General features: G+C 39.2%; 8 protein-coding genes and 2 pseudogenes across 9 annotated transcripts; 6 read left to right on the forward strand and 4 right to left on the reverse strand.

Moving 5' to 3' along the window:
- Positions 1–8,601: 8,601 nt before the first annotated feature.
- LOC125314372 (glucosamine 6-phosphate N-acetyltransferase-like) lies at positions 8,602–44,800 on the reverse strand. Of its 2 annotated transcripts, none has more exons than XM_048276514.1 (2): positions 44,683–44,800; positions 8,602–9,107 (listed from the first exon to the last, which is right to left on the reverse strand). In XM_048276514.1, exon 2 carries the CDS (start codon positions 9,075–9,077, stop codon positions 8,604–8,606), a length of 474 nt encoding a protein of 157 aa, XP_048132471.1. In that variant the 5' UTR covers positions 9,078–9,107; positions 44,683–44,800; the 3' UTR covers positions 8,602–8,603. The 2 variants fall into 2 exon arrangements, with proteins under 2 accessions (XP_048132471.1, XP_048132472.1); XM_048276515.1 differs by having other exon boundaries at positions 8,602–9,094; positions 44,683–44,765.
- On the forward strand, positions 25,910–85,859 carry LOC125314370 (disease resistance protein L6-like). Its single transcript, XM_048276504.1, has 3 exons — positions 25,910–25,968; positions 79,711–80,529; positions 85,788–85,859. The coding sequence occupies exons 2-3, from the start codon at positions 79,727–79,729 to the stop codon at positions 85,816–85,818; spliced, it is 834 nt and encodes a 277-aa protein (XP_048132461.1). The 5' UTR covers positions 25,910–25,968; positions 79,711–79,726; the 3' UTR covers positions 85,819–85,859.
- LOC115733635 (disease resistance protein TAO1-like) lies at positions 29,414–35,395 on the forward strand. The gene is made up of 5 exons (XM_048275457.1): positions 29,414–30,229; positions 31,949–32,347; positions 33,141–33,455; positions 33,571–34,011; positions 34,976–35,395. The coding sequence occupies exons 1-5, from the start codon at positions 29,414–29,416 to the stop codon at positions 35,393–35,395; spliced, it is 2,391 nt and encodes a 796-aa protein (XP_048131414.1).
- LOC125313998 (glucosamine 6-phosphate N-acetyltransferase-like) lies at positions 42,535–43,650 on the reverse strand. Its single transcript, XM_048275458.1, has 2 exons — positions 43,605–43,650; positions 42,535–43,111 (listed from the first exon to the last, which is right to left on the reverse strand). Exons 1-2 carry the CDS (start codon positions 43,648–43,650, stop codon positions 42,633–42,635), a joined length of 525 nt encoding a protein of 174 aa, XP_048131415.1. The 3' UTR covers positions 42,535–42,632.
- On the forward strand, positions 57,327–60,329 carry LOC125313999 (putative adenylate cyclase regulatory protein). Its single transcript, XM_048275459.1, has 2 exons — positions 57,327–59,290; positions 59,696–60,329. Exons 1-2 carry the CDS (start codon positions 57,327–57,329, stop codon positions 60,327–60,329), a joined length of 2,598 nt encoding a protein of 865 aa, XP_048131416.1.
- Positions 85,860–85,891: 32 nt separating the features above from the next.
- On the forward strand, positions 85,892–89,423 carry LOC125314000 (putative adenylate cyclase regulatory protein). The gene is made up of 6 exons (XM_048275460.1): positions 85,892–86,099; positions 86,193–86,538; positions 86,683–87,982; positions 88,253–88,597; positions 88,733–88,960; positions 89,063–89,423. The coding sequence occupies exons 1-6, from the start codon at positions 85,998–86,000 to the stop codon at positions 89,421–89,423; spliced, it is 2,682 nt and encodes an 893-aa protein (XP_048131417.1). The 5' UTR covers positions 85,892–85,997.
- Positions 89,424–108,920: 19,497 nt separating this feature from the next.
- Positions 108,921–112,468, forward strand: LOC125314368 (disease resistance protein L6-like). Its single transcript, XM_048276498.1, has 3 exons — positions 108,921–109,850; positions 110,525–110,731; positions 112,439–112,468. The coding sequence occupies exons 1-3, from the start codon at positions 108,930–108,932 to the stop codon at positions 112,460–112,462; spliced, it is 1,152 nt and encodes a 383-aa protein (XP_048132455.1). The 5' UTR covers positions 108,921–108,929; the 3' UTR covers positions 112,463–112,468.
- A 7,075-nt stretch (positions 112,469–119,543) lies between these two features.
- Positions 119,544–121,513, reverse strand: LOC125314001 (annotated as a pseudogene).
- Positions 121,514–123,545: 2,032 nt separating this feature from the next.
- Positions 123,546–126,639, reverse strand: LOC115731144 (annotated as a pseudogene).
- A 14,519-nt stretch (positions 126,640–141,158) lies between these two features.
- Positions 141,159–143,364, forward strand: LOC115733975 (disease resistance protein RUN1-like). Its single transcript, XM_048275461.1, has 3 exons — positions 141,159–141,728; positions 142,522–142,678; positions 142,982–143,364. The coding sequence occupies exons 1-3, from the start codon at positions 141,159–141,161 to the stop codon at positions 143,362–143,364; spliced, it is 1,110 nt and encodes a 369-aa protein (XP_048131418.1).
- The last annotated feature ends 472 nt before the right edge of the window (positions 143,365–143,836 follow it).

Raw genomic sequence — 143,836 nt, forward strand, 5'->3', positions numbered from 1 at the left:
AATCATGTCTCCATCGTTGCCCCCGTCGTCACGACCACCGTCAGTAGCTATTGCCCGTTGTTGATCGCCTCCGGCCTCTACCGGCCCCCCTGACCACCGCCACCCGATGACCAACAACCGTCATTGCCCCTCGCTGCCGCCCGTTAACGACCACCACCTACCGCCACTGTCGGGTAACCTTCTCTAGTCATCAAAAATAAATAAATAATAATATATATTTTTAATAATAAAAATTATTTTTAAAGAAGTTCAAAAAATTTAAAATGAAGTAGAAATTTTTCGACCCCCGACAATAATTTTTTCATAAAATATTTTGCGTTAATAATATTCTAGAAGTAAAAATTTTCAACCTTTACCAAATAAATTTCTGTTCCGGAAGTAGAAATTGTTGTCCTGTTATCAAACTATTTTCTATAATAAAAAACTAACTTCTAGAGCATAAGTAAATTAACTTATACTCGGAAGGAGAAGTACAAAAATCAACTTTTGGTCAGTAGTTGATTTTTGAAGCATAATTATTGCCATGCGTGCCCATAAGGAGAGAGAGGGTTCATATATAGAGTAAGCCTTCTTTGAAATTCCAAATCTATCGGCATCGGTAGATTTGATGGGAAAAGACACTCAATTTATACCGCAAAATAGATATATGAGAGAGAGAGAGAGAGAGAGAGAGAGAGAGAGAGAGAGAGAGTTTTTCAAGGTACCACATAGGGTTTTGTTTATTTAATATCTATGCTTAGCTTTCTAAGAGCCTTTAAAAACTTACTTTTGTTATCGTTCCTTACCTTTTCTTATTGCGTATATGCATAATTTAATGTGCATCCAAGAAATTGCTTCTATTCATCTATTGTTACTAGGAGGGGGGGCACATGTTGCTTGTGTGCAAAAAAAATAGAAACTTGTAAGGTTTTGCAAAATCATATTATTCTGAAATATTTGAATTATTATTGATGGAACGCAATATTGACAAAACAAGAAGAAATTTTACACACATATATGGTAAGAAAAGATACTTCAAAAAAATGTGATTTTCTAAGAGAGATTTGGGAAGTGTCTCTTCGATTTAAAAAAAAAAACGCCAATTGCGATACGGATAATTGAATTCGCTGTGTTCCAAAAGACACGAAAAACTTTCTTGAGCAGCCAATCGAGCCTTCAAAAGAGCTTCTCGGATTAAAAATGATCAATTTGCCTTCCGTTATAATGGCTTCGAATTTCAATTCTTCTCAACTTTTAGCACCTTATTGTACTAACTTGTTACTCTATCTGTCCTATGAATGTTCCCACTTATGTAATTTCGTGAGAGCTATCAAACATGTCTGCTGCGACGTGCTCTAAACGAGAAAGATAATGAGTCATCGAAAACTTCGAAGCCGGGGCAAGTCAGCTCAAAAAAAAAAAAAAAAAGCGAACAGGAAGCAATTCGAGGGTCGAGGATTAATGTGTTTCTCAAATATCTAATCAAATAATATTTGGGACCCCTCAAAAAATGGAAAAAAATTCAAGATGATGAGATTATAGCCAACTAATCTTTTGTCATTAGGACTAATCATTTAATTAATTTGCGATGCCAATATGTTTTAAAGTCCTCCCATAAAAAGAGAAAAAGAATATATTTATACACACACCCCCAAGCAGTTTTTCTTTTTTCTTTTTCTTTTTTTGTTTGAGGGGTCAGACACCCGCAAGCGGTTGACCAACTCATATAATCGGAGATGACCGGGGCCCACATCTTGCCTTAGAGGTTGGGATGGGCCGAGTGGCTGGGGCCGAGTGGGCCTGGTCCGACCGCTTACCAAATCAAGCGAAATAAGCATTCTAGACGTCGATGGATTTCATCTTCTAATTGCGAAGAACAGAAGCATATCAATAGAAAAGTTATTCAACTATCACAAATATATATATATATATATATATATATATATATATATATAAAATATCTTCCAATTGATTAGCATATTCCCTTTTAATGTATACTACTTGTTCCCGGACCCATACAATGCGTGGCTTGATGTCTAGTTTATGGTATAACAATGGACTCACTCAATTAGGTGAATTTATTTTAATTATTAGTGAGGATAAGTTATTTACTAGTACTAGAAAAGAGAAAAGAAATTCATTGTGAGAAAATTGTGGAAAAAAAATTAAATGTATCAAACAAAATGAATAAATGTTCGAATGATTTGGTCTATGAAAGAACAATGGGATTAGAAAGCTATTCGGTAAGAAAGATTAAGGTATAAATCGTAAATATTGAAATTTACGTAATCACCTTGCTCGTTATTGTGATCATATTTGAACGATGATTTTTTTTTAAAGCAAAATTTTCAATCGAACCCTACCAATCTGAAAACCTGCCATAAGGAAAATTTAAATGGAAACGAAATTGATGCTACTTTTTAATCGGTTCGATTTAATTTATCCGCTTTTTCTTGTCGGAGATTTATCCAGTTGCGAATTATTATGAGTACCTCTGGTTCGTAAATATGGAGGACGAATTCAATCTATTTCGTCCAAATTAAGAAAATTCATCTCCTTAAAATCCGAACGGGACAAATAAGATGTTGAATACAGTCTAAACTAGTTATTCGAGCGTCGCAGGGATTGCTCGAGAGCTCGGCCATGGCCAAGTAGCAATTGTTCTCCTCACCCTCCTCTCTCTGGTTCTCATTTTTTTTTTCTTCCACTCCAAGCACCCTTGAATGAGAAAACACTTGTGGGAGGCTCCACCTTCTTAACTTGAGTTGAGATTATTTCTTTTGATCTAATCTGGGAATGTTTTACAATTTGCATCTATTTTTTTTCTTTGCTCGTTGTTGATGCTCGTCTTCGCTTGTTGCGTGTATTTCCCACTTTCGTCATTAAAAATCAACCGGATCAACAAGTCCGACAAAATCAGGGAGGAATACAGTGAGTTCCTACTGCCTTGGAAGTATTTATAAAACTTCGCTGAGTTTCGAAAGCTCACATTTCCCCATCTAAATCTAAATCTTGGAGCTCTTCTCTCCCTATTTAGATCTAGATCTGGAAGTTCATTAGAGGCGCTATGTGCTCATCATACCCCTCCCAATCTAAATCTAGATCTTAGAGCTTGTTCAACCTATTTTTTGCGTCTCTGTACATAGTGTTGACGAATCTACTAGAGAAAGGGATTGCGATGTGTGCTCACTGATGATAATGCGAGATTCGGTGATTGGCCGAGATTCATTCTGTTTTGATGTTGAGAGAGTTTCGTTCTTATAGATGACAATATGCACTCCCATTTAGTAGGAGTGTCACTTGGAATAATCTCAAGTCCCTGTTCATATGCGGCACGGGGATCACGGATAAGGTGATGCAGGAAATCTTGAAGGGTAGCCCTGTTCTCGAGTACCTTAGGTTGGAGGAATGCCTCGGTTTGAAGCAAAACGTCAAGCTGTGTTCCAGACGTTTGAGGGAAATTGTGGTCGATCGCTGCTTTTGGGATGTGCTTGATGAGGGTTTCCCACTGGAGATTTCGAGTCCTCTTTTGCTATCGCTGCTTTTGAGAAGAGTCGTTCAGTATGATGAGGCAGCTGGTGATTGAAGCCTCATCCTTGACTGAAGTTGAGTTGGAAGTTCTCTACGAAAAGGCGAACTAACTGTTTTGTTCAGAATTGGTTAAGAGTTTTACAGAGGGTACGGCAGCCTAGTAGAGGGACTGCTTTGGAAGCTGCATAACGCGGCTAAGCTTTTGATTGGTAATTGGGGCATTCGGGTGAGCAAATTGTTTAATTCAACCAATTTGTATTCATACTTATGGATAGTTGATGGTCCCTCTTCCTGGAGTTGAGGAAGTTCATACTAAATTTTATCACACTGGAATCTGGCTCACATGCTTTGCTACTCTGCATGATGTCTAGTGCTGCAAATGTACATTGTGCCTTCAGAATGACTACCAAAAGACCAAGCAGAAAAATAGCTGGCGTTGGGTTAGTCTATATCTTCTCAATAGTGAATAATCATGATTCCAGAATATAAACTCTGTTATTTCAACACTCAAAAGCTTTGGCATCACTCAATCTGTCGTTCAGGTGGGAAACGAAATAGTTCTGAAACATAAATTTCACTGGTTCTTTTTTTTTTTTTTGTAACTGTATTTGAAAAGAAGAGTGAATTATGTTTATTCTTACATGTTGCCTCTTCATTGTTGGATGTGCTTAGGTTATATCACTTGCCGCAGAGGTTGAAGGTGTGCCGTTTTCTTTGCCTAATTGCAAGTCTCCATGTGACGCAGGTCTTGGTGTCCTGTCGTGGAGTCTGGTGGCCCTCCTGAAAGCCAATGATGATCTGATTGAACTGATCACTTCACCAGAAACAGGCGTACTTCATCTGTTAATGAGGGCTTCATAAAGATTTGAATTTGTTCACTGCCTGTAACTTGTTTATTGGTGCTTCCCACTGTTCGCTCGTGCATCCGACTGTAAGCATTTTGCTCAAAAAACACCCAAAATCTTTATTTTCCCCGGTCTCTCCCGTCACAGCATTTTTCCTCGCCGTCATGTCCTCAAGCAGTCGTCCGTCGTCCATTGTCGTCAGTTGGGTCCTCACCGAGTCTTGGGTCTTTGTCCCTCTTTGCCCTGTGGAGCTATGCTGATGCGAGGAGTGGCATCATCGGCCGGTCACCCCAAATCTGGGTCACCAAAGGCATCCTCAAAAATAGATTTGACGTGTTGAACTCATCCAAAAAGAAAGAAATAGAGTTGTGTGCTTGGGTGTTGCTGAGGCTGGTCAATGGCAAATGGGCAAAGGTCTTGCATAGTAATTATCAAAAAAAAAAAATCTTAAATCTATATCAATTATGCTAATTCAGTCATAAGTTTTTTAATTTAACTGACTTAGTCCTAATATTTTTAAGATTTGCTAATTTAGTCTCAAACATTTTAATGACCAATGTAGTCCATTCGATTAATTTGGTTAGGCATCATTGACATGGCGGTCCAATCGGCGTCATTCGTCCTATATGGCACAATCGAGGCAAACTTTGCATAGTTTCTTATTTTTATTATTTTAACTAATTTTTATTCTTGATTTTCTTTTCCTTTTTTTTTCTAGGCGAGGGCTGCAAAGCCTCATCGGCTCGGGCAAGGTTGGCAACCCTCGCCGCATCCAACAAGGGCTCACAACGCACTTGCTGTGGCCGATGAGGGCGTCGTGAGCCCTCACCCAAGACCTCGCAGAACACGGTGAGGGCCGCGACCCTCCACCCACCCAAGGGCCGATGACCCGGGTGGAGGGTCGTGGCCCTTGCTCGTTGGCCGGTCGACTTGCTGGCTCAGTGAAAAAAAAGTAAAACATAAAGAAATCTATAAATAATTAATTGCATTATGACATCTTTGCAAGAAAAGAAAAAGCTAATTATTTGGCTTTTTTTTTTTTAACTTGAAGGAATCAAAATGTGCTATAAAGGTCGACTTTCGTAAGGCCTATGATACGGTCGATTGGGACTTCATAGAAGTGGTATTGCAAGCATTCGGGTTTCCTGAAACATTTACCAGGCTAATCATGACTTGTATTCGAACCCCCAAATTCTCTATGGCTATTAATGGGGAACTACATGGTTTCTTCTCTGCTGGGAGGGGTATACGACAAGGGGATCCTATGTCGCCCTATCTATTTACACTAATCATGGAAATCTTCTCCGGTATCATCAAGGCGCAAACTCGGCAGCCGGGTTTTAAATATTTTTGGAGGTGCAAACCTACCCAACTCACACATCTGTTCTTTGCTGATGATGTATTACTCTTCGTGGAGGCAAACCTAGCAACGGCTTTATTGCTAAAGGATGGCCTAGACACATTCTCTACATGGGCTGGTCTGAGGCCAAATCTGTCCAAAAGTGAGATCTTCTTCTCCGGGGGTTCTAGGGAGCCGAAAGGAGCAATCCTCAATGTCTTTGGCTTCCAAGAAGGTGCTTTGCCATTCCGATACTTAGGTGTCCCTGTTATAGCATCAAGACTGTCAAAAGTCGATTGTGACTCCCTAGTGAACTTGATAACGGCTAGAGCTCAATCTTGGACTCAACGTTTTCTTTCCTTTGCGGGGCGGCTTCAACTCATCAGGTCAGTTCTACATGCAATCCATGTATACCGGGCTGCTGTGTTTATGTTACCCAAGGCAGTATTGTCTCGAATTGAACGAATCCTAAGGCAGTTCCTTTGGAAGGGGCCAAGACTTGGTGTTGGGGGTGCGAAAGTCTCTTGGGATGATGTCTGCCTTCCCAAAGAAGAGGGGGGTCTCGGTATTAGGAGACTTCTTGATTGCAATAGGGCAGCAATGCTTAAACATATATGGCTTTTGTTCACAGACAGGGAATCGTTATGGTGCAAATGGATTCATTCCACGTTTCTGAAGAACAAGAATTTCTGGATTGTCACTAAGCCGACGTTCTGTTCTTGGGCGTGGAAAAAGATACTTGACCCGAGGATGGATTTTTTGCATCTCTTTACTTGGCGTTTGGGCAGAGGATGCAATGTCTCTTTTTGGTTTGATCCTTGGCATCCACGTGGCCCGCTTAACAAAGTTTTTTCTAACATCGACATTTACCGTTCGGGCATCCCTCGGAGTGCTACGGTTGCTGATGTTTTTGCCTCCCCTAGTCGTTATTCACAGATTGTGGACACCATTCGGGCATGGCCCGAGCAGATCCCACCCCTTGACCAGAGCCGTTCCGATCGCCTTACTTGGCTTGGTCACTCGTCAGGTGAGTTCTCCATAGCTTCCGCCTGGAGCATCATGAGGCCGAGAGGACAACAAGTACATTGGCATGCTTTCATTTGGAATCGTTCACTTGCCCCTAGGCATTCATTCCATCTATGGCTGGCCATGCGGAACCGACTACCTACTCAAGTGGTACTGCTTACTTACAACCGGATTTCGGATGCAGCATGTGCCTTTTGTCGATGCGGACCGGATAGTGTGGACCATTTATACTTTGCCTGCCACCACACAGCCATTCTTGCTTCATTTTGGGCGGCCAAGTGCAACCTTGCGTGGTATAATATGCCTTGGCAAGATAACCCGCACCGGGCCATGCAGCATATAGGTGGCCGCAGCTTCCACCAACAGATAGCCCGATTCTCCTTTGGAGCACTTTGCCACATTATTTGGAAGGTGAGAAACCAAATCTTGTTCCGTAACCAAACTCTCTATCTACCTGCCATTAAGATGCATCTTGAGAAGGTTGTGAAGTATAAAGCGCTCACTTTCAAGCACGTTGAGGACACGCCTCGGAACAGAAGAATGCAAGCCGCTTGGGCTATTGATCCGACTATTTTTTGCTGATTTGAGGGTCGTCCTATAACCCTCTTTCGGTTGTATTTTGACCGAGATGTTGTGGACGCCTCTTTCTCTTTTTCTTTAGGGACCCTTGTCCCTTTCTTTGATCCACGACACTCTTGCACTCCTAATGACACCGACTAGTGTCATCATGAGTGCAAGACCCCCTTTTTGTAGTGTCGGGCTCCCTTTGCTCTTGTATAGTTGCGCCTTGGTTTAAGTCAATATATATCTTACTTTTACCAAAAAAAAAAAAAGGAAATCCATTACCATTTTGCGATGTGAACTTTGAATCAACATATAAATAGGGCGGTAAAATATTTGCTACACTTTTTTTTTTATTAATTCAAACACGTCGTACCGTCTTTACTTTTGCCGGTTGTGGCGGATTACTCCAAGGGACAACCAGGAAATCGAACACGTTAATTCAATGGTATAGTAGGAGCCAGGAGATCGGTTGAGCAGCAGAATCGCTGCCACTTTTGAAGTCCTTGCCGGAGGGTTTTGTAGAAACCTGAAGAGGACGTCTCCCAAGGTGGCTCCGGCGGCCATTGAGAGGGCGGCAGCAGCAACGCCAAGACGAATTGTCATATCAGTTGTCATCTCAGCCAAATTACGTTAATGACATGTGGACTCCATTGTGCAAATTGAAATCCCAGTGTACTAAGTGCACAAGAGTAAAGATCAAAACCATAATTGTTACTTCAAAAACGAAGAGTAGGCATACAAAGAAAATAGCCATTGGATGAAATACTTGACCATCTGAATCAAATGTACTTCAAGCAACATCCGGTTCAATGACACTTGAAAGGTGGAAAAGCTGGTCACATTGTGTTATAGTATCACGTCTCTACTACCGCTATTTTAATTCTTCATCCTCACTTTAAATCACTATGCATTATTTCACTTGGGAGATTAGATTTTCACTGAAATCTTTAGAAAGAATCGGAAGCCGATAGCTACCCTAATTCACAACTTTCGGACTTTTACCCCGTATACGAGTCATGGCGACAGCTTATATGCTAAATTCTACGGACACGGCATATCACTAATAGTTCTATTAATATTCATGATCAACACAAAAGGCAAGGAGGTGTGAATGAACAGATGAAATTAGAAGGGGCACCCAGGTATCCAAATTCACAGTAGAAAATGCAAGTTCCGCCGTAGAATCATCGGAATCAAGAAATCTGTTGAACTTACTCATCTCAATCGAAACTCGGGGGAGAGATTATTGAGGTAAAATGGACTTAAAATGAGGTTAGACACGAAGTGCTTACTTATAAATGAACAAATTGGGTAATTTCTTAGATGAAATACTTGACCATCCAAATTTCTTTCTGCTTGAAGCCACACTTCTCATAGAATGCTTTATTCTCATTTCTACAGTCAAGAATCACCTTATAGCAACCCACAGATCGGGCATGATCAGTGAGAAAAGAAAGAACCTTCTTGCCTAACTGCATCCCCCTAGAATCACGATCGACGACCACGTCTTCAATATGGCCAACCTTGCCGCAGTTCCTTATAAACTTCTTCTCGATGAACACACTTCCAGTAGCGACTATCTTTCCACAACTAGTATCCTCTATCACACAAATCACATGGTCATCGCCTAGAGAGCTGAGCTCTTGGAACTGCTTTTGGAAATCCTCATCGGAGATAGCATCGCAAACCGTCAGTTGCTGCAGTAGCTCTACAAACCCTTTGCTTTTGTCGGAGATCTCTAGTTTCCGAACTTGAAGATTACATGCTTCATTTAGTGGGACCCCAGTCTGCATTTCCTGAGATGAGGCTTCTGTTTACACCAACTTCATTCACATCGACAAAAAGAGAATTAGAGTTCATAGAGTCAAAGAAAAGAACATGGCACGCATATAGAAGCTCCAACATGTTATTAAAGGTAAATCACACATAAGACACATAGCATTTCTCTATCTAAGCAAGCCACCTTGCACAGACTTGTAGTGGCCAAATTTGCTGAGCTCTAAATCATAAAGCAAAAGATAAATGCAATTCACTTTTCGGCCTTCTTCTATCAAGCTAATATTAATGCAAATGCGATATCAGTAACTTCCTGGTGAGTCTGTTCACAAAAGATAAAAACAAGAGGAGGAGGAGGAGGAGGAGGAGAAAAACTTGCTAATGAGGCTAAATTAGTATTTACATACACAATACAAAGAGGAAAAAGAAGCAGTTCTATGGAGTCCTCTGTTTACAGAGTGATAGTCTCACTTTAAATTACAAACTTAGAAAGCAGAATGAAAGAACCTATCTACAGCCTGGCAACAATTACGGCTGAAAAAGAGAGAACGATGAACAAGTTTCCTTGGCTTTGTCATTTGTCAAAACAGCTCATTAAAGCTTCCAATAAAATTCCAACTAAGAAAATTCCATTAGTTGCTTTCTTTGGTGCACAGTAGGTATCTATAACAATGTTTGGTGTTAATACACGACACCATTCTCAATTGATACATTGGAAAACAACATCTGCGGTGCTTATTGGTCAAAAGCTCACAAATGGAGTAGTTCTTTCTCAAAGCATAAAATATCTCAAAAGAATTTTCTTACCTGGACTTAGTTCATGTCTAGGATATGGCAGATAATCCTATGAAATATACACTCCAGATAAGCCATAGAACACTATCTTGACACTGGCTTCATATTTTGGACACAATGCCGATGATGACCACACAACAATAGGAGCAGCTTTTGCCAACACTCATTAAGTTATTTGCTGGTAGTCGTAAATGCCAATAGAATTCTTATAGGCAAAAGGGAAAAAACAAGTTCAGAGCGATGTTGAGAAAACATTTACTGCTAATTGTCGCAAATGCTGCTAAAGACATCCAAAAATGCCAGCAAAAGTTCTCTCTTTAGAGGCATTTGAGAGTGGCATTTGCAAATGCCGCGATCTGTATTTCTTGAAGCAAAAATTGTAAGTGCCAGAGAAAAAGTCACCACAAATAGTCCTCGAAAACATTGCTTCACCGTGAATTAACTCCGCTTAAAACTGTGAGGTTGAGACAGAGAGCCAGATTACAAAGTTTGCAACAACTCATTAAAGACGCACCGAACTCCTAAACAGCCTAAACAGTATCAAAAGATTCAACCCAAAAAGCAGAAGAAATGGATGGATTACAAAAGCTTCATATCAACTCATGCATCGTTACCAGACACAATAGCAATCCCGGAGAGAGTACACGAGACTGTCCTGCGCTTTTTCTAGAGTGTGATTGAGCCTAGCCATCGTGTACTTCTAATCTACGCTAGCGAAGAAGTCCAGGGGCATAAAGCTTATCAAAATCAATGGAAATTCCCAGAATCGAACGACCCCCAACACTGTCTTGCGCTTTCAATTCAGGAGGAGCAAAAAAGATTATGCATTCACAACGCTCGTAATAATCACAATCACAACCCAGATGAACGAGAGAGTAACCTTGGGCTTGATTTAATTGCTGTTCCCTGCTTTGCCGATTCGAACTCTGCAAGTGATTGATTAAATGCAAGCGAGGGACGAAGGAAGCAAAAGAGTCTGAGACTTGCTGTGTCTTCTGCGCGACTGGCAGTTGGTAACCTATTTACCCCCAAAGTTAACGAGAGGGGCAAAATGGGAATTTCAGTTTAGGTCGCACTCCGCGAGGCGACGGTGGTGGAGAGGAGGGCGGTGAAGGCGGAAAGTTCCACGAAGGTAGAGAGGAGATGTCTGGTGTTCAGTCGGTGCAATCCCCTCCCGTGAAGCGAGTCCTCCCTTATCTCCGGAGCGTCACCTTTCCCGCACTTGGTTTTGATTCGTGCGAAGACCGGGCTGAAATTGGATCAGGTAACCTTCTATACGTCTCGCTACTTGCGTAGTTGTCTCTCTATCCGTGGCCGTTGTGATGATATTGCTGAAAGTTGACCGCACGACTGTTGGTGGAATTTGTGGGGCGTTCATCCGGACGCACCGCGAGGTGCGAGCCCTGTGAATGAAGTCAGATTGGTGGGATGAATGATGTCAAGTCACTTGCTGTTCGGTTGTGGCGAATGATCGAAATGAAAGTCCAAAACGGCGTGAACATAGAGATGCGCATCTTGTTGCTAGAGGATTGTGAAGGCTTCAGATGGTTTCAGAGCCGATACATACTTTTGGGAGATTGGTTTCTATGTAGAAAAAGTGAATTTCGTTAATCGAGATGTCGAACACACGCACACACGCACACATACAAAATCCCAGTTCATGGGTTTGAGACAAGTCGGGCATAACTTGCATCTACTAATGTCATAAGCGACCGCCGGTATCCATTGTAGCAAAGTTCTCGCATGTTCGTTAGCTCTCTTGCATCATCTTGTTATCTTTGAAATTGATTGGATTGTTACCTTTTGTTTGTAACATCACTTGCTGTTGATTTTATCTTATAGACTGTGAAACTCCTCTGTGAGATATCTTTCAGTAATAGTTCATTTCATGTGAGATGATGAGTTTAGAGTTTGATTTAGATTGTAGTCATGTACGCGCTCGGATTACTAGATTCTAAGATCCCGGTGTCGTCAACATGCAATTAGTCTCATGTCAATTTGCTGTTGGTTTAAATCTTAAACCGTAGATGTTGGGCGTTATATGGTCAGCACTTTATTGAGTGGTTAATCTCAACGTTGCAATGCTTTCTGGCTGTAAAGTTCCTCCGGGGACAAAAGGATCGGCAGTCGTATCCTTATTCTTTCAGTATTAATCCGACTCGTTGAACTTTAAATTGATTAAATGTTGGCGTGTCCTCATGAACTTGTAGAGAAGTAATATCTTGCTGAAATAAGATGGAAATAATTTACTAAAATCGTACAAATTTGTCTAGCTAAAATATTAAGCTTAGTGAATTGATTGATGTTGCGAATTTTAGTCAGTACTGGTTGCAGTTCATGCATGCATGTTTGCAAAAGCTGGAAATATTGATTTCTGTGACTGGATCAAATTCACATTCAAACAACCCTCACTCATCGTAATAACCTGGATCTCATCTCATAATCGCACATATCTCCTTGAGGTGAAGTCTCACCTTGTGTTGTCTTTACAAGCCCCCATTTGATACTGTATGAGTTGTGACTTCTCTGGTCGATAGACAAAGCTGTTTCTTTTTTGTTTCTCAATAACATCGGAATAGTATAAAGTAGCTGGAGACAGGAGTAAATGAATAATTCTGATGATGGTTCTTTCTGTTTCCAGATCCACAAAGTGGAGCAAGAGACATCCATATAACACAAAAATGTCGTTGATCAAGCACATTGCTCCATTTTTTGCTGCTCAGATTCGAGAGAACCCTAGGCTTTTGAGCTCTTTTGTTTCGGCACTTTGTGAAGCTTCTTCCTCTCCATTGACATCTCCTGATGACATACACCTGACCGACAGTTGCATTTAAGTATTTTTATCTCAATATTGTACCGATGGGCTTCAAAAGAGGGAGTATGTAAAGCTTAGATGTAGTTGACACCGATTGAGGGCCCGTTTTCATTGGCTTCAGATTAGATCCCTATGCTTTCCGAATTCTGTATTTCCAACTGGGTGCGGAGGTAAATGGATTTCTCAGTAGCACTTTAAAGAATTCACCAACTCTGTGTTGTAGCAATAGGATAGTCCTCATATCAAATCAGCTCCGTAAGCTCCTCATAGTATTCATATCGAGAAAAGCGATGGTATCCCTGAATTATAGTATTCCTTTTACTCCCTCCATGTTAGATCTCATATCATCTCTCTCATGGGATTTGCTTGAAGAGAGTTGGTGAAGTTTAGTAGCTGTTTTTCTTTTTAAGATTTTCAGACATCGGAAAGTGAAGCAAGACAAAAGTTAACTTTAAAAGTTAATTTTGAAAAGCAGAGCCACCCGATTATGTTTTATAACAGGTGGAGTGATTTGATGAACTTGCCATTTCGGAAAGGGAAAAATTTAGGAAAGCTTCATAGAATGAAAGACTTGAGGAAAACTTATATAGGATTACGGCAGATGGCTTATATGGTGCAATTTGGTTTCCCGATCCAATGACTGAAGACTGGCCTACACATTTTAGAATCTAATTGTAGATGTCATGCTAGTAATACTTGCTATCTTTGTTCTCTTAGCTTTTGTTTGGTGAGCAGCTGTAAGTTATCGAGAAAAGATCTTTGATACTTTCTTAGGCATAATTTATGTGAGGAAAAGATTGAAATTTAACCTAAAAGCAGTCCAATCTTGGAAGAACTGAAAATCATTTCTGTCTACACAGTTCGGTCCATATTTTCAGATGCGCCGACTTATTTTTGTAGTGCTGATGACTGCTTACTGCAGGTGAGCCTGCTGGATTTCAGGTTGGAGTCACCATGGAAATCTCCCGATTAAATGCTTGGTATTCAAAAAAAGATGGTTCTTTGGAATGCCCAGCATCATACGTTTTCCGAGCCTGTGTCGTAGGTGTTGTCTACCAGAAGTCATTCTGCGATGCATTTGCATGCAGGTGGTGTTTTCTCCCAAAGAAGAAATCTCCCCTCTCCCCCCCCTCCTTTTCTTTTTAACATTTTCAGCATACACACCAAATGGATGCATGCATCATCTCATCTGTCTTTCAATTTATTGAATCGTTCTCCATGCGACGCAGGTCTTGGTATTTGTAGTGGAGTCCAGAGGTCCTCCTGAAAGCACATGATGATCTGATTGAATTGATCACTTCACCTGAAACATGCCTACTTCATCTGTTTAGTCAGCAACGGTTGCAGGTAATTTCGATATTAGTACTTGATACGAGATATTGGGTCTTCCCGTATCATGGGATGCCAACGAGAGTTGGCCTGACCCACCATTGCTAGAGAACTTCTCTCCTGCAAGTCCTGATTGTGTTGCGTGTAAATTTTATTGGCATAATGATTCACTCTAGTCCACTAGGTCCTAGTTGGTTTAAATTGTTTTTGATACTTTTAATTCTGCACCCTGTGAACAAAGGACATCTCGATCGTATGCCTTTATCGTGTCTAAAATGGATCATGTTTTACTCTTCCATACTCTTCTTACAAATATTTGAACATGGGCAACAATTAGTAGCTGTTCACTTGGTGTAGCCTGCTTATTGATGCTTCCCGCTGTACACTTGTGCATCCCGACCATAATCATTTTGCGAAAAATGGCTGAATCTTTAATCTTCCCCATTCTCTCCCGCCACAGTACTGTTTCATGACATGATAGGCTTTCTCGAAGCTCCACTATGAACGGCCATTGACGATGCCTCGCGTCGACGAGCTGTCGCCCATTGCCATTGTACCTTGCGGTCGTGTCTTCGAGCAATTGCCCGGCATCCATTGTTGTTTATCGAGTCCTTGTTGAGCCTCGTGTGTCCTCTAGAGCTGTGCTGATGTGGCCACTACAGTGCTACCAACAGCATCACCGGTCGCTCGCACCAAATCTGGGTTGCCCAAGGCAGGTAGTACCGGATATGGGCTCGCCGACATTGGAATTGACGTCTAGAACTCATCCAAAAAGATAGATACAGAGAGAGTTGGGGGTTGGGGCTATGGTCAATGGCTCAAGGTGTCATTTGGGATTTCGAGATTGTTCAATAGCAAGCGGCAAAGACACTACATTTTAAATTTATTACACTTCTACCAATTTAGTACTAAACATAAAGGGTGACGTTTCTCGGTTCCGTCTAATCCTACACAGGAAACGAAAGGTCTAATGGAACCTATAGAGTTCAAAAGGGGGCTTTTTCGAAAATATGGTTAAAAAAATTACCAATTTATGTGACTTTTAAAAAAAAATTTACCCTTTTAGGGCATGTGCCCTTCTAATGGGGCTATGCACCTCCCAAAGAGGCGCATAGCCTGATTTTTTTTTTTTTTCTTTTTTTAAATTTTTGCAGCCGCATATATTTTATTTTTTTTATTTTTTTATTTTTATATTTATAATAATGTTTATTTATAATAAAATTTATATTTATACAACTTTATAGATGTAACGTTTTTTTCTTTTTAAACCTTCTTTTTATAACATAATTATTAATAAATAATTTAATGTTTCGGTTCGGTAAGCGGTTCGGTTTGAATTTTCTATTCGGTCCGTATTCGGTTTGGTTTGCGATTCTGTTCGGCTTAGCTACTCATCCTAACGGTTCGGTTCTATTCCGTATTTCTAAAAAATCGAATTGAACCCAACCGTTGACACACCTAGTTATAAATAAACGTTATTATAAATATAAAAAGAAAAAAAAGTAAAAGAATAAAATATGCAGCTACAAAAATAAAAAAAAGTAAAAAAAAAAAAAGAAAAAGAAAATGGGGCATGTGCGCCTCTGTAGGAGGCGCCTCTAAAAGTGGCGCACAGGACCCTAAAAGGGTAAATTTTTTTTAAAAATCACTTAAATTGGTAAAAAAAAAATTAACGATATTTTCGAAAAAAAAAAAACCCGTTCAAATGAGAGAATTTCTCAAACTCCATGAGAGGTGAAGGAGACCCATAAAAGCCAATGTTCTCCATATCAAAGAATGACCCAAAAGGCAATGCCTCCAAACCATCATGGACGACAGCATTTTAAACTCCAACACAACCAAAAAAGATGATCCAGCACCAGCAGGAGCCTTACTTTTAGCTCTTCCTCGGTCAGAAGAACCAGGAGGAGATTTTGGGAATCGCTCGTCGTTTATCGATTTTTCACCTTTTAGTGAAGAAGCACTATAGAGAGAGACAATGAGGGACACAATGTGCGTGACAGAGAGACAAAAATGGTCAGCAGGTGGAGCGTGCAATGTAGTTTATATGGGTTTGGGGGCTCATGCCGACAAGGTGCAGAGGAAAAATCCTAGGAGAAATAGAAAGGTAGTGAGGTGAGGACATGACAGCGAGGTACAACAAACTCGATAGATGAGAATGGACTACAGGTGATTGCTTGAGGACATTGAGGGCATCACAAGACTCGGCTTGCCCTCGGTATGGCTCGCAAGGGCCTAGATAAGGGTCGCGACCCCGAGCAAAGCAAGGGCCCCAATCCTTGCCTAAGGGCCATCGGCCTTGCTGGCGTTGTGAAGAAAAATAAAATAAAAAAATCAATAAAAAATTCTAAAAATATAAAAAATAAAAATAAAAATATATTATTAATGTCGGTGTTGATCATGCCATGAAGGATAGTCGGTTCTAATTCGGTTGTCACATTAGGATTTTCTGCCAAAATTAACCAAAAGGACTAAATTGGTAATTCATTAAAAGATCTAGAATTAAATTGACACAATTCAAATGTTTAGAACTGAATTGGTAAATTATTAAAAGGTTTATGACTAAATTTGCCAAATTGAAAGGATTATGGCTGAAATTTGTACCAATGCAATAAATTTTGGACATCTTAAATAATTTTCCCGCGCAATGGTGGAGCTCAAAGCAGTTCCTTTGATTGAGTTCGTGAGAGAGCAAAATGGAGAAAATAAGGAAAAGGAGAAGTGGATAGCCAAATTAAGTATGTTAATGACAAGTGGACTCCATTGTGCAAACTAAAATCCGACACAACAGAGTGCACAAGTTAAAATGATCACAACCATAATTGTTTTTGCAAAAACAAAGATTAGGTGTACCAACAAAATAGCGATTGGATGAAAGACTTGACCATCCGAATGAAAAGTACTTCAAGCACCATTAGGTTCAATACCCGAATGGTGGGAAAGCTAGTCACATTATGCTATATTATCTCCTCTTTTATTCGACTACCGCTATTCTAATTCTCCATCCCGAATTTGAATCTCTATGCATTATTTCACTAGGGAGATTAGTATAGTTCTTTTTACGGATATCCAGAAGTAATTGGAAGCTAATAGCTATCCTAATTCACAACGTTTAGTCTCTGCACAATGCTAAATTCTACCGAAGCGGCATGTCACTAATAGTTAGATTTTATACTTATGATCAACACAAAAGGCAATGCGCCGTCAACGAACAGGGTGGCCAATGCGATTTCCGGGCTGGTGGGCGTTGTGGTGCAAGAATGCGGGCCCGATGGGCGTTAATGAAGATTCAAGTTGAGATAAGTTGGTGCGAAAGGATATTTAGAATGAGGGGGAGCAAACCTAACATTGGAGCTCACGTGAGGGACAGATTATTAGTACGCACGCGTGAATTGTGTTAGAAAAGTCCCATATTGGAGAATTAATATAGTGTAGAGCAATTAATATATCCAAGTTGGCATATAACTCATTGGCTTAAGTTTTTGAATGAAAGTGAGTCCAATTAGATATGTTAACGGCCTCGGACTTAGGCTCCCACTTGATGATCTCCCCGGTAAAGGTATCCAACTTCTATTGCGCGCTCTCAACGGGATTCATGGAATTAATGGTTGGATCATCGAAATCGGATGTTGATTAGTAGTGGCCGAGAGAGCTGAGATTCGGCTTAGGCATGACTCTATCGATTGGTTTTGCACGTCATATCTAATTGCTTGATTGGCACTCTTGAGGGTTGAATTCATGATAATGGTGGGCTGCTCGTTGAGGTGGGCGGTGATTAGTGGTCGGCCGTTCGAAGTTCTTGTCATTGATGATTTGGACGAGCGAAGGACCCCCGAATTGATTCGCATGTGGTTATTTTGAGTTGTACAAGGTATTATAGGTGTTGGATTAGAGGAATTCAAGGCCTGCTAGGCAAGATGACTGATGTATTCATGTGAGAAAGTCGGCAATGCTCTTACATGGGTGAGCTGATGATCTTGATGCTTTTGCTTATCGTGGTTGTTACCAGATTGATCTTGCCATGTTATTGCGGTTGATGTCTTGTTTGCTGGGTGATTGGCATTTCTGATGGTTGGCTAGCTGGAACTATACTCACCGAGCTTTTAGCTCACTCTCATTGTTGAACTCTTTTTCATATACCTTGGTTCCTGTGTCTTCGGATGATAGTGGCGGTGCTAGAGCATGCTGATGGTGACTGTGGATAGTATTTTGGAGTAGATTTTTCTTTTGATCCTCCCAATGTAAACTTTTCATTTAAAAGGATGATGTACATAAAGGTTTTATAATTAGATTACTTTGTTACATGTCGGTGAATGTTTGTTTATAATAGGTGTCGATAGTGAAACCCTATGAGGCGACACACTTTAGGCATGCCTACCCTATTGTATGCACTTGTATGTTGACCTCACTTGTTTAGATAGTCTTCCGCATGCGCCATATATTATATATGTAATAACATATTAAAGCAGAGCGCGTACTTAGTAAGTGGCAGGCATGGAACGTCACACTTGGTTAGGTCATTCTCTTAAATAATGAGGGCACTTCAAGTTCTTGTTTGAAACAAGATTCACTTTAGGCATTTATTTGAAAAAATGAAGGCACTTTAGGTAATTATTTGAGCAAATAAGGATACTTCATGCTCTTATTTAGAAAATATAGTTATAGTCCCTAAAACCCTCAAATTTAAGTAATTTTACCCTGAATGTTTTTTAATTCAAGACTCAAGAGAGCGCGCAGCTTCCATGTTGAATATTTTAGCATTCGGACCGAAACTCACGGTCAAGTGGGGCGGCAGACTTTTCAGCAAATGATCATTGCAAGGAGAGCTCGAAAAAGAAAAGGGTGGAGCTTTTCTTCGCGGCCAAGAAAGAGAAATAAAGAGAGAGCGTTGTGATCGGCAAAAGAGAGAAAAAATTAATAAAAAATAAAAATAAAAAAATTGAGAAGTGATCATCAAAAGAAAGAAAAAAAAGAACAGATGAGAGAGATTCTCGTGGAGGAGGTAAAAAGGAAAAATTGAAAAGACGGAGAGACAGAAATTGTCGGGGCACGCGTGAGAAAGCCACGGAGAGCAAAAGATGGGTATCAAATCAAAGGGAAGGGAGTTGATTATTGTGAAATGGTTTGAGAATTATGAAGGGATTGTAAAAAGGTTATTCGTATTGATTTGTGTATCTGATTAACATAAGTTATTATATTGTAAAAGGATATATATATGTTTGATATAGTGAAAACGATCTATGAAATGTCTAATCCTTTTTATTGAAGAGATAACACTACTCGGTTGAGAATGCCCCCAACAACATAATTATTTGAGCCGACCATCTCGTAATCATGTTAATTAAAGGAGAATCAACGTCAAAACCAAGCTAAAAACTACCTCAATTTCGAATTGGCTAAAACGAAGCTTAATTGCTAACAAAAGAATTACCAGGCAGTAACAAATTACTTGCGCAAAGCGATTATTCAAAGCTATCTGCAACGTGGAGCTCGCACGCAAAGTTCGAAAATTTTGCTCTAACTAAAACGTTACTTCAAATCAACTCTTAATGAAATCTCATAACTTCACAACGTCATAATTCATGATTTTCGTATAATTCCACAACTTAATAATTCTAATTGGATTTCACAGTTCAAATTTCACATAATTTTGAATTTGTGTCATAATTTCAAAAATTACTTCGATTTGACAAACACATATCCTCACCGGATATTGCGGATCGAAAATGCTCCTTTTTCCTTTCCCCTTCTTTCCTCTTCTCTCTCTTAGTGCGAGCTCTCCCTTTTGGCTTTATATCTCTTCTTTTGCTTTTTTATTTTTCTAAAGCCCACTTTTTGACGAAGTCATGTGGAAAATATGAAATGCGGGCTCCCACTGGACATGTGTCGGTCAATTAATATAGTGTTATTTTGTTGACTTAGAATATTTCATGTAACCCAATATTTCCTCGTGACTATAAGCATGTGGTTGCCAATTCCAGAGAATGAATTACTAATTTATTACGTAGCTTGACAAGTTTGACTTTTTAGTGCGGTTCCATTGTATGAACGATAAATACCACGAAAAATCTTAAATTGATACACATGTAACATGTAGAGGGTTACGTGTACACCCGACAATTTTCATGTGTTATCAAACTCACTATTTGACGATAAAATTTAACGAAACTAACGGATGATAAATTTTTTGCAGCTGTACTAGTTTGGGTAGGTACATCATTTTGAAGTTTTTTGTGATCAAGAAATAATTTGAGATAAATTTATCATAGGTGTACCAATGTGGGGATTTTGGTGGTATTAACCCTTGTATAAATCAAATCACAAGAGAATGGTCAACAATTGGGCATTTTCTGTTTCCTAAGAGGCATTTCGATTCTTTTTTCCGTGAGACTTGAACTCAAAAATCAAAGGAGGGTCAGAGCTAGGGGTGTGCAAACAGGACCGGATCTGCCCGGACCAGCCCCAGACCGGCCCGGACCGGCCGGGTTGGTCCGGTCCTTGAGGTGGATGGTCCGGTCCCCGGTCCCAATAAATGGGACCGGTGCCCGGGCGGTCCGGTCCTCGGGTTTCTTGTATTAGGACTGGACCTGCTCGGCCCGGACTGGACATCCAATAATATATAATTATTTATATATAAATATATACAATTGCAAAAAAAAAATTTGAAAACAAAACAGAATAATAAAAGTCCACCGCCCATTTTTTTCCCAACCTTGCATGATCGCACTCTCCTCCTCAAGACTCTCTTTTTAGTCTTATTTTCCATCTTGTTTTTTGGTCATCTTTTCTCTCTGCAGGCTTTTTTGAGTGCGGTTGGTGATGTTTTTATCATGTAATGGCTGGATTTGGTAGTGAATTCGAACATTTTGGTCAAGTTCGTCGATCATAAAAGTCATAGCGAGTCGCTATGTTTTTACCATGACATAGTTTATTAAGTTGATTAGATTTTCAATAGTTAGCGGTCCCTTTGGGCCGGGACCGGGACCGGACCTTGGTCCCGAAAATATGGGGACTGGGACTATGGTCCGGTCCCCGGTTCCATGCCGAGACTATGGTCCGGTCCTCGGTTTCATGCCGGGACCGGACCGGGACTATGGTCCGATCCCCGGTTCCATGCCCGGACCGGACCGGTCTGAACCATGCACACCCCTAGTCAGAGCAAAGATGAAATGCACCGTCTCAATTTTGGATATTCTTTCACCGAGCTCGTCGCACCGATCCTTCTCTCGGGGCTTGCATTCTATTTTCCCCAGTAAATTTTTTGCCAAGTGATACGCTCATGTTGGAAAAGTTGGTCCTCAAAACTTAAAAGACATGAAAGGCACGGATCGAAAGAGAAGCTAGTTGATCCAGGCAAATTGTGATCGAAGGCATTTAAACTCTATTCTAGAGTTTGCTGAATCGAGTCTAGAAGGCATTCAGCTTTGCTGAATCAAGTCTAGAAGGCATTCAACTTTATTCATCATCATCATTTTTTTTTTGGACATAATATATCGTAAGGGACCATGCCCATGTCAAACGTGACGTGCGGGCCTTCTTCTATTGCTTCCTTCTCCGCTCACTTCCTCACAGAGTGGAAAGACTCGATTAAACAGGTTGTCTATTTTGGGGCACTTAACCCGTTCCGGTATGTGCTTCAAGTTCCCGATCATAAGAGAGAAATGTTGACTAGAATATATGCTGCCCATGGTCAAAATGAGATCATCAACCGAACTTTTTTAGAGAGAGAAGAGGTAGTGACATGTGCAATCTATTTTCTTCTCTTATCTGGAGAAGGTCCGATCGAATCGTAAATTCGACAGATTACTATCTTGAAGCTTTCCAGTCTCATGCCAATTACGGAATGTCCCGCACTTTATCCTGGAAAAAAGAAAGGTAATTCTACATCCTCACTGGTCTCCTTGATTGCGTTTGGGATTAACCTTGTATGCTTGGCCGACTCTACTTGTGTTCAACCAAAGTGAGGCAAAAACAAGGAGGGGTAAATTCCCAAGCGGGATCAAGAGCTTTAAATGTATTAACAAAATGCAGTCGACTCATAGCTATATACCAAGCAATTAGATCAAACACGATGCTCCACTTGTTGGTTCATTGAAGGGCAAGCTGTCTCTTTATTTTGCCTCCGAAGGAATTTTCTTTTGGTTCCTTCTTGAGTTTTAATGTCCATGGGTGGTTATTAGGTGCTGATCAGCTTCATTGATTATACAGCTCCTTGAGCACAAGGATTTGAGAAATCTTCACCGGCATTTGGTCGGTGGCCACATGAGAAAGTGCATGGATACGTGACGTGTTGATCCACAATCGGTGACCATAAATAATTGTTTTTGTTAAGATATATGTCTCCAAGAAGGAGACTTTACTAATCAAACATGGAGCTTGCTTGTTAGTTTTTTAGAAATCAAAATCATCCACATTGAATCCGTTGATTTTCCACTTTTCCTTCTTCTGCTACGCTTCAACTCAATCAAACCTAATTCCGATACCAATTGTTGCATAAACAAGCAATCGAACAACAAAATAAAATAGACATAACAAGAAAATAAATCGGATAATAGGTTTACATGCTTCGGTCGGGTGAAATTCATTGTTGCTATCCGTCCCGACCGAATCACATAAATTAGGTGTCTCATATATTTTCCTATTCTATCTATTTTCTTGTTCGATCACTTGCTTCCGCAATAGTTTTAGTAATTGTTCATCGAACACACATAAGGCCATAAGTGTAAAATCTCAAATGTCCGGAACACTAGGACCAATTTGATGATTCAACATCAGTCGATTAGGAACTTAGGTTGGACCAAAAGAAAGGAAATTCTATATGAGATGCCTTGGGTATCGAACTCATGCCACGAGCCTCTTCTGCGCGTACATCCGTGGCTTAATCGATGATCCAATATATTTAGTTGCTTGTACCAAGCAGAAGCAGGTCCCTCTCGTCTTGTCCCCCTCGTCCCGTCCCGCTCACACTCGCATTCATTCGATTCGTTTACTTAGTTTGACTCCGGTTCAATACACCGTTCGGAAATGTCCGAAACGAAAGTCCACCATTTTAGAAAAAAAAACATCCATATAAGTGATACATACTAAATTCCGCAACGAATCTAGCAAAGAGGCACGTAAACTAAAAAGACAGTCACATCGCGAGGCTCAGGCTCGGCTACGTGCACCTAAAAGAGATTATTTATTGGTTCGGTTAATTACAAGTTCTAATTATTAATTTGTTTTTTGGTTTTTTTTTTTTTGTTAGGAAATCTAATTGATTATTCGAAGTAGTGAAGAGAGAGAGAGGGGGGACCGGAGAAGACTCTCTTGCAATTACTGAGCTACAGCTACAAAGCTACTACTGCTACTAGTACTACACGTGAAGGCCATGACTCTAAACGCGTGGTTGACTTAAAGGCACAAGATTCTCTTTGCCAATTTGCCAACTGGTTCCCATTATACAAATCAACCCACAGGAGGGAGAATTGGCATCAACCTGTTTCTTGTTCGGATGCATCACTAGTGGCTGTCCATTTCCTATTATATATTTAGATCTACCAATTATATTCATTTACGAGCAAAAAAAAAAAAGCCAATGTATGTAAAAATTTACGTATTATCGGAAGTTATTTCAGTATGTTCTCCATTATAGACTATACTAATTTAATAGAGAGAGGCACACCAAAAGTCTTAAAAGTACAATATAGACTGCAAGAGTCGAGATATCAAGCCACTAAGGTTTAATATAGGCTGTCCATTTCCTATTATTTATTTTTGAGCAAAAGGAATTTTTTAAATTTTCAATATTTTTTGAATTTTTATTTTTTATTTATTTTGATATTTTTATTTTATTTTTGTTGGTTTTTCAACCTTGGTCGACGAGAGACATTGGCAACCCTCGACGGCCACGATCGGCTGGCCCAAGGGCGAAGGCCGCCTCCCCCTAGGCTAGCGGGGCCGCGACGACCCCGAGAGACGGCCGTCACGACCTCGGCAATGGCGGGCGAGGGTGCGAAGGCCCTCGCTAGATGTGGGTGAGGACCTTCGCAAGCCATGGGTGAGAGCCATCGGACCCTTAGCCGTGGTCGGGGACAGCTCTCTCTATGGCTGGCGAGGCTATGAGGGCCCTCACCCATATATGGTGAGGGACTTCACGCTCTCGCCCCCCACCATTGAGGCCGCGACAGCCCTAGGCATGGGTTATTGCGGCCCCCGGTCCAAGGCGAGGTGGCCCTCACCCCCGGGGGTCACCAGTGGTGGTCGGTGAGGGTCGCCGGTGACCCTCACCAACCAAGGAAGCAAAATATTAAAATAAAAAAAATTACAAAATAAATAAAAAAATTAAGGGAAAAATTCATGTGTACATTAAAATATTCAATAGAATCATTTCGAAAGTACCACGTCGCCTTTTTCAGCGCCCACATCATCGATAGCACTTAAGTAGTCGATTTTTCAAAATTATGGCATTCAAGTAAGCGTCATACAAAAGTTATGGCACCGATGGTATACTTGTCCCGGAATATGCTCTCCATTGTTTAGATTTCTTTTGGGAAGTCTCTATAGATAAAAAAGGATGAGGGTGCATCTCATCTTCTAATTAGTACTTAAGCAAGATGTGGTTTATCCACTTTTAATTTGATGACTTCAACTATTCACTCTATTACTAACCATCACACGATGAGTGAATAAGACGCTATAGGAAATAATTTTTACATCAATATTGTGTGCTATAATTACTTTAATTTATTATGTGTCAATGTGTTGAATATTGTCCAAGAAGATGCTCATAAAATATATACGAGAGACCAATCCACCTTATGAACCCAAAAAAAGGGAACACTAATATGTGCTTGATTCGAATTATATAAGGAAATGAACTTAAATTGTTACGGGTCGAAAAAATTTAATCAATCTAATGGATATGTTTTTGACTGGTTTTATGTCTAAAAGCAAATTATAAGGACTGAAGTCAAACATTCACAAGAATATGATGATCAAAAGTGGAAGATTTATGTATGTAGGCACCATGTAATCTTGTACATGCGAGCTTGTACTCTTCTAGATTATCATTTTGTCCAAAAACATTAATAACAAGTTGTCATGGAGTTACAAAGTCTACCTGGAAAAGAAATTAAACAAGAGGAAAAATATATCCGTGGTCGACCCATCAGCATGTTTCTTATCCGGATCCATTGCAAGTCTCTGTCCATTTCCTATTATATATTTAGATCTGCTAATTGTATTCATTTACTAGCAAAAGAAAGATCAATGTATGTAAAAATTTATGTATTACCGAAAGTTATTTCGGTATGTTCTCCATTATAGACTATACTAATTTAATAGAGAGAAATGTGCACTGGAGTCCTAAAAGTACAATTTAAACTACAAGGGTTGGGATATCAAGTCGCTAGGAAGTCGGGATATTAGTCGACTAGGGTTTATTGTATTCCCTGCTACTAAGAAAACTTTAGATCCCCAAGTTACTCTCATAGTCAATCAAGTTAACGTAGATATTGCAGAATGATGTGCATAATGTGGATTTCATGAACAAACTCAACAAATCAATTTAGAGTTTTAAAGTGAGAGGGTAAATTCCTAAGTGGGATCAAGAGCTTTAAATATATTCCAAAAAGTACATTTTCTGATGGAAAATAAATTTAAAAAAAGGGAGTTTTACTTAATTATCAATTATGACCACTTGTCTACGGATACCAAAACTGCAATTGTTTTTTTTTTTTCAAAATTTTTTTTTTCCGTTGCTGCCGCATGGAAACTTGCTCACATGTGCATTGAAACTTCCACCACATGAAGGCAACGACTATAAACGCAATGTTGACTTGTGGGTACAAGATTCTATTTACCAACTGGTTCCCATCATACAAATCAACCCACAGGAGAACGGGCAACGACAAGGCATTTCTTGTTTCCAGAGCGAGGCATTCTGGTTTTTCCCTCCGTCAGACCTGAAAGTGAAAAGTAAGCGCAGAGTCAGAGCACAGCCCAACCAAAAAATCTACGTCAACAAAGTGAGGTGGAATATTATCTTCCACGAAATCGATTTTTGATAAGGAAATTAGGAGAAATAGGGATGACCAATGGTGATTTTTGAATGGAGGGCTAGCAGGGGCAGATTTAACATTAAACCTAAAGTTGCGGTTTGTTTTAGGCAAAGAATTTGGGCCAACTTTGGGACTGAACTTATAATTAGGTATTTTTGAAACTAAACTTAAAGCCTTTTTATATAGATAGGCACCCTTCTCATTAAATAATTACTTGTTCGATTTTTTATGCACTCGAACAAATTTCTAGGTTTAATAAACTTGTGAGTGATCAGTACAGTCGCACGACACTATTGGGGACTCAAGCACCATGCATTTTTTGTGTATTTCTTCATTTTTTTTCCATATTTCCTAGGAAAATTGACTTTATTCCCGGACAACAACGCATTGACTCAAGGGATGGGTCGAGAGGATTATCAAATATAAATGTACAAATGTTTTTTTGTCCAGCTTGATCATAAAGATGCTCTCCATTGTTTAGATTTGTTTTGGGAAGTCTCTATAGATAAAAAAGAATGAGAGTGCATCTCATCTTCTGATTAGTACTTAAGGAGACATGGTTTATCCACTTTTGATTTGATGACTTTAACTATCCACTCTATTACTAACCATCACACGATGAGTGAATAAGACCGTTTTAGGAAATATTTCTTCACATCAATGTTGTGTGCTATAATTACTCCAATTTATTATGTGTCAATATGTTGAACATTGTCCAAGAAGATGCTCATAAAATATGTACAAGAAACCGGTCCACCTTATGACCCGAAAAAGGGGCACAAAAATATATGCTTGATTTGGATTATCTATGGAAATGAACTTAAATTGTTATAGGGTCAAAAAATTTAATCAATTTAATGCATATGTTCTTTGACTAGTTTGTGAGGTGGAATGTTATCTTCGATGAAATCGCTTTTTGATAAGGAAATTAGAAAAAATAGAGACGACCAATGGTGATTTTTGGATGGAGGGCTAGCAGGGGCAGATTTAAGACTAAACCTAAAGTTGCAGTTTGTTTTAGACAAAGAATTTGGGCCAACTTTGGGACTAAATTTATAATTTGGTTTTTTTTTGTTAGTTTTTTTTTTAAACTACACCTAAAGCCTTTTTATATAGATAGGCACCCTTCTCATTAAATAATTAATTGTTCGATTTTTTATACATTCGAACAAATTTTTGGGTTTAATAAACTCGTGAGTGATCGGTATAGTTGCACGGCACTATTTGAGACATGAGCACCACGCATTTTTCGTGTATTTCTTCATTTTTTTTCTATATTTTCTTGGAAAATTGACTTTATTCCCGCACAACAACGCATTAACTCGAGGGAGGGGTCAAGAGGATTATCAAATATAATTGTACAAATATTTTTTTGTCCAAGCTTGATCGAAATGTGCTCTCCATTGTTTAGAGAAGTCTCTATAGATAAAAAAGAATGAGAGTGCATCTCATCTTCTAATTAGTACTTAAGCATGATGTGGTTTATTCACTTTTAATTTGATGACTTTAACTATACACTCTATTACCAACCATCACACGATGAGTGAATAAGACAGCTTTAGGAAATATTTCTTTACATCGGTATTGTGTGCTATAATTACCCTAATTTATTATGTTTCAATCTTTTGAACATTGTCCAAGAAGATGCTCATAAATTATAAACGAGAAACCAGTCCACCTTATGACCCAAAAAAGGGCACACAAATAGAGGCTTGATTTGGATTATCTATGGAAATGAACTTAATTTGTTACGGGGTCGAAAAATTTTAATCAATTTAATGCATATGTTTTTGACTAGTTTTGTCTCTAAAACAAATTATAAGGAATGAAATCAAACATTCACAATGATATGATGATCAAAAGTGGAAGGTTTGTGCATGTAGGCACCTTGTAATCTCGTACATGTGAGTTTGTACTCTTCCGCATTATCATTTTGTCCAAACACAGTAATAAAGAGTTGTCGTGGAGTTACAAAGTCTACTTGCAAAAGAAATTAAACAAGCAGAAAAATGTATCCGTGGTCGATGCATCAGCATGTTTCTTATCCGGATGCATTGCAAGTCGCTGTCCATTTCCTATTATATATTTAGATCCGCCAATTGACAAGCAAAAAAATAGACCAATGTATGTAAAAATTTATGTATCACCGAAAGTTATTTCAGTATTTTCTCCATTATAGACTATACAAATTTAATAGAGAGAAAGGCGTACCGAAAGCCTTAAAAGTACAATATAGACCGCAAGAGTCGAGATATCAAACTACTAGGATTTATTATACTCCCTACTACTAAGAAAACTATAGATCCTTTGGTTACTCACATAGTCAATCAAGTTAACATAGACATTGCGGAAGGATGTCCTCATTGTGGCATCAAGAGCTTTAAATATATTAAAAAAAATACATTTTTTGATGGAAAATAAATTTAAAAAAGTGCAGGAAAGTTAAACGGCGCAGCTACTTTATGTATTTATCAATTATGACTCCTTGTCTATGGATAATAACAGCAACCGTATGTATTTATCAATTATGACTCCTTGTCTACGGATAATAACAACAACCGTATGTATTTATCAATTATGACTCATTGTCTACGGATAATAACAGAAATTTAGTTGCTTGTACCAAAGTAAGCGTCGTACACAAATATTGATATTTGAGCCTCCTCTGCGCGCACATCTGTGGCTTAATCGACGATCCAATATATTTAGTTGCTTGTACCAAGCAGAAGCGGGTCCCTCCCGTCTCATGCCCCTTGTCCCGTTCCTCTCACACTCGCATTCATTCGATTCGTTTACTCAGTTCGACTCTAGTTCAATACGCTGTTCGAAAATATCCGAAACGAAAGTCCATCATTTTAGAAAAACATCCATATAAGTGACACCTACTAAATTCTGCAACGAATCTAGCAAAGAGGCACGTAAATTAAAAAGATAGTCCTGTTGCGAGGCTCAGGCTCCGCTACGCGCACCTAAAAGAGATTATTTATTGGTTCAGTTAATTACAAGTTCTAATTATTAATTTTTTTTGGTTTTTTTTTTGTTAGGAAATCTAATTGATTATTGGAAGCAGTGAAGAGAGAGAGAGAGAGAGGGGGGAACCGGAGAAGACTCTCTTGCAATTATTGAGCTACAGCTACAGAGCTACTACAGCTACTAGTACTACACATGATGGCAACGACCCTAAACGCGTGGTTGACTTGTGGGTACAAGATTCTCTTTGCCAACTGGTTCCCATTATACAAATCAACCCACAGGGAGAGAGAACTGGCAACAACAACGCCATTTCCTGTTTCCTCTAAGAGACGCATTCTGAGCTTTTTCCTCCGTCAGATTTGAAAGCGAAAATCAAGGCCAGAGTCTGAGCAAAGCCGAAATGCTTCATCTCAGTTTTGGGCATTCTTTCGCCGAGCTCGTGGCACTGATCCTTCTCCCCGGGCTTGCGTTGTATTTTCTCAATAAGAAGAAAGCTAGTGCGCGTAGAAATGAAGAAGATGCTGGTACTGGCGCACCTGGTTCGATGACTACGCCGACAGAAGCTAATTCTGATGGATCTACTTCGTTGCCGACAGAAACTAATAATGGTGCATGTAGTTCGCCTCCGACGTCTACTAATTCCAGTGGATCTAGTTCGTCTCCTACAGAAACTAAATCCGGTGGATCTAGTCCGTCTCCGACAGGAATTAGTAAAGGCGCATCTAGTTCATCTCCGACAGAAACTAACAACAGTGCATCTAGTTCATTGACCACAACTACTGGAAACCGCTATGAGGTGTTCTTGAGCTTCAGAGGCCCAGATACTCGATATGGCTTCACGAGTCACCTCTACAAGGGGCTCCATGATGCTGGAATTAATACTTTCAGAGACGATGATGATAACGAGCTCTGTCAAGGCGAGGACATCGGACCAAAGCTTACGGAAGCCATCACGAATTGTCAGATCCTGATCCCCATTTTGTCCGTGTGTTACGGTACAAGCAGCTGGTGCCTGAATGAACTGGCTCAAATAATAAAGTGCAAGAATGATAATGGGCAAATGGTGTTGCCTGTGTTCTACAAAGTGAAACCATCTGACGTGGGACATCAGAGGGGAAGTTTTGGAGATGCATTTCATGAGCGTGAGAAGCGTTTGCTTGAGAGGCCTTCTTTCGACCCAACGATCTTGGAGAAATGGAAGAAAGCACTCGGTGAAGTCAGTGCCTTGAAAGGATACGAAGCCGATGGGTAAAATTTGTCACCAAAGCATTCTCTACTTTCTTATAATATGTGTGTGTGTTTACTGGTTGTTATTATTCTCGCCTGCTTCATTTTCGTTTTTTTTTTCTTTGTATATAAAAGAACTGTACGATCCTGCAATGCATGAATTCTATAAGTTTTTATATTTATTTTTAGGTTTTTCACTTTAATGATGACCAACCTAATTATAGATTATGTTGTAATAATCCCATTTGCTAGAATAATAACATTTTCTGAATGAATTTTTACTCTTATATCCAAAGATTTTTCAACATTGCGCCATTTTCATATCATGTCTATAGCGTACACTACATTAATCTTCATCTCAAACTTTTCTAATTCCATATTTATTTGAGATTAACAGTACAACTTATTGGTGTTTTTTTATTTAAAGCTCGCAACATCGTATACCGTGCATGGTGATTGTCAAAGCTATATTTCTTTTCCGACCAAACAAAAAAAAGCTATATATCTTTATCTTCCCAAGTTACATTCATTGAGTCATTATTATCGTTGATTAGTTGCTATTAAGATTATTTTTCACAAAAGAAATGTTTCTTTGGTTGCACATGATGATGCAAAATATAAAGAAGGGAAAAGGGATTATTTTTGTTATATGTTTGTTCAATAATTTCCAATTCATTTCCTATCTTCAAAAAGTAATTTTTTATCTCATGCACTTGCATGTATTGAAGCAGTGTTCTTATTTTGGGTAAAAATTATTCTTCTATTTTCGTGTATAATCAATAATAGACCAGTTAAAATCATAGAACATAGATACTCAAAAGGAATTTAAAGTACAACCTGTTATCATCCTTGGAGGCAATGAAAACCGACAAGAACACAAATCTAGAATGATACTAAAATTCACAGCACGAGTAGAAACTTGCAAGCGTGTAGAACTGAGCACACAAGGATAAAGCCTCTCAATTGCAATTCGGGTAGTTCGCAATATCAGACTCTGAACAACTTTTTCGATTGGTATCGCAAAACCCGAAATCATCTTGTATCAAAAGTTATAACTTGTCTTTGCTTATTCAAACGCTCTACAAATTTTCAAAGTCACGTCCACGTCATCCCTCATATCTTTAACAAACAACAAGTTTAAAATTTGACTCAAATCCATAATAGATAGAGTATTTAATATTCATAACTCATACCCTCAAGTTTATTCTGGCTTAATAAATTATTTTGGAGTAACAGTGGAATTGGGCACGCCATGTGAAGCGACCACCAATATACGGAGGTGTGACAAAAAAGATTTTTAAAGTTTTTCAATCAATCGGCAGATTTATTTATTGTTGTGTTCTCATTTGATAAACAACATAAAATTACTGTTGCCACATAACCGAACTCTTGTCACATTTGAGATGTGTAAAGCGACTTGGTGAAATCGATTGTCGGAAAAGTGTTGAGCGAACTAAAGAAAAAGTTTGAGTTGGATATTCCCGAGAATTTGGTCGGAATTGATCATCATGTGAAGGAGATTATGGAATTTGTGGATACTAAAAAATCTTATGCTACCCTATTTGTTGGCATCCACGGAATGGGAGGCATTGGTAAGACGACTCTTGCTAAAGCCATCTACAACGAGATTTTCAATCAATTTGAGCACCGTAGCTTCATTGCTGATATAAGGGAATTATGGAAGCGTAATGGCGGACATTCCTTGCAGAATAAGTTAATCTATGATATATTGAAGCGCGAAAATGAAGTTCGTGATGAGAATGAAGGGACTAAGTTCATCCCCTCCAAGTTTAAAGATAAAAAGGTCCTCCTTCTTCTTGACGACGTGGATGATGTCGGTCAATTGAAGCGTTTGGCCGGTCATCCTATGGCTGGTATTCATGATTGGTTTTCTTCGGGAAGTATGATCATTATTACCACTAGAAACAAGAGGATTCTTGATGAATTTGGGGTGGACTACGCCTATGACCATAAGGAAATGGATAATGATCAATCTTTGATTCTGTTTAGCAAACATGCATTCCAAAGAAGCTCTCCTCCAAGGGATTTTGAGGAACTCACCCGTGCGGTTGTATCCACCACCGGAGGGCTTCCCTTAACCCTTGAGGTTTTAGGCTCATTATTGTTCAAAAGAGAGCTAGCGTTCTGGAGAGATACAATAGACAAGTCAAAAAAAGTGCCTCCTCGTAAAGTGCAAGAAAAGTTGCGGATAAGTTATGAAGTATTAGAATACAGACAAAAGCAAATTTTCTTGGATATTGCTTGTTTTTTCATTGGCACTAACGTAAGAACCGTATCCTACATGTGGGACGCCCGTGGCTTTTTCCCCGAGGAGGGAATTAAAGTATTGACATCCATGTCACCGATAAAAGTTGGAGATGATCATAAGCTCCGAATGCATGACCAACCGAGAGATCTCGGTAGGGAAATAGTCTGCGAAGAAAACCAGCGGGAGCCCGAGAACCGTAGCAGGTTATGGGACTTTAAGGAAGTCAAAAAAGTGCTAAAAAAAAATAAGGTAACCGTTTCGTTTCTTTTTCATACTTAGTCCATGTTCCACTATTAGAGTAATGTTGGTCCACTGCTTAGTGCTTGCTCTACTATTGTTGCAACTTGAATGTTTCATTGACGAGATTAGAAAGTAGGGAGGTTGCTCTCTCTGAGTAAGTATTGTAGTGTTAAGATCATGAATTTCTACATTTGCTTCACTTACGTCTTTGACAAATGCAGTAAATAACTTGACTAACGATAAATCATAGAATCATAAACTCAAGCGGAAAAAAAAAAAAAAAAGTTTAGGTCCGAATTAGCACAATTGAAATAGATTTAAGACTGTTTTGGTAATTTTAGAATACTTTAATTGGATATAGTATTAATGGACATTGAATCTTTGCATATAGGGAACAGGAAAAATTGAGGCCATTGATCCGAGTGAAGGCAGCTCAAAAGGCGTCGGCAAAATAGTTGAGCGAGATGACAACATTTACACAGGAGAACAATTCAAGAATTTGACAAGTCTAAGATTCCTTCGCATGGAGGAAGGGGCACATCTCACGGGTGACTTTAAGGACTCGGTTGAGGAGTTAAAATGGCTTCAATGGGAAAACTGCCCCATGAATTTTGTAGTGAACAATTTTCACGCAACGGAATTAGTTGTGCTGGAATTGCGACGTGGCATGATAAATGATGGATGGGAAGGATGGAGTTCTTTCAAGGTGAGAACGTGTCTTTTATTTTTATATTTTTTTTATTTTGCTTTCTTGTGTATCATAATCACTCCAGACTAACCCCTTAAAAGCATAAAATTATTTGTTTCACTAGATGGCGTAGAAGCTCAAATTTCTCGACCCGACGCATTGTCAATACTTGGAAAATACGGACTCCCTCTCGCCTTTTAAGAATTTGGAGGTTTTGATCCTCAACAATTGTCGGAGATCGCAGCAAATCGACTCTTCAATTGGAGGCATGAAGGCCCTCCTTCGCCCGGAGTTGCGCGCTTGTAAGAGCCTCACGAAGCTTCCGGAAGAAATAGGTGAATTAAAGGCGCTGGAGCAACTCTATCTACAAGACACTTCTGAACTTTCTGCATTACCAGAAAGCATAGGATCTTTGCCGAAACTAGAAATTCTAAATGTTTCTCAAAGTGGTATAGAAGAATTACCCGACAATATTGGAAGGTTGGGAAAGCTCCGAGTGTTATATGCTATTAGATGCTTCGAATTGGGAGGAAAACTTCCCGAAAGCATGGGGTCTTTGCAGAATCTAGAAGAGGTACATTTTTTCATATAGTTACTTCAGTATTTTTGCATGAATCCATTTCACTCTTCATCCATAGTATCATAAAAAAGAAGAACAGCCTTTTGCATATTGGCCGAAAATAACATTACCTTTCAAACTCATGCGTTCGTTCATGGGATAAAAGTGACATCCGCCGTGAATATTTCCTATTCTCGGTTTAAATTGCTTGGCATCATCCTTGCCATTGCTAGGGGAGCTTGGCCTCGCCGCCGACCCTCGCATCTCACCGGTCTCCAATCCCGTGACCAACAAGAGGAAGAAGAAGAAGGAGGAAAAAAGAGAGAGAGAAAAGAAAATTAATAAAAAAATAAAAAGAAAATTTATATAATAGCAATTATTACTATAAATTGCCACATTAGAGCCGGCTGGCCAAAGTTGACGAGATTGATTGAATTGGCATAAACGTAAAAGGTTTAAAACTCGACTAGCAAAGAAAAAAATTTAGATTTGAACCGGCACGATTGCAATAGGTTGAAGACTTTTTTGGTAATTTTAGATTACTTTAGTTGGATATAGTAGTAATGGAAATTGAATCGTTGCATATATGGAACGGGAAAGATCGAGGCCGTTGATCCGAGTGAAGGCCGCTCAGAAGGCTTTGGCAAAATAGCCGAGCCGGATGACAACTTCTACACGAAAAAACAACTAAAAATTTGACTAGTCTAAAATTTCTTCGGATGGAGCGGGCACATCTCACCGGCGATTTTGTGGACTCAATGCGGGAGTTAGAACGCCTTCCACGGGAAGAATGTCCCGTGAGTTTTCACCCAAATGAATTAGTTAAACCGGATTTATCGGGAAGCAAGATAAATGAGAGATGGCAAGGGTGGAATTCTTTCGTGGTAAGAGCAAGTCTTTTTCTTCTTCTTCCTTTCCCTTTTATGTTTTTATTTTATTTTAATCATAATCACCCTTGACAACCATTTCTTTTTACCAGATGGCAAAGAAGCTCAAATTTCTCGACCTTGGAGGTTGTCGATACTTGAAAACTACGGCATTCCTCTCGGCTTTTAAGAGTTTGGAGGTTTTGAACCTCTTTGGTTGTTCGCGACTACAGCAAATCGACTCTTCAATTGGAGGCATGAAGGCCCTCCTTCGCTTGGACTTGAGCTACCGTGAGAGCCTCACGAAGCTTCCGCAAGAAATAGGTGAATTAAAGGCGCTGGAGCAACTCTGCCTATACAAGACTCCAAAACTTTCTGCATTACCCGAAAGCATAGGATCTTTGCAGAATCTAGAAATTCTAATAATTTCTCATAGTGGTATAGAAGAATTACCCGATGGTATTGGGAGGCTGAAAAAGCTCCGACAATTAGATGCTTCAAATTGCAAAAATCTCAAAGGGGAAATGCCGTAAAGCATGGGGTCTTTGGAGAGTCTAGAAATTCTAGATATTTCTTGCACCGGTATAGAAGAATTGCCCGGAGGTATTGGGAGGCTGAGAAAGCTCCGAAAGTTGCGTGCTTCGAATTGCGAGAATCTGAAAGGGGAAAGGAGAGAAAGCATGTGCAATCTTTCATCCCTACAACGCCTTGATTTTCGTGGCTGCAAGGGGCTCCAATCTCTGCCGGACCTTCCTTCCAGCTTAACATACTTGGGAGTCACCTGTCAAAGTCGCAAATTGCCTTCACTCTCCCACCTAACCCGTCTCAAGGAGCTAGAAGTCATTCATCGTCATTTTCTCGAGTGCATCCAGGAGCTTCCATCAACACCACTAAAGAATTCAGAATGTTCCCAACCGACAGGTGTTGAAGAATCAGAATTACCACAATCCCTAAACACTCCCTTCAAGTTGGAAGACTTGGAAGTCACTTTTTGTGAATCTATTAAAATCTTGGACGTTTCACGGTTTATCCATCTAAGGACATTATCCGTCTATCGTTGCTGGAATTTACTTGAAGTTCGAGGTCTTGATAGATTGAAATATTTGGAATCCTTGACTGTTACATGCTGCAATTCGGTTGAACGGTTGGAGCTTTCAAAGTCTAAGGGTCTCAAGGTAGTGAACGTTCAAAACCGCAAAAACCTCGTCGAAATTCAAGGTCTCGATCGCTCGGAAAACCCGTGTATCAATCAGTGCGCTTCAATTGAAAGGCTGGACCTTCCAAAATCCGGGAGTATGAAGATATTACGTGCTACGGAATGCGCAAAATTAACCGAAATTCAAGGCCTCGATAGGTTGGAGTTTTTGGAACATCTATATATCTCCGGATGCTCTTCAATTGAAAGGCTAGACCTTCCAAAATCCAGGAGTATGAAGATATTACATACTGCAAGATGCACAAAATTAGCCAAAATTCAAGGCCTCGATAGGCTGGAGTTTTTGATAAGTCTAAGTTTCTCCAGGTGCGCTTCAATTGAAAGGCTGAACCTTCCAAAATCTAATAGTCTCAAGTACTTACATGCTGAATATTGCAAAAGCTTAGTCGAAATTCGAGGCCTCGATAGGTTACGATTCTTGGAAGTGTTGCATATCCCTTGTTGCACTTCAATTGAAAGATTGAACCTTCCAAAATCCAATAGTCTGAAGAACTTAAATGCTGAAGATTGCAAAAGCTTAGTCGAAATTCAAGGCCTCGATAGGTTACAGTTCTTGGAAGAGTTGAATATCTCTTGTTGCACTTCAATTGAAAGATTGAACCTTCCAAAATCCGATAGTCCGAGGAACTTAAATGCTGGAGGTTGTGAAAGCTTAGTCAAAATTCGAGGCCTTGGTAGTTTGAAGTTCTTGGAAGCGTTGAATCTCTCTTGTTGCACTTCAATTGAAAGATTGAACCTTCCAAAATCCGATAGTCCCAAGAACTTAAATGCTGAACAAGTCGAAAGCTTAGTCGAAATTCAAGGCCTCGATAGGTTACGGTTCTTGGAAGAGTTGAATATCTCACGGTGCGCTTCAATTGAAAGATTGAACCTTCCAAAATCCGATAGTCTGAAGAACTTAAATGCTGGAGGTTGCGAAAGCTTAGTCAAAATTCGAGGCCTTGGTAGTTTGAAGTTCTTGGAAGCGTTGAATCTCTCTTGGTGGACTTCGCTTGAAAAGCTACCAAACTTATGTTGCTTTGACTACTTGACAAGTTTGACTATCAACAGGTGTGACAAGCTTCAAGACATACAGAGCCAAGGGAGATTCCCATCCCGCAAAATTTTACGTATTGAAGGTTGCAAGTCCTTAGCAAAATTACCGAACTTGTCAAGTTTTCATGATTTACGAGAATTGTTCCTGTCAAACTGTCATGAACTTCGAGAGATCCCGGGGCTTGAGGAGTCAATATCTCTAGAACGTATTACTATCTCGGGATGTTCCTCGATTGAGATCTTATCGGATTTGTCATCGTGTACCCGCTTGATGAGTCCGATTGTGCCAGATTGCGAGAAATTGACCGAGATTCGAGGGCTCGAGAAACTGGAGCGGCTAGCGGAAATGGATATTTCTGGATGCAAGTCACTTAAAACAATTCCAGAATTGTCTGGAAGGAAGCTTTATCAAAATTACGAGAGAAAGCCATCTTTTTATGTTGATGGGATAGAATTTGGATAGACTCTATTGAGACGAACTCGGATGAGTCAAGATAAGGGAGATGATCCACATTTTCTAACAAAGCTACATAAAACGGGTGAGTTACCCTTGCTCTTTTGAGATCTACCGCCCAATTGTCATTTGCAATTTCTTTCAAGATTTATCATCTTCTCATAATCATTTCCTGGTGGATAGTGTTATCATTATTTTTGTTACTTGAATTCAAAGAATCTGGGGGAGATGTTCATGGAAGTTAATGTGTGCTTTGGCAAAATGATTCTTCTTATCATGCCGATACCGGAAATAGATGAAAAGGCTTTCTAAGCACATCATATGTCTTTAGACTTTGGGTAAGATCCTTCATCCTATGCAGAAAAATAACTATTCCTAGCATTTGATTGTTTCTGGATTTCTGGAAAATCTGATTAAAACCGATGTATACGGGCATTTGATAGCATGCCAAAGGTCATTGTATAGGTTGAGAAATACTAAATGGAGGACCCTATATGGTGGTCCTTGTTTGAATCCTTGTTCATTTGTTTTGGATCCGGGATATACCTAAAAGTCCAAGGCAAATAATAGATTACCAAAAGAATGCATCTTGATGTTTGTAGAGTTGGTATAGCCATCCGTGAGATGCCTAAACATTTGAGCCAAGCAAGACATTAACTAGAATGTGGTTTGACATGATTGATTGTACTTCCCTTATATCGTGCATAAGCACTTGTTAGTTCATTTACTTGCTGAAAAGAAAAACACAGGAAGCATTTCCGTAAGTTTCCCGAGGAAACTTTATCCTATATGCCGTTTGAAAACTGTCTTGCATTATTTCTAATACATGAATGGCAAATGATGACAAGGAAAGAATCAAACTATATCCCACAAGAGCAAGCAACTTGAGTTGAATTCACTATACTAACTTGCTCAAAGCTTCTGTGGTTGATGATGTTGGGTGCCCCATTAGTTGGATCCGTAGAGATCAAAAAGAATATCGAGTTTGATGACATGGGATCCCTAAACTTCGGAGTGTTATTAGGAGTGCGTTAATGTTAGTTGCTGGATTGATTTCATCCGACTCACCGGCATGGTTGATGTTGATGCTGAAATATGCAAGAGAGCTTTCGCAAGGCTTTTATAAAAGAAAAAAAAAATCATCAAAGTATGAGGAGCTCGATGTTTCTTGAACTTCTCCAATGCCCGACAATGCATCCTTGGAATGGTAAAGGATATTTGCATGTTGTCATCTCACATTTGCCCTACTTATATTTAGCAGAAGCTTTGCAGAGCTAGAGATGTCCGCCTCCACTCCCGTAATGAAGTCTCTATCTTCCTTATTATCTCTCCCATATGTTCCTCTTCCGTAGTTTTATTCATGCTACTCTCGGACTTGGGGGAAGTCTAGCCTCGAGCTTTCCTCCGGGTTTTCGAGTACTGACGAAGGACCGTAGCGTGTGCTTCCGTTCCCGCTTCGGTTCAATAAACCGTCGGCTTCTCGAGTTCGTCTCCTGTTCAGCATTCTTTTGCGACCTAATGGGCGATCGTCTCAATTGTTCTGACTCGGTTTTGTGAAGTTTGCTCGATTTCTTGTTGGCAGGTGAAGATCGCGGGCTGGAATACGGAGAAGGATTTGCTAGTGATGGTCACAGAGGACCCGAAGGTGTGCTTCATGACTTCAATTGGCGGAGGCTGTAGACAATCTCTCCTGGCAATTTCTTTGAAACGAGAAAGTCTCTCCCGGTACTTGCTTTGACTAGAGGAAGTTCTCTTTTTAATTCAGCGTGTTAGTTCCTTCAACAATGGCTTGGTGTGCTCTTTGAGTCATTGGCCTTATCTCGTTTTACTTCTTTCACTCTTCCTAAATATGCTACGCTTCCTTCTCCCGAGAGAAACCACTGTAATTGCCAATCTAGATCGATTTGTGTTTGATGAATAATTGGACAAATATAAAGGTGAAGTGCTTGAAAGTCTAAATGAGAACAACTAAGGAGTTCCCCGACTTAATCGACAATCACCTAGACCAACCGGAAGTGTACCATGCTCTTGTATTGCCATCTTGTTTCCCTTCTGTGTACACCAGTTAAAATGTCCATGAAAATAAAGAACTTGAATTGGAGGGGATGTCATGTATTCTAGATAGACTAGCTATATCGGTTGCAGAAATGCTTGATGCCCACTTGGAGTTGGTGGGTTTAGGCCCCTGAGAATAACATCTCGACACCGTCGTGCATCTATATAGTTTCCTTGGATTTCTACACAATGTAATTCTGCTTCTGGCTCCTCTTCTTCGTCTTTTTTAACTGATTGAGAGTTCCCAACAAGGAGATATTTAATGTACACTAGATTGCAGAGTATAGGCTGGAAAGTTTCTCGCATTTTGCACTACTTGAAGTTAATTTATCTTCTTCTGATTACAGAGGGCCATTGCATCGCATCATTTTGATTAATCAAGTTCGCCGGCGGGAGTTTAACTTACTTGTTAATAGGATATCTCAAGCAATGCTGCATACTTGTATGATAATCCGGTCGAGAGGGATGGAGTCGGGGATTAGAGAAAGCACGTAAACTAGGAGTGTAGTGGGAGCTGCATCCAAGTATGTTAAGTTCTTATATGATTCTATCTCTTGGTAATTCAAATTCGTAAGGACTTTGGATTAGATGCGTAGCCATGGCAGTTCTTGATATCTATTCTCGCTGGAAAAATTTAGAGACCAATTTAGAGAGCAAGCATCTTTTCTCCGTAAACATCTAAATGCTTCACACATCATATGATCTTCTGGATTTGGAGAACATGTTGTTGAGTGCACTATAATTCTTGAGCCAACCTTTGAATGGTTTCTGTTGAGATCCTAAGTTGTAGATACTAGTACACTCATGATCCTTGCCCGAATCCACTCCACCTCGAGGTTCCAAAGCGGAACAACCAGATTCATTTTGGGATTGTGATAATGGATTGGAGGCTGCCATAAAGATGTAGATTCCTGTCACTTTACATGACCTACTAGCCCAAATAAATCCCATATCAAGTGACCGATATCCCTCTCGGTTGTATTGTACTGTTATGACGCTTTGCCTCACTTAACAAATTTTGATTAACATTTTCTCAAGTTCGTGCGTTAGCTATCTTCCCTCTTATTAATTTTGTGGTGAAAAAATTATTCATTCTTTTTATCTCTCTGTTGTTTTCTTGGTACATTCATTGTGTCGTCAATACTGGTTTCTCATAATTATTCTAATCTACTCCAGGTAAGTGTACAACATCATTATGCTGGCTCGTCCCGGTGGCGTGATTGTTGTCCGGGGATTTGAACATGGTACGGTTTCACCGCATAATGTAGAAGTAAGTTTTCATGTTGTGGCAGCAATGTTACCCTGCGTTACTTCTCAACAAGAAATTCACCCAGCAAGAATCCTTTATCATCAGAATGTGTTCTTCGGCGATCTCTCTTGGGAAATATTCTGGATTGCTCAAAAGCTGCATGATGCAATGCGGACAGCAAGCTTGCTGAATGAACATTAAGTTAAGATGTTTCGAAATACTCGAAAGTCTAGCCAACTCGTTTGATATAATGGCCAACTAATCAGACGGTTGTATCTTAAGTCAACATCGTAGTTGACACTTGTAGTGTGTATTGGAGTCTTTATTCAATAAGAGTTGTTTGTGATTCGGGTTTGAATCTTCATGTTAAAGCGGAAGCTATTTGGTCCGAGGTTGAGATCCTATCGGTGTTGATTTTTGCTGTTAGAATGACAGGTTTGTTGGCTGGTTCCGCCTCTTTGTGGGGTTCAGCTAACATAACATAAAAAGAAAACCAAAAAAGACGAAAAAGTCGAAAAAAGAAAAAGAAAGAGAGGGGCTGTTCATGGAGTGAAAAGTACAGAGAAAGCGTTCCCGGAGAAGAACGCACAAGAAAAGGAAAAGGGGCAGCGGCTTTCCGGTCCAGATTCGAAGGCCCAACGTTGTTGTGACTCAAATTTCAGTGTATTGTTACCGAGTCTAGATTTTTTCTTGTTTTCTCCAATCAAAGGCCCAACAAGGTTGTTGTTGGAACCGAAGTTGAAAATGTTTCTAGTGTCAAGAACGAGGTCGCTAGAGTCTAATTGATGTGCATTTGAGATTGTGCTTCTATAATTCTATTTGGGATATTGAAGCTCCGTTAGTGTTGCTTTAGGCTTTGTAACAAAGAATCAGCTCTCACAAAAAGAAAAATGATACAAATGAACTTTATCTCAATATACAATGTCATCCTTGAACTTTTTAATTGGTCAATATGATCCTTGAACTATTGATGGATGTTCAATCTAGACCCTAGGTTATATGAAAATGTTCAATATCACCATCTCGTTAATTCAAATTTAATGAAGTCTTCTCACGTGGCTTCTAATCCGTTAAATTTGAACAATGGACAAAAAATAGATATAAGGTGGATTGTTCACATAAATTTTCATATTTGCATATGATAATCGAGGTCATAATATGATAATGTACATTATAGAACATGCATCATCGGATAGTGTTTCATTATTTTAAAAAGATTGTGGTCATTGATTTAAGTCTACCTAATTGTTTTCACACATCAGACTCGACATACAATAATCAATATCATTAAATGATGTTTGATTTGTCGTTTAAGCAGATGGAAGAACTAAATTGGAAATTTAGCAATAGTTCATGGACTACACCGAACAAACTAAAAATTCAAAGACTATTTACGTCATTTTTTTCCTCATAAAAAATGCGATAATGGAATCCAACTACCAACTTGGTTTTTGAAAACAAATGCCCAATAATTTGTCTCATTCCTTGTCATTAACTAGAGCAGTCCTTGTGGAATCAATAGTCGCACTCGATAACCAATTGAATTAATATTCATGATCAACACAAAAGGCAAGGTGGTGTGAACGACCGGATGAACTTAGAAGGGGCATCCAAGTATCCAAATTCACAGTAAAAAGTGCAAAATCTGTTGAACTCACTCATCTCAATTGAAACTCTGAGGAGAGATTACCGAGAAAAATGAACTTAAAATGGGGTGAGACACGAGTTGCTTCCTTATAATTGAACAAATTTGGTAATTTCTTAGATAAAATACTTAACCATCTGAATTTCTTTCTGCTTATCGTAGAATGCTTTATTCTCATTGCTGTAGTCAAAAATCACCGTGTAGCAACCCACAGATTGGGCATGATCAGTGAGAAAAAAAAGAACCTTCTTTCCTAACCGCATCCCCCTAGAATCACAATCAACGGCCGCGTCTTCAATATGGCCAGCCTTGTTGCAGTTCCTTATAAACTTCTTCTCAATGAACACACTTCCAGTAGCGACTATCTTCCCACGATTAGTATCCTCTATCACACAAATCACATGGTCATCGCCGAGAGAGCTGAGCTCTTGGAACCACTTTTGGAAATCCTCATCGGAGATAGCATCGCAAACTGTCAGTTGCTGCAGTAGCTCTACAAACCGTTTGCATTTGTCGGGGATCTCTAGTTTACGAACTTGAAGATCACGTGCTTCATTTAGTGGGACCCCAATCTGCATTTCCTGAGATGAGGCTTCTGTTTACACTAACTTCATTCACATCGACAAGGAGAGAAATTAGAGTTCATAGAGTCAGAGAAAAGAACATGGAACGCAATTAGAAGCTCCACCATGTTATTAACGGGAAATCACACATAAGACACATAGCATTTCTCTATCTAAGCAAGCCACCTAGCACAGGCTTGTAGTGGCCAAATCTGCTGAGCTCTAAATCATAAAGCAAAAGATAAATGCAATTCACTTTTCTGCCTTCTTCTATGAAGGTAATATTAATGCAAATGCGATATCAGTTACTTCCTAATAAGTTTGTTCGCAAAAGATAAAAACAAGAGGAGGAGGAGGAGGAGGAGAACTTGCTAATGAGGCTAAATGAGTATGTACGTACTCAATACAGAGAGGAAAAAGAAGCAGTTCTATAGAGTCCTTTGTTCACAGAGTGATATTCTCACTTTAAATTACAAACTTAGAAAGCAGAATCGAAGAACCTATCCACAACCTGGCAACAATTACCGCTGAAAAACAGAGAACGATGAACAAGTTTCCTTGGCTTTGTCATTTTTCAAAACAGCTCATTAAAGCTTCAAATAAAATTCCAACTAAGAAAATGCCATTAATTGCATTCTTTGGTGCACAGTAGGTATCTGTAACAATGTTTGGTGTTAATACACGACACCATTCTCCATTGATACATCGGAGAACAACATCTGCGGTGCTTGTTAGTCAAAAACTCGCAAATGGAGTAGCTCTTTCTCAAAGCATAAAATATCTCAAAAGATTTTTCTTACATGGACTTAGTTCATGTCTAGGATATGGCAGATAATCCATAGAATACTATCTTGACACGGCTGCATATTTTGGACACAATGCCCATGATGACCACACAACAACAGGAACAACTTTTGCCAACACTCATTAAGTGATTTGCCGGCATTCGTAAAAGCCAGTAGAATTCTTACAGGCAAAAGGGAAAAAATGAAGTTCAAAGCGATGTTGAGAAAAGCTTTACTACTAATTGCCGCAAATTCTGCTAAAGACATCCAAAATGCCTGCAAAAGCTCTATCTTTAGAGGCATTTGATAGTGGCATTTGCAAATGCCGCAATGTGTATTTCTTGTAGCAAAAATTGTGAGTGCCAGAAAAAAGTCATCGCAAATGGTCCCTGAAAACATTGCTTCACCGCGAATTAACTCCCGCTTAAAACTGTGAGGTTGAGACAGAGAGACAGAGTACGAAGTTTGCAACTCCTAAACAGCCGTAACAGTATCGAAAGATTCAACCCAAAAAGCAAAAGAAATCGATGGATTACAAAAGCTTCATATCAACTCATGCATCAATGCCAGACACGATAGCAATCTCGGAGAGAGTACACGAGACTGTCCTGCGCTTTTCTAGGGTGTGATTGAGCCTAGCCATCGCCTACTTCTAATCACGCTAGCGAAGAAGTCCAGGGGCAAAAAGCTTATCAAAGTAAGTCGAAATTCCCAGAATCGCACGATGGCCAGCATCCACGCTCGACACCCAACACTGTCTTACGCATTCCCAACGCTCGTGATAATCACAATCACAAACCAGAAGAACGAGAGAGTACCTTGGGCTCGATTTAATTGCCGTTCCCTGCTTTCCCGATTCGAAGTCGGCAAGTGATTGATGAAATGCGAGCGAGAGACAAAAGGAAGCAAAGAGTCTGAGATTTGCTGTGCCTTTGGTAACCAATTTACCCCAAAGTAAACGAGAGGGGGGCAAAAAAGGCATTTCAGTTTGGGTCGCACTGGGTCAGATCCGCGAGGCGATGGTGGTGGAGAGGAGGGCGGTGAAGGCGGAAAGTTTCGCGAAGGTGAAGAGAAGATGGTCTGGTGTTCAGTGGTCTCTCTCCGATGAAAACAGAAAGCGTGGAAGGGAAGAGAAATAGAGAACAAAGCAGAAAAGGGAAGAGAGAAAAGTCAATGAGAGTGAGGCTGTCTGGGGAACTTTTTTGTTCTCGGAGCAACTTTTGAAACGGAATATATATATATATATATATATATATATATATATATATATATATATAGTTTTTATTCTCAATAATAATTTATAAAAATAAAAACGCGCTTGTTAATAATAAAAAAATTATTTTTATTTTTTTTATTTAATTGAGGAGGCTATATATATATATTAAAATTAATATTTATTTATCTTTTAATTTACTAAATCAAATTAAGCCCCATTTGTTCAATAACTAAATCAAACTAGATCAATATATATATGAGTAATTTATACATAATTTATCAAACTACAATATGGATGAGATCAACTATAAAAATATTCAAGATGTGTGTTTAAGAACAAAAGTGTTCCCAATTATTTCTAAAAATGTTTTAAATGTATTTTTAAAAAGTGTTTCGAGAACATAGAAGTAAGTTTTTTTTTTGTTTCTTGTTTTTGCTTCAATAGTAGTTCTGTTTCTCAAAAGTGTTCCCGAGAACACTTTGAAAATACTTTGTTACCATACGTATTCATTTTGGGAAATTTTAAGATAAAAAAGACCTTTTTGATCCATTTTATTAATTATTTTATCAATTATTTGATAATTATTAACCCCTGTCTTAGTATTTTTATTACCATTGGGATCGATATCAATCCAGGACTCAATATCGACTTTATTTCTAAGACAAAAATCGAAAATTCTCCAATCAAAATATTTTCTATATGTAAATTTATCCAGATTCATAATATCATCTTCTTCTAAATTAATAGAGATAATACCTCCTAGCATATCAACTAATTTACCTTTTTTATATATCTTGTTGTAATTATAAGAAATCTCTTGCTTATTATTTAAACGGAATGGTGATACATAAATATATAAATCCTTCTTATTTTCATAATTAATCGATTTATATGAGAAAAGGTCATATCTATAGTATTTTTGAAAGTTATATTTTGAATTTGGTAATGAATTTGGCTAAAATTGAACTTGGTAAAATGAAATGGTTGAATAATTGAAAAATGAGATTATTCAGGAATACACATTGAATGCTAAGATTACGCATTGAATTTCTGGTAGTAGATCCATAATCAAAAAAGTGTTTGTGATTGTTCCGTAAGAAATGAAACAAAAGATACGATAGAGCTAGGACAGTTATTGTATGAGGTCTACCCAATGCTAGATGCAGAGGCGCATGATAGATCGATATGAACATCATGAGCTGTCCCGCAATAAAACCCGTTGTTGCTGATACCTTCTTCTCGATTCCTTCTTCTCCTTCTTCCATAACCCGAGCTCGGAGAAGGAAGAGATAAGAGGGCCCTATGGAGAATGTGGTCAGAAATCCATAATAGAGTCCGATCATAACGACCGAATTTATTATCTTCATGCATAAGGATACTGGATTACCTAGTAGAAAAGATTTCAAAATCATCACAAACCTCCCTTTTTTCTTTTCTGTTTCGATTTCTTTTCTGGATTATTATATAATGATTTTTTAACTTTCCATATATAGAAATAGAAAGATATAGACTAGAAAGGACATCTTTTATGTCAATGACACCAAAGGTATATGAAATGAATCGAATTGTGATATGGATGGAATATAATGAAATAGAACCACTTTGAGGTTCCCTATGAAATGAGGCATGTAACGAAACCACTACGAAGAAGTTCCGGGAAAGTGTTTCGAAAACACTTTGCGAATATTTTTTTACCATACGCGTGATTAGAAACACTTTTTGTGAAGCGTTACCATACGCAAACTAAAAATCCTAAATTTGTATTATTGTGACACATTTTCCCTCTCTATGATAGGGTTCTGTTAAAAATGGCCATTAAAAATCTGATGTGGCGCCATGCGAGTGCCACATCAACAAAAGATTAACAATTAAAAACTAAAATAGAAGAAAAAAATCTAATCTACTGTTCATTATCCTCAACCTTGCGATCAGTCGACCACGGCGTTGGTCGCTATTCACTGCCTAAACCTCCCAGCAGCGTTGGTCGACCCTTGCTTGAGCTCCCACCAAATCTGTCCACGGCGGCCGCTAGCTTCGTGGTTGGATCTGGCTGCGAAGTTCACAGCCGCCATGGCCACTCGAGCTCGAAGCTGGCATAAGAGTTTGTGAATTTCATCTGCTTTGCGAGGGAATGAGCAAGCCCTACACTTCGGCTCCTGTTGGCCCTGAGTCGCTGAGCGCCGCAGCCCCAAAGCTTCTAGTGCTCCAAGTCCTTGTACGGCAGGTAAAGGCTGTCCTTTAGCGGAAGTCCCTCCAGGCTATGCTTCTTCTCTTCGACCTTTCCCTGACGATGCACCTCTTGCCTATCCATGGTTCACCTTTTCCCAATCGACAAAATGAACAGTAACATCTCATTTTTTTTCCCTGAATCGGACCTCAAAGCTTGCCGCCGCCATGACCAGATCCATTAGATGTGGTCAAGCAAGGGACGACGAACGCCGTCGGAGGTCCAAACGGAAGTGGGTAGCGACGGACCATCACCCAAGGACCTTGCGAGGTCAAAGACAATGAATACTGACTTTCCCCTTTTTTTCTTTTTAATGGTTTTTTGATTTGGCACTTGCCTGACGCTATATTAGTGCCATCTTGGATTCACGTTAGGTTTTTAATTGTCACTTTTCATAAAAGAGGGTAAATGTGTCACAAGATACAAATTTAAGATTTTTAGTGTTACAAAAAAAATTAGGATAAATGTGTCGTAATAGGCACAGTTTGGGATTTTTAACGTCACAAAAAAAATTCAGGATAAATATGTCAAATTGGACAAAGTTTAGGGTTTTTTGTGATACTTTCCCTTAAATTTATTAATTCCAAACAATGACTCGTATTAACAAACACTGAATTAATATTTATAGTGTAAATTCATTTTTAGGCCCTCTTTTATTATTTATTTGTTTGTATATTTGAATTAAGTTAGTTTGATTGTAATAAGTATAGAAATGATAATTTATCATGTACATATAAAAATATATGTTTAATATATAATGTGTCTCAATGTATCGAAATTTTCTATTTTTTTGAAAATGACATGTCGGTGTGTTGCGTTGTGCCACGTGTCACGTATTGATATCGATGCTACCTAGAAAAAATGTATAGCGTAAATACCAACTTAAAGCAACAATTTCAGAACTAAATAGCATGCGTATGAAGAATTACAATTACCATTAACTTTAAAACGTGAAGTCATGGCATTGCTTTCTGGTCACCAAACAATTTTGCGTCGAATCCATTAAGATGATTTTTTTTAACGGATGTCAACTTTATTGCGTCAAGCTAATGATCGACAGTTGTGTGTATATTGATAGGCTGAATATGGGCTTAAGTACACCACAAGTGCCATAAGTTGTGTACGGCGCTCACTTTAGTGCCAAAACTTTCAAATCGATCACTTTAGTGCTAAGTTTTTGTAACTTCGATCACTTCAGTGCTAACTTCTTTTAAAAACGATCACTTTAGTGCCAAAGCTGACGTGGCTTGCCGAAAATTCGACACGTGTTATTTTTTTATTAATATTTGAAATGACGTGCCTCGGTGAATTTGACACTAAAGTGATCGTTTTTAAAAGAAGTTGGCACTTAAGTGATCGAAGTTACAAAAAAGTTTTGGCAATGAAGTGATCGAAGTTACAAAAACTTAGCACTAAAATGATCGATTTGAAAGTTTTGGCACTAAAGTGAGCGCCGTACACAACTTATGGCACTTGGGGTGTACTTAAGCCGCTGAATATGTTAGTGTCACAACAGTTAACGCGGTAAATATGCCTAGTAGTCCTATTAGAGGGGTAAATAGCTATAGGTTGATATATTACATCCATGTCTGATTCCGTTTAGTTTAGATGCATTATAGGCGAAGTAGTCTAACGTCCGAGCTAGAGTTGATCAGCTTTAGAGAACAGTGCAGGTATGCTCTTGAATTTGAAGTGATAATTTAGCACACTCTTTTCCTTTCTTGTTTCACACTCCATAATTTCAAGTATTGAAAATTGAGTTTGGATTGTTGGTATATAAATACAATTGATAATTCTTTTAGCTTGCACTGTAACAAGTGACTATCAGAATAACATTCTTTGTATTGTAAGATGAAGTAATTAATGTATTGGATTTTTAACCTCTCACTCAATTCTTGATACAAATCTTTTAATTGGGATTCACTCGACACGTTGAGACACGTTATATGTTAAATATATAATTACTATTTCTATGATTTTTTACAAAAACGAAGAATAAATTTCCTGCATGAGGTACTCCTGTAATTTGAACTAGAGTCTAGACATTTGACAGGCTAGACAGAACACGTTCTCTCACACGCTCAGCCGAGTGAGGTGAGCCCACCCCCCGCACTAGCAATGTGCACTGCCCGGTAACACTAGATAGAACACACTCTCTTTCCTCTCTTCTCCCACCCTCCCCTTCATTTACTTTTTTGTAAAAATCTCTGCCTCAGCTCTATCTCCTTCCTATCTGTCTCGCGAAAGGGAACGACAACCGCCATGATTTTGGCTGTGTCATCTCTCTTCCGGCGCGCTCTCGCTCAGTCCTCTGGCGCTCCGCTCCGGCACAACCGAAGCCTGTTCTCTGCTCCAGTGCTCACCGCATGTCGTCGGCCCTCTCCCTCATCTGTCTCATGGCCCAAGATGCAGACAACTCCTCCCTCTATCCCCCGATCTCTGCCCTCCAGATTTGCGCCATCGTTGCCCTCCTTCCTCGCCGACTCGTGTGCCCCCGGCGTGTTGCTTGTGTTGATCGCGTGTCGGAGCGTGTCCGTGTCCAACACCAACACAGCACCTCCCTTGACCAGTCGGTGCTTCATAGCGTGCACCAACCAAGTTGAATAACAATGTTACTATGCTTAGGTATAATTTGAGTTGCAAACAAAACCACTCAAAGTTGGTTAACGTGGCATTTCTATGTCAATTGAAAATACACATTAACTGGGTGATACGAAAAATTATCTTCAAAAGAAAATCTTTTTTTTTTAATCAGAAAATTGAAAAAACTAGGGACGATTTACAATGATTTTTGGATGGAGGGCTAGGGAGGTAGATTTAGGGCAAGACCTACAATTGAGGTGTTTTTTTAAGACAAAATTCACTTTGGGCAAATTTGGGACTTGAACGAAAGTTACTATGTTTTTTTTTTTTCAAGACAAAAAAATTCGACATAGAATTTAAACTAGACCTAAAGTTGAATTTTTTTTTTCAGAGAATTAGGCCTTTTATATTGATAGGTATTGTGTTTGGCTAAAGTCACCGAACCTTCTCATTAAAATAATTAATATCAATCTTTAGTCCTAATTCCCCTAGAAAATTGAGCATTTTCCTAGACAAGCAGCGCATTGACTCGAGGGCGAGGTCAAGAAGAATTATTTAATCAAAGATAAGCGTACCAATACTACTTGTCCAAGTTGATAAAAAAATGCTTTCCATTGTTTAGATATATTTGTGGGAGTCGCTATAGCTCGAAATGAATGAGAGTGCATCTTATCTTTTCATATCTCGAGACTTGCAACCACATCCTTATTATTGACCAATCAATTAATTAGTACTTAAGCAAGATGTGGTTTATCCACTTTTCATTTTGTGAAATTTAACATTTCACTCTCTTATTAACCATCACACACGAAGAGCGAATAAGATCGCTTTATGTGTTTGATATGGATTATCTAAGGAAATGAACTTAATTTTCCAAAATAAATTTACAAGGATTAAAATTGTGAGCGTACTTTCTTACAAGATTTGTGCATGCAGGCGCCAAGTAAGCTTGTACACGTGAGCTTGTACTATTATAGTTTATCATTTTTGTCTGAACAGTCATTAATTTATCTTGTAACAGGCATGGACATGATAGTTTCATAATATCAGTACGATGCATCCATCTCTCACGAGCTCGCAGGTGATTTTCAGGTTGGGGTTCTGCAGGCATGTGAGTGAAGCAGTGACCACAAGGGAAAGATCAAGGATCTGGAGCGATGGAGAAAAACAAAAAATGTGCAAAGGTCGAGGAAGCAACTAGAAAGAGTTATCGTGGAGTTAAAAATGTCTACTTGGTAAAAAAAATCAAACACGAGGAAAGACAAAGGTATTATTGAGCATAGATGTGTTCAACATGTGTTTACTGATTCTTCTGCAACCCTTTAAAAATAAATAACAGTGATCGATGCATCAGCATGTGCTTACTGATTCTTACTCGACATAAAATTATAATCTAATGTTTCTTCTCCATATGCACTCCCCAAAGGACGCAATAGTCCACTTTCATCTTCCTAACAAATCCACCTTTTTATGTGCATTGAAATTTTGGCAGGCCTTATCTGCCATCCTTGGATTCTCTTGGGCATTGTGATTTCAGCCCCGTGAAGGCAACGACTTCTAACCACGGGGTTGCGGTTCCCATGAAAGAATTACTTAACAAGCTTGACTTATATAAATCAAACCACCAGAGAATAGGCAACAAGAAGGCATTTCCTATTTCCCGAGAGGCATTCTGGTTCTTTTCTCTGTAAGACTTGAGAGCCATAATCAAAGGCAGATCAGAGCAAAGACGAAATGCATCATCCCATTTTTGGGCAGTCTTTCGCTGTGCTCGTGGCACCGATCATTCTCTCTGGGCTAGCATTCTATTTTCTCAATAAGAAGAAAGCTTCGCACGGCCCTATTTGGGCCTAGAGCACCACGTATTTTTCGTGTGTTTCTTCATTATTTTTTTCCATATTTCCTCGGAAAATTGAATTTGTTCCCAAACAACAACGCATTGACTTGAGGGAGGGGTCAAGAGGATTATCAAATATAAATGTACAAATATTTTTTTGTCCAGCTTGATCGGAAAGATGCTCTCCATTGTTTAGATTTGTTCTGGAAAGTCTTTATAGATGAAAAAGAATGAGAGTGCATCTCATCTTCTAATTTGTTCTTAAGCAAGATGTGGTTTATCCACTTTTGATTTTATGACTTTAACTATACATTCTATTACCAACCATCACACGACAAGTGAATAAGACCACTTTAGGAAATATTTCTTTACGTCGGTATTGTGTGCGATAATTACCCTAATTTATTATGTTTCAATCTGTTAAACATTGTCCAAGAAGATGCCCGTAAAATATAAATGAGAAACCAGTCCACATTATGAACCGAAAAAAGTATGCTTGATTTGGATTATCTATGGAAATGAACTTAATTTGTTAGGGGTCAAAAAAGTTAATCAATTTAATGGAGATGTTTTTGACTAGTTTTGTCTCTAAAACAAATTATAAGGAATGAAATCGAACATTCACAAGAATATGATGATCAAAAGTGGAAGGTTTGTGCACGTTGACACCATGTAATCTCGTACATGTGAGTTTGTCCTCTTCCATATTATCATTTTGTCCAAACTCAGTAATAAAGAGTTGTTGTGGAGTTACAAAGTCTACCTAGAAAAGAAATTAAACAAGCAGAAAAATGTATCCGTGGTCGATGCATCAGCATGTTTCTTGTCCGGATGCATTGCAAGTCGCTGTCCATTTCCTATTATATATTTAGATCTGCCAATTGTATTCATTTACAAGCAAAAAAATAGGCCAATGTATGTAAAAATTTACGTATCATCGAAAGTTATTTCAGTATGTTCTCAATTATAAACTATACTAATTTAATACGGAGAAAGGCGTACCGAAAGCCTTAAAAGTACAATATAGATTGTAGGAGTCGAGATATCAAGCTACTAGGGTTTGTTATATTCCCTACTACTAAGAAAACTATAGATCCCCTGGTTACTCACATAGTCAATCAAGTTAACATAGATATTGCGGGAGGTTGTGCTCATCGTGGCATCACAAGCTTTAAATATATTTAAAAAAATACATTTTCTGATGGAAAATAAATTTAAAAAAGTGCAGGAAAGTTCAACGGCGCAGCAACTGTATGTATTTATCAATTATGACCACAGGGAGGGAGAATTGGCAACAACAAGGCATTCCCTGTTTCCTGAGAGAGGCATTCTGGGCTTTTTCCTCCGTCAGATTTGAAAGCGAAAATCAAGGCCAGAGTCTGAGCAAAGCCGAAATGCTTCATCTCAGTTTTGGGCATTCTTTCGCCGAGCTCGTGGCACTGATCCTTCTCCCCGGGCTTGCCTTTTATCTTCTCAATAAGAAGAAAGCTAGTGCCCGTAGAAGTGAAGAAGATGCTGGTACTGGTGCACCTGGTTCGATGACTACGCAGACAGAAGCTAATTCTGATGGATCTAGTCCGTCTCCAACAGAAACTAACTCTGGTGGATCCACTTCATCTCCGACAGAAACTAAATCCGGTGAATCTAGTTCACCTCCGATGGCAACTAGTTCCGGTGGATCTAGTTCGTCTCCTACAGAAGCTAATAATGGTGGATCTAGTTCGTCTCCGACAGAAATTAGTAAAGGCGCATCTAGTTCATCTCCGACAGAAACTAACAACGGTGCATCTAGTTCGATGACCGCGACTACTGGAAACCGGTATGAGGTGTTCTTGAGCTTCAGAGGCCGAGATACTCGATACGGCTTCACCGATCACCTCTACCACGGGCTCCTCAACGCCGGAATCGACACTTTCAGAGATGATGACGAGCTGTGTCAAGGCCAGGACATCAGACCAGCGCTTATGGCAGCCATCACAAACAGTAAGATCCTGATCCCCATTTTCTCCGAGAGTTACGGTACAAGTGATTGGTGCCTGGATGAACTGGTTCAGATGATGGAGCGCAAGAATAATAACGGGCAGATTGTGTTGCCTGTATTTTACAAAGTAAAACCATCTGACGTGGGCCATCAAATCGGGAGGTTTGGAGACGCACTTCTTGAGCGTGAGGGCCGTTTGCTTAAGAGGGGTTTCGACCCATCGATTTTGGAGAAACGGAAGAAAGCACTCCTTGACGTCAGCAACTTGAGCGGATACGAAGCTGATGGGTAAAATTTTCCATAAGTTATTCTCCTTTTTTCTTTTTTGCCTTGTGTTTTAATGATGTTGACCAATGTAATAATAGATTTTGTTGTCATGATCCCATTGGAAAAAAGATTTTTTTTAATAAACTTTTAGTTTTACATCTAAAGATTTTGTAACATTGTGCCATTTTTTTTTTTTGCTTGTTTATCCTCATCACACACTTTTCTAATTACGCGTTTATTCTAGATTAATAGTACAACTCATTGGTGATTTTTTTTTATTTAAAGCTCATAACATCATATATCGTGCATGTTGATTGTCAAAGCCATAACTCTTTATCTTCCCAAGTTACATTCATTGAGTCACTAATATTGTCGATTGGTTGCTATTAAACTTATTTTTACAAAAGAAATGTTTCATTGGTGATATATGGTGATGGTAAATATAAAAAAGGAAAAAACGGATTATTTTTTTTATATGTTTGTTTAAATCATTTTCAATTCATTTTCCTATCTTCAACAAGTAATTTCTATCTCATGCACCTGCATTTGTTGAAGCAATGTTCTTATTTTGGGTAAAAATTACTCTTCTACTTCCGTATAAAACCGGTAATAGACACTTGCAATGAAAACTGATAAGAACACAAATCTAGTACGATACTAAAATTCACAGCACGAGTAGAAACTTGCAAGCATGTGGAAGTGGGCAAACAAGGAGAAAGCCACTCAATTGCAATTCTAGTAGTTCACAATATCAGCCTTTGAACAACTTTTCTTATTGGTATCGCAAGACCTGAAATCATCTTGTATCAAAAGTTATAACTTGTCTTTGCTTATTCAACCGCCCTACAAATTTTCAAAGTCACGTCCACGTCATCCCTCATATCTTTAACAAACAACAAGTTTAAAATTTCACTCAAATCCATAATAGAAACAATATTTAATATTCGTAACTCATACCCTCAAGTTTATTCTGGCTTAATCAATTATTCTGGAGCAACAGTGGCATTGGGCACTCCATGTGAAGCAACCACCAATATACGGAGGTGTGACAAAAATGATTTTTAAAGTTTTTCAATCAATCCGCAGATTTATTTATTGTTGTGTTCTAATTTGATAAACAACATAAAATTACTGTTGCCACATAATTGAACTCTTGTCACATTTGATGTGTCCGAAGCAGGCTTGGTGAAATCGATTGTCGGAAAAGTGTTGAGCGAACTGAAGAAAAAGTTTGAGTTGGATATTTCTGAGAATTTGGTCGGAATTGATCGTCATGTGAAGGAGATTATGGAATTTGTGGATACTAAAAAATCTTATGCTACCCTATTTCTTGGCATCCACGGAATGGGAGGCATTGGTAAGACGACTCTTGCTAAAGCCATCTACAACAAGATTTCCAATCAATTTGAGCACCGTAGCTTCATTGCTGATATAAGGGAATCATGGAAGCGTAATTGCGGACATTACTTGCAGAATGAGTTAATCTATGATATATTGAAGCGCGAAAATGAAGTTCGTGATGAGAATGAAGGGACTAACTTTATTTCCTCCAAGTTTAAAGATAAAAAGGTCCTCCTTCTTCTTGATGACGTGGATGATGTCGTTCAATTGAAGCGTTTGGCTGATAAACGTGATTGGTTTTCTTCGGGAAGTATGATCATTATTACCACCAGAAACGAGAGGATTCTTGAAGAATTTGGGGTGGACCATGCCTATGACCATAAGGAAATGGATAATGATCAATCTTTGATTCCGTTGAGCAAACATGCATTCCGAAGGGACTCTCCTCCAAGGGATTTTGAGGAACTCACCCGTGCAGTTGTATCCACCACCGGAGGGCTTCCCTTAACCCTTGAGGTTTTAGGCTCATTATTGTTCAAACGAGAGCTAGCATTCTGGAGAAGTACAATAAACAAGTTAAAAAAAGTGCCTCCTAAGGAAGTGCAAAAAAAGCTACGGATAAGTTATGAAGTATTAGAATATGAACAACATCAAATATTTTTGGATATTGCTTGTTTTTTCATTGGCACTAACGGAAGAACCGTATCCTACATGTGGGACGCTTGTGGCTTTTTCCCCGAGGAGGGAATTGAAGTATTGAGATCCATGTCAATGATAAAAGTTGGAGATGATCATAAGCTCCAAATGCATGACCAACTGAGAGATCTCGGTAGAGAAATAGTCTGCGAAGAAGACCGGCGGGAGCCTCGGAACCGTAGCAGGTTAAGGGACTCCGAGAAAGTCAAGAAAGTGCTAAAAAAAAATAAGGTAACCGTTTCGTTTCTTCTTTGTACTTAGTCCATGTTCTACTAGCGGAGTAATGTTGGTCCACCGCTTAGTGCTTGCTCTACTATTATTGCAACTTGAATGTTTCATTGATGAGATTAGAAAGTAGGGAGGTTGCTCTCTCTGAGTAAGTATTGTAGTGTTAAGATCATGAATTTCTACATTTGCTTCACTTACGTCTTTGACAAATGCAGTAAATAACTTGACTAATGATAAATCATAGAATCATAAACTCAAGCGGAAAAAGAAAAAAAAAAGTTTAGAGCTTAATTAGCACAATTGAAATACGTTTTAAGACTTTTTTGATAATTTTAGAATACTTTAATTGGATATAGTATTAATGGAAATTGAATCGTTGCACATAGGGAACGGGAAATATTGTGGCCATTAATCTCGGTGGAGGCAGCCCAAACGGATTCGGCCAAATAGCTGAGCGAGATGACAACATTTACATAGGAGAACAATTCAAGAATTTGACAAGTCTAAGATTCCTTCACATGGAGGAAGGGGCACATCTCAGTGGAGATTTTAAGGACTCAATGGAGGGGTTAAAATGGCTTCGATGGCCAATATGCCCTATGAATTTTGGTATTGAAGAGGTACATTTTTCATATAGTTACTTTAGTATTTTTGCATGAATCCATTTCACTCTTCATCCGTAGTATCATAAAAAGAACACAGCCTTTTGCATATGGGCCAAAAATAACATTACCTTTCAAACTCATGTTTTCGTTCATGGGATAAAAGTGACATCCGCTGTCAATTTAAAAATTGACGAGTCTAAGATTTCTTCAGATGGAGCGGGCACATCTCACCGGCGATTTTAAGGACTCAATGCAGGAGTTAAGACTTCCATGGGAAGAATGTCCCGTGAATTTTGAAGTAAAAAATTTTCACGCAACAGAATTAGTTGTGTTGGATTTGTCAAGTAGCGGGATAAATGAGAGATGGCAAGGGTGGAGTTCTTTCGTGGTAAGAGCAAGTCTTTTTCTTCTTCTTCTTTTCCCTTTTATGTTTTTTTATTTTAAATCATAATCACCCTTGACAACCATTTCTTTTTACCGGATGGCGAAGAAGCTCAAATTTCTCAACCTTACATATTGTCAATACTTGGAAAATATGGACTTCCTCTCAGCTTTTGAGAATTTAGAGGTTTTGATCCTCAACGATTGTTCGAGACTGCAGCAAGTCAACTCTTCGATTGGAGAAGTGAAGGACCTCGTTTGCTTGGAGTTGAGGCGCTGTTGGAGCCTCACGAAGCTTCCGGAAGAAATAGGTAAATTAAAAAAACTGGAGCAACTCCTCCTAGAATACACTCCAAAACTTTCTGCATTACCGGAAAGCATAGGGTCTTTGGAGAATCTAGAAATTCTAAATATTGCAGGCAGTGGTATAAAAGAATTACCCAACGATATTGGGAGGCTGAAAAATCTTCGAGAATTACATGCTGATAGATGCAAAAAATTGGGAGGAAAACTTCCAGAAAGCATGGGATCTTTGCGGAATCTAGAAATTCTAAATATTGCTTACAACGATATAGAAGAATTACCCAACGATATTGGAAGGCTGAGAAATCTTCGAGAATTACATGCTAAAATATGCAAAAAATTGGGAGGAAAACTTCCAGAAAGCATAGGGTCTTTGGAGAATCTAGAAATTCTAGATATTTCTTTTAGTGGTATAAGAAAATTACCAAACAGTATCGGGAGGCTGAAAAAGCTCCGACATTTAGATGCTTCATGGTGCCGTGAACTGGGAGGGGAAATGCCGGAAAGCATGGGGTCTTTGGAGAATCTAGAAATTCTAGATATTTCTTCGAGTGGTATAAGAAAATTACCAAACAGTCTCGGGAGGCCGAGAAAGCTCCGAGAATTACGTGCTGGTGGATGCCAAGAATTGGGAGGGGAAATGCCGGAAAGCATAGGATCTTTGGAGAATCTAGAAATTCTAGATATTTCTTGGAGTGGTATAAGAAAATTACCAAACAGTATTGGGAGGCCGAGAAAGCTCCGAGAGTTGCGTGCTTCATGGTGCCATGAACTAGGAGGGGAAATGCCAGAAAGCATGGGGTCTTTGGAGAATCTAGAAATTCTAGATATTTCTTCGAGTGGTATAAGAAAATTACCAAACAGTATCGGGAGACCGAGAAAGCTTCGAGAGTTGCGTGCTTCACGGTGCCGTGAACTAGGAGGGGAAATGCCAGAAAGCATGGGGTCTTTGGAGAATCTAGAAATTCTAGATATTTCTACAACCGGTATAGAAGAATTGCCCGGAGGTATTGGGAGGCCGAGAAAGCTCCGAGAATTACATGCTGGTGGATGCGAAAATCTGAAAGGGGAATTGTCAGAAAGCATGTGCAATCTTTCATCCCCGCAACACCTCGATTTTTCTTTCTGTATAGAGCTCCAATCGCTGCCGGACCTTCCTTCCAGCTTAACACATTTGTGCATCACCCGTCAAAGTCGCAAATTGCCTTCACTCTCCCACCTAACCCGTCTCAAGGAGCTAGAAGTCGATTCTTGTCATTTTCTCGAGTGCATCCAGGAGCTTCCATCAACACTACTAAAGAATTCAGAATGTTCCCAACCGACAGGTGTTGAAGAATCGGAATTACCACAATCCCTAAACACTCCCTTCAAGTTGGAAGACTTGGAAGTCACTTTTTGTGAATCTATTAAAATACTGGACGTTTCACAGTTTATCCATCTAAGGACATTATCTGTCTATCGTTGCTGGAATTTACTTGAAGTTCGAGGTCTTGATAGATTGAAATATTTGGAACGCTTGACTATCACGTTCCGCAATTCGAGGCCGGACCTCCCACGGTTCGGAGGTCTGAAGGAATTGGATGTTGATGATTGCAAAAATTTAGTCGAAATTCAAGGTCTCGATACGTTGATGTTCTTGGAAGAGCTGAGCATCTCCGAGTGCGCTTCAATTGAAAGACTGCTTCTTCCAAAATCCGGGAGTTTGAAGATATTGGAGGCTACATCGTGCATGAAATTAGCCAAAATTGATGGCCTTGATGGGTTGGACTTCTTGGAAAGTTTGTCTCTCTTTGATTGCGCTTCACTTGAGGAGTTACACCTTCCAAAATCTGGTCGCTTGGAAAAATTATGTGTTACTCATTGCAAAATGTTAGTTGAAATTCAAGTTCTCGATACGTTGGAGTTCTTGGAACGGCTGTATATCTCCAAGTGCGCTTCAATTGGAAGGCTAGACCTTCCAAAATCCGATCGTCTGAAGGAATTATATGCTAAACGTTGCGAAAACTTAGTCGAAATTCATGGCCTTGGTAGGCTGGAGTTCTTGGAAAAGTTGAATATCAGGAGGTGCGCTTCAATTGACGTGCTAGACCTTCCGGAATCCGACGATCTGAAGAAATTAAATGTTGGATATTGCAAAAGGTTAGTCAAAATTCATGGCCTTGATAGGCTGGAGTTCTTAGAAAAGTTGGATCTCACTGGGTGCACTTCAATTGAAAGGTTACCAATTTTATGTTGCTCTGACACCTTGAGATGGTTGAGTATCAATGGCTGTGACATGCTTCGTGATATTCAGAGCTTAGGGGAATTCCCATCCTGCGAAAGTTTATGGATTGAAGATTGCCAGTCCTTAGCAGAATTACCAAACTTGTCAAATTTTCTTAATTTACGAAAATTGTTCCTGTCAAACTGTCATGAACTTCGGGAGATCCCGGGGCTTGAGAAGTCGATATCTCTAGAACGTATTGCTATCTCAGGATGTTCCTCGATCGAGATCTTACCGGATTTGTCGTCGTGTACCCGCTTGATAAGTCTGATTGTGCAAGATTGCGAGAAATTGACTGAGATTCGAGGGCTCGAGAAACTGGAGCAGCTAGCGGAACTGGATATTTCTGGATGCAAGTCACTTAAAACAATTCCACAGTTGTCTGGAAGGCAGCTTTATCAGCATTACGAGAAAAAGCCATTTGACTCAGATGATCCTAGAGTGATACAATTTGGATTTTCGTATGTTGACTCGGATGAGTCAGATTGCTCGGATGACTCGGATGAGTCGGATTGCTCGGATGACTCGGAAAGCTAGAGATGTTCCACATTTTCTAAGAAAGCTACATAAAGCAGGTTAATTGCCTTTGCTCTCTTGAGATCTACCGCCCAATTTTCATTTGTATTTCCTGCTTGGATTTCTTTCAAAATTTATGATCTTGTCACTAATATTTCCTGGGAGAAGATGTTCATGGAAGTTAACGTGTGCTTTGGCAAAATGATTCTGCTTATCATGCCAGTAATGCAAATAGATGAAAAGGCTTCTTAAGCACATCATCTGTCATTAGTCTTCGGGTAAGATCCTTCATCCTATGCAGAAAAAATAAAGATTCTTTTAGCTTTTGAATGGTTCGGGAATGATGGAAGTACTGTAAAAAACTGATGAAAGTTCTCTTTTTTATTCTGTTCAGTGTGTCCATTTCTTCAACGATGGCTGGTTTTGCACTTTGAGTCATTGGCCTTATGTCGTTTTACTTCTTTCGCTTTTCCTAAATGTGCTAGGCTTCCTTTTTCCTAGAGAAACTACTGTAATTGCCAATCTAGTTCCGATTGCGTCCGATGGAGAATTGGACGAATATAGAGGTGAAGTGCTTGAAAGTCTAAATGAGAGCATGATGTCGAACTAAGGAGTTGTTGTTCTACTGAAAAATGAAGAGTGAATGACTGTTGCAAATAAAGAATTCCAAGCTGATATCAGTTGAATGGAGGGACTCTTAGTTATAAGCGTGATAGGTTCCTATCAACTCTTAGACAAGGTTGGTGCCTTTAGGTGATTTTTTGCCCGACTTAACCTGCAGTTACCATCACGTTTCCGTTCTGGGTACACCAGTTTAAGTGTCCATGAACATAAAGAACTTGAATTGGTGGGGATGTCATTTATGATAGATAGACTAGCTGTGTCGCATGCAGAAATGCTTGATGCCCACATGGAGTGGGTAGGTTTAGGCCCTACAGAATACAATCTCAATGCTGTCAGGCATCTATATTGTTTTCCTTAGATTTTTAATCCTGACTCTCACCATGTAATGCTACTTCTGGCCACTCTTCTTCCTTTTTTTAACTGATTGAGCGTTCCCTGCAAGGAGATATCTAATGTATACCAGATTGTATAGGCTGGAAAGTTTCTAGCATTCTGCACTACTTGAAGTCAATTTATCTTCTTCTGATTACAGAGGGGCATCTCGTCGCATCATTTTGACTAATCAAGTTCACTGGTGGGAGTTTAACTACTTGTCAATAGGATATCCCAAGCTATGCTGCATACTTGTATGACAATCTGGTCGAGAGGGATGGAGTTAGGAATTGGGGAAAGCGCAGAGACTAGGAGTATAGAGGGAACTGCATCCAAGTATGTTAAGTTCTTATATGACTCTATCTCTTGGCATTTCAAATTCATAAGAGTTTAGGATTAGATGTCTAGCTTTGGCAGTTCTTGATATCTATTCCCACTGGAAAAATTTAGAGAGTAGGCATTTTTTCTCGAGAAACATCTGAATGCTTCAGGTATCATACGGTCTTCTGGATTTGGAGAACATTTTGTTGAGTGCACTATAATTCGTGAGCCAACCTTTGAATGGTTTCCATTGAGATCCTAAGTTGCAGAGGAGACTTCTGATCCTTGCCTGAAGTAAGCTTTCATGGATCCACTCCACCTCGAGGTTCCAATGCGGAAAAACGATTCATTTCTGGATTGAGATAATGGATTGGACGCTGCCAAAAAGAATTAGATTACCATCGCTTTAGATAATGGATTGGTTGATGCTGCTGCTACAATTTTATTAACCATCATCCACTTCGTGAGACGTTTTGCTCGGAAGAGAGTTTTTCACATAATACATCATGAATGTTATCTTGCCAATCTAGCTTTCTTTACTTAACTATGGATATGTGGTGTGCTGTTGCAGCAATTCTACATGCTCTGGTATAATAGTTTCTAACCTGGTATAAATATTAAGCAGAATGGGAAACTGTTTAAGAAGCTTCAAGTCTCATGCGACAGCTGTAGTGTGTCTCAACTGGGAGGAAGATGCCCAAGTAAACAGAGCATGCATGTTTCAACTTAAAAGTTGATACGACTTCTTGATCTTGATTCTTTATATCTTACTTGTTATTTCTAATGCTTTCTTTGCAGTTGAGTTCCAAACTTAGAATCTTATTTCATAGCCCAGCAGCTTTAATATGGTTGATGGAAAATTTTTCGAAATCATCAAAGGATCAGGAGCTCAATGTTTCTTGAACTTATCTGAACTCTTGACAATGCATCCTTGGAATGGTAAAGGATGTTTGCATATACCTCCTGGTCCTTGTTTTGTGGATTTGGCTCTATATAAGGGAAAAGCTTGGTATATAATATTTCAAAGCCAAATTTGCAAATGTGGATAATATTTTCTGTTGGAAACAGGAACATCAAATTGTGGTGTTGCTAAATAAGATGAACGATACTCATGAAAACTTGGAAGATTCTGGGATGACGATCTTGCAGGCCAGTGACTTTCCGTTTGTGCATATTGCAGGAACCACTTGTGCAAATAACTGGGAGGTGTACAAATTGAAGGTAACTCATGATATCCTGAGTCCTATTCCGATCATGTCAATTCACTATTTAAGACATTGATGAAAAAAAAAAAAACTAGCCTATTGTGGATCTGGTTCTTTTTCGAGTTTTAAGAAGTGGCTCTGGTTGGACTGGGAACCAGAACTGTCCGGTCTGGTTTCCTAGCACAAATAGTGTTTGTCAAGAACTGGTGGTACTGATCCTGTTCGACCGTAGGTCTACCTGTCAACTGATACCTGGCAAACCTGTCAACTAGTGTGGACTAGTTCTGGGTCTTAAGAGAATTTGGAGTAGTGTTGGGTTGGGATTTGGAAGTCCAACCTCTTGTGACTAACAAGCGTGCCAACCATTTGCTTTGTTTTCTTCTTGCTTCAATTTGGGGTGGATAATTTATTTATTGACTGTATTTTCCTAATCTATTAGAAAACAGAACAGGTTGCTAGTAAGATGACATCAAGCGCGTGTAATGTTTTAAGATGCTATGGTATCTGCCGACTCACTGGGCTTCTTTTGCTCGCTTGGAGACTCACTGTGCTTCTTTTGTTCTGAGCGCGTGTCATCTAATATATGCAGAGTATTCTATCAGATGACATCACATGCAATCGTTTCAATTGGTCGAACTGGTACAGCACGGTTTTGAAGATTTTTTCTTTTAGCTTCTTACCATTTCCATTCGCAGTTTTGGATGTCTGGAAACTTATTGTTGCCCATACTCTACCCTTTGTGTATCAACTTTCAATAGACTTGCCAGTGTCGGTAACAAATTTATCTTGTTGGCTGGGTGGTGGAACTGGATTAATACTGTCCATGCTCCTTACTACATTTCCACTTAGAACCTACTCTTAAGTTTAAATGTGACTGGCATAGGTACATTGCGCCTCTTTAGTGGACCACTTCATGTTTGTTCCTACAGATTGAAGAAGTGCAAAAGTATGCTCGGAAGAAGTATATTTGTTCAGTCCAAGAAGTAAAATGCTGAAGCATTAAATTGTCCCCTAAATGTTTCAAACCAATTGAGAGGACAAAGTGCGAAAGGGGTGAATATATAGTCGCCAGACAAATACAAAAGGAATAATCATCCTCTTATGGTTGGTGCATAGCAGTCTGAGTTACTGACTGAGAACCGCTATGTGCAAGTTCATGATGATAGATACTATCGTGGTCTCTAGTATAGCAAGCTACTTTAGAGCATGCATAGTATGCATGCATGCCATAGCCTCTTTGGGCACACAAACGCTTGCTTCCCGCCTGTGTTTCGGCATAATGCATGGATTGCATTTTTACTTTTACCGAAAAAGGTATCTAAACATCAACGTTTTTTATGCCCACATATTCAGGGAACAGCGGACTGAAATCAAAGTTGATGTTTTCTTGGCAACAGAAAGTAAAGTCGTGGCTTGTGTTTCAGATGCGAGAAAGCGGGCCCTGGTCTATATGCTGGACGACAATGAAGATGAAATCTCTAATTCAGAATGACCGTCTGTTCAAGAATTTGCGGTGGTTACACTAGTGTTGCTCCTGTGGGTGGACCTCTAATACTTGAAGTCGCAGACATGAATGTGAGAAGCAATGCATGTGGGGGCTTTCTGACTGAAGCTCTTCGACACCACCCTTATTGAAAATTCTTAATTTATACCGGCCGTGTGCCTTTTCTGCTAGGCGGCCATTTGTCGAAGAGAAACATGGAGTAAAAGGTAACTATTCATCTGTTAACTCAGATAGAATCGACCGAAAGATGCTGAGTCATGGCTTCTATCTGTTGCTGTCTTCATGGTATTGCTGCAAGCTCTGAGACCTCCTCAAGAGTGCCAAGCTTTTGCTTCATCTGTATGTATTTATCATTTTCATGTGTAAGAGAACCAAATGTTTGGTTTATATTTGTTTATACTTCAGATTGAATTGTTCACGTAGTGCACTCGACTAACGAATTTTGCATTTGAATGTTGAAATCTCTCACCTGAGATTGACTCAGCAACTCCACATGCCATTGTTAAGTGATGCATCCGATCCGATGTACAAAACACATTCTTGTGTGGAACATGAGTGGCTGATACATGATTTCAAGGTGGCAATAAAGAACACAGGCTATATTCTAATCTCATAGATTTGGAATCCTCAACTAAATGGTAGGTTTACGATCACGAGATTATGTCTACAATATTGTTAATTGGGTTTCATATCCTTAAATAAAGAGTATCATGTCATGATGATAGCTTTTTGTGAACTTTAGCTGAATTTCCTCTAAAACTAATTAAATCCTCCGCGTTATTTATTTCCCTTCCAAATCTTCCCGTCTTCAATGTATTCTTCCCTGATGCAAGTGCAGAAAGAGTGACATCGAACGTTAATCATAAGATGGGATAATCACTTTACCAACAAAATAAATGATTGTCATCAGGTCCGCTGCAAGTGCAATCCCCATATAAAATTTTCAATTAGACGAGCTATTTTACACAAGCTCATTTTGGAGAAATTGCAGTTAAAAGTTTCGAGGACCGAGAAAACAAGAAGAGGGGGCCAGGAACACAAGTACGATGTCGAAAGATTTAAAGTGGGCAATCGGGCTGTTCTATACAAATAAGTAATTACTATGCCCTCAATCGGTGGTTTATCTACCTGCATAATTCTGACACCACTCTTCCTGATGAAGAAACCCCACTGCATCACTCCCTTCATCTTGAGCCAGGCATGAACACCTTTGCTGGCACCTCTAACAAAACCTTCATCACATGGTGGGTTTTTACTGAGCACACCAGCCAGCCAGTTCTTCAAACTGTCATCTGAAAAGGTCAATTGTGCGTTTTCCATCACTTGATAGCCTTCAGGAAGAGGAGGTGTATTACTAGATTGCAAGCTTGATTTTGAGGCACGGAGTGGTTCAGAAGGGAGAACATTCTCAGTTACTAAAGCTTCCGGACCAACTGGAGCAGGCAAAGATTGGGGTGAGATTTTTCAACTCGTCCTTCAAAGACTTTGAGTTGGAAAGGAGCATGAGCCTTTGTTCTGCATCGAACAAGAGAAGGTCTCGCCATTGAACTCCCTAACATCAGTTACAAAAGGCCTTTTTTTCACGATGGCATCTCCATGCTCCTGGAAGAAGAAAACACTCAGCGCCTTGGTCAAGCTGGACTAATGGGAAGCAATAGCTTCTCTTTTATGGATCGCAAGTAAAAGCAATGTTGCATTCCAAGGGACGAGCTTGCATTCTGAGTGAGTATGTAAGTGCAGCACGGAGAAACATTTCTTGTATACCAGACCCAAAAAAGTTATGTCCGCCTCACCGGCCCATGGTCTCTCACCTGTGGTCCATGGCCTGTGGCCTGTGGCTGGTGGGGGTGACCCGACCCTAAGCCAGGAGAAAAAAATTTAAAAGATGAAGATAAAAAAAAAATTTACTTCAAAATATTATAAAAATTTGTCACGTCAATGCCGATCTATCAAAATTGGTCAAAATGACTAATTTAACACAAATGCAAAAGATTTAGGACTGAATTGGCAAAAAAAAAAAATTGATTTAGAATTGAATTGATACAATTACAATAACTTTATGACTTTTTTGATAATTTTTCATTGATTAAAGACATATATGCAACTCTCGTATGTCGAACTCCCTTTGCCTAGTTTGTTGTGCTCGTCAAACTTACCAGCCTCGATTGGTATCTTCGATCCGTTCGGCATTTTCATATCCATCGCCTGGGTCTGCTTTGTAGAGTATGAAGTACATTGTGGTGACAACTATTCCATGTATTTGGGGCACACCACATGGGAATAAACTCTAAAGGCGTCTTCAATTCTTCAACTTTGCGTCACAGCGGTTACTCTCCATTATGAACCGTCGAGATATTCTTATCGTCTCCCGCACTCTCCGCTTGGTTTACCATAATCATGTGGGATATTTGTGGGACCATGTATGTGACATCATCACACATCAATCTTCTTCTTCTTCTTATTCCTTATATCGATGGGTTCGTTGGAGCTCTCGACTATCTTAATTGTTACATATGTCTTGAATTTTATGTACTCGGTCCGGTTCGTCACCCGACGCAACATATATTTTTTTGTGCGACCTAAAAGTGGAGAAAAAATTGAGATTTAGTTCGTGACGAGGAGAGTTGGGCCGATCGGCCCAACTCGGAGCAAGCGAACAAATCTCTATAACGGTACGAATAGATCTCTATGAGGGTTTGGGGGCAACGCCCCTGATATATATATATATATTGGCTCTATTTATATTGCGGCTAGGGTTTTTTCTTTTGGATGGAGGATTTTTCTTACGTGAGAAACTTGTGAGCCGTGTGTTTTTGTTCGATCGATAAGACCGATTTCTGTAATTTGTACTCTCTTTGATTATAATAGAATCTTATTTTGCCTCGCCCGTGGACGTAGATCTCCTTGATCGAACCACGTAAATCCTTGTGTTCTGTGTTTGCTTTTCGCATTTATTACAACAAATTGGTATCAGAGCAAGGTTCGTTTCTAGGATTCTTTGAGATGACAACCTTGAAGTTTCAGATCTCATCTTTTGACGGACAGAACAACTTCGGATTATGGAGAATAAAGATGAAGGCCTTACTGAGGCGAGAGGGTACGGTTAGGGCATTGGATGAAAATTATCCAGACGACATGACCTCGGCTAAGATTGAAGAGATGAATGAGAAGGCGCATAGCGCCATCCAGTTGTCTCTATATGACAAGGTTTTGAGAGAAGTTACCGATGAGGAAACAGCAGCTGGTCTCTGGAAGAAACTGGAAAGTCTCTACGTGAAAAAATCTTTAACATCGAGACTTCTTTGAAGCAGCATCTTTATACCCTAAAGATGCGTGAAGGTACCCCTGTTCAGGAACACGTAGATGAGTTTAATAAAATTGTTATGGATATGAAAAATTTAGATATTAAACTCGAGGATGAAGATCAAGCTTTGATTGTATTATGTTCATTGCCTGCCTCATATGAGAATTTTGTGAACTCGATGCTTTATGGGCGTGAACCCATAACTTTGGAGGATGTTAAAACATCTTTGAATTCTGCAGAACTGAGAACAAAATTGAATGGGAATACCAGTGAAGACAAAGTAGATGGTTTACTTGTGAGAGGCAGGACCAAGAGCAGGGATAAAGTTTTCCGAGGGAAATCTGTTGGTCGTTCAAAATCTAGGCCACTTGGAGATAAGATGAACGTTGAGTGCTACTATTGTCACAAGAGAGGACATTACAAATCAGATTGTCTTTCGCTCAAGAGAAAGGATAAGCAGCATGGTCAAAGACAAGATGCGGCGAATGTTGCTAACAAAAATGAGTCTAATGCGTTAGATAGTGTTCTTACGGCATGCTCTGCTATTAGTTTCTCCAACGATGTTGGATAATGGACTCGGGAGCATCATATCACATGTGCCCAAATAGGGAATGGTTCACCACATATGAGCCAATGAATGGTGGATCAATCTTGATGGGAAATGATGCTGTATGCCAAGTTGTGGGTATTGGTATTGTTCGGATTAAGTGCCACGACAAAGCAGTGAGAAACTTGACTGAAGTAAGGCATATACCAAACTTAAAGAGAAACCTTATCTCGTTGAGCAGTTTGGATTCCATTGGGTGTGTGTACTCAGGTGGAGGTGGAGTACTCAAAGTCTCCAAAGGCAATTTGGTTGTGATGAAAGGAAGCAAGGTGAATCACTTGTATCATTTGCAGGGTAGCACAGTTATGGGCCCTTCAATTGGCACATCCAATTCTGTTTCTGATACTGATAGAACGAAATTGTGGCATATGCGTTTGGGCCACATAAGTGAGCATGTCATGACTGTTTTGAGTAAACGTGGTTTACTTTGTGGTGAGCAGACGACCTCACTAGATTTCTGTGAGCACTGTGTTCTTGGCAAGCAATGCAAAGTCAGATTCTGTACGGGTACGCATTCGACAAAGGGCACACTCTACTACATCCATTCCGATTTATGGGGACCAGCACAGGTTCCATCTAAGGGTGGTGCTGTTTACTTTGTGACGTTCATTGACGATTATTCCAAGAAGGTTTGGGTTTATTTTCTGAAAAGAAAAAGTGAAGTGTTTGAAACCTTCAAGAAGTGGAAAGCCCTTGTTGAGAATTAGACAGGGAAGAAGATCAAACGTCTTAGGACCAATAATGGTCTTAAGTTTTGTGGTGGAGATTTCAATGAATTATGTGCAGATGCAGGTATCGTTCGACACCGTACAGTTAGGCACACTCCTTAGCAAAACGGAGTGGCAGAACGTATGAACAGAACTCTATTGGAGAGAGCAAGATGCATGCTCTCTAATGCTGGCATGGAAAAAGATTTTTGGGCCGAAGCTATTAACACGGCTTGTTATCTGATTAATCGTTCTCCTTCAACAACAATAGAATGCAAAACTCCTTTTGAGATGTGGTCAGGTAAGCCTCGTGATTATTCTAATCTAAAGGTTTTTGGATGCCCTGTTTACTATCATGTTAAGGATGGTAAGTTAGAACCTAGAGCAAAGAAATGTATTTTTGTTGGGTATGCTGATGGGGTGAAAGGTTATCGTTTGTGGTGCCAGGAACCTAACTCACCTAAGTTCATTATTAGTAGGGATGTTACTTTTAATGAAATGATTATGCTTGATCAAAGGAATATTGTTGACGAGTCTGCGGGAAAGCATGAGAGTGATATGAATGAGGTGGAGGTTCAGGTGGAGCTTCGAGAAAAGACTTCTCAGAATGATTTGAGCGAGCAAATTGTTACTGTTGATTCAAGTTCAGATGAGGAAGTTTTAGATGAGGTGGAGCAGCCATACTCTATTGCTACTGGCAGAGAAAGGAGGCAGACTCGGCCCACTAAAAAATATGGGTTCTCTGATCTGGTGGCTTATGCTCTTACAACAGTAGAAGATATGGGTATTCAGGAACCTTCTACCTATACTGAAGCTGTTACTTGCACAGAATCAGAGAAATGGGCTGCTACTATGATTGAAGAACTTGAATCACTTCACAAGAACTAGACTTGGGACTTGGTGCCGTTGCCTAAGGGAAAAAGAGCCATTGGGTGTAAATGGGTCTTCAAGAAAAAGGAATGAATTCCAGGTGTTGAAAATGCTAGATGCAAGGCACGACTTGTAGCTAAAGGCTACAATCAGAAGGAGGGAATTGATTATGACGAAGTGTTCTCTCCTGTGGTAAAACACACTTCCATTTGTGTATTTTTTGGCTATAGTTGCTAAATTTGACTTAGAGCTTGAGCAACTTGATGTGAAGACTACTTTTTTGCATGGCGAGCTTGCGGACACTATTTATATGGCCCAGCCCGAGGGCTATTATGTAGAAGGCAAGGAAGATCATGTCTGTAGATTGAAGAAATCCTTATATGGTTTGAAGCAGTCTCCAAGACAATGGTATAAGAGATTCGATAGCTTTATGATAGGAAGTGGTTATCATGGGAGCAACTATGGTAGTTATGTCTACTTCAGGAAGGGTTCAAATGGATCCTTTGTCTATCTTCTCTTATACGTGGATGACATGCTCATTGCTGTAAAGAACATGTTAAATGTGTTGATCTTGAAGAAACGTCTCAGTGAGGAGTTCAAGATGAAAGATTTGGGTCCTGCCAAGAAAATCTTGGGAATGGAGATTCAGAGGGACAGGAAAGCGAGGAAGTTATATCTCTCGCAGAGGAGTTATATTAAGAAGGTACTTGAGAAGTTTGGCGTGCAAAATGCTAAGCCTGTCAAGACACCGTTAGCATCCCATTTTAGACTCTCAGCTCTACATTCAGCTCAATCGGAGGTCGAGGAGGCTACGATGTCTCATGTCCCATACTCTAGTCCAGTTAGTAGCATGATGTATGCTATGGTATCCGACATTGCGTAGGTAGTTAGTGTGGTTAGTAGATATATGGCTCACCTTGGAAAGGTCCATTGGCAGGCAGTGAAATGGATACTTAGATATCTTAAAGGCTCCGCAGAGCTGGGCCTAGTGTTTGATAGAAACAGTTCCAACGGTACCTCGGTTGTGGGATTTGTGGATTCTGATTTTGCAGGTGATCTCGATAAGAGAAGATCTTTGACTGGCTATCTTTTCATACTGTCTGGCTCGGCTATTAGTTGGAGGTCAACCTTACAATCGACAGCTGCTTTGTCTACTACAGAGGCAGAGTATATGGCAGCAGCAGAAGCAATGAAAGAAGCTATTTGGTTAAAGAATTTTATTCAAGAACTTGGGCTCCAGCAGGAAGACAATTCAGTTGTCTTTTGTGACAATCAGAGTGCTATATACTTGATTAAAAATCAAGCATATCATGAGAGGACTAAGCACATCGATACCAAGTACCACTTTATTTGAGAGGCACTTATTGAGAGAAATATGATAGTAAAGAAAATTGGTACTGTTGACAATCCTGCTGATATGTTGACCAAGTCAGTCCTCGCCAACAAGTGAATGAAAGTTCTACATTTGTTTTTGAAGTGGATATGTTCTTTCGTTGCATCCCTTGTTTCTTACACCAAGTTAGCTCACGTAGGCTTAGGGATGTTGGGAGAATATGTTTGGCTTCTTGACTGTTTTTTTTTTTTTTAATTCAAGTCAAGGTGGAGATTTGTTAAATATGTCTTGAATTTTATGTACTCGGTCCGGTTCATCACCCGAACCGACACATATTTTTTTGTGCGGCCCAAAAGTAGAGAAAAAATTGAGATTTAGTTCGTGGCGTGGAGAGTTGGGCCGATAGGCTCAACTCAGAGCAAGCGAACAAATCTCTATAGTAATATGAACAAATCTCTATAGCAGTATGAACAAATCTCTATGGGGTTTGGGGGCAACGCCCCCGAGAATTTTTTTTTTTTTGGCTCTATTTATACTGCGGCTAGAGTTTTTTCGTTTAGATGGAGGATTTTTCTTACGTGAGAGACTTGTGAGCCGTGTGTTTTTGTTCAATCCATAAGACCGACTTCCGTAATCTGTACTCTCTTTGATTATAGTGGAATCTTGTTTTACCTCGTTGGTGGACGTAGATCCGCTTGATCGAATCACGTAAATCCTTGTGTTCTGTGTTTGTTTTTCTCATTTGTTACAACATTAATCGAAAGCGGCTCTCCCACATCACATAAACACTAAGTAATTATTGAAAGTGCTCCTAGATAGGCCCAAAGAATTCGAGTGTGCCATTATCACATGGGCTAAATTTTAGCCAATGGACTAATGGCTGCTACATGCTCGATGAAGCTGGTCTATTGCACATATAACAACACTTCTGTTCTAGAAATGAACTTCTACTTTTTAGTAGAAGTTAATTTTTTTACTTCTGGAGATGAGTAAATTTTTTTTTTTAACTTTTTAAGTGGCTCCAAAACTACTTGTGAAGGAAAATAAAAATATTTCACAAGTTGCGTTTCCAAACGGATTTCTGCTCCAAAAACACTTTTGAAGCAAAAATTTTACTCCAACGGTTGTTGTCATGCGCCCCTTTGGCGCTCTTCTTGTGCATTAAAACTATAACACCGGCGAGTCTCTTTTCGCGGACGTTGTCCGAACGGCATCTTCTCGTTCCTCGACATCACGGACGTTGTCCGAACCTGCATTTGGTCGAAGTGGTGGCGATCCGTCTGGATCGCTGCCCCGTACCTCGTCTTCTTCTCCTTCCCCCCCGGCAAGACACCCTGTTCGCGGATAGCCTCTCGAGGCCTGTACGTGTCGCCTCGGGTCAGGAAGTTCCGCCTCAACATTGAATTTTCTCGACCATCGGATGCCTAATCTCAGTCCGTGGCTTCATTTTGCAGTCGAATGCCGTGTCGAGGATCCTTCTGTCAAAGTGGATATGAGGTCGTGCGAGCCCAGTTCCGCTGCTCCTTTATGGATGCTCTTCGTTGGTGAACCTGCATTTGAGGATATGTAGCTTCCATTTAGTAGGTCACCGATTAGATGATGCATGAGACCTTGAAGGGTAGCCCTGTTCTTGAGTACCTTAGGTTGGAAGAATGCTGCGGTTTGAAGCGAGACCTTGAAGGGTAGCCCTGTTCTTGAGTACCTTAGGTTGGAAGAATGCTGCGGTTTGAAGCGAAACATCAAGCTTACTTTGAGGGAAATTGTGGTCGATCCCTGCTTTTGGTATGCAATTGACAAGGTTTTCCCGTTGGAGATTTCGGGTCCTGTTTCGCTGTCGTTGCGTTTGAGAGGGTCTTTCGGTATGATGAGGCAGATGGTATTGAAGCCTCATCCTTGATTGAAGCTGAGTTGAACTTTTTTTTTTTTTTTTGTTGAGAGGTGAGGATTTCGGAAGGCCAACTGATTGTTCTGTTCAAAATTGGTTCGAGTCTTAGTGCAATTCAGCCTGGTTGAGGGAACTTCTTCAGAAGCCGCAGAACGCGATTATGCTTTTGATTTGTAATCGGGTCATTCGAGGCGAGCAAATTGTTTTCTATTTCATATTTAATCAATTTATGGATAGTTACTGTTTCCTCTTCCCGGAGTTGAGGAAGTTCATCCCAGATTTTATCACACTGGAATCTGGTTTACATCGTTTGCTACTCTGCCTGATGTCTACTGGTGCAAATGGACATTGTGCCTTCAGAATAATTATCAAAAGACCACAGAAAAACCAGGTGGCGTCGGGTCAGTCTATATCCTGCTCCGTTGTGCATCTGCAGAATCATGATTCCAACAGGTCATGATAAATTGTTAATGGAAAGTAGTTGTTTCCCGTTTATCTAAGTACTTAAAAAGAAGTTGTTGACTAGAATGAATGTGTAAACTCTGTCATTTCAAAATTTGAAAGCTTGAGCATCACTCAATTTGTCATTTAGGTGGGAATCGAAAAACGTATCATATCATATGCTTGCTGGGTTTTTGTAATCTGTATTTGGAAAGAAGAGTACATTATCTTATTCCTATTCTTATTTGTTGTCTCTTTATTGTGGGATGTGCTCTGGTCTATCACTTGCAGCAGAGGTTGAAGATGGGCAATTTTTGCTTCCAGGTTGCAAGTCTCTGACTCTCCATGGAAGCGATTTTTTAAAGATGGGATTTTCCTGGTATAGCAAAGCAGCTAGCAATTCACCTAACGTAGAGAAGGTATCAATAAAATGTTGATTCCTTTGACTACATTAGGTGAACTTGCTAGCTCCCGTGTTTCATTGATTCATGTACTTTTGGTAAATCTAAAAATCATCTGGAACTCAAAATCCAAAGAACTCGTCTGTTCTAGAGTGACCAAAATGTGTGGCCCTTCATTTGTCTTCTTTATCTTCAGAAATTGTGGAAGTGAATAGTCTCGAGACAAATGAGGCACTTTTTTGAACTCTTAGTAGCTTCATTATGCCGTGTGGGTTCAGCGAAACATCATAGCTTTTGCTTTCCTAGTCCACGATAAAAGGCATGAGCTAATGCCACCACTAAATGCAAATGGCATTTCATGAATAGCTTTGGGAACAATGAGAAGCCTTCAATTGAGGGGGGGAGATGAAATAGGAGGCATAATTCATCTCTGTTGTACTTCTTTTCGGTTGATATCTTAGCCGGAGAACTAGGAATATTCAGTTTATCATAACAGGGGTGATTGATGTCCATAATGATTATTGTTCATAGTGACTCTTGTTCAATCTTGTAAAATGTCTCAGCACATCGAGTTTCAAAAGAAGTTAGTTTTGCTATCCATTTGCAGATCAAGTGTGACTCAGAATTTCGGAATAGTGATGAGGAGGAATTTTGCCATGAGAATACTAATTTCAATATGATCGAAGTTAATGTTGGTAAAGCTTTTGCTAGGTGGTGCACTAATGCTGGAACAGTTGGTTCTCAAAGCTAGAAGGCATGAATCGAAAGAGAAGCTAGTTGGTTCTCTGCATCCCAAGAGCTTTTAACAATGCTAATTGAGTTTGGAAGGCCCTCAGCAGAACGAGCAAAAAAGCAAGAAGACTTATGCTTCTGGATTTCTATGCTAGAAGTCAATTTGGCGAGGAAATCCGTTTGGTAAAAACCTTACCGAAGTAGAAATTTGTTTGGTAAAAAAATTGACTTTTGAGAGGATTTTTAACTTATAGTAGGATTTTCAACTTTTGGCAAGGTTTTTGGCCAATTTTGAGAAGTAAAAAATTTTTACTTCTCCGCTTTAGAATAACTTTTTTGACCACACCAACCTCTGTCCGTCCGCCCGCCCACCTCCACCGGTCGTGCTTTGCCGGCCGGGTACCACACCGACTACAAGCGGCCCGTCACCCCTACGACGGTCGCCCCGCCGTCGCCCAGCGCCAGCAGCCAAAGATTTTGTTAACAATATTTCAAAAGTAGAAATTTTCAACCATTACCAAACGAATTTCTCCGATCAAGCAATCAATTTGAAGCGAAGTAGAAAAATCAAATTTTGCTTTTGAAGATAAATAAAGAAATCAACTTTTGGTCAGAAGTTGATTTTCTAGTAGAGAAGTGCTACCATGCGTGCCCTTAGTGATCCATTCAAAGTATGGATGAGGATAAACATGGAAACAAATCATGTTCGCCGGTTTTTTTTCTGGTCAAAGTTCGCCGCTTGACTAGAGAATGATTTTCTATGTTCAAGTTTGATATGCATTCATCACAAATTGGAAAGTAAAGAAATTGGCGCGCACAAAGGGATTGGATTTTGGGTGTTGATGGCAAACGACATGGTTGAGTATTTCTATCCGGTCGGGTGTTTTGGAGCTTGGGTGGTGATGGCAAATGGCTCGATTGAGTTCGAGCTTGACCCGTCATCTCGACATTTAACCAGGCGTGAATGTTTTTTCTCGTAAGGTACCGATTCGAGTAATTCATCAGCATTGTTTTTTCTTTAATTCAAAATTAAATGACGATGATCAGATTGTTTCTTCGAAATTACATTTCAATAACTAATTAATCACAGTCGCATCCATGTAATGTCCTTCAGTCTCCATGGGCCCGAAAGGGCAATTTCGGGCGTTACTTGACAAGGCTATATAGTTATAAAGTCCGGCCCGGCCCATTTTCTCAATTTGGTATGGCCCGCCCATCAATCCAATGAGTCCGACTCCGCTCGTGTGCCCAAATCTCTCTCTTCCTTATTTCCTCTCCCGCCTGTTCCTCTCTTCCGCACTTTTTCACCGCGAGTTCTCACTCTCCACAGTGGACCTCCTTCCTCTCTTGCATTTTCCTTGCTCCTCGCAATTTGTTCCAGTCGCTGGTGCTTGCGGAGCTTTCTAGCAATGGAACCCAACGAAGGGTTGCGGCATGTGCTCCCGTTTCAGCTTCGATTCGATTGCTCCGATTCGGTTTCGTGAGGTTTGCTCGATGATTTCCGTTTGGTAGGTGAAGATAGCGGAGTGGAATCCGGAGTAGGATTTTCTGGCGATGGTCATGGAGGACTTGAAGGTGGTGCCTTCATGGCTTCAATTGGCTGGGGCTGTGGAGAATCTCTCCTGGTAATCCAAATGAGAAGGTGACGTCGAAACTAAGGAGTTGGTCTTTTACACAGAAACGAAGAGTCAATGATGGTGATGCGAGTGGAAATCTAGAGATGACTTAGTTGCAAGTAAAGAATTCCAAGCTGGTTTTAGTTGAATTAAGGGATTTCATTTATAGGCGCAGTAGATTCTTATCATCTTCTCGACCAGGTTGTTGCCTTGGGAGATTTTTTTTTCCATTACCTACACGACTGTCATCTACACCGACCGTTAGTGTACTATACTCCTGTATGGCCATCTTGTTGCCCTTCTTTGTGAATTAGTTGAAGTGTCCATGAAATTGCACAACATGATCGGAGGGGATGCCATTTATGCTAGATGGACTAGCTATGTCAGATCCAGAAATGCTTGATGCCCCCTTGGAAGTTCGCAGGTTTAGCCCCTGCAGAATACCATCTAAATGTGATCAGGCATCTAAAAAGATCTTCTTAGATTTCTAATGGTGACGCTCACAATGTAATTGTACTGCTGACCCCTCTTCTTTTACTGATTGAGCTTTCTTTTATCGTCTGAGCGTGCCTTACAAGGAGAGATTTAATGGATACGGAGATATAGACTGTAGGTGGAAAGTTTCTCACATTTTGTATTACTTGAAGTTTAATTTATTTTCTTCTCACTACAGAAGGGCATTTCGTCACATCATTTTGCTGATGGGGAGTTTGACTTTTGAATAGGATATATCTCAAGCTATGATGCGTACTTGTATGACAATCTAGTCAAGAGGGACGGAGGGAGGAATTGGAGAAAGCAAATAGACTTAATCTTTTGGTAATTGAATTTCGTAAGAGCTTAGGATTAGATGTCTAGCCTTGGTAGTTCTTGCTGTCTATTCTCACTGGATTTAGAGAGGAGATTTTTCTCTAGAAAAATCTGAATGCTTCGCTCGTCACATTATCTTCTGGATGTGGAGAATGTTTTGAGTGCGCTATAGTATTTGAGCCAATCCTTGAATGGTTTCTCCATTCTGTCAAGATCCTAAGTTACACTTGTAATCCTCGCCTGAAGTAAGCTTTCGTGCATCCACTCCAACTTGAGGTTCCATAGTTGAACAACTAGATTTATTTTTTGATTCAGATATTGAATTGGAGCCTGCCAACAAGATATGGATTCCCTTGCTTTAGATGACCAACTAGCCCAAAGAAATCCCATATCAAGTGACCGATATCCTTCTCAGTTATTTTGTATACTTATGATGTTTTGCGTCACTTCACAAATTTCGATTAACTTTTTGTCAGTTAATGTGTGTGCTCTTCATTCCTCTTCTTCTGTTGATTTTATTGGGAACAAATTATTCTCTCTCTCTCTTTGTGTTCTTTTTTGTTTATAATGAACTCACTTTCTTTGCACATTTCAATGTGTGTCGTCAAAACTGGCTCTTCTTAATCATTCTCATCTACTCCAGGTAAATGTATAACATCATTATGCTGGCGTCCTGATGGCAAGGTTGTTGTCTTGGGACTTGAAGACGGTACGGTTTTACTGCATGATTTCGAAGTAAGTTTTTTATGTTGTTACTTGAACGTTAGCCTCACTATTTCTCAACTAGAAATTCCTCCTACAACAGTTGTTTATCATCAGAATATGTTCTTTTCTCTAATCTTTATTGGGAGAGATTCTGAATTGCTCAAAATCTGTATGATGCAATGCAAACAGCAAATTTTCTCACCGAACATTCAGCTGCTAATAGAGATGGCAATCCATTTTTTTTGGTCATGTCTGTCAATGTTAAGTTAACAATGGATTGCTAGATAGGTCAATCTGAGTTGGATAAAATTATCAACAATTTTTTTAGAAAACTTGATTTGAACATCTGTTAAATAGGGTAACAAATTACAAGAGATGAATAACCCGTTTGACTAATTAGATTGAATCCAATGGGTCATACAGTATGAATATTTTCATCAATGTCAAACTAGTTCGAAAAGAAACTAGCCGTAAGCTTACAAAACTAGCCGTATAAGCTTACAAAATCTAATTATGCTTGTGGGTGACTCTTAAATGATAGGGTTTGTATGTGCCTCAATTATGCATGTGGGAGGAAAAGTTTGTAAATAACTGGTTATGTTTTTATCAAGCTAATAGCTGCTTTCTCATGAGCAGAATGGCTGAGAACTTGGCTGAGGCTTCTGCCATTCTGTTTCTTTGAGATTTCTAGCAGTATATTACTAATCCTTCACTTCATAGATTAAATTTTGTTGAGAAGAGATTTTGTTTGTACATATGAATGTTATCTTACCAAAGTAGCTGTCTTTATGGAACTATGGATATGCGGTGTGCTGCTTTGGATATGCTAGTGCTTGCGGCAGTTATGCACACTGTGGTATAATCATTTCTAACATGGTATAAATATTAAGTAGAATGGAAAACTGTTAAGAAGCTGGAAGTCCCATATGGCAGCTGTGGTGTGTCTCAACTTGGAGGAGGATGCCCCAGTGAATAGAGTACGCATCTTTGAACTTAAAAGTTGATACGACTTTGTCATCTTTATGACCGATGGAACATATCTTATGGCTCACACTTAGTTATTTTAGTCTGGTTTTCTTAAATACTTTTTTTCCAAACTTAAAGGGTCCCCGAGTAAGAATCTTTACCACCGGATTACTAGAAAGAACGTCAAAGACTTCAATCTCCATAACTCTCAGCAACGATGATGCGACGTGATTTTGAAAGAATAAGATTAGTTGATCAACCAAGAGGAGAAAGTTTGTGGATCAGTCGCAAAGAAGGATCCCTTATACCAACCTAGAAATAATTCCATATTTCCTGTCATCCTCACTTTTAATCGGCTTTTGGGAGGGACGACTAATTCAGCACATAAGTCCCGTCTTCCACACGGGAAATAGTTCTGTATTCCTATCTTGCTGTCATCCTCCTTTTCAATCAGCTATTGGGAGGGATGACTAATTCCGCACGTATTTCCCATCTAGTTAACGAGACCCGCATGAAAAAAAAAATAGAAAAAAAAAAAGAGAGGAAGGTTTCCAGACAACATCACTCTATTAATCGAGAGCTTTGTATACATTGATGTATTCTGAGCACTGTCTGGAAAATATATTGGGTACTCAAGTAATGTCAGACAGGAAATACGGCGTATATTATACACGACTCTACTCATTGCTTGTCAAGTGTGCAACTTGGACCGGACGAATCTCCCTTTTTCTCTCTCTCCCCCCTCTTTTCATCTTCTCCCACAAATTCATGTCACAATCTCGTCCCAAGACTCTCTCTCTCCACTTTTCATCTTGCCAACATGTGGTTGAAATTTTGACAGACCTTATCTATTATCTTTGGATTCTCTTGTGCAATGATATTTCAGCAACGACTCTAAGCGTGGGGTAGCTTGACAAGTTTTTGACTTATTGCTGCCATTATGGTTGCCAACTGGTGCCGAAATTAAATCAAACTTGAAAGCAAAAATCAAGGGCAGAGTCAGAGCAAAGCCGAAATGCATCGTCTCATCTTTGGGCATTCTTTCGTTGAGCTCGCGGCGGTGATCCTTCTCCTGGGGCTAGCGTTCTATTTCCTCAATAAGAAGAAAGCAAGTGTGCATGGAAATACAGAAGATGCTGATACGGGCACATCTGGTTCGTTGACTACACCAAAAAAAACTAATTCCGGTGGATCTAGTTCATCTCCGACAGAAACTAGCAACATTGGATCTAGTTCGTCTCCAGCGACCGATACTTCTGTAGGATCTAGTTCGTCTCCGACAGGAACTAAGTCCATTGCATCTAGCTCATCTCTGACAGAAGCTAACAATGGTGCATCTAGTTCGTTAGCTGCTTCGACTGGAAACTGCTACGAGGTGTTCTTGAGCTTCAGAGGCCCAGATACTCGAAAAGGCTTTACCGATCACCTCTACAATGGGCTCCTCGATGCCGGAATTGACGTTTTCAGAGACGATGATGAGCTCCCCCAAGGCGAGAACATCAGACCAGAGCTTTTGGCAGCTATCACGAACAGTAAAATCCTGATCCCCATTCTCTCCGTGAATTATGGCACAAGCAGTTGGTGCCTGGATGAACTAGTTAAAATAATAGATTGCAAAAATAATAACGGGCAGATAGTTTTGCCTATATTCTATAAAGTGAAACCAGCTGACGTGGGACATCAAATCGGGAGTTTTGGAGAAGCATTTCATAAGCGTGAGAGTCGTTTGCTTGAGAGGCGTTTCGACCCGACGATTCTGAAGAAATGGAAGCAAGCACTCCTTGAAGTCAGCACCTTGAAAGGATACGAAGCCGCGGGGTAAATTTCTCACCAAGACATTCTCTCCTTTCTTTTAATATGTGTGGGTGTTTACTGGTTATTCTCTTTCTCAGTTTTTTGATTTAATGTTATTGACCAATCTAATTATAGATTTTATTATCATGATCCCGTTCGCTTGAATAATAAGATTTTTTTAATGTACTTTTAATCGTATATCGAAAGATTTTGTAACATTGCGCCAATTTTTTTCTTCTTTATAGTGTACTCTACATTGATCTTCATCACAAATTTTCTAATTACATATTTGTTTGAGATTTATAGTACATATTATTGGTGATTTATATTTAAAGCTCATAACATCATAATATACCGTGCATAGTGATTGTCAAAGCCTTAATTCTTTTTTTTTTTGGTAAGGGTCAAAGCCTTAATTCTTTGTCTTGCCAAGTTACATTTATTAAATCATTAATGTCGTTGATTAGTTGCTATTAAATTTATTCTCAGAATAAATGTTTCATTTGTTATATATGATGATTGTAAATATGAGAAAAGAAAAAAACGATTATTTTTATTATATGTTTGTTTGAATAATTTTCAATGCATTTTCCTATCTTCAACAAGTAATTTCTATCTCATGCACCTGCATATATTGAAGCAGTGTTCTTATTTTTGGTAATAATTATTCTTCTACTTCCTTATAAACTGAATCATAGAACATAGATACTCAAAAATAAAATAAAATAAAGTATAACCTATTATCATCTCTAGAGGAATGAAAACTCATAAGAGCACCAATCTAGAAGGATACTAAATTCAAAACACGAGCAGAAACTTGCAAGTGCGTAGAATTGTGCAAATGAGGAGAAATCCCTTCAATGACACAATATGGCACTCTAAATGACTTTTCGGATTGGTATTACGGGACCTGAAATCATCTTGCATCAAAAGTTATGACTTGTTTATTGATTGATGGCTAATTCTCGATAGCTGGCTCATTGGATTTTCGCTTATTCGGACGCTCTACAAAATTTTCAAAATCACATCCACATCCCTAATATGTTTAATAAACAAGAAGTTAAAAATTCGGTTCAAACCCTTAATATATACAATATCCAACATTCGTACGCGGTATCCTCAAGTCTCTTATGGCTTAATAAATTATGTCGAAGTAACAGTGGAATGGGGCACGCCATGTAAAGCAACCACCAGCTTTTCCCACTTTAATTTTAGCATATATGATAATATATGGTGACATGACAAAATCAATTGCCTAAGTTTTCCAATCTATCCCTAGATTTATTTATTATTGTGTTCTCCATAGGTAAACAATATAAATTATTGTTGCCCCATATTTGAACTTGTCATATTTGACGGGTATGAAGCGAAGTTGGTGAACTCGGTTGTCCGAAAAGTGTTGAGCGAACTGAAGAAAAAGTTTGAGTTGGTTGTTTCTGAGAATTTGGTCGGAATTGATAGTCATGTGAAGAATGTTTTGGAATTTGTGGAGAACAAATCTCATGCCACCCTATTTGTTGGCATCCATGGAATGGGAGGCATTGGTAAGACTACTCTTGCTAAAGCCATCTACAACAAGCTCTCCAATCAATTTGAGCATCGTAGCTTCATTGCTGATATAAGGGAATCATGGAAGCGTAATGGCATACATTACTTACAGAATCAATTAATCTATGATATATTGAAGCGAGAAAATGAAGTTCGTAATGATGATGAAGGGACTAAGTTCATCTCCTCCAAGTTTAAAGGTAAAAGGGTCCTCATTCTTCTTGATGATGTGGACAATATTATTCAGTTGAAGTGTTTGGTTGGTAATCGTGATTGGTTTTCTTCGGGAAGTAGGATCATTATTACTACCAGAAATGAGAGGATTCTTGAAGAAGTTGGGGTGGACTACACCTACGACCATAAGGAAATGGATAAAGATCAATCTTTGCTCCTATTTAGCAAACATGCATTTCGAAAGGACTCTCCTCCAAGGGAACTTAAGGACCTTACTTGTGAAGTTGTATCCAAAACTGGAGGACTTCCTTTGTCCCTTGTGGTTTTAGGTTCATTATTGTGCGGAAAAAAGTTAGCATTCTGGAGAGGTACAATAGAAAAGTTAATAAAAGTGCCTCCTAAGGAAGTGCGAGAGAAGTTAAGGATAAGTTATGAAGCATTAGACTATGAACAAAAACAAATATTTTTGGATATTGCTTGCTTTTTCATTGGCACTGACGGAAGAATTGCATCCTATATGTGGGAAGCTTGTCGGTTCTTCCCTGAGGAGGGAATTGAAGTATTGAGAATCATGTCATTAATAAAAATTGGAGATGATCATGAGTTTCGAATGCATGATCAACTGAGAGATCTTGGTAGGGAAATAGTTCGTGAGGAAAACCAGCGGGAGCCTCGGAATCGTAGCAGGCTATGGGATTTCGAGGAAGTCCAAAAAGTGCTAAAGGAAAATAAGGTAAGGGTTTGGTTTCTTTTGCTCACTTAGTCCATGTTCTACTGTTAGAGTAATGTTGGTCCACTACTTAGTGCTTGCTCTAGTGAATAGAGAACCTTCGACTATTATTGCCCTCGAATGTTTCATTGGTGAAATTAGAAAGTACGGAGGTTACTCTCTTAGTAAGTATTGTAGTGTTATCTGAGATTTTCCTTAAAGTGAATATTACGAAAGTATCTCCAAGAATGAGATGCTTTCAATTTTTCTAGATAAATTATAGAGGTATTCAATTTTGGAAAGACCTTAAATTTCTATAATTGCTTCATTTACTTTTTTGACACATGCAATAAATAAATTAACTATGCTACTGTAAACCATAACTACTTACAATATATAAAGTATAAACCATAGAATTTTAATCTCTAGATGTTAAAATTTATATAATAGGATTAACGATGCCCACATTTCTCATGAAATTGTAGTCATTATCGCATAATGGAGAATGGAAGGGATACTTATTTTGTGTAATATTGCATTAGGAATTGCATTTACCAATATTAATAGGACAAGGACTCATTTATAACTTACGATAATAAATTAGGAACAGAAATTTCTTATATATAATATGTGTACATATATAACATCAACGTATTTTATGCAATGACCATTAAAAAGAGAAATGTTTTTCTTTTTCGTAGTAAAAAATCCAAGACATAAATAATCAAATTCTATTTTTGTCGTAGATGCCGAAGACTAGGCTTTAATGGTCAAGTACAAAAGTTTGGGCTTATTTTCGGCATTTGGCCAAACTCTAGCTATCGATTTTTGGTGGTGAAAAATGTTACACACCACACAAAGAAATCTTGGAGATAGAGAAAGGTGTCTTGATATTTTGAGAGGGAAGTTTATGTGGGAAATGACTAATCTTAGTAGATAACTTCTGTTGAAGATCTCTTCCTTTTTTTTTTTTTAATAGTTACTCTTTCTTGGATTCCTTTTAAGTGTTGAGATCTAATTCTTTCCCAAATTATCAGGGGAAAGTGTCCAAAAAGTTTTAAACCTATTGCATTGGTGTCAATTTAGTCCTAAACTTTTTTTTTGTACCAATTCAGTCCAAAACCTTTTACATTGAAGTCAATTCAATCCTAAATCTTTTATTAGTTCCATTTGAGTCCTAAACCTTTTGGATTGATGCCAATTCAGTCCTAAGATTTTTTTGTATTTGTACAAATCGAGTCAATCTCGTCAATTTTGACCCAAAATTGCTAATGTGGACGTCAATTGTCCTACGTGGCATAGCCGACGCTAACGCGGACTTTTTTTTAAATGTTACTTATTATTTTTAATAATTGTCACTAATTTTTAATAATTTTTTTAAAATTATTTAAAATATTAAAAATAATATTAAAAAATATCCACGTCAACGATAGACGTCCACGTCTACGATTTTCGACTAAAATTGACCGAATTGACTCAATTTGTACAAATGCAAAACATCTTAGGACTAAATTGGCACCAATCCAAAAGGTTTAGGACTTATTTGGCACTAATAAAAATTTTAGGGCTGAATTGGTACCGATGTAAAATGTTTAGGACTGAATTGGCGCAAAAAAAAAAATCTAGGACTGAATTGGCACCAATGCAATAGGTTTATGACTTTTTTGACACTTTTCCCCAAATTATCATGTCGTCCGCCTATGAGTATCCATGAAATCTTGTACAACATTGTGACTTACAACAACCAAATTTCTGGTTTGGAGAAATCCATGTATATGTGAATATATATATATATATATATATATATATATATTTTTTGGTGTGAATGCTTACTACGCATTTGGTTCTCGGGGATAGGATAACTATTCTATTTTCAATCTATTCAAGAGGAAGCAATTATTCCTTCTTTTTCGTTCAGAAATGGGTTAGAAATTACTATTCTCTCGCAAATCAGGAATAGTTATTTCTGGGGGGCCAAGGAAAAGCTATTCCATATATGGTTGTAGCCAAAAATAGCTTCAGCTTTTACATTTCAAAAATGCTTTGCACTTTCAACAATTAATTTTTTTCTATGTACGTCAAAGTTATTAGGGTCTATTTATTATATCTGTTATACTTGAGTAACTCAGTTATTTATGATTATGATTATATCAAATTTTAATCCATAGTTAAACTAAGATTTATGATAAAATGTTTAGTTTTAGAGATTTATAATATAACTGAGAAGTTATATATGGTTTTGAATATATCAAATTGTAATCCATAGTTAAACTAAGATTTATGATAAAATAATACGTTGTAGAGTATATTAATAGAGCTAAAAGTATTGTCTTAGCTATTTATAAGTTGAAAATAATTAATTAACAATATTTCAAGTTACTATTAGGAAAATAATAAATGCATAATATCTTAATATAACTACTATCACAATATTCAGTTTCTTGTAATTAGTTATCACTCCAATGGGAAATAAGACTACATGTTAGTTTTTGTATTAATAGCGTAAGTAGCACAGTACAGTAATATATAAGAAATTAATATAAAAATTGCAGAAAAGTTATATTTCTAGTACAGTAGATTTTGAAAGATTTTATTCTGTATGTGCCATTACATCATAGTTCTTTTTAAGATCCGAATGCTTATGGCCGAATTTCAAAATGGAAGTTGACATCCTTCACTTTGTTAGCGTTAATAAATATTAAATACTGCTTATTGTCGTAAAAAGAGAATCATATCTTCACATTAGTAGTCTTTTGAACACATTAATGCACGTCAATAGCAATATGAACAAAATTGTAGTACACCACTTTAGTTGGATATAGTACTGATGAACATTGGTTCTTGCTTATAGGGAACAGAAAAGATTGAGGCGATTATTCTGAGTGAAGGCAGCTCAAAAGTCTCCGGCAAAACAGCTGAGCGAAATGGCGACATTTACACAGACAAACAATTCAAGAATTTGACAAGTCTAAGATTCCTTCACATTAAGAGGGCACATCTCAGTGGAGATTTTAAGGACTCAATTGAGGGGTTAAGATGGCTTCGATGGCAAAAATGTCCCATGAATTTTGAAGTAAACAATTTCCATGTTAAGGAATTAGTTGTACTCGAACTGTCAAAAAGCGAGATAAATGAGAAATGGAAAGGATGGAGTTCTTTCACGGTAAGAACAAGTCTTTTTTTCCCTCCTTTTATGCTTTCTTTTGAATCATAATTGCTCTAGACTAATCCCTTGAGCATCATTTTTTTTAACCAGGTGGCAAAGAAGCTCAAGTTTCTCGACCTTACAAGTTGTCTGTCCTTGGAAAACACGCACTTCCTCTCAGCTTTTAAGAATTTAGAGGTTCTGATCCTCAATAGTTGTTGGGGACTGCAGCAAATTGACTCTTCAATTGGAGACATGAAGGCCCTCCTTCGCTTGGAGTTGAACGGCTGTGACAACCTCATGGAGATTCCTGCAGAAATCGGTAAATTAAAAGCACTGGAGCAACTCCTTCTAGAAGATACTCAAAAACTTTCTGCATTACCGGACAGCATAGATTCTTTGCAGAATCTGGAAACTCTAAATATTTCTGGCAGTGGCATAAAAGAATTACCCAACGGTATTGGGAGGCTGAGAAAGCTCCGACATTTAGATGCTTCAAGGTGCAATAAACTGGAAGGGGTAATGCTAGAAAGTATAGGGTCTTTGCAGAATCTAGAAATTCTCAATGTTTCTGAAACCAGCATGAAAGAATTACCCATAGGTATTGGGAGGCTGAGAAAGCTCCGAGAGTTACATGCTTCAAGTTGCAGAAATCTGAAAGGGGAAATGTCAGAAAGCATGTGCAATCTTTCATCCCTACAACGCCTTGATTTTCTTGGCTGTATGGAGCTCCAATCGCTGCCAGACCTTCCTTCCAATTTAACATATTTGGGTGTCACCTGTCAAAGTCGCAAATTGCCTTCACTTTCCCACCTAACCCATCTCAAGGAACTACAATTGAGTGAATGCAAATTTCTCGAGTGCATCCAAGAGCTTCCATCAGCACTATTAAAGAATTCAGAATGCTCCCAATGGACAGATGTTGAACAATCAGAATTATCGCAATCCCTAAACACTCCCTTCAAGTTGGAAATCTTGGAAGTCCGTCACTGTGAATCTATTGAAACACTGGACGTTTCACAGTTTATCCATCTAAGGACATTCTACGCTGGATATTGCAAGAATCTACTTGAGGTTCGAAGTCGTAACAAATTGAAATATTTGGAAAGCTTGACTATCGCACGCTGTGATTCAATTGAACGGTTGGACCTTCCGAATTTCGAGAGCATGAAGATACTGGATGCTCGTGACTGTGATAACTTAGTCGAAATTCAAGGTCTCGATAGGTTGGAGTTCTTGGAAAGCCTGCATATCGCATGTTGCACTTCAATTGAAAGGCTAGACCTTCCAAAATCCGGGAAGTTGAAGAAATTAGAAGCTGGAGGCTGCGAAAACTTAGCTGAAATTCAAGGCCTCAATAGGTTGAACTTTTTGGAAATGCTAAATATCGAAGGGTGCACTTCAATTGAAAGGCTAGACCTTCCAAAATCAGGGAGGCTGAAGAAATTAGAAGCTGGACGTTGCAAAAACTTAGCTGAAATTCAAGGCCTCGACAGGTTGGAGTGTTTGGACATGCTAAATATCAAAGGATGCACTTCAATTGAAAAGCTAAACCTTCCAAAATCCAGGTGGCTGAAGAAATTAGAAGCTGGAAGCTGCGAAAATTTGGCTGAAATTCAAGGCCTCGATATGTTGGAGTTTTTGGAAAGGCTAAATATCGAAGGGTGCACTTCAATCGAAATGCTAAACCTTCCGAACTCCGGGAGGCTGGAGAAATTAGAAGCTGGAGGCTGCGAAAACTTAGCTGAAATTCAAGGCCTTGATATGTTGGAGTTTCTGGAAATACTAAATATCGATGGGTGCACTTCAATTGAAAGGCTAGACCTTCCAAAATCTGGCAGGCTGAAGAAATTAGAAGCTGGAGGCTGCGATAACTTAGCTGAAATTCGAGGTCTCGATAGGTTGAAGTTTTTGGAAATACTAAACATCGAAAGGTGCAATTCAATTGAAAGGACAAACCTTCCAAAATCCGGGAGGCTAAAGAAATTAGAAGCGGGAGGCTGCGAAAGTTTGGCGGAAATTCAAGGCCTTGATATGTTGGAGTTTTTAGAAATGCTAAAAATCGAAGGGTGCACTTCAATTAAAAGGCTAGACCTTCCAAATTCTGGGAGGATGAAGAAATTAGAAGCTGGAGGCTGCGGAAACTTGACTGAAATTCATGACCTTGCTAGGTTGGAGTTTTTGGAAATGCTAATTATCGAAGGATGCACTTCAATTGAAAGGTTAGACCTTCCAAAATCCGGGAGGCTGGAGAAATTAAGAGCTGGAGGCTGCGAAAACTTAGCTGAAATGCAAGGCCTCGATAGGTTGGAGTTTTTGGTAATGCTAAATATCGAAGGCTGTACTTCAATTGAAAGACTAGACCTTCCAAAATCTGGGAGGCTGAAGAAATTAGAAGCTGGTGGCTGCAGAAACTTAACTGAAATTCAAGACCTCGCTGGGTTGGATTGTTTGGAAATGCTAAATATCGAAGGGTGCACTTCAATCGAAAGGCTAGACCTTCCAAAATCCGGGAGGTTGCAGAAATTAGAAGCTGGAGGTTGCGATAACTTAGCTGAAATTCAAGGCCTTGATAGGTTGGAGTTTTTGGAAATGCTAAATATCGAAGGGTGCACTTCAATTGAAAGGCTAGACCTTCCAAAATCCGGTAGGCTGAAGAAATTAGAAGCTAGAGTTTGCAAAAACTTAGTTGAAATTCAAGGCCTCGATAGGTTAAAGTTTTTGGAAATGCTAAATATCGAAAGGTGCGCTTCAATTGTATGGCTAGACCTTTCAAAATCCTGGAGGCTAAAGAATTTAGGAGCTGGAGACTGCAAAAACTTAGCTGAAATTCAAGGCCTCAATAGGTTGAAGTTTTTGGAAATGCTAAACATCAAAGGGTGCACTTCAATTGAAAGGCTAGACCTTCCAAAATCCGGGAGACTGAAGAAATTAGAAGCTGGAAACTGCGAAAACTTAGCTGAAATTCATGGTCTCGATAGGCTGGAGTTCTTGGAAAGCCTGAATATCGCTAGGTGCACTTCAATTAAAAGGCTGCTCCTTCCAAAATCCGGGAGTCTGAAGACATTATATGCTGGTTCATGCAAGGAATTAGCCGAAATTCAAGGCCTCGATGGGTTGGAGTTTTTGGAAGTGCTATGTATCGAAGGATGCACGTCTGTTGAAAGGCTAGAACTTCCAAAATCCGGCAGGTTGAAGATATTAGAAGCTGGAGGCTGCGAAAACTTAGCTGAAATTCGAGGCCTTGATAGGTTGGAGTTTTTGGAACAACTGAGTATCATTGGATGCAAGTCACTTAAAACAATTCCAGAATTATCTGGGACACGGATTTATCAAAATTAAGAGAAGAAGCCCTTTGCATATCAAGGAACAGTTCTAACAAAGGTACATAAAGCAGGTATTTAAACTTTGCTCGTTTGAGATCTACCGCCCAATTTTGATTTGTATTTCCTGTAATGATCCTGTCATTATATTTCCTGGTTGAGAGTGTCGTCATTTTTTCTTACTTGAATTCAAGGAATCTGGGGAGATGTTCATGGAAGTTAATATGTGCTTTGGCAAAATGATTCTGATTATCATGCCATTAACAGAAATAGATGAAAAGGCTTTCTAAGCGCATCATTTTCCATTGGTCTTCGGGTAAGATCCTTCATCCTATGCAGAAAAATAAAGACTCTCGACGTTTGATTGATTCTGGAATGCTGGAAGTACTGAATAAAAACTGATGTATACAACATTTGATAGCACGACAAAAGTCATTGTATAGGTCGAGAAATGCTAAATGAAGGACCCTATATGGGGTCCTTCTTATGTGAGGTTTTAGTTTGCTCTGCGCTCACCATGCGGCTCATCACTGCGTGTTTCAGGTACACTTGAGAATGAATTTACCATGCAAAAGGAGTATGTTGAGAGGAAATCCCTTAGTATGCTTACGCTACTGACTTGGGACAAATTTTGTCCAGCAGTATGGTACACTTCACATTTTCAGACGGTCTGCATTAGCTAATAAAAGTAATCACATCGGTCTAGAAATGCTAAATGCAAGAACAGGCCCTTCTCCTAGTGGTGTGGTCATGAATGAACTAGCAAACAGGCCATAAGCGAAAACATCGTTGAATTGGAGGTTGGTGCCTTAGGGGATTTTTTCCCTAAGTTAACTGAGAGTCATCTAGACCAATATGAAGTGTACCATACTGCTGTATTTCCATCTTGTTTCCCTTCTGGGTATACAATTTAAAGTGTCCATGAAAATTAAGAACTTGAATTGAAGGGGATGTCATCTATGCTAGATGGACTAGCCATGTCAGATGCAGAAATGCTTGATGCCCACATGGAGTTGGTAGGTTTAGGCCCTGCATAATAACGTCTCGATGCTGTCAGGCATCTATATAATTTTCCTTAGATTTCTATTGCCGACTCTCACAATGTAATGCACTTCTGGCTCCTCTTCTTCCTCTTTTTTACTGATCGAGGGATCCCTACAAGGAGATATTTAATGTATACTAGATTGTAGAGTATAGGCTGGAAAGTTTCTCACTTCTTGTACTACTAGAGTTAATTTATCTTGTTCTGATTACGGAGCAGCATTTTGTCGCATCATTTTAATTAATCAAGTTCGCAGGTGGGAGTTTAACTTACTTGTTAATAGGATATCTCAAGCAATGCTCCATACTTGTATGACAATCTGGTCGAGAGGGATGGAGTTACAAATTGGAGAAAGCGCAGAGACTAGGAGTGTAGGGGGAGCTGCATCCAAGTATGTTAAGTTGTTATATGAGTTTTATCTCTTGGTAATTCAAATTCGCAAGAGTTTAGGATTAGATGCCTAGATTTGCCAGTTCTTGCTATTTATTCCCACCTAAAAAATTTAGAGAGGAGGCATTTTTTCTCCAGAAACATCTGAATGCTTACGCAGCATATTGTCTTCTGGATTTGGAGAACATGTTGATTGCACTATAGTAATTGAGCCAACCCTGGAATGGTTTCTGTTGAGATCCTAAGTTGTAGGTACTAGCACACTTGTGATCCTTGCCTGAAGTAAGCTTTCATGGATCCACTTTACCTCGAGGTTCCAAAGCGGAACGACAAGGTTCATTTTTGGATTGAGATAAGATTGGAGACTGCCAAAAAGATATAGATTCCCAACACTTTAGATTACCTACTAGCCAAACAAATCCCATATTGAGTGACCTATATCCCCCTCAGTTATCTTGTACTGTTATGACGCTTTGCCTCACTTCACAAATTTTGATTAACATTTTCTGGTTACTGTGAAGAAATTATTCAGTTTCTCTCTCTCTCTCTCTCTCTCTCTCTCTCTCTCGTTTTTTTGGTTGTCTTATCGACCCACTTTCCCTTGCACATTCATTGTGTATGATTCGTCAATACTGGCTTCTCATAATTATTCTAATCTACTCCAGGTAAATGTATCACATCATTATGCTGGTGCGTCCTGATGGCAAGATTGTTGTCTTGGGCCTTGAAGAGATGCAGTTTCACTGCATGATGTAGAAGTAAGTTTTCCATGCTATTGCTGTAATGTTACCCTCATTACTTCTCAACAAGAAATTCCTCCTGCAAGAATCCTTTATCATCAGAATGTGTTCTCCTCTGATCTCCCTTGTGGAATATTCTGAATTGCTCAAAAGCTGCATGATGCAATGCAAATAGCAAGCTTGCTGAATGAACATTAAGTTAAGATGTTTCTGAAATCCTTAAAGTCTAGCCAACTGGTTTGATATAACGGCCGATGAATCGGACGGTTGTATTTTAGGTCAGTACAATAGCTTATTCCCGTATGGAGGGTCGGTTGGAGTCTTTATTCAGAGAGAGTATTTTGTGATTCAGGTTTGAAACTTCATGCTAAAGTGGAAGCAATTCGATGCTTGCCTGCTAAATTTTTCAGGGTTGATAAAGAACTTAAGAGGTTCTTGCTATGGGAAGCTGCTGTCAGAGTTGGCTTGGAACGGGTATATCCCCTGCGGCTTTCCGGTCCAGATTCAAAGGCTTTTGTCGGAATTGGCTTAAATTCCAACACGTTGTTCGTGAGATCGAGAGCTAGGAGTTGATCAGTTCTGTTCATCAAAGACCTTTCTCTCGTTTCTCCAATCGTGGTTGGGATTTCTTGCTTCATTTGGAGTAATTCCATTTTCGCAGTAATGAAGTATTGTCGTATTATTGACATTGAGCCTCTAATGTGTAACTAGAGAAGAACCTTTGTATATCTAGTGAAAGTTTTTTAGTGGTCTGTGATTTTTTTTCCCGCATTGTTTTTTTCACTTAAAAATCTTGGTGTTGTTGCCTTGTCTCTTTAACATTTCAGCATTATATTTGCTTATTTTAAGGTTGTATTGCTGGAATATACTGCTATTGTTGCTGGGGTTAACTCTATTTTGGTCAGTTTAGTTTTGGGGACGAAATTTATTCTTGATTGGGTTAGTTCTTGGTGAATTGTTGCATGGTTCTCCCCAACAAGATTGTCGTTGGAACTAGAGTTGAAATTGTTCTTGGAGAGAAACTGTGCTTCTGTTTCGGATATTGAAGCTCGCTTAATGTAGCTTTAACTTTGTAACAAAGAGCCAGCTTTCACAAAAGGAAAAATGACACAAATTATCCATAAACTTTAATCCAATATACAATATCGTCCTCGAATTTTTAATTTGTTCAGTGTGATATTTGAATTATTAGTAAATATTCAATCTAGTCCCTAGGCTATACAAAAATGTTCAAGGTTATTCTTCTTAATTCAAGTCTAATGAAATCCACTGATGTTGCTTCCAATCCTTTAAATTTGAACGATGAACCAAAAAAAAAAAAGATAGTTACCCAAGCAATATATACGTGAGTATTCACCTCTACATATGATAATCGACTTCAAAATATAATAATCTATGTCATCAAATAGCAGCTTCTTATTTTTGAAAAGACTATTGCCATTGCATGAAGTCTGACTAATCATTTTTATATGTCCGACTCACTATATAATAATCAAGGTCATCATATAATGTCTGATTTGTCGTTTGAGCAAATGAAAGAACTAAATTAAACATTTACCAGCAGGTCAGGGGCAATACTAAACTTGTTAAAAATTCAAAAATTATTTGTGTTATTTTTTCCTCGTGAACCATGCAATATTGGAACAACTAGCAATTTAGCTCTCGAAGACGAATGTCCGATAGTTTGTCTTGTTCCATGTGAAGCAGTCCTTGTGGAATCGATGATTGCATTGGATAACCAATTAAATTTTAGGGAGATTCACGTACTCCTTCAATGCCCTCCCTCATCATATTATTTCTCCCACCGCGTGCAAGGGATTGCCTTAACTGGGAAATCGAGTTTTGATCAATTTGATAACGAGAGCACAATTTGATAACCGACGCACAATAAATGTGGCCATTGTGCTTGCAACTCTTGGAAGTAGACCCAACACTTTGGTAACCCGGCCCGTCTGAAATCACATGCGTTTCGCCATGATGGACGAGCCCCGGCAACAAGTTCAGGTCCGGCATATAGCCCGATTCGGCCAGAATCAGCCTGCCCATCTGTCAAATGAGTCCACCTCCACTCCTCTCTTCCTTATTTTCTTTCCCGCCCGGCAGAGCTTCTTAGCTATGGAGACCGGCGAAGGACTGTGGCACGTCATGCTTCCCTTTCAGCTTCAGTTCGATAAATCTGGGCATGCATTGCACCACTTCTATTTCAGAAATCAATTTTGGAGCAGAAGTTGATTTTTCTACTTCTGCTCTAGAAGTTGATTTCTGATAAGAGAAATTCATTTAATAACTGTTGAAAATTTTTACTTCTGAAACATTATTAACACAAAATCTTCTACGAAAAATTAGTGTTGGCGCCGAAAAATTTCTACTTCGTTTTAAATTTTTTTAATATCTTCCAAAATAAAATTTATTATTAAAATTTAGTTATTTAATTTTTAAAGATACAAAAAATATTATTTATTTTTTACTTTGGCGGCGGCACCGGTTACGGTAGCCAGTGGTTTGCAACCGGTGGCGGTCGGCGGTTGGTGGCCGAGGGGCGGGGTAAGGTGGGGGAGGGGGGTGGCTATGGTCGCGGCGACGGTGCGGTGGTGGGGTGGCACGAGGCGGAGGTAGACCGCTCGATGGTGGGCAACGGAGGCCAACGGCTAGTGGCAATGGTCGGCGGTGGGCAGGTGTTGGTGGTTGCCGGCGAAGGTCGGCGGTGGGCAGCGATAGCGGAGGTGTGGCTAGGGGAGAGAAGCGTTGAAAATGAAAAGAGGACGAAGTGATAGAAATATTGATGTTGAGAGATTTTTTCTTCCGAAAGAGAAGTAACTTTTTTTAACTTCTGGAATTGGTTCAAAAATAACTTCAAAAATACAAATTTGCTTCAGAAGTAGAAATGTAATGTTGCGTAACCAAATGGATTTCTACTTCAAAAGTTGCATTACCGAACGGATTTCTACTCCGGAAGCGGTGTTGGAGTAGAAATTCATTTTCAGAAATGTTACCATAGACACACTAAATAACTCGAAACACACTTGTACCCAAATGCGGTACGAATATTAAAATTAGATAAAATTTGCACAATTATTGTCCGCTAGATATAGAGCAAAAGACCACACCTCACTATTACAACACGTACAAAACACACGGAGCAAACTAACTCATACAATTTGTATTTCAAGGCAATTTGTATTTCAAGGATAGTCTTAATTCTGCCACCAACTTTTTAATCTAAAAAAAGCCTCATTTTAGATGTAGAGACTAAAAAAAAACTCAAGCTTTATGTAAAGTCCCAAATCTTCTTCAAATATTTTTTGTCTTAAAAAATCACTAGATAGTCTGTCAAATTTAACCCCGTTAACCCTTTGTCCAAAAACCATCATAGATGTTTAACGTGGCATTTCGATGTCGGTAAAAATTCAACATCAGCAAAGTGATATGGAAATTTATATTCAAAATGAAATCTTTTTTGTGATCATAAAATTAGGAAAACTAGGGACGAGTAACAATTATTTTTGGATGGAGGGCTAGCGAGGGTAGATTCATGACCGGACCTAAAATTGAGTGCGTGAATGAAAACCATTCTATTTTTTCTATTTTTATTCTAAACCTGTTTATTGAATAGATTTGGAAGAAAGATCAGTTTGGTAACTCAATTTCTTTTTTCTATTTCTTTTGGAACAAAAATTTATTCCTCTTTGGAACAAAAAGAAGAAGCTAAAATTCCCAGTTTTTCTGTTTCTGAAAAAGAATTGAAAAATAAGAATTCCTCTCTCTCTCTCTCTCTCTCTCTCTCTCTCTCTCTCTCTCTCTCTCTCTCTCTCTCTCTCTCTCTCTCTCTCTCTCTCTCGTCCTTGTCGCCGATCCGCTGTACATTGTCCATCGGTCACCAATCCACCTTTTGCTATTCCTCCGGTTGCCGATCCACATTCCGTCATCCAATGGTTGCTAGTCTCATATAACCGGTCGTGGGCCACCGGTCGCCTATCCGACCTTTGTTGGTCACTAGTCACCCATTTGCCGTCCACCGCTAGCCGATCGTCGCTGGCAAACCTAGAAATTTTATAATGCTATCAAATGAATTTCTATTCGGGAAAATTTAATGCGTTTATCCGCTTAGAAACTAGTCTAAAAAATAGAAATGAAAAAATCTATTTTCGACCAAAAATTGATTTGGGAATCAAAATAGTTATCATTCGTGCCCTAAGGGTTTTTATAAAAAGAATTTTGGGAAGATTTGTGATTGGACCCACATTTATATGTTTTTCAAGACAAAAAAAAAATTGAGGCAGAATTAATAGTAGATCTAAAGTTGAAATTTATTCATTTTGGCTAAAATCACCGAATCTTCTCATTTAAAAAGTTATTATCAATCTATAGGCCTAATTTTGTGAGCGTAGGCATCATATAAGCTATGGCTAAGCATAATGGACCAATCAGTTTGGGAATCACTTAGAATAGACCGAACCGGCCAATGTGATATGGTTTTTAGGGGCTTGAGTCCGGTTCCCGATTTCGAGAGTACTAGACCGACCATACCGGACCAAATAACATACATATTTTGAAATTTCCTAAACTTGAACCTAATATTTTTGCTTTTTGTTTCCTTAGTGGTGTTTTAGCGATAATGCGACACAATTAATGAGAAGTGGTCCGATAAATATATCGCTAGCGAGATAAATTTAATGACACATCACCAAAAAAAAAATACGACCGGTCTAATGATTGGACCATCGAGGAATTGTATCGCACCGATTTGTCCCAAGATCATCTGATTTGGCTCTCGCTCTCTAAAATTGAAAACTAGTCCTCCCAATTCGGTTCTCGATTTATGAGTGGGACTGAACTGACCGATCACCCCTAATATAAAAGCTTGTACACTTTCTTTCCGACGCTTACTCCAAAGTTTTCTTATAAGGTGGGCCTTTCCTCTCGGAGGACCCCAATAGCTTTGGTAGAGATCGTACGAATTATTCGATGGACGGTCCAACTTCATAAGACAACAACTGTAAGGTCATCGAAATCGTCGTTTTATTACTGCCATTATTATTATTAACTGGATTCCAGCTAGATAAATGGCTGGTGAACATTGGTTTTATGCGACTTTTATTATCAGGAGTTGGTGAAATTTTCGCCCTTATTTTAGGGGAAGAAATTTTTAAGGGTGTTTTCGATGGAAGATGTGACGGCGATAGATTTATATGCACGTAAATCATACGTCATCAATGACGTATTCTCTTAATTAGAAGTTGGTTCGACCACAAAGTGTGTGTGTATATATATATACCGGGTTCCAGCTAGACGAATGGCTCTTGTTTTAGGGGAAGAATTTTTTAAGGGTGTTTTCGGTGGAAGATGTGACGGAGATGATGCGTCATCAGTGACGTCTTCTCTTCATGAGAAGAAAGGGGCCTTTACTGCCATCTACTCTTGGTCATTTTTGTATGAATTTAGAAGTGTTGATTTTCAAAAAAAGATCAGATTGAAGATTCAAAATAATAAACTTTTCATATTTCACTCCCTCGTCATCTTCAACTCAAGGTATCCTGCAGACAACTATTAACTAGAACTCAGCTTTGTTCAAGCACGGACCAGAGACTGTATAATTCCACTCCCTCGTCATCTTCCCAAAAATAGACATCCAACCCAACCACAACAACAGCAACATCATATCAAGAGAGAGAGGGAGAGGGGCAGAGAAAGAGATAGAATGGAAGGAGATAATAGGAATGAGGCATACAGAGAGTGCTTGATCAGAAGGATGCTCTCCCCGTTGTTTAGATTTGTTTGTGGGAGTCTCTATGGATCAAAGCGAATGAGAGTGCATCTCATCTTCGGATATCTCCAGACTTGCCATCACATCCTTATTACTCATTACTTAATTAATCATTACTTAAGCAAGATGCGGTTTATCCAATTTTCAATTGAAGAATTTAACCATCCACTCTCTTACTAACCATCGCAAGAAGAATGAATAAAATCGCTTTAGAATATGTTTTTTACATTAATATTGCGTGCTAAAATTACTCTAATTTGTTATGTATCAATATGTCGAATATTGTCTAAGAAGATCATCATAAAACATATGAAATCAGTTCACCCAGATTAGTTCGCTTATTCAATTCACTAGCAAAAAAGGGCACACGAATACGTGCTTGATTTGGATTATCTAAGGAAATGAACTCTATTTGTTGAAGTGTGAAAAACATTTAACCAATTTAAGCAAAAGTGGAAGGTTTGTTGAAGTTGGGACCATACACGCAGCTTGGACTCTTCCAGATTATCATTTTGTCCAAACACAATAATAAAAAGTTGTCGTGGAGTTACAGTCTATCTGGAAAAGAAATAAACAAGAGGAAAGACCAAAAAAAAAAAAAAAGTTGAGCATTTATGTGTTAAAGTGGTATCCGTTCTCCACCATAAAAGACGTGCATTAAGGGCAATAGGCATACCTACCCTCATACTAGCCGGCCACATCTGAACGTTCACCACAGGCTGCTCTTTGGTTAGTCCAAGAAATAATTAACTATATCATTGGCCGATGCATCATCATGTTTCTGGTCCGGATGTATTGTAAGTCGCTATCCATTTCCTATTATATATTTAGAGAATCACCCCTACTATAGGATTTGGCCTTTTAGATTGATTGCACAAATTTTGAATTGATTGAATCATTTATTCAATCAATCCATAGGACTAGATCTCTAGTCCGCATAATAGGAACAAAGTTATTTCTCACCTATTATATATTTACAAAATCATCCTATTATGTCTGCCCAATAAAGGCAAATGTGTGTACAAAATTACATGTCAACAAAAGTTGTTTCGACCCGAGACTATACTAACTTAATAGAGTGACTAAAAGTCCTAAAAGTACGAATTGGCCGGCGGGGCCCTCGACTACTTCCCTTGAGGAGTTGGGATATCGAGCACGTTATGGCTTTCCACTCCACCGGCAATCGTAGAAATTTTATACTGCTATCGGATGAATTTGTATTTGGGAAACAAAAATTTTGTGTTATTATCAAACGTGTTTATCTGCTTAGAAGCTCATCGAAAAACTGGAAATGGAAAAATCTATTTCCGGTCAGAAATTGATTCCATAATCAAAATGGTTATCATTCACGCTCGGTTGTTTCAAAAAAGAACTTTGGAAAAATTTGTGAATGGACCTATATTTATGTGTTTTTCAAGACAAATAAAAATTGAGGCCGAATTAATAGTAGATCTAAAGTTGAAATTTATTTAGAAAATTAGGCCTTTTATATGGATGGGTATCGTGTTTCGCTAAAATCACCGTACCTTCTCATTAAAAAAGTTATTGTCAATCTATAGGTCTAATTTTGTGAGTGTAGGCATCATATAAGCCAGGGCTAAACATAATGGACCAATCGGTTCGGGAACCGCTCAGACTGGACCAAACCGGTCAATATGGTTCGATTCTTGAGGACTTCGATTCGATTCCCGGTTCCAAGTGAATGGACCACCCATCTTGGACCGAATAATATTTATATTTTTAAATTTCTTAAATGTAAACCTAAACCTGAATATAATATTTTTGTTTTTTGTTTCCTTAGTGACATTTTAGCAACAATGCGATACAATTAATGAGAGGTGGTTCGATGAATATATCGTTAGGGAGATAAATTGAATGACACATCACCAAAAAAAAAAAACAGGTCTAATGATTGGACAGCCGAGGAATTGTATCAGAGCGGTTGGTCCCGAAATCATCTGGTCCAACTCCCGATCTCTAATACTGAAAATTAGTCCCCCCGATCCGATTCTCAATCTCATGGTGGGACCGAACTGACCGATCACTCTAATATAAGCTTGTACAGTTTCTTTCTAATGTTTACTCCAAAGTTTTCTTATAAGGTGGGCCCTTCCTCTTGTAGGCCCCAGCAACTTTGGTAGAGATCGTACGAATTATTCGATGGATGGTCCAACTTCAGAAGACAGCAACTGCAAGGTTGTCGAAATCGTCTTTTTCTTTTTACTATTGTTATTGTTAACTGCGTTCCAGCTAGATAAATGGCTAGTAAACATTGATTTTATGCGACTTTTATTATCAGGGGTCGGTGAAATTTTCGCCCTTGTTTTAGGGGAAGAATTTTTTAAGGGTGTTTTCAGTGGAAGATGGGACGGGGATGGATTTATATGCACGTAAATCATACGTCATCAATGACGTCTTCTCTTCATTAGAAGAAGACGACTTGACTCATGCTGCCATCTATTCTTGGTTTTTTTTTTGTTTTTTGGTATTGATTTTTTTGGTCTGGCCCTACACTATTTCCAAGCCACCGTGTGTGCTTTGGTATTAATTTATAAGTGTTAATTTTCGTAAAAAATCAGATTGAAGATTGAAAATAATGAACTTTCCTTATTTGAATATTAAGCGTGCTATGACTATTTATTAACAAAATCCAATCTGACTGATATGTTTTTGTTATTTTCTTTTGGGTCGTATATGTTCTTGTCATTGACTTATGCACATTAGCATCGAAAGCATGTGAATATTGCTTGCTACTTTTTTTTTTGGGATAATTATATTGAAAGTTCTAAAACTTGTCATGAAAGTGCAATTGAGTCCTAAAAACTTTCAAAAAGTGTAATTAAATCCTAAAATTTGTCGCAAAAGTATAATTGAGTCTTAAAATTTTCAAAGAGTACAATTAAATCCTAAAACTTATCAAATTAGTCCAATCAAGTCCTTCTATTGATTGCATTTTTACAAAATAACTACACGCTGAAAATTGTAGGTAAGATACTCATGTTAACAATTTTCGTAAAATCTCCTCTTTTTATATTGTTGTGTTAAAGGAACCTTCGTTTACGCTGATCCCTATCGAATGAGCTGTAAGAAAGGTACCCTGTTTTACATTATTCTAAAGTCAATTTGCCAACTTATTTAATAGAAGATTATTACTTAGTTTCGTCTGGATGTACCCTTCGCATCAAGGCATCTTCAAGTGGCTTCTTCTTTCCTCCCATAGAAACACATTGTATGTTCCACGATTGAAATTTTAACTCCTTATCCACAAAGTGTCCTCTATTAACTAAAACTCAGCTTTGTATAATTCCTCTCCATCATCTTCCCAAAAATAGATATCCAACCCAAACGCAACAACAGCAACAGCATATCAAGAGAGGGAGAGGGGGAGAAAGAGAATGGAAGGAGATTAATAGGAATGACGCATATAGAGAGTGCTCGAGTAACCATGCAGCCAGCTTGGGGAGCTATGCGACCAACGGGTGCGGTGAGTTCACCTCGGATGACACCTCCTCAGGCATCTTGCAATGCATGACATGTGGCTGCCACCGCAGTTTCCACTAGAAGGTGATCTACGTGACTGCCCATACCGACAACGGGGACTATTGGTGTGCCAATCGAGCGGCCAGGAGAATGCCAAGTTGGTTGGATAGAATTCCTTGGTAAAACATGAAATATGTTTAGGACTCAATTAACACAATTGAAAGTAATTGAAAGGTTAGGACCGAATTGGCTGGAGTTGATTTAATGTGTGAAGAGCTTTGTTCTATTGAGTAACTAAATATCAAAACTGCATTAAATGGTATCTAAATGGGAGGACTCACTACTGAACATACAAATTGCTTCGCATACCAAGTTGAATACCAATATTAATATGCTTAGATATATCTCGAGTGGTAAGTCAAACCTATTTAAAATATTTATAAAAGATAGCTACCCCTCGTTTTTTTAATAGGAATAAATATTTGTTAAATTAATTTTTGGATGAGAATAATATGCTTAGGTATATTTTGGGTGGTTAGTAAAACCTATTTAACATTTTTGTTAACATAGCTGCCCCTCCTTATTTGAGAGGAACCGCATTCATTTATGTTTAAGTACTAAATAAAGTTAAATTTAATATAATTGAACTGCACGTTTCCAGCTCCATTCAATATTATAATTATTTGAACTAACAAACATTACAAATTATAGGTGCTTAAGGAATATTGCAGTCGTTAAACTAAACCAATCAATAGCATTTGCCGGGAAATATTGAAATTTTTTTATTTAATAATTTGGCTTTGGTTTGTGAAATCAATAAATTTGATCAAATGAAATCAATGAGTTGACATCTTAAAAAAAGGGGATAAGTACGTTAGAAGTCTTAAAACTTGTAACGAAAGTGCAATTGAGTCCTAAAACCTTCAAAAAGTGCAATTAAGTCCTAAAACTTGTCACAAAAATGCAATTGAGTCCTAAAACCTTCAAAAAGTGCAATTAAGTCCTAAAACTTGTTACAAAAGTGCAATTGAGTCCTAAAACTTTCAAAAGTGCAATCAAGTCCTAAAACTTATCAAATTGACCCAATCAAGTTCTTCTATTAATTGCACTCTTTGAATATTTTAGGATTCGATTCCATTTTCGTGACAAGTTTTAAGATTTTAAGTTTTAGGAATCGATTGCATTTTCATGACAAGTTCTAGGATTTGATTGCTCTTTTTGAAAGTTTTAGGATTCAATTATAATTTTTTAATAAATTTTAGGACTCTTAGTGCACTTATTCCTAAAAAAAATAATTGGTAACCGGACAATCCGAAATAAGAAATTGACAAAAACTTGGTAGAGAAGAGCGGTGGCCTCAAGTTAAGCAGGGATTGGTGGGTCCCAGCCATAGGGGGAGAGGGCAGAAACCACAAAGAAAATTGTTATATGCTATCTGATTACAAATCTACCCCTAGATGTTTAAAGCAGGTGAAGCTCCGCGACTTTCTCTTTCCCATTTTTTATATAGGCCCATTTCCGTAAAAGCCCTTCGACTTAAAATTTGATCTTAATTCTATCCTAAACCCTCTCGTTTTTTCTTGAAAAAATCATTAACTTTTGATTTAATCCCAAACCTGCCTCCACTTTTTCTGTCAAGGAAATCCCAAATCCAGTCTCAAATCTACTTTGAGCATTTCTTTTTATCTCAAAAGACAAATCATTAGCTAATCTCAAATCCACCCATGTTACCTCTCCGTCCAAAATTAGTCATTATTGCTTGACGTGGCATTTGTATGTCAATAAAAAAATCCACATTGACAAAGTGAGGTGGAAAATTATCTCAAACAATCAGTTTTCGATCTGGAAATTAGGAAAACTAGAGACGACTACCGTGATTTTTGGACGGGGTTAGCAGGAACAAATTCTAGACTATAATTAAAGTTGGGGGGTTTTTTTTTAAGACAAAAATAAGTAGGGGCAAATTTAGGATTGAACTTACAAGTAGGGTTTTTTCTAAGAAAAAGATTCTGAAAAAAATTAAAAAGACGTAAAGCCTTTTTAAATATACGTAGGTATTGTGTTTGGTTAAAGTCACCAACCCTTCTGCTTAAATAAGTAATTGCTCAATTTTTTATGCACTCGAAAGTATAATTTAACACTGAATTTTTTGGGTCTAATGTAATTGTAATGATCAGTACAGCTGCACGGTATTATTTGGGACCAGAGCACCACATATTTTCATGCATTTCTTCATATTTTTACCATATTTCCTTGAAAATTGAATTTGTTCCCATACAGCAACGCATTGACTCGTGGGAGAGGTCAAGAGGCATAATTTAATCAAATAGAAATTTACAAATATTATTTGTCTAGCTTGATCAGAAAAATGCTCTCTCCATTGTTTACATTTGTTTGTGGGAGTCTCTATGGATAAAAATGAATTAGAATGGATCTTATCTTCGGATATCTCCAGACTTGCAATCCCAGCCTTATAACTGATCAGTTAATTAATTAGTACTTAAGCAATATTTGGTTTTTTTTACTTTTCAATTGTGGAATTTAACTATCCACTCTCTTAGAAACCATCACAAAAAGAGCGAATAAGACTACTTAAGGACATATTTTTTACATCAATATTGTGTCCTAACATTACTCTAATTTATTATGTGCCAATGTGTCAACATTGTTTAAGAAGGAAACCAGTCCACCTAGATCAGAACTCGTATTCGATTCACCAGCAAAAAAGGGCACACAAATATGTGCTTGATTTGGATTATCTAAGGAAATGAACTAAATTTGTTGAGGTGTCAAAAAAAGGAAAATTTGTAGAAAAAGTCCTAAACCTATTTCACTTTTGCCAATTCAAGCCTAAACCTTTTTATTTTCCCAATTTAACCCTAAACCTTTTGAATTTATGCCAATTCAATTCTAAACATTTTTTTGCGCCAATTCAGTCCTAAACCTTCTCCATTTATGTTAATTCAGTTCATCCGGCCAACTTTGACCGAGCAGCGCTAACATGGACGCTGGTTGGCGCCGACGTGGTAATTTTTAATAATATTTTAATAGTTTTTAAAATTTTTCATTCTTTAAATTTTTTTTTCTATTTTTCGGATCATCTTCTACCTCCGGCCGGCAAGGCTCAACCTCGCCGGCCGCTGACACCGCCATCGCTGGGTGAGGTTGACGGTGACGCCATGGCCAGGCGAACTAGAGCTATTTGGAAGAAGATCGTCTGTGTTTGGCCCATTCGTTCACCTCTCCCTCCCCCCCTCTCTCTCTCTCTCTCTCTCCCTGCTTCATCACTCTCATGGAGTCCAATGGCTCAAATCAGCACCAACATCCAAAAGAAAAGAACCCTCCTAAGATCAAAGACTTCCATGTTGTGATTGCGAGCAAGGACAACTCGAAGTGACACCAAAAGCAAGTCCGATGGCAATGCGACATCATGACTGGGCAAGCTCGAGCTCGCCCAGCTGTGGCGTCGCCAAATCTGGGCAAGCAAGGACGACTCGAAGCGACACCCAAAAGCAAGTCCAATGGTAACAACACGCCTAGCCACGACAGCGTCATCACTAGGCGAGCTCGAGCTTGCTTGACCATGGTGTCCTTGTCGCTGGGCGAGGCTGAGCTCGCCCAACATCGACGGTGCCAATGGTCAGCGAGGTCAAGTTTCACTAGCCCTCATCTCGAGCCAGTTTCCGATCCGGCGATTGGCTGGAGAAAGAAGATGGACTAAGAAATAGAAAAAAAATTAAAAAAATATCTAAATATTACTAAAAATTGCCCCATTAGCGCCGGCCGGCATCCACGTTATCGTCGATAGGTCAAAGTTGGCCAAATGAACTGAATTGACATAAATACAAAAGGTTTAGAAATAAATTGGCACAAAAAAAGATTTAAGAATGAATTGGCACAAATACAAACGGTTTAGGATTAAATTGATAAAATTAAAAGGTTTAGGACTGAATTGGTAAAAGTGCAATAGATTCAAGACTTTTTTGACAATTTTCTTTGACATTTAACTAATTTAAGCAAAAGTTTGGTTTGTTCATGTAGGCACCATACGAGCTTGTACTTTTCTGGATTATCATTTGTTTAAACACAGTAATTAAGAGTTGTCATGGAGTTTAAAAGTCTATATGGAAAAGAAATAAAACTAGAGGAAAGACAAAAAAAGAAAAGAAAAGAAAAGGATATATTCACGAGAAGTCTAAAAACTTGTCACGAAAGTGCAATTAAATCCTAAAATTACAAAAAGTGCAATCAAGTCCTAAAACTTATCAAATTGGTTTAATCGAGTCCTTCTATTAACACCGTCAATTTGTCTAATGGAAAATGCTAACGTGGTATTTTTAAATTAATTTTCTTACCCTAGGTGGCATTTTTAATTATTCTATTATTTGAAATCTTCTTTAAATCAAATTAAAAATTGAAAAATGCTAAAAAATTATTTGAAACAAAAAAAAAACTGGAAAAAACAAAGAAAAGGACAGGGCCTTACCAGTGAGGCCCTACCACCGCCACTGCTCATAGACGGAGGGGCAGGCGAAGGTCGACGGAGACGAGTACCTAGCAAACCTCGCCAGATTTGGGTTTCTTCGACCCCGGTTTGGGCGAGGCTTCGCCCGTGCCTAGCGAGTCTCGCCGGCCCTCGCCCGGGGCCGATGAGAGCCAACCACCTCGCCAAGGGGCTGGCAACCTCCGCCGGACCCTCCGGCGATGGGCAATGGCGGCGGCGGGGCCTCAACGGTGGGACCCGCCCTTTTCTTTGTTTATTCCAATTTTGCTTTTGTTTCAAATAATTTTTTTAACATTTTTCAATTTTAATTTGATTTAAATAAGATTTTAAAAAATAGAATAATTAAAAATGCCACTTAGAATAAGAAAATTAATTTAAAAATGTCACGTCAGTATTTTTTGTTAAATAAATTGACGGTATTAACTGAAGGACTCGATTGAACCAATTTGATAAGTTTTATGACTTGAATGCACTTTTTGCAAATTTTCGGACTCAATTGTGCCTTCGTGACAAGTTTTAAGACTTCTAGTAAACATATCCCTAAAAAAAATATTGAGCAATTATGTGTTTAAAGTGGTCTCCAACATAAAAGAAGTAGTAAGGGCAACAGAAATACCTACCTCATTCTAGCCGGCCACATCCGAACGTTCAACATAGGCTGCTCTTTGGTTAGCTCAAGAAATAGTTTAACTATATCATTGGTCGATGCATCAACATATATCTTGTCGGGATGCATTGCAAGTTGCTGTCCATTTCCTATTATGCATTTAGCGAATCATCCATTTATATCTGCCCATCGTAGTCATTTACTAGTAAAATAAAAGCAAATGTGTGTAACATGTCGTCGAAAGTTGTTTCGGTCTGTTGTCCACTATAGGCTATACAAATTTAATAGAGGTAGAGGCGCACCGAAAGTTCTACAAGTGCAATTTGGTTTGTAGGGACATCTTCTAATTCCCTTGAGGAGTCGGGATGTCAAGTTGCCCGGGTTTTCCTCTTAGCCCTTTTTCTTTTTGGGTTTATTATATTCCATTCTACTAAGAAAACGATGGATCCCCTAGGTATTCTCATAGGCAATCAAGTTACGGTATAGATATTGCAGGAGGATGCCCATATCGTGTGGTTTCAGGAATAAATTCAACATATCGTTTTAGAGTTTCATAGTGAGGGGTAAATTCCTGAGTGGGATTAAGAGCTTAAATATATTGAACAAAAATGTCTTTTCTGATGGAAAATAAATTAAAATAAATAAATAAAGGGAAGTTCAACGGCGCAGCCGTTGTCGTGACGCTTTGTATGTATCTATCAATTAATGAATGACCACTTGTCCACGGATAATAACCGCATTTGTTTTTTATTCAAAACTTTTACTCCTTTTTTTTTTCTTTCCTCTCCATTGCTTCTGCATCGAAACTTGCTCACATGTGCATTGAAACTTCCACCACATGAAGGCAACGACTGTCACTGCATGGTTAGCGGTCCCCGTCAATGAATTACTAATTTATATATTGGTGCGATTGTGGTTGCCAACTGGTTCCATTATATAAATCAAACCACGAGAGAATGGGCAACAACAAGGCATTTCCTGATTCCTGATAGAGGCATTCTGGTTCTGTTCTCCCCGTCAGACCTGAAAGTGAAAATTAAGCGCAGAGTCTGAGCAAAGCCGAAATGCATCGACCCATTTTTGGGCATTCTTTCGCCGTGCTCGTGGCACCCATCCTTCTCTCCGTGCTTGCGTTCCGTTTTCTCAATAAGAAGAAAGCTGGTGCGCGTAGAAATGCATCTAGTTCGTCTCAGACAGAATCTAACGATGGTACATCAGATTCGTTAAACGAGTCTCCTGGAAAATGCTACGAGGTGTTCTTGAGTTTCAGAGGCCCGGATACTCGGCATGGCTTCACCGATTACCTCTACCATGGGCTCCGTCGTGTCGGAATTTGTGCTTTTAGAGACGATGACGAGCTCTGTCAAGGTCAGGACATCAGACCAAAGCTTACGGCAGCCATCACGAACAGTAAAATTCTGATCCCCATTTTTTCCGAGAGTTATGGTACGAGCAGTTGGTGCTTAGATGAACTGGTTGAGATAATGAAGCGGAGGAAAAATAGCGGGCAGGTAGTGTTGCCTATATTCTACAAAGTGAAACCATCTGACGTGGGATATCAGGCCGGAAGTTTTGGAAAATTATTTCATAAGCGTGAGAGGCGTTTGCGGGAGAGGTCTTCTCCAGACCTGGCGAATTTGGAGAAATGGAAGCAAAAACTCCTTGAAGTCAGCAATGTGAAAGGATACGAAGTCCATGGGTAAAATTTTTCACCAAGACATTCTCTACTTTCTTTTAATGTGTGTGGGTGTTTACTGGTTGTTCTGATTCTCACCTGCTTCATTATATATAATGACCCATTCGCTTGAATTCTAAGATTTTTTTAGTGAATATTTACTTTTATATCCAAAGATTTTGTAACATCGTGCCATCTTTCTTTCATGTTTATAGTGTGTGCTACATTGATTTTCATCACAAACTTTTCAATCTATGAAAATTATTTTACAAAGGAAATGGTTATGCATGATGTTGGCAAATACAAAAAAAGAAAAAAATATTGTATATTTGTTTAAGAAATTTTCAATGCATTTCCTATCTTCAACAAGCAATTTTTATCTCATACACCGGCATTTATTGAACCAATGTTCTTATCTTGGGTAACAATTATTATTCTTCTACTTCCGTATAAAATCGATGTTAGATCAATTGAAATCACAGAACATAGATACTCAAAAGGAAAATAAAGTACAACCGGCTATCATCCCTAGGGAAATTGAAAAAATATAAGAACACCAATCTAAAATGATACTAAATTCAAGACACTAGTAGAAACTTGCAAAGCGTGTAGAATTGCACAAACAAAGAGAAATGCCCTCGGTTGGATTCAGCTAGTTCACAAAGTCACCCTCTGTATGACTTTTAGTTTTCAGATTCGTATTATAGGGCCTGAAATCCTCTTGCAGCAATAAGTTATGGCTGACTTCCATACTGGGTTGGCTTATTGGATTTTTGCTTATTCAAACATGCTAGAAAATTTTAGAAGTCATGTCCACGTCATCCCTAATATCGTTAGCAAACAACAAATTTCAAATTTGGTTCTAATCCATAATATATAAAAAATTCAAGATTCATAATCGATGCCCTCAAATTTCTTCTACCTTAATAAATTATGTCAGAGTAATAGTGGAAAAGGGCACGCCATCTGAAGCAACTTCCAGCATTTCCCACTTTAGTCTTAGCATTTAAGATCATACGGAGGTGTGACGACAACGATTCATAGAGTTTTTCAATCTATACACAGATTTGTTTATTATTGTGTTCTCAATAGATTAACAATATAAAATTTTTGCCACTTGTTTGATCTCTTGTCACATTTGACAGTGACAGGTCTGAAGTAGGGTTAGTGGAGTTGGTTGTGGAAAGAGTGTGGAGAGAACTGCAGAAAAAATCTGAGTTGGTTGTTTCTGAGAATTTGGTTGGAATTGAAAATCATGTGAAGGAGGTTACGGAATTTTTAGATAGCAAATCTCGGGGCACCCTATGCGTTGGCATCCACGGAATGGGAGGCATTGGTAAGACTACTCTTGCTAAAGCCATCTACAACAAGCTCTCCAATCAATTTGAGCATCGTAGCTTCATTGCTGATATAAGGGAATCATGGAAGAAAGGCGTTCATCAGATTCTGAAGCGGTTAATCGGTGATATATTGCAGCAAGATATTGGAGTTCGTGATGAGAATGAAGGGACTAATATTATCTCCTCTAGGCTTAAAGATAAAAAGGTGCTCGTTGTCCTTGATGATGTGGATAATGTCGATCGGGTGAAGCGTTTGATTGGTAAGCATGATTTGTTTTCTTTGAGAAGTAGAATCATTATTACCACTAGAGACGAGGGGATTTTTAAACGCATTGAGGTGGACTACAAGTATGACCTTAAGGAAATGGATTCCGCTCAATCCTTGATTCTGTTTAGCAAACATGCGTTTCGAATGGACTCTCCTCCAAAGGAATTTGGGGACCTCACTCATAAAGCTGTATCGATCACAGGAGGGCTTCCCTTATGCCTTGAGGTTTTTGGTTCATTATTCTACGGAAAAGAGTCAACAGAATGGGAAGATATGATAAAGAAGTTAGAAGAAATCCCTCGTAAGGAAGTGCAAGAAAGGTTAAGAATAAGTTACGAAGCATTAGATGATGGACAAAAACAAATATTTCTGGATATCGCTTGCTTTTTCATTGGCACTGACAAGAGCATCGCATCCTACATGTGGGAGGCTTGTAAATTTTTCCCAAAGGTCAATATTGAAGAATTGAGATTTATGTCATTAATAAAAATCCAAGATGATCGTTGGCTCGGAATGCATGACCAATTGAGAGATCTAGGCGGGACAATTGTTCGCGAGAATTACGAGCGACGACCTTGGAAACATAGTAGGTTATGGGACTCCGATGAAGCCTTGAAAGTGCTAAAGGCAAATAAGGTAACCATTTATCTTCTTTTCTTCTCTTAGTCTATGTTCTACTGCAAGAGTAATGTTGGTCCTTTATTTAGTATTTGTAATACTTAAGTAATTCAGTTATTTATGATTATGATTTTATCACATTAAAAACTAAAATTTATGATTAAATAAGAAGTGGTAGATATTAATATTGACATCGGTTTCTTGTTATTAGTTAATACTTCAATGCAAAATAAGAGTATATGTCATTTTTTTAGTAATCTCTTAAGTAGCACGGTCAAGTAATATACACAGTTAATATGAAATTTACAGAAGGAAATTACCCTATTTCTATTAAAAATTCATCAAATCAAATTTCGATTTTGCACATTGTAATTTGATTAAATTCCGTGCATCAGACACGCATGTCCTAAGTGATAAGCCGGTGGAGCTACAATACCGGAAAGAAGAAGATTACAAGTATTTGCCATATGAGCCGTCCCAATCACAACTCTTTTTAAGATCCGAATGCTTATGGCCAATTTTCAAAACGGAAGTTGACATACTTCACTTAGTTAGCCTTTAGAAATATTGTTTTTTGGCGTTAAACGAAAATCACATCTTCACATTTCTAGTCTCTTCAGCACATTAATGCACGTCAATAGCAATACGAACCAAATGATATTAGATTAATGAACATTGATTCTTGCTTATAGGGAACGGAAGAGATCGAGGCAATTGATCCGAGTAAAGGCGACTCACATGGCAACATTTACACAGGAGAACAATTCAAGAATTTGACAACTCTAAGATTCCTTCACATGGAGGAAGGGGCACATCTTAGTGGAGATTTTAAGGGCTCAATGGAGGGGTTAAAATGGCTTCGATGGCCAATATGCCCCATGAATTTTGATATTGAAGAGGTACATTTTTCATATAGTTACTTCAGTATTTTTGCACGAATCGATTTCACTCTTCATCCATAGTATCATAAAAAGAAGCACAGCCTTTTGCATATGGGCCGAAAATAGCATTACATTTCAAACTCAAGTTTTCGTTCATGGGATAAAAGTGACCTCCGCCGTCAATTTTCAATTTAAAAATTGACGAGTCTAAGATTTCTTCGGATGGAGCGGGCACATCTCACTGGCGATTTTGTGGACCCAATGCGGGAGTTAAGACGGCTTCCACGGGAAGAATGTCCCGTGAATTTTGACGTAAAAAATCTTCACGCAAATGAATTAGTTGTCTTGGATTTGTCAAGTAGCGGGATAAATGAGAGATGGCAAGGGTGGAGTTCTTTCGTGGTAACAGCAAGTCTTTTTCTTCTTCTTCTTTTCCCTTTTATGTTTTTTATTTTAAATTTTAATCATAATCACCCTTTACAACCATTTCTTTTTACCGGATGGCAAAGAAGCTCAAATTTCTCGACCTTTCGGATTGTCAATACTTGGAAAATATGGACTTCCTCTCGACTTTTAAGAATTTAGAGGTTTTGATCCTCAATTCTTGTTCGAGACTGCAGCAAGTCGACTCTTCAATTGGAGGCATGAAGGCCCTCCTTCGCTTGGAGTTGCGCGCCTGTAAGAGTCTCACGAAGCTTCCTGCGAAATAGGTGAATTAAAGGCGCCTGGAGCAACTCCTTCTACAAGACACTCCAAAACTTTCTGCATTACCGGAAAGCATAGGATCTTTGCAGAAACTAGAAATTCTAAATATTGCATGCAGTGGTATAGAAGAATTACCCGACAATATTGGAAGGCTGAGAAATCTCCGAGAATTACATGCTGGTGGATGCGAAAAATTGGGAGGAAAACTTTCAGAAAGCATAGGGTCTTTGCAGAATCTAGAAGAGGTACATTTTTTAATATAGTTACTTCAGTATTTTTGCATGAATCCATTTCACTCTTCATCCATAGTATCATAAAAAGAAGCACAGCCTTTGCATATGGGCCGAAAATAACATTACCTTTCAAACTCATGTTTTCGTTCATGGGATAAAAGTGACATCCGCCGTCAATTTTTCCTATTCTCGGTTTAAATTGCTTGGCATCATCCTTGCCATTGCTAGGGGAGCTTGGCCTCGCCGCCGACCCTCGCGTCTCACCGGTCGCCAATCCCGTGACCAGCAAGAGGAAGAAGAAGAAGGGAAAAAGAGAGAGAGAAAAGAAAAAAAAGAAAAAAAGAAAATTGATATAATAGCAATTATTACGATAAATTGCCACATTAGAGCCGCCGGTCAAAGTTGGCGAGATTGATTGAATTGGCATAAACGTAAAAGGTTTAGGACTCGACTAGCAAAGAAAAAAATTTAGATTTGAATTGGCATGATTGCAATAGGTTGAAGACTTTTTTTGTAATTTTAGATTACTTTAATTGGATATAATATTAATGGAAATTGAATCGTTGCATATATGGAACGGGAAAGACCGAGGCCGTTGATTTGAGTGAAGGCCGCTCAAAAGGCTCTGGCAAAATAGCTGAGCAAGATGACGACTTCTATACAGAAAAATAATTAAAAAATTGATGAGTCTACGATTTCTTAAGATGGAGAGGGCACATCTCACCAGCAATTTTGTGGACTCAATGAAGGAGTTAAGACGGCTTCCACGGGAAGAATGTCCCGTGAGTTTTCACCCAACAGAATTAGTTAAACTGGATTTGTTAGGAAGCATGATAAATGAGAGATGGCAAGGGTGGAATTCTTTCGTGATAAGAGCAAGTCTTTTTCTTCTTCTTCTTTTCCCTTTTATTTTTTTTTATTTTTATTTATAATCATAATCACCCTTGACAACCATTTCTTTTTACCGGATGGCAAAGAAGCTCAAATTTCTCAACCTTGCACATTGTGGATACTTGGAAAAGACGGACTTCCTCTCGGCTTTTAAGAATTTGAAGTTTTTGAACCTCAATTATTGTTCGCGGCTGCAGCAAATCGACTCTTCAATTGGAGGCATGAAGGCCCTCCTTCGCTTGGACTTGAGCTACTGTAAGAGCCTCATGAAGCTTCCAAAAGAAATAGGTGAATTAAAGGCGCCGGAGCAACTCCTTCTAGAACAGACTCCAAAACTTTCTGCATTACCAGAAAGCATAGGATCTTTGCAGAATCTAGAAATTCTAAATATTGCGGAAAGTGGTATAGAAGAATTACCTGATGGTATTGGGAGGCTGAAAAAGCTCCGAGAATTACATGCTTTTTATTGCAAAAATCTCAAAGGGGAAATGCCGGAAAGCATGGGGTCTTTGGAGAATCTAGAAATTCTAGATATTTCTGAAACCGGTATAGAAGAATTGCCCAGAGGTATTGGGGGGCTGAGAAAGCTCCGAGAGTTGCGTGCTGAGAGTTGCGAGAATCTGAAAGGGGAAAGGAGAGAAAGCATGTGCAATCTTTCATCCCTAGAACTCCTCGATTTTCATGGCTGTATGGAGCTCCAATCGCTGCCGGACCTTCCTTCCAGCTTAACATGTTTGCGCATCACCCGTCAAAGTCGCAAATTGCCTTCACTCTCCCACCTAACCGGTCTCAAGGAGCTAGAAGTCATTCATCGTCGATTTCTCGAGTGCATCCAGGAGCTTCCATCAACACTACTAAAGAATTCGGAATGCTCCCAACCGACGGGTGTTGAAGAATCGGAATTGCCACAATCCCTAAACACTCCCTTCAAGTTGGAAGACTTGGCGGTCAAATTTTGCGAATCTATTGAAATCTTGGACGTTTCGCAGTTAATCCATCTAAGGGAATTATCCGTCGATGGTTGCGGGAATTTACTTGAAGTTCGAGGTCTTGATAAATTGAAATATTTGGAATCCTTGACCGTTGAATGCTGCAATTCGGTTGAACGGTTGGAGCTTCCAAAGTTGGAGGGTCTAAAGGTAGTGAACGTCAAATATTGCGAAAACCTCGTCGAAATTCAAGGTCTCGATTGCTTGGAGAACCCGAGTATCCGTCGGTGCGCTTCAATTGAAAGGCTAGACCTTCCAAAATCCAGGAGTATGAAGATATTAGATGCTACAAAATGCGCAAAATTAGCCGAAATTCAAGGCGTCGATAGGTTGGAGTCCTTGGAACGGTTGAGTATCTCTGGGTGCGCTTCAATTGAAAGGTTGAACCTTCCAAAAATCGATAGTCCGAGGATATTGGATGTTGCGGATTGCAAAAACTTGAGGATATTGGATGTTGCGGATTGCAAAAACTTAATTCAAATTCAAGGCCTTGATAGGTTGGAGTTCTTGGAAGAGTTGAACCTCTATGGGTGCACTTCGTTTGAAAGGCTACCCAACTTATGTTGCTTTGACTACTTGAAAAGTTTGAATATCAACGATCGTGACAAGCTTCAAGACATACAGAGCCTAGAGAGATTCCCATCCCGCAAAAGTTTATTTATTGAAGGTTGCAAGTCCTTAGCAAAATTACCAAACTTGTCAAGTTTTCATGGTTTACGAGAATTGTTCCTGTCAAACTGTCATGAACTTCGAGAGATCCCAGGGCTTGAGGAGTCAATATCTCTAGAACGTATTACTATCTCGGGATGTTCCTCGATTGAGATCTTACCGGATTTGTCATCATGTACCCGCTTGATGAGCCTGATTGTGCAAAATTGCGAGAAATTGAGTGAGCTTCGAGGGCTCGAGAAATTGGAGCAGCTAGTGGAATTGGACATTTCTGAATGCAAGTCTCTCAAAACAATTCCGGAATTGTCCGGAATGCAGCTTTATCAAAATTACGAGAAAAAGCCATCTCCATTGATCAGACGCATAGAATTTGGATAGACTCTATTCGGACGAACTCGGATGAGTCAAGATAAGGGAGATGATCCACATTTTCTAACAAAGGTACATAAAGCGGGTGAGTTACCCTTGCTCTTTTGAGATCTACCGCCCAATTGTCATTTGCAATTTCTTTCAAGATTTATCATCTTCTCATAATCATTTCCCGGTCGATAGTGTCGTCATTATTTTTGTTACGTGAATTCAAGGAATCTGGGGGAGATGTTCATGGAAGTTAATGAGTGCTTTGGCAAAATGATTCTTCTTATCATGCCAAGAACGGAAATAGATGAAAAGGCTTTCTAAGCACATCGTATGTCTTTAAACTTTGGGTAAGATCCTTCATCCTATGCAGAAAAATAACTATTCCTAGCGTTTGATTGTTTCTGGATTTCTGGAAAATCTGATAAAAACCGATGTATACGGGCATTTGATAGCATGCCAAAGGTCATTGTATAGGTTGAGAAATACTAAATGCGGGACACTATACGGCGGTCCTGGTTTGAATCCATGTTCATTTGTTTCGGATCCAGGATATACCTAAAAGTCCGATGCAAGCAATAGATTACCAAAAGAAAGCGTCTTGATGTTTGTAGAGTTGGTATAGCCATCTGTGAGATGCCCGAACATTTGAGCCAAGCAAGACATTAACTAGAATGTGGTTTGACATGATTGATTGTACTTCCCTTGTATCGTGCATAAGCACTTGTTAGTTCATTTACCCGCTGAAAAGAAAAACACCGGAAGCATTTCCATAAGTTTCCCGAGGAGAATTTATGCTATATGCAGTTTGAAAATTGTCTTGCATTATTTCTAGTACATGAATGGCAAATGTTGACAAGGAAAGAATCAAACTATATCCCACAAGAGCAAGCAACTTGAATTGAATTCACTATACTAACTTTGCTCAAAGCTTCTGTGGTTGATGATGTTAGATGCCCCATTAGTTGGATCCGAAGAGTTCAAAAAGAATATCGAGCTTGACAAACGGGGATCCCTAAACTTCGGAGTGTTATTAGGAGTTCTTTGATGTTAGTTGCTGGATTGATTTCATCCGACTCACTGGCGGGTTTCGGTTATCATTCCACTGGTTGATGTAGATGCTGAAATATGCAAGAGAGCTTTCGCAAGGCTTTTCTAAAAGGAAAAAAAATCATCAAAGGATGAGGAGCTCGATGGTTCTTGAACTTCTCCAAAGTTTGACAATGCATCCTTGGAATGGTAAAGGATGTTTGCATGCTGTCATCTCACATTGCCCCGCTTATATTTAGCAGAAGCTTTGCCGAGCTGGAGATGTCCGCCTCCGCTCGTGTAATCAAGTCTCTCTTATTTTCTCTCCCACCTGTTCCTCTTACGTAGTTTTATTCATGCTACTTTCGGACTCGAGGAAAGTCTAGCCTCGAGCTTTCCTCCGGGTTTTCGAGCACGGACGAAGGACCGTAGCGCGTGCTTCCGTTCCGGCTTCGGTTCAATAAACCGCCGGCTTCTCGAGTTCGGCTCCCATTCGGCATTCTTTTGCGACCTAATGGGCGGTCATCTCAATTGTATCGACTCGGTTTTGTGAAGTTTACTTGATTTATGATTGGCAGGTGAAGATCTTAGGGTGGAATCTGGAGAAGGATTTGCTGGCAATGGTCACGGAGGACCCATAGGTCCGCTTCATGGCTTCAATCGGCAGAGGCTGTAGAAAATCTCTCCTGGTAATTTCTTCGAAACGAGAAAGTCTCTCCTGGTACTTGCTTCGACTAGGGGAAGTTCTCTTTTAAGTCGGCGTGTTCGTTCCTTCAACAATGGCTTGGTGCACCCTTTGAGTCATTGGCCTTATCTCGTTTTACTTCTTTCGCTCTTCCTAAATATGCTACACTTCCTTCTCCCGAGAGGAACCACTGTAATTGCCAATCTAGCTCGATTTGCATTTGATGGAGAATTTGACAAATATAAAAGTGAAGTGCTTGAAGTCCAAATGCGAACATGATGTTGAATTGAGGAGTTCCCTAACTTAATCACCGATCACCGAGACCAACCGGAAGTGTACCATCTTCTTTGTATTGCCATCTTGTTTCCATTCTGTGTACACCAGTTGAAGTGTCCATGAAAATAAAGAACTTGAATTGGAGGGGATGTCATTTATTCTAGATAGACTAGCTATGTCGATTGCAGAAATGCTTGATGCCCACTTGGAGTTGGTAAGTTTAGCCCCTGCAGAATAACATCTCGATGTTGTCGGGCATCTATATAGTTTGCTTGGATTTTTAATGCTGACTCTCACAATGTAATGCTACTTCTGGCTCCTCTTCTTCCTCTTTTTTACTGATTGAGAGTTGCCAACAAGGAGATATTTACGGTATACTAGATTGCAGAGTATAAGCTGGAAAGTTTCTTTCATTTTGTACCACTTAAAGTTAATTTATCTTCTTCTGATTACAGAGGGGCTTGCGTGGCATCATTTTGATTAATCAAGCTCGCTGATGGGAATCTAACTTACTTGTTAATAGGATATCTCAAGCCATGCTGCATACTTGTATGATAATCCGGTCGACAGGAATGGAGTCGGGGATTGGAGAAAGCGCAGAAACCGGGAGTGTAGAGGGAGTTGCATCCAAGTATGTTAAGTTCTTATATGACTATCTCTTGGTAATTCAAATTCGTGAGGACTTAGGAATAGATGGCTAGCCTTGGCAGTTCTTGACATCTATTCTCACCGGAAAAATATAAAGAGGAGGCATCTTTTCTCCAGAAACATCCGAAAGCTTCACGCATCATTTGGTCTTCTGGATTTGGAGAACATGTTGTTGAGTGCATTATAATTCTTGAGCCAACCTTTGAATGGTTTCCGTTGAGATCCTAAGTTGTAGGTACTAGTACACTTGTGATCCTTGCCTGAATCCACTCCACCTCGAGGTTCCATAGCGGAACAACAAGATTCATTTTGGGATTGTGATAATGGATTGGGGGCTGCCATAAAGATATATATTCCAGTCACTTTACATGACCCGCTAGCCCAAATAAATCCCATATCAAGTGACCGATACCCCTCTCGGTTGTCTTGTCTTATTACGATGCTTTACCTCACTTAACAAATTTTGATTTTCTCGTCACTATGTGTTCTCTATCTTCCCTCTTATAGTAATTTTGTTGTGAAGAAATTATTCATTATTTTTCTCTCTCTGTCGTTTTCTTTGCACATTCATTGTGTCGTCAATACTGGTTTCTCATAATTATTCTAATCTACTCCAGGTAAATGTACAACATCATTATGCTGGCTCGTCCCGGTGGCAAGACCGTTGTCTTGGGACTTGAAGATGGTACAGTTTCCCTGCATGATGTAGAAGTAAGTTTTCCATGCTATTGCCGCAATGTTACCCTCATTAATTCTCAACAAGAAATTCACCCCGCAAGAATCCTTTATCATCAGAATGTGTTCTTACGCAATCTCTCTTGGGAAATATTCTGAATTGCTCAAAAGCTGCATGATGCAATGCAAACAGCAAGCTTGCTGAATGAACATTAAGTTAAGATGTTTCTGAACTATCGAAAGTCTAGCCAACTCGTTCAATGTAATGGCCGACTAATCGGACGGTTGTATCTTAACTCGGCATCGTAGTTGACACTTGTATCTAGGGTCTATTGGAGTCTTTATTCAAAGAGAGCTGTTTGTGATTCAGGTTTGGATCTTCATGTTAAAGAGGAAGCAATTTGGTCTGAGGTTGAGATCCTATCGGTGTTGATTTTGTGCTGTTAGAATGACGGAGGTTTGTTGGCTGGTTCCACCTCTTCGTGGGGTTCAGCTAACATAACATAAAAAGAAAACCAAAAAAGGCGAAAAAGTTGAAAAAAGAAAAAGAAAGAGAGGGGCTGTTCGTGGAGTGAAGAGTAAAGAGAGAGAGCGTTCCCGGAGAAGGCAAGACAAGAAAAGAAAAAGGGGCAGCGGCTTTCCGGTCCAGATTCGAAGGCCCAATGTTGTTGTGACTCAAATTTCAGTGTATTGTTACCGAGTCTAGATTGTTTCTTGTTTTCTCCAATCAAAGGCCCAACAAGGTTGTTGTTGGAACCAAAGTTGAAAATGTTTCTAGTGTCAAGAACGAGGTCGCTAGAGTCTAATTGATGTGCATTTGAGATTGCGCTTCTATAATTCTATTTGGGATATTGAAGCTCCGTTAGTGTTGCTTTAGGCTTTGTAACAAAGAATCAGCTCTCACAAAAAGAAAAATGATACAAATGAACTTTATCTCAATATACAATGTCATCCTTGGACTTTTTAATTGGTCAATATGATCCTTGACCTATTGATAGATGTTCAATCTAGACCCTAGGTTACATAAAAATGTTCAATACCACCATTTCGTTAATTCAAATTTAATGAAGTCTTCTCACGTGGCTTCTAATCCGTCAAATTTGAACAATGGACAAAAAATATATATCGGGTGGATTGTTCACATAAATTTTCATAATCGCATATGATAATTGAGTTCATAATATGATAATGTACATTATAGAACATGCATCATCGGATAGTGTCTCATTATTTTAAAAAGACTGTGGTCATTGATTTAAGTCTGCCTAATTGTTTTCACACATCCGACTTGACATACAATAATCAATATCATTAAATGATGTTTGATTTGTCGTTTAAGCAGATGGAAGAACTAAATTGGGAATTTAGCAATAGTTCATGGACTACACCGAACAAACTAAAAATTCAAAGGCTATTTACATCATTTTTTTTCCTCATAAAAAATGCGATATTGGAATCCAACTACCAACTTGGATTTTGAAAACAGATGCCCAATAGTTTGTCTCATTCCTTGTCATTAACTAGAGCATTCCTCGTGGAATCAATGGCCGCACTCGATAACCAATTGAATTAATATTCATGATCAACACAAAAGGCAAAGTGGTGTGAACGACCGGATGAACTTAGAAGGGGCATCCAAGTATCCAAATTCACAGTAGAAAATGCAAAATCTGTTGAACTTACTCATCTCAATTGAAACTCTGGGGAGAGATTAATGAGAAAAATGAACTTAAAATGGGGTTAGACACGAATTGCTTCCTTATAATTGAACAAATTTGGTAATTTCTTAGATAAAATACTTAACCATCTGAATTTCTTTCTGCTTATCATAGAATGCTTTATTCTCATTGCTGTAGTAAAAAATCGCCGTGTAGCAACCCACAAATTGGGCATGATCAGTGAGAAAAGAAAGAACCTTCTTTCCTAACTGCATCCCCCTAGAATCACAATCAACGGCCGCGTCTTCAATATGGCCAACCTTGCTGCAGTTCCTTATAAACTTCTTCTCAATGAACACACTTCCAGTAGCGACTATCTTTCCACGATTAGTATCCTCTATGGTCATCGCCGAGAGAGCTGAGCTCTTGGAACTGCTTTTGGAAATCCTCATCGGAGATAGCATCGCAAACTATCAGTTGCTGCAGTAGCTCTACAAACCCTTTGCTTTTGTGGGGGATCTCTAGTTTACGAACTTGAAGATTACGTGCTTCATTTAGTGGGACCCCAATCTGCATTTCCTGAGATGAGGCTTCTGTTTACACCAACTTCATTCACATCGACAAGGAGAGAATTAGAGTTCATAGAGTCAGAGAAAAGAACATGGAACGCATTTAGAAGCTCCATCATGTTATTAGCGGGAAATCACACATAAGACACATAGCATTTCTCTATCTAAGCAAGCCACCTAGCACAGGCTTGTAGTGGCCAAATCTGCTGAGCTCTAAATCATAAAGCAAAAGATAAATACAATTCACTTTTCTGCCTTCTTCTATGAAGGTAATATTAATGCAAATGCGATATCAGTTACTTCCTAGTGAGTCTGTTCGCAAAAGATAAAAACAAGAGGGGAGGAGGAGGAGAACTTGCTAATGAGGCTAAATGAGTATGCACGTACTCAATACAGAGAGGAAAAAGAAGCAGTTCTATAGACTCCTCTGTTTACAGAGTCATATTCTCACTTTAAATTACAAACTTAGAAAGCAGAATCGAAGAACCTATCCACAACCTGGCAACAATTACCGCTGAAAAACAGAGAACGATGAACAAGTTTCCTTGGCTTTGTCATTTTTCAAAACAGCTCATTAAAGCTTCAAATAAAATTCCAACTAAGAAAATGCCATTAATTGCATTCTTTGGTGCACAGTAGGTATCTGTAACAATGTTTGGTGTTAATACATGACACCATTCTCCATTGATACATCGGAGAACAACATCTGTGGTGCTTGTTAGTCAAAAACTCGCAAATGGAGTATCTCTTTCTCAAAGCATAAAATATCTCAAAAGATTTTTCTTACATGGACTTAGTTCATGTCTAGGATACGGCAGATAATCCATAGAATACTATCTTGACACGGCTGCATATTTTGGACACAATGCCCATGATGACCACACAACAACAGGAACAACTTTTGCCACCAGTCATTAAGTGATTTGCTGGCATTCGTAAAAGTCAGTAGAATCCTTACAGGCAAAAGGGAAAAATGAAGTTCAAAGCGATGTTGAGAAAAGCTTTACTACTAATTGCTGCAAATTCTGCTGAAGACATCCAAAAATGCCAGGAAAAGTTCTATCTTTAGAGGCATTTGATAGTGGCATTTGCAAACGCCGCAATGTGTATTTCTTGTAGCAAAAATTGTAAGTGCCAGAAAAAAGTCATCGCAAATGGTCCCTGAAAACATTGCTTCACAGCGAATTAACTCCCGCTTAAAACTGTGAGGTTGAGACAGAGAGCCAGATCACGCAAGTTTGCAACTCCTAAACAGCCATAACAGTATCGAAAGATTCAACCCAAAAAGCAAAAGAAATCGATGGATTACAAAAGCTTCATATCAACTCATGCATCAATGCCAGACACGATAGCAATCTCGGCGAGAGTACACGAGACTGTCCTGCGCTTTTCTAGGGTGTGATTGAGCCTAGCCATCGCCTACTTCTAATCACGCTAGCGAAGAAGTCCAGGGGCATAAAGCTGATCAAATTAAGTCGAAATTCCCAGAATCGCACGATGGCCAGCATCCACGCTCGACACCCAACACTGTCTTGCGCTTTCAATTCAGGAGGAGCAAAAAAAGATTACGCATTCTCAACGCTCGTGATAATCACAATCACAAACCAGATGAACGAGAGAGTACCTTGGGCTCGATTTAATTGCTGTTTCCTGCTCTCCCGATTCGAACTCGGCAAGTGATTGATGAAATGCGAGCGAGAGACAAAAGGAAGCAAAGAGTCTGAGATTTGCTGTGCCTTTGGTAACCTATTTACCCCCAAAGTAAACGAGAGGGGGACAAAAAAGGAATTTCAGTTTGGGTCGCACTGGGCCAGATCCGCGAGGCGATGGTGGTGGAGAGGAGGGCGGTGAAGGCGGAAAGTTTCGCGAAGTTGAAGAGAAGGTGGTCTGGTGTTCAGTGGTCTCTCTCCGATGAAAACAGAGAGCGTGGAAGGGAAGAGAAATAGAGAACGAAGCAGAAAAGGTCAGAGAGAAAAGTCAATGAGAGTGAGGCTGTCTGTCTGGGGCTAACTTTTTTCTGTTCTCGGAAAAAATTTTGAAATGGAATATTTTTTTTTTTAGTTTCTATTCTCAATAATAATTTATAAAAATAAAAATGCGCTTGATAATTATAAAAAAAATTATTTTTTTATTTAATTGAAGAGACTCTATATATATATGTTAAAATTAAGATTTATTTATCTTTTTAATTTACTAAATCACTAAATTAGATCAATATATATATGAGTAATTTATACATAATTTATCAAATTACAATATGGATGAAATCAACTATAAAAATATTCAAGATGTGTGTTCAAAAATAAAAGTGTTCCCAATTATTTCTAAAAATGTTTCAAATGTTAACGCCACGCGACTGCCAGGTTAACAAAAGATTAACAATTAAAAACTAAAATAGGAGAAAAAAATTTAATTCACTGTTCATCATCTTCAACCATGCGATCAGTCGACCAAAGCTTCTCCGGTGCTCGTCGTTGCTATTCACTGCCTAAACCTCCAAGCAGCGTTGGTCAACCCTTGCTTGACGTCCCACCAAATCTATCCACGGCGGCCGCTAGCTTCGTGGTTGGATCTGGCTTCGAAGTTCACAGCCGCCATGGCCACTCGAGCTCGAAGCTGGCATAAGGGTTTGCGAATTTCATCTGCTTTGCGAGGGAATGAGCAAGCCCTACACTTCGGCTCCTGTTGGCCCTGAGTCGCCGAGCGCCGCAGCCCCAAAGCTTCTAGCGCTCCAAGTCCTTGTACTGCAGGTAAAGGCTGTCCTTTAGCGGAAGTCCCTCCAGGCTATGCTTCTTCTCTTCGACCTTTCCCTGACGATGCACCTCTTGCCTGTCCATGGCTCATCTTTTCCCAATCAACAAAATGAACAATAACATCTCATTTTTTTACCCTGAATCGGACCTCAACGCTTGCCGCCGCCATGACCAGATCTATTAGATGTGAAGCAAGGGACGATGAGCGCCGTCAGAGGTCCAAACGGAAGTGGGTAGCGACCGACCATCGCCCAAGGACATTGCGAGGTCGAAAACAATGAATAGTGACTTTTCCTTTTTCTTCTTTTTAATGTTTTTCTGATTTGGCACTTGTCTGGCGCCATATCAATGCCATCTTGGATTCACGTTAGGTTTTTAACTGTCACTTTTAATAAAAGAGGGTAAATGTGTCACAAGATACAAATTTAAGGTTTTTAGTGTCAAAAAAAAAAAAAAGTTAGGATAAATGTGTCGTAGTAGGTATAGTTTGGGGTTTTTAATGGGGAAATTTTCAAAAAAGGGCCCGAAGTGGTCTCATTTTCTCAAATAAGGGCCTAGAGTGAACATCGTTTCAAATAAGGGCCCGAATCGCTTTAATCGTTTCAAATAGGGGCCTAATTGAAGGACATTTTTATCTTTTAATCTTTTAGCCTTTTCTTTTCTATTTTCTTTTTTTTTCTCCTCCCCTCCCCTGCTCATCGTCTCCTCCAGCACGTCTTCTTCGACAGGTCCTCCATCCCTCGCACCAACCGGAACTCCCACTTGTTGTGCAAGACGTGCGTGATCGCCGCCGCCGCGAGGTTGCTCATCGCCAACGTCCCTCCCACCACCACGCACCGCGTCCGCCCGTCCACCGACCGCATCTGCACCGGCTCCGGGACGCTAGGCTCCGCCGACGTGGCCCGGCACACCTCCCAGAGCCGGAAGTCGGCCGAACCTGTCCATTTCCAACGCGTCTGCACGCGAGAACAGGAGTGGTGCCGAGCTTGTCAAGTCGTAGCACGGCACCGTAACCGGCTTCGGCGTGTCCCTCGGCGTCGCCTCCTTCTCGGCCCGTCGGCGAAGGACTCCCTCACGAGCCTCTCCCGCGCGGCCGTCGCCGACGACGTGGAGCGGAGCCCCCCCGCAGGAACCCACCCGAGCTGGAGACGGGCCGTGAGCGGTAGAACTTCCGGCCGTGGTCGGCGAGAAACTTCCACATGTCGTTTTCCCGGAAAATCGGGCGAGTGTGGTCCTTTGTGGCGAAGAGCGTGGTGGTAAGGATGCCACCTACACCTGTGCCTGCGGCGACGTCGAAGTAGTCAACGATGCTGGCGTCCGGGTTGTCGGACTTCGACTTGAGGGTGCGCTCCGGATAAGCGAGGGCTTTGCCGGGGAGCATGCCCCGCATGCTGCCGCGATCAACGGCAAGGATGCAGATTTTGCCTCGCTGGTTCTTGATGGCGGAGGGGTTGTTATTGTCAGCATCGGCGTCGGCGGGTGGTTTTTGGGTTCATTTGCTTGGGGACCCAGAGCTTGGGGTCGTTGTAGCCGAAGAGGAACTTGCTCTCGAGGATTGAGAAGATCTCGTAGTTGAGCTTTGTCGGTGTCGATGCTCGGCTCTTCCGGCATCTCCGATGAGTTACTGTTATTGGTCACCATCGGAACGGCTCGTTTTTACGGTTTCTTTATCGCTGGTCCACAAAATCTCTCCACCATTCGGAAACACCCAACGAAATCCCTCCGCAAGACCGGCTCAAAGCCTCACTTCCGATCAATCCATTCGTCGCGAGGGAAAGAAATGAAGGAACGACCCAACCCTTGGTCTCTCTCTCTCTCTTTCCCCGAGTGCGTCAGTAGATGGAAGACGAAGACCACCGTGCATTCAAGTCAGAAGAGATGATGAACAGGAGGGGAGGGGAGGGGAGGAGAAAAAAAGAAAAACAGAAAAGAAAAGGCCGGAAGTTAAAAAGACAAAATTATCCTTCAGTTAGGCCCTTATTTGAAATGATTTGAGCACTTCAGGCCCTTATTTGAAACGATATTTACTTTAGGCCCTTTTTTGAGAAAACGAGGCCACTCCTGTGCCCTTTTTGAAATTTTCCCTTTTTAATGTCACAAAAAAAATTCAGGATAAATGTGTCACATTTGACAAAGTTTAGGGTTTTTTGTGATACTTTCTCTTAAATTTATTAATTCCAAACAATGACTTGTATTAACAAACACTGAATTAATTTTTATAGTGTAAATTCATTTTTAGGCTCTCTTTTATTATTTATTTGTTTGTATATTTGAATTAAGTTAGTTTGATTGTAATAAGTATAGAAATTATAATTTATCATGTACGTATAAAAATATATGTTTAATATATAACGTGTCCCAATATATCGAAATTCTCTATTTTTTTGAAAATGAAGTGTCGGTATGTCGTGCCGTGCCACGTGTCACATATTGATGTCGGTGCTACCTAGAAAAATGTACAGCGTAAATACCAACTTAAAGCAACAATTTCTGAACTAAATAGCATGCGTATAAAGAATTACAAGTGCCATTAACTTTAAAACTTGGAGTCATAGCATTGCTTTCTTATCACCAAACAATTTTGCGTCGAATCCAATAAGATGATGATTTGTTTTTAATAGATGTCAACTTTATTGCGTCAAGCTAATGATCAACAGTTGTGTATATATTGACAGGTTGAATATGTTAGTCTCACAACGCTTAACGCGGTAAATATGCCTAGTACTCGTATTAGAGTGGTAAATAGCTATAGGTTGATATATTACATTCATGTCTGATTCCATTTAGTTTAGATGCATTATAGGCAAAGTAGTTTGACGTCCGAGCTAGAGTTGATTGGCTGTAGAGAACAGTGCGGTCGTGCTCTTGAATTTGAAGTGATAATTTAGCACTCTTTTCCTTTCTTGTTTCACACTCCATAATTTCAAGTATTGATATTTGAGTTTGGATTGTTGGTATATAAATAGCATTGATAATTCTTTTAGCTTGCATTGTTACAAGTGAATAACCTTCTTTGTATTGTAAGATGAAGTAATTAATGCACTGATTTTTTAAATTCTCACTCAATTCTTGATACAAACCTTTTAACCGAGGTTCATTCGACACGTTGAGATATGTTATATATTAAATATATAATTACTATTTCTATGATTTTTTACAAAAACGAAGAATAAATTTCCTGCATGAGGTACTCCTGTAATTTGAACTAGAGTCTAGACATTTGACAGACTAGATAGAACACGTTCTCTCGCACGCTCAGCCGAGTGAGGTGAGCTGAGCCGGATCCGGATCCCCTACCATAAAGGTAGGGGTGACATTGATGGATCCGGGCCGTCCATTTTGAAATGGACGGCCCAAATTCATCCACATCATCTTTTAGAAGGGGGGAAATTTTTTGGCGGGAAATTTTAAAATTTTGAAAAAGTGATGTGGATCAATCCGGGCCATCCATTTTTTATTTGGACGGCCCGGATCGATCATGTCACCCCTAACATTGCTTAGCAATGTTAGGGAATCCGGTTCCGAGCCCACCCCACGCACTAGCAATGTGCACCGCACGGTAACACTAGACAGAACACACTCTCTTTCCTCTCTTCTCCCACCGTCCCCTTCATTTACTTTTTGTAAAAATCTCTGCCTCACCTCTATCTCCTTCCTATCTGTCTCGCGAAAGGGAACGACAACCACCATGATTTTGGCTGCGTCATCTCTCTTCCGGCGCTCTCTCGCTCCGCCCTCTGGCGCTCCGCTCCGGCACAACCGAAGCCTGTTCTCCGCTCCAGTGCTCATCGCGCGTCGTCGGCTCTCTCCCTCATCTGTCTCATGGCCCAAGATGCAGACAACTCCTCCCTCTATCCCCCGATCTCTGCCCTCCAGATTTGAGCCATCGTTGCCCTCCTTCCTCGCCGACTCGCGTGCCCCCGGCGTGTTGCTTGTGTTGATTGTGTGTCGGAGCATGCCGAATGCGTGTTCGTGTCCAACACCAACACAGCGCCTCCCTTGACCGGTCAGTGCTTCATAGCGTGCACCAACCAAGTTGAATAACAATGTTAATATGCTTAGGTATAATTTAAGTTGCAAGCAAAACCACTCAAAAGTTGGTTAACGTGGCATTTGTATGTCAATTGAAAATATACATTAACTGGATGATACGAAAAATTATCTTCAAAAGAAAATCTTTTTTTTAATCAGAAAATTGAAAAAACTAGGGACGATTTGCAATGATTTTTGGATAGAGAGCTAGGGAGGTAGATTTAGGGCAAGGCCTACAATGGAGGTGTTTTTTTCAGACAAAATTCACTTTGGGCAATTTGAGACTTGACCCAAAGTTACTATGTTTTTTTTTTTTTCAAGACAAAAAAATTCGACATAGAATTGAAATTAAATCTAAAATTGAATTATTTTTATTTTTTTGAGAGAATTAGGCATTTTATATTGATAGGTATTGTGTTTGGCTAAAGTCACCGAACCTTCTCATTAAAAAAATTAATATCAATATTTAGTCCTAACTTCCCTAGAAAATTGAGCATTTTCCTAGACAAGCAGCGCATTGACTCGAGGGCGAGGTCAAGAAGAATTATTTAATCAAAGATAAGCATACCAATACCACTTGTCCAAGTTGGTCGGTGTTGACGCCTAAATTTTGACTAATTTATTTTTTGCATAAAAATTATAAAAATCATCTCACATATTTATTTTTAGTATACATTGCATTGGCATATAATAGGGCAAGCGGAACACTTAAATTGGCATGCGTCTAGACTAGGCACGGGATGGAAAAATACACCGAGAAGATTTGAAACTTCGGGGACTGTATTGCAAATACTTAAAATTTCGGGGATCGTATTGCAAATACTTGGAACTTCAGGGACCGCATTGCAAATACCAAAAGAAGATGGAGAAAGGAAGATGGTGAAGGGAAGATAATGAAAGGAAGATGGTGAAGAGAAGATAAAGAAGAGAAGATAATGAAAGGAAGATGGTGAAGGGAAGATGAAGAAGGGAAGATGAAAATGGAAGGTGAAGAAATGAAGATGAAGAAGAGAAGATGAAAATGGAAGGTGAAGAAGTGAAGATGAAGAATGAAGGGTGGAGAAATTTGGCTATAAAAGAGGGAGAGTTCTTGAGAATTGAGGAAGAGAATTTTGGTGATAGAGAAGGTAGAGAGTTCTTGAGAATTGAGAGAGTTTAGGGGGGAGTGGAAGAGAATTGAGAGAGTTTTGAGAGAGTTTTTGAGAGGAATTTTTAGAGAGGAAAAAGAGAGTTCTTGAGAAAAATTAGAAGAGAAAATTCGAGAGTGAAGAAAAGAGTTTTAGTCGAGCATCATCTTCGACGAGTCCCGACACATATTTCGCCTCTCGCCACCAACAACGCCATTGCTTGCCATTTTCGACGACAGCCGCGTTCTTCCAGCTCCGAGATCTTGAAGGGAACTATAACGTGTATGTGAGTAAGATTTTGTGTAATAGAAGGTAATCATTTCCATCTCGATCTACAAAAATGTAATCGTTTGGTTTGAACATTTATTTGTTTATTTTAGACATGCCACGTGTTCCAAATTTTAGCATTATTACATGTTAATTTATTTTTATAAATATTTGTGGTCGGCTGCGTTTTCTTTCTTTCTAAATCACCCATGGTGTATATCGTACAAAGTTCAATGTTTTACATCCCTATAAAAAAGAAGAAAAAACCAAAAAAAATTGCATCTTTGAATTTCAAGTAAAATCCATCAAAATTGCCAAATCAAATATTTTTCATGAAAATGGTACCGAAAGGGCGTTAGAGAAATCTGACGTAACCAAATCCCCGAATTCAAAATCTCTGGTTCGTAGAAATAAGATAGTTTTCTCCCGCTATTTTATTTAGGTTTCTAATCGACCTACCGAAAATGATTAGTGGTGACTCCAAATTCAAATCACGTTGCATGTTAATTATTTGAACCTTAAGTTGCGATTTGGTATGGACTTGGGAGAGTCCGAGTTAGGTTAGTTAATTAATTAACTTCGATAATCCATTAGCCCGAAAATTAACCCGTTTATTTTTTTGAAGGTCGCGACGACTTGGCGACTCACTGGGGACCCAAAGAGGACTTAGGCCGGATAATTTCATGAAAAAGAAATCACTTGATTTGGTAAACTTTGGTTGAATTCTCATTCTTAGGTGTTAAATGTTTTTGCAGATTGGGAGTTATAAGGGGAGGAGTGATCGGCTAACCCTTTGTTTTGCAGGCTTGGTGAATTAGAATTGTGATTTAACTTTTGAATCATTGAAGCGGTGTTTGCCTTTAATTGTTGTGCATGATTTATCGTATTTGCACTACACTGCACACAACCCGTGACCGGACCTGGGTCACACTAATAGTTTTAAGATGGTATTTAGATGGTTCTTTAACCTTGGCGGTAAGGTTTTGCTAAAGGTTATCCCATCCGGATCCCGAAAATTTTTCCAAAAAATGGCTCAAGGGTCGTTCTCATACACGTGAGGCTACGATGCATGAGAATTGCCCTTGTCGACCGAACCAAGCCGAAGTGATTGGACCCGACTAGTCATGACTATTGTACGCGAGGTTGCGACTAGTCATGATGACTGTGCGCGAGGCTGCGACATGTCGTTTCGTTCATCATTTCACTTTGCAAAAGCCTTTTGGATAAATAGAATAAGATTTAAACTCACGATTCATGCACATGTCTTTGTGATTGACATTTTCTTCGTATGAGAGGTAATTTCTTGTCTCTTATACCCTGTTATCTCATTTTTATTTTGGGCCGGTCCATGGTTTAGGTTGATTGTTTAGAAGTTTCATTGTCTTATTTCCAATTTCGCACTTTGCTTCCATAGCTTTTACAATTTCATCGGTTGTCCTCAATTCTGATTTGGCTTATTACTGTTGTGCGATTTTTACTAAATTCTACGATCGAGCTTTGAGTAAGTGCCAAACACGAAAGTTGTAGACCTATGTTTCAACTAATATCTTGCAAAATTTCAGAATTAAATTCATAATTTAAGATGGCCCTTCGTTTTTTCAACATGCGGTTATAACAGTTTTCCGAACGTGATTTTTTTGGAAAGACACATTAAACTGATTTGATCCGTGCATTTCTAGTCCGATTAGCCAACATAAAAGTTGTTCATCACCTTCTCAACTATAAGCTCGTAAAATTTGGACATGTTTTGATCAACGTACGAATTAATACGAATTTTTTCGTAAAAGCGGACAAACTGAAAATTACATGTTTCAATCCTTTGGTCATAATCACTTTGTTCGTTTGAGTCTAGAGGGATGTCATGGGCCGGCTCGCTATTCTTGCTCCCCGTACTCATTTTGGGTTTGTTACTGCGTACAGGTAATTTATCACGGATCCTCCACATATTACTCGATCGATCGCGAGGAAGATGGCCGACAAGAACGCCACCGTCAGTGCTGCCCTAGACGAAAAACTTGGCTCCTTGACTGAGCGCTTTGAAGGGATGATGTCCCGAAAGATGGAGGAAATGATGGCCGCCTTCACCGCCAAACTTCAATCATCCACCACCAGCCCACCGCTAACCATTCCTGCTCTAATTCCTCCCGCGGACAACTCCGGTAAAGCCCGGGAAGCTACTCCCTATCGGATAATGCCGCTAGAAGATGTGATTATCACAAGCATGAACTCGAGCACGCCACCCGTAGTCCCAATCCCTCAAGCCAGCCCCGTGACCCCCGGGTTGAATGGTGATACGGTCAAACTGTTGGCCCAAATGGAACCAATCTCGCATGAATACTCCTTTAATTCCATGTATAGTTCCCCTGCGTGGGATATTTTTTACTTTCTGGGTGTCTAGAATTTGTCTAGAGCTAAAGGGCGAATTTTCTCCTCCCTTATCAAATGCGTGAGTTCCTTGTTAAGCTAGACCCGTAGCAAATCAATTTGTGGACGACGCCCCTGAACGCCCGTAAAGAGAGATTCCGAATAGCCTTACTTAGGAGAATACGAGTAAAAGCCAAGCGGGCTCAAAGATAGGTAACTCCGTATCGTCCCAATTGGCTCTCGGTCATTTCAAACTCTAAATTATGCTTATTTTATTCTCGACGTGGGATTGCCAACTGTTTTGAGAACAATATAGCAAAAAGCGAACCAACCGTGGACGCCAACATCACCACAACCTGGTGGTTGGGGGAATGACCGTGGTCCGAGGCGTCCCAGGTTCGATCCCGGGATTTGGCATCAATGTACAAAGATTAATAAAAACCTTTTTGCTTCGCAGTTCAATGCCAATTGAAGCTCAGTCCAGATGGTTACAAAACCGGAGAGATAACATCCCGGACATACAATCCGATCCAGATGAATCGATCTTTTCAAATTCAAAGTCCGCAAGGAATACGTACAAAGGTAAAGCGGTATCGTTTCAACTCGTTTAGAACATGAGAACATACACCGACGCTTTCCCTTTTGATTTTTACAGGGTCACCGCCTTCCAGATAGGGAAGTATCCATTCTCCCCGAAAAATTAATGAAATAAGAAATTCCCGGAGCCTTTGACAATCTCATGTCTCGAACCGGATAATGAAGTTTTGCAACTCATTTGCATGAGCAGGGGCAACTCCCAATCCACGCCCCTAAGAAGTTTCTTATGTGCTTGCGAATTCTGTCCATAAAGATAAAAAGTTGCTGCATTTTATATGCTCAAAAACACTCATACATTGCATAGTTTGTGCATGACTGTTCCTCATGTTTAATTTACCAACTTTGAATAAGGAACATGAACTACATAAGATACATCGAATGTACGGAATGGGGCGAGACAGGATGATGAAAGGCAATCCTTTCCCAAACACGTCCCATTTTTTCGGGAGAGTTGAACGGTGGCTAAGTTCCGCATTTCACAAGGTAAAAGGTTTTCTCACAAAAGGTACGATAGCCGAAATGACAGAGGCATTCAGTTCTCTATCCCAAACACTACGGGTGATCCATTGACTACCCCTTTTGAGCGATGGTTTCATTTCTTTACCCCTGTCAAGAACCACCCCACATCGGGGTCCAGGCGAGTTAATTCCAGCAGCAACACGAGGTAAATGGTTAGAAATTTTCTTGCTCGGACTAACATTAATCTTCGGGTGTTTTTTTGCATTTATACTCGAATTTTAATTCAAGTGCCTTAGGATGATGAAGAGCATTCACTTCTCTATCCTATACACTTCATTCTTTGCATAGCCCACTTGAGTCCGCAAATTCATTTCTTAAACCCCCGTTGGTGATCATTTGCTCATTCCAAAGACGAAGATAGCATTTTCCCAAGGATTAGAATTGGAGATGGTCGGGTCAACAGAGAATTCCCGAATGGACTCATTTCTTGTATGCTAGATTTTTTATGTTTACATAATTTTTCTTTGTAAATGTTTATGTTTGTTGTAATTCCTGGTTCAAAATCATGGGATTGTAAAAAAAAAGGAGAGGCAAACTCAGCTTAAAGGAGAAGGGCCCGCTCTCGAAAAAAAAAAAACAAAAAAAAAGCAGCAAAATAAAGAGATGTCGAAGAGCTCTCAAAGAAAAAGGAAAAGAAATCTCTTCTCGAAAAAAAAAGAAGAAAAAAAGAAAAATGAGAGTCGGGAGTAAGAAAAGCAAAGGCCGATCTCATATGAAAATTTCAAGCATAGAAAAAGCAAAGTGCCTACCAAAAGTAAGGCCAATGCCCATTCATTTGTAAAGTACTTCTGAATTTTGAATGTACATTTTTGCATGTTAAGTTGTAAATTCCATGTACATGTTTGCATTGTGTCTCTTGCAAATCCTTGACAGACACTTGTTGTGAAGAAGACTCCCCAAGAAATCGGTTTGCAAAGTGCAATTTTCAGTAGAAAACTACCATCCCTCATTCAATGATGGTATTCTTTCTGAAGACATTTCCGTAAGACCAAGATCGGTGACTAGTCAACGATGATCACCAACGTCAAGCCCCTTCTCATTTAATTTCTGAGCCAAAACGAGCATTTTCGTTCCTCGGTCCCCAATCCTAGCCTACGTTATAACCCTCCAAAGTCTCTTCCGATTAGGACACTTGAGTTAACGTAGAGTTAAATGATTTTAAGCATCACTCGAAGAAGTTCGAGCAAGATTATTTCTCTCTCATTTTTACAGGATTCTTGACTTGTAAATCTGGAGCAGATGATGAAGAAATTCATTTCAGCACCCTTGACTCAATTAGAGTCCCCTTTGTAAACCTTTGACCTAGCCCTCATTACGGTCCTAATCAAGACCTCCAGATCTGCTCGGTCGTATCAATTGCGAGATTACTTGGATCCTTATTGAATGCGATGATGGAAAGATTGAGTGATTTCTCTTGAATCCTGCAGACAGGATAAATAGCTTTTCTCAAGAGTGAGAGAAAGCCCTTTCGGACTGAAGTCCCCCCATTCAGCTCACATTCGAGGTATTCGTAATGTGAGAACCTCCCCGGACAAAATTGGTAATGCAAACTTGACAGAATGGTTATGCATGAACCATAGTATGAGTGATTGCATTATACTCATTGTTGAATATGTTTGTGTGTGTTACCTCCGACATTCTATGATAGGTAATACATTCTCGATGTTCGAGTTCTCTCCCAAGGTCTCGAAATTCATCCAAGGATTATTGAATGAGCAAGTTTTGTTTGGCAAATGCCTACCAGGTACGATACAAAGAATCGCTTCGTTCCTTGATTAATCGTTTGGAGAACCCGGGTAAGTTTTTTCGAACCCTTTTTCAAATTAACAACTCTTCTCATGATAGTTGTTATGATTCAATTCGTGCAATATGCCCCTTTTGTACTTATCGATTCCATTCGATGGTGCTCCTATCAAATATTGTTCAATTTAGGCAATATGCCTCTTCCGTCAAGTCGTGAAGACATATGCACCGGCGATCTTGACATCTTATCAAATCATAACGACGTAGCTCTTATGATTTCGATCTCGAATCACGAAGACATATGCACTGGTGATCCCGACCTTTAGTCGACTCATAATGACATAGCTCTTATGATTTTCGGCTCCTTTATCAAATCATGAAGACATAAGCACCCATGATTTTGATCCAAACCAAATCATAACGACGTAGCTCTTATGATTTTGGTTCCCTTTTATCGAATCGTGAAGACATATGCACTGGCGATTTCGACATTTAATCAACTCACAACGACGTAGCTCTTGTGAACTTGATTTCACTTCTTTCGACTCACAACGACGTAGCTCTTGTGATCTCAAACGACACACATATCTTGCGCTGTTTTGCATTAGGGAGAAGTCTCCGATAACAGATAGGCCAAATACCTTAAAATCCTTGCATCTGCAAAAAGAAGCTTGGAAATTAAGAGAACCATTAGCTTACGAGAAATTTGGTAAAACAGATATTCTTGTATGCGATCCATGTGCAGGTTTCTCTAACATGAAAAAGGGAAATTATGACACGTGTTATTTACGGTCTTGCATATCATGCATCACTTCATTACATAAAAAATGGGATTAAAACTCCCGCCAAAAAGTTCATCCATAATTTGCACTGTCAAAATTTAGGATTCAATTTTATCTTTGAGCGGAACCTCTACGAGCCTCCACTCAAAGAGGGGCAGCTGTTGACGCCTAAATTTTGACTAATTTATTTTTTGCATAAAAATTATAAAAATCATCTCACATATTTATTTTTAGTATACATTGCATTGGCATATAATAGGGCAAGCAGAACACTTAAATTGGCATGCGTCTAGACTAGGCACGGGATGGAAAAATACACCGAGAAGATTTGAAACTTCGGGGACTGTATTGCAAATACTTAAAATTTCAGGGACTGTATTGCAAATACTTGGAACTTCAGGGACTGCATTGCAAATACCAAAAGAAGATGGAGAAAGGAAGATGGTGAAGGGAAGATAATGAAAGGAAGATGGTGAAGAGAAGATAAAGAAGAGAAGATAATGAAAGGAAGATGGTGAAGGGAAGATGAAGAAGGGAAGATGAAAATGGAAGGTGAAGAAATGAAGATGAAGAAGAGAAGATGAAAATGGAAGGTGAAGAAGTGAAGATGAAGAATGAAGGGTGGAGAAATTTGGCTATAAAAGAGGGAGAGTTCTTGAGAATTGAGGAAGAGAATTTTGGTGATAGAGAAGGTAGAGAGTTCTTGAGAATTGAGAGAGTTTAGGGGGGAGTGGAAGAGAATTGAGAGAGTTTTGAGAGAGTTTTTGAGAGGAATTTTTAGAGAGGAAAAAGAGAGTTCTTGAGAAAAATTAGAAGAGAAAATTCGAGAGTGAAGAAAAGAGTTTTAGTCGAGCATCATCTTCGACGAGTCCCGACACATATTTCGCCTCTCGCCACCAACAACGCCATTGCTTGCCATTTTCGACGACAAACGCGTTCTTCCACGCTCCGAGATCTTGAAGGGAACTATAACGTGTATGTGAGTAAGATTTTGTGTAATAGAAGGTAATCATTTCCATCTCGATCTACAAAAATGTAATCGTTTGGTTTGAACATTTATTTGTTTATTTTAGACATGCCACGTGTTCCAAATTTTAGCATTATTACATGTTAATTTATTTTTATAAATATTTGTGACTGGCTGCGTTTTCTTTCTTTCTAAATCACCCATGGTGTATATCGTACAAAGTTCAATGTTTTACATCCCTATAAAAAAGAAGAAAAAACCAAAAAAAATTGCATGTAATAAAAACAAAGCTAATGCCATGAATATATTTTTATATATGTATGATATATTATTATTTCTATAATTTTTTTTAGATGAAAAATTTACAAAAATAGTTCTTATAATAAAAACAAAGCTAATGCCATGAATACTCTCGTAATTTGATCTCAATCAGCCTAGAAAATAAATAAACAATAAAAAAATCCTGTAATATGCGGTCTACCCGCTTTCCCTCCTCTCTCACGTTTCCTCCCCTCCTCTCTTTACTTTTGAAAAAATCTCTGACACGCACCTCACCTCTCTCCTCCCCTCTCTCTCCCTCTTCTCTGTCTCCCCCTCTTCTTCTCTGTCTCCCCCTCTTCTCTCTCTTTACTTTTTGAAAACATCACCGAAAACATCTCACACTTTTCATCTCTCTCTCCTCTCTGCGAGAAAATATCCCCCCACCCCTCTGTCTCTTTACTTCCTTAAAAAATCTCACACCCCTTCCTTTGTGTCCCTCCTCTCTGTCCCGCTAAACCAACCCCGACGTCGACCACTGTGATTTTTGCTGCTTGTCTCTCCTCCGGCGCTCTCTCCCTCTGTCCTTCGGCTCGTTCGCTCTCTCTGCTCCGGCGCACACGAAGGCCGTTCCCTGCTCAGGCACTGGCCGCGCATCGCCGGCTTCCTCCCTCATCTCTCTCATGGCCCGATACGCTCTTCTTCCCCCTCCCCTACCGTTCTCTGCCCTTCGGATCTGCTTTTCCCCGCCCTCTCTCCCCACCGACTCGCGTGTCCCCGGCGTGTCGCTGGCATTGACCGGGTGTCGGATCTTTGACACGCGTTGACCGCGTGTCGAACGCGTGTCGGGGCGTGTCGGACGCGTGTCGGTGTCCGACACCGACACGCCGGAGGGTTTGGCGTGTCGGTGCTTCATAGATCAGTACGATGCATCCATCTCTCACGAGCTCGCAGGTGATTTTCAGGTTGGGGTTCTGCAGGTATGAGAGTGAAGCAGTGACCACAAGGGAAAGATCAAGGATCTGGGGCGAGGGAGTTTAAAAAAAAATGTGCAAAGGTCGAGGAAGCAACTAGAAAGAGTTACCGTGGAGTTAAAATGTCTACCTGGTAAAAAAATCAAACACGAGGAAAGACAAAGGTATTGAGCATAGATGTGTTCAGCATGTGCTTACGGATTCTTACTCGACATAAAATTATAATCTAATGTTTCTTGTCCAGATGCATTCCCCAAAGGACGTAATAGTCCACTTTCATCTTCCCAACAAATCGACCTTTTTATGTGCATTGAAATTTTGGCAGGCCTTATCTGTCATCCTTGGATTCTCTTGGGCATTGAGATTTTAGCCCCGTGAAGGCAACTACTCCTGACCACGTGGTTGCGGTTCCCCGTGAAAGAATTACTTAACAAGCTTGACTTATATAAATCGAACCACAAGAGAATAGGCAACAAGAAGGCATTTCCTGTTTCCTGAGAGGCATTCTGGTTCTTTTCTCTGTTAGACTTGAGAGCCGTAATCAAAGGCAGATCAGAGCAAAGATGAAATGCATCATCCCATTTTTGGGCAGTCTTTCGCCGTGCTCGTGGCACTCATCCTTCTCTCTGGGCTGGCGTTCTATTTTCTCAATAAGAAGAAAGCTTCGCACGGCCCTATTTGGGCCCAGAGCACCACGTATTTTTCGTGTGTTTCTTCATTATTTTTTTCCATATTTCCTCGGAAAATTGAATTTACTCCCAAACAACAACGCATTGACTTGAGGGAGGGGTCAAGAGGATTATCAAATATAAATGTACAAATATTTTTTTGTCTAGCTTGATCAGAAAGATGCTCTCCATTATTTAGATTTGTTCCGGAAAGTCTTCATAGATGAAAAAGAATGACAGTGCATCTCATCTTCTAATTAGTACTTAAGCAAGATGTGGTTTATCCACTTTTGATTTTATGACTTTAACTATACATTCTATTACCAACCATCACACGACAAGTGAATAGGACCGCTTTAGGAAATATTTCTTTACATCGGTATGGTGTGCTATAATTACCCTAATTTATTATGTTTCAATCTGTTAAACATTGTCCAAGAAGATGCTCGTAAAATATAAACGAGAAACCAGTCCACATTATGAACCGAAAAAAGTATGCTTGATTTGGCTTATCTATGGAAATGAACTTAATTTGTTAGGGGTCAAAAAAGTTAATCAATTTAATGGAGATGTTTTTGACTAGTTTTGTCTCTAAAACAAATTATAAGGAATGAAATCGAACATTCACAAGAATATGATGATCAAAAGTGGAAGGTTTGTGCACGTCGACACCATGTAATCTCATACATGTGAGTTTGTCCTCTTCCATATTATCATTTTGTCCAAACACAGTAATAAAGAGCGGTCCTGGAGTTACAAAGTCTACCTAGAAAAGAACTTAAACAAGCAGAAAAATATATCTGTGGTCGATGTATCAGCGTGTTTCTTATTCGGATGCATTGCAAGTCGCAGTCTATTTTCTATTATATATTTAAATATGCCAATTGTATTCATTTACAAGCAAAAAAAAGGGCCAATGTATGTAAAAATTTACATATCATCGAAAGTTATTTCAAGATGTTCTCAATTATAAACTATACTAATTTAATACAGAGAAAGGCGTACTGAAAGTCTTAAAAGTAAGGTTTATTATAGGAGTTGAGATATCAAGCTACTAAGGTTTATTATATTCCCTACTACTAAGAAAACTATAGATCCTCCGGTTACTCACATAGTCAATCAAGTTAACATAGATATTGCGGGAGGTTGGGCTCATCGTGGCATCACGAGCTTTAAATATATTCAAAAAAATACATTTTCTGATGGAAAATAGATTTAAAAAAGTGCAGGAAAGTTCAACGGCGCAGCAACCGTATGTATTTATCAATTATGACCACTTGTCTACGGATAATAACAGAAATTGTTTTTTTATTCAAAAGTTTTATTTTTATTTAATAATGCCATCGAAACTTGCTCACATGTGCAGTGAAACTTCCACCACATGAAGGCAACGACCATAAACGCGTGGTTGACTTATGGGTGCAAGAAGATTCTCTTTGCCAACTGGTTCCCATTATACAAATCAATCCACAGGGGGAGAGAATTGGCAACAACAAGGCATTCTCTGTTTCCTCTGAGAGAGGCATTCTGAGCTTTTTCCTCCGTCAGATTTGAAAGCGAAAATCAAGGCCAGAGTCTGAGCAAAGCCGAAATGGTTCATCTCAGTTTTGGGCATTCTTTCGCCGAGCTCGTGGCACTGATCCTTCTCCCCGGGCTTGCTTTTTATCTTCTCAATAAGAAGAAAGCTGGTGCTCGTAGAAATGAAGTAGATGCTGATACTGGCGCACCTGGTTCGATGACTCCGCCGACAGAAGCTAATTCTGATGGATCTAGTTCGTTTCCGACAGAAACTAATGACGGTGGATCTACTTCGTCTCCGATGGAAACTAATAATGGTGCATCTACTTCGCGTCCGACGGCAACTAATTCCTGTGGATTTAATTCGTCTCCGACAGAAGCTAAATCTGGTGGATGTAGTTCGTCTCCTACAGAAACAAAATCCGGTGGATCTAGTCCGTCTCCGACAGGAATTAGTAAAGGCGCATCTAGTTCATCTCCGACAGAAACTAACAACAGTGCATCTAGTTCGTCGACCGCGACTACTGGAAACCGCTATGAGGTGTTCTTGAGCTTCAGAGGCCCAGATACTCGATATGGCTTCACAAGTCACCTCTACAAGGGGCTCCATGATGCTGGAATTGATACTTTCAGAGACGAAGAGGAGCTCCCCCAAGGCGAGGACATCGGACCAGAGATTTTAGCAGCCATCACGAAGAGTCAGATCCTGATCCCCATTTTGTCCGAGGGTTACGGTACAAGCAGCTGGTGCCTGAATGAACTGGCTCAAATAATGAAGTGCAAGAATGATAATGGGCAAATGGTGTTGCCTGTATTCTACAAAGTGAAACCCGCTGACGTGGGACATCAAATCGGGAATTTTGGAAAAGCATTTCATGAGCGTGAGGAGCGTTTGCTTGAGAGGCCTTCATTCGACCGAACGAGCTTGGAGAAATGGAAGAAAGCACTCGGTGAAGTCAGTACCTTGAAAGGATTCGAAGCCAATGGGTAAAATTTTTCACCAAAGCATTCTCTACTTTCTTATAATATGTGTGAGTGTTTACTGGTTGTTCTCATTCTCACCTGCTTCATTTTCGTTTTTTTTTATTTGTATTTAAAAGAACTGTAAGATCCTGCAATGCATGAGTTCTATAAGTTTTTTGTTTTTTAGGTTTTTTGCTTTAAGGATGACCAACTTAATGATAGATTTTGTTGTTATAATCCCATTTGCTTGAACAATAAGATTTTCTGAATGAATTTTTTCTCTTATATCCAAAGGTTTTTCAACATTGCGCCATTTTCATATCATGTCTATAGCGTACGCTACATTAATCTTCCTCTCAAACTTTTCTAATTACATATTTATTTGAGATTAATAGTACAACTTATTGGTGTTTTTTTATTTAAAGCTCGCAACATCATATACCGTGCATGGTGATTGTCAAAGCTATATTTCTTTTCCGACCAAACAAAAAAAAGCTATATTTCTTTATCTTCCCAAGTTACATTCATTGAGTCATTATTATCGTTGATTAGTTGCTATTAAGATTATTTTTCACAAAAGAAATGTTTCTTCGGTTGCATATGATGATGGAAAATATAAAGAAGGGAAAAAGGGATTTTTTTTTTTATTATATGTTTGTTCAAATAATTTCCAATTCATTTCCTATCTTCGACAAGTAATTTTTATCTCATGCACGTGCATGTATTGAAGCAATGTTCTTATTTTGGGTAAAAATTATTCTTCCACTTTCGTGTATATATAATCAATAATAGACCAGTTGAAATCATAGAACATAGATACTCAAAAGGAATTTAAAGTTCAACTTGTTATCATCCTTGGAGGCAATGAAAACCGATAAGAACACAAATCTAGAACGATACTAAAATTCACAGCACGAGTAGAAACTCGCAAGCGTGTGGAAGTGAGCAAACAAGGATAAAGCCTCTCAACTGCAATTCGGGTAGTTCACAATATCACACTTTGAGCAACTTTTCCGATTGGTATCGCAAAACCGGAAATCATCTTGTATCAAAAGTTATAACTTGTCTTTGCTTATTCAAATGCTCTACAAATTTTCAAAGTCACGTCCACGTCATCCCTCATATCTTTAACAAACAACAGTTTAAAATTTGACTCCAATCCGTAATAGATAAGAGTATTTAATATTCATAACTCATACCCTCAAATTTTTTCTGGCTTAATAAATTATTTAGGAGTAACAGTGGAATTGGGCACGCCATGTGAAGCAACCACCAATATCTTGAGGTGTGACAAAAATGATTTTTAAAGTTTTTCAATCAATCTGCAGATTTATTTATTATTGTGTTCTCATTTGATAAACAACATAAAATTACTGTTGCCACATAACCGAACTATTCTCACATTTGACAGGTATGAAGCAAACTTGGTAGAATCGATTGTCCAAAAAGTGTTGAGGGAGTTGAAGAAAAATTTTGAGTTGGTTCTTTCCGAGAATTTGGTCGGAATTGATCGTCATGTGAAGGAGGTCATGGAAGTTGTGGATACTAAAAAATCTCATGCCACCCTATTTCTTGGCATCCATGGAATGGGAGGCATTGGTAAGACTACTCTTGCTAAAGCCATCTACAACAAGCTTTCCAGTCAATTCGAGCACCGTAGCTTCATCGCCGATATAAGGGAATCATGGAAGCGTAACGGCGCACTTTACTTACGTAATCGGTTAATCTATGATATATCGAAGCGCGAAAATGAAGTCCATAATGAGGATGAAGGGGCTAAGTACATCTCTTCCAAGTTTAAAGGTACAAAGGTCCTCCTTCTTCTTGATGATGTGGATCATGTTGTTCAATTGAAGCGTTTGGCTAGTAATCGTGATTGGTTTTCTTCGGGAAGTATGATCATTATTACCACCAGAGACGAGGGTATTCTTCAAGAATTTGGGGTGGACTACGCCTATGACCATAAAGAAATGGATAAAGATCAATCTTTGATTCTGTTTAGCAAACATGCATTCCGAAGGGACTCTCCTCCAAGGGATTTTGAGGACCTCACCCATGAAGTTGTATCCACCACCGGAGGGCTTCCCTTAACCCTTGAGGTTTTAGGCTCATTATTGTGCGTAAAAGAGCCAAAATTCTGGAGAGGTCGGATAGACAAGTTCAAAAAAGTGCCTCCTAAGGAAGTGCGAGAAAAGTTACGTATAAGTTATGAAACATTAGAATATGAACAAAAGGAAATATTTTTGGATATTTCTTGTTTTTTCATTGGCACTGACACAAGAATCGCATTCTACATGTGGGATGCTTGTGGCTTTTTCCCTAAGGAGGGAATTGAAGTATTGAGATTCATGTCGTTAATAAAAATTGGAGATGATCATAAGCTCCGAATGCATGACCAACTCGGAGATCTCGGTAGGGAAATAGTCTGCGAAGAAAACCGGCGAGAGCCTCGGAAACGTAGCGGGTTATGGGACTCCAAGGAAGTCAAGACAGTGCTAAAAAACAATGAGGTAACCGTTTCGTTTCTTCTTCGTACTTCATCCGTGTTCTACTGTTAGAGTAATGTTGGTCCACTACTTAGTGCTTGCTCTACTATTATTGCAACTTGAATGTTTCATTGATGAGATTAGAAAGTAGGGAGGTTGCTCTCTTTGAGTAAGTATTGTAGTGTTAAGATCATGAATTTCTACATTTGCTTCACTTACATCTTTGACAAATGCAGTAAATAACTTGACTAACGATAAATCATAGAATCATAAACTCAAGCGGAAAAAGAAAAAAAAAAGTTTAGGTCCGAATTAGCACAATTGAAATAGATTTAAGACTGTTTTGGTAATTTTAGAATACTTTAATTGGATATAGTATTAATGGACATTGAATCTTTGCATATAGGGAATAGGAAAAATTGAGGCCATTGATTTGAGTGAAGGCAACTCAAAAGGCTTCGGCAAAATAGTTGAGCGAGATGACAACATTTACACGGGAGAACAATTCAAGAAGTTGACAAGGCTAAGATTCCTTCACATGATGAAGGGGGCACATCTCACCGGTGACTTTAAGGACTCGGTTGAGGAGTTAAAATGGCTTCGATGGGAAAACCGCCCCATGAATTTTGAAGTGAACAATTTTCACGCAACGTAATTAGTTGTACTGGAATTGCGAAGTGGCAAGATAAATGAAGGATGGGAAGGATGGAGTTCTTTCAAGGTGAGAACGTGTCTTTTATTTTTATTTTTATTTTTTTTTATTTTGCTTCCTTGTGTATCATAATCACTCTAGACTAACCCCTTAAAAGCATAAAATTATTTGTTTCACCGGATGGCGTAGACGCTCAAATTTCTCGACCTGACAGGTTGTGAATCCTTGGAAACTACGGAATTCCTCTCGGCTTTTAAGAATTTGGAGGTTTTGAACCTCGGTTATTGTTCGCGGCTGCGGCAAATCGACTCTTCAATTGGAGGCATGATGGCCCTCCTTCGCTTGGACTTGCGCTACTGTAGCGACCTCACAAAGCTTCCGGAAGAAATAGGTGAATTAAAGGCGCTGGAGCAACTCCTTCTAACACACACTCAACTTTCTGCATTGCCGGAAAGCATAGGATCTTTGCGGAATCTAGAAATTCTAGATATTTCTTGGAGTGATATAGAAGAATTACCCGATGATATTGGGAGGTTGAAAAAGCTCCGAGATTTAAATGCTTCAATTTACCTAAATCTCAAAGGGGAAATGCCGTAAAGCATGGGGTCTTTGGAGAATCTAGAAATTCTAGATATTTCTCATACCGGTATAGAAGAATTGCCCGGAGGTATTGGGAGGCCGAGAAAGCTCCGAAAGTTGCGTGCTTCGAGTTGCAAGAATCTGAAAGGGGAATTGTCAGAAAGCATGTGCAATCTTTCATCCCCGCAACACCTCGATTTTTCTTTACGTAGAGAGCTCCAATCGCTGCCGGACCTTCCTTCTAGCTTAGCATATTTGCGCATCACCTGTCAAAGTCGCAAATTGCCTTCACTCTCCCACCTAACCCGTCTCAAGGAGCTAGAAGTCACTTCCCGGGGATTTCTCGAGTGCATCCAGGAGCTTCCATCAACACTACTAAAGAATTCGGAATTCTCCCAACCGACGGGTGTTGAAGATTCGGAATTACCACAATCCCTAAACACTCCCTTCAAGTTGGAAGACTTGGTAGTCAATTATTGTGAATCTATTG

This window comes from Rhodamnia argentea, chromosome 3 (genome assembly GCF_020921035.1).
Source record: "Rhodamnia argentea isolate NSW1041297 chromosome 3, ASM2092103v1, whole genome shotgun sequence".
In the NCBI taxonomy this organism is placed as follows: Eukaryota; Viridiplantae; Streptophyta; class Magnoliopsida; order Myrtales; family Myrtaceae; genus Rhodamnia; species Rhodamnia argentea.

What these genes read in the sequence shown, in the direction of transcription:
- LOC115733975 (XM_048275461.1), top strand. Translation starts at nt 141,159, where the DNA reads ATGGAAGTTGTGGATACTAAAAAATCTCATGCCACCCTATTTCTTGGC. An exon ending in GGCTTCCCTTAACCCTTGAG is followed by an intron (nt 141,729 to 142,521) that starts GTTTTAGGCTCA and finishes CTTTGCATATAG; the next exon opens with GGAATAGGAAAAATTGAGGC. An exon ending in GAAGGGGGCACATCTCACCG is followed by an intron (nt 142,679 to 142,981) that starts GTGACTTTAAGG and finishes TCGACCTGACAG; the next exon opens with GTTGTGAATCCTTGGAAACT.
- LOC125314372 (XM_048276514.1), bottom strand. Translation starts at nt 9,077, where the DNA reads ATGCAGACTGGGGTCCCACTAAATGAAGCATGTAATCTTCAAGTTCGG.
- LOC125314000 (XM_048275460.1), top strand. Translation starts at nt 85,998, where the DNA reads ATGAATTTTGAAGTAAACAATTTCCATGTTAAGGAATTAGTTGTACTC. An exon ending in GAAATTCGAGGTCTCGATAG is followed by an intron (nt 87,983 to 88,252) that starts GTTGAAGTTTTT and finishes TGACCTTGCTAG; the next exon opens with GTTGGAGTTTTTGGAAATGC. An exon ending in GAAATGCTAAACATCAAAGG is followed by an intron (nt 88,961 to 89,062) that starts GTGCACTTCAAT and finishes TGGTCTCGATAG; the next exon opens with GCTGGAGTTCTTGGAAAGCC.
- LOC125313998 (XM_048275458.1), bottom strand. Translation starts at nt 43,650, where the DNA reads ATGACAAAGCCAAGGAAACTTGTTCATCGTTCTCTGTTTTTCAGCG. An exon ending in TCGTTCTCTGTTTTTCAGCG is followed by an intron (nt 43,112 to 43,604) that starts GTAATTGTTGCC and finishes TAGTGTAAACAG; the next exon opens with AAGCCTCATCTCAGGAAATG.
- LOC125314370 (XM_048276504.1), top strand. Translation starts at nt 79,727, where the DNA reads ATGCATCGTCTCATCTTTGGGCATTCTTTCGTTGAGCTCGCGGCGGTG. An exon ending in AAAGGATACGAAGCCGCGGG is followed by an intron (nt 80,530 to 85,787) that starts GTAAATTTCTCA and finishes TCTTGCTTATAG; the next exon opens with GGAACAGAAAAGATTGAGGC.
- LOC125313999 (XM_048275459.1), top strand. Translation starts at nt 57,327, where the DNA reads ATGGCGAAGAAGCTCAAATTTCTCAACCTTACATATTGTCAATACTTG. An exon ending in AAAATTGATGGCCTTGATGG is followed by an intron (nt 59,291 to 59,695) that starts GTTGGACTTCTT and finishes TGGCCTTGATAG; the next exon opens with GCTGGAGTTCTTAGAAAAGT.
- LOC115733635 (XM_048275457.1), top strand. Translation starts at nt 29,414, where the DNA reads ATGCTTCATCTCAGTTTTGGGCATTCTTTCGCCGAGCTCGTGGCACTG. An exon ending in GGAAGAAAGCACTCGGTGAA is followed by an intron (nt 30,230 to 31,948) that starts GTCAGTGCCTTG and finishes CATTCCTTGCAG; the next exon opens with AATAAGTTAATCTATGATAT. An exon ending in CTTTGCAGAATCTAGAAGAG is followed by an intron (nt 34,012 to 34,975) that starts GTACATTTTTTC and finishes TCTTTTTACCAG; the next exon opens with ATGGCAAAGAAGCTCAAATT.
- LOC125314368 (XM_048276498.1), top strand. Translation starts at nt 108,930, where the DNA reads ATGGGAGGCATTGGTAAGACTACTCTTGCTAAAGCCATCTACAACAAG. An exon ending in AAGTGCTAAAGGCAAATAAG is followed by an intron (nt 109,851 to 110,524) that starts GTAACCATTTAT and finishes TCTTGCTTATAG; the next exon opens with GGAACGGAAGAGATCGAGGC. An exon ending in TGAATTTTGATATTGAAGAG is followed by an intron (nt 110,732 to 112,438) that starts GTACATTTTTCA and finishes ATGTCCCGTGAG; the next exon opens with TTTTCACCCAACAGAATTAG.